This window comes from Nyctibius grandis, chromosome 4, assembly GCF_013368605.1.
Source record: "Nyctibius grandis isolate bNycGra1 chromosome 4, bNycGra1.pri, whole genome shotgun sequence".
Lineage (NCBI taxonomy): Eukaryota > Metazoa > Chordata > Aves > Nyctibiiformes > Nyctibiidae > Nyctibius > Nyctibius grandis.
Genome location: NC_090661.1, coordinates 57,145,200 through 57,289,378, shown reverse-complemented (window position 1 = coordinate 57,289,378; position 144,179 = coordinate 57,145,200). Strand labels below are relative to the sequence as shown.

The 144,179-nt window shown below is 42.6% G+C and overlaps 2 protein-coding genes, 1 long non-coding RNA gene and 1 other non-coding gene across 11 annotated transcripts; 3 read left to right on the top strand and 1 right to left on the bottom strand.

Annotated features, from left to right (window-relative positions):
• Positions 1-47,045: 47,045 nt before the first annotated feature.
• GLRX5 (glutaredoxin 5) lies at positions 47,046-54,366 on the bottom strand. Its single transcript, XM_068399116.1, has 2 exons — positions 54,046-54,366; positions 47,046-48,473 (listed from the first exon to the last, which is right to left on the bottom strand). The coding sequence occupies exons 1-2, from the start codon at positions 54,341-54,343 to the stop codon at positions 48,295-48,297; spliced, it is 477 nt and encodes a 158-aa protein (XP_068255217.1). The 5' UTR covers positions 54,344-54,366; the 3' UTR covers positions 47,046-48,294.
• A 382-nt stretch (positions 54,367-54,748) lies between these two features.
• Positions 54,749-64,255, top strand: LOC137662777 (uncharacterized). Of its 3 annotated transcripts, none has more exons than XR_011048050.1 (3): positions 54,749-55,803; positions 57,511-60,760; positions 61,600-64,255. It is a non-coding gene; the product is annotated as an uncharacterized lncRNA (long non-coding RNA). The 3 variants fall into 3 exon arrangements; XR_011048051.1 differs by lacking the exon at positions 61,600-64,255 and having other exon boundaries at positions 57,511-59,846; positions 60,587-60,818; XR_011048049.1 differs by lacking the exon at positions 61,600-64,255 and having other exon boundaries at positions 57,511-60,818.
• On the top strand, positions 56,925-57,197 carry LOC137663257 (small Cajal body-specific RNA 13). Its single transcript, XR_011048157.1, has one exon. It is a non-coding gene; the product is annotated as a small Cajal body-specific RNA 13 (non-coding RNA).
• Positions 64,256-71,197: 6,942 nt separating the features above from the next.
• SYNE3 (spectrin repeat containing nuclear envelope family member 3) lies at positions 71,198-140,919 on the top strand. 6 transcript variants are annotated; one of them, XR_011047940.1, is made up of 19 exons: positions 71,198-71,317; positions 94,895-95,052; positions 97,964-98,136; positions 98,576-98,885; positions 104,044-104,205; positions 105,194-105,538; positions 106,726-106,862; positions 108,839-108,986; positions 109,761-109,943; positions 110,213-110,356; positions 111,345-111,479; positions 112,446-112,607; positions 113,349-113,512; positions 114,446-114,572; positions 114,748-114,903; positions 115,589-115,738; positions 117,082-117,120; positions 129,633-137,743; positions 140,727-140,919. XR_011047940.1 is itself a non-coding variant. In XM_068397984.1 (19 exons), exons 2-18 carry the CDS (start codon positions 94,909-94,911, stop codon positions 129,828-129,830), a joined length of 2,877 nt encoding a protein of 958 aa, XP_068254085.1. In that variant the 5' UTR covers positions 71,198-71,317; positions 94,895-94,908; the 3' UTR covers positions 129,831-129,849; positions 140,727-140,919. The 6 variants fall into 6 exon arrangements, 5 of the variants coding, with proteins under 5 accessions (XP_068254085.1, XP_068254084.1, XP_068254083.1 ...); XM_068397984.1 differs by having other exon boundaries at positions 129,633-129,849; XM_068397983.1 differs by lacking the exon at positions 140,727-140,919 and having other exon boundaries at positions 129,633-129,849; positions 137,684-140,661.
• The last annotated feature ends 3,260 nt before the right edge of the window (positions 140,920-144,179 follow it).

Below are 144,179 nucleotides of genomic sequence, written 5' to 3'. Positions count from 1 at the left end.
TTTTTCATCCCAATACTGGCCACTGCGGCTGTACGTTAAAACAACAACCTACCTCATGCTCATGTGAGGCTCAGTTAGTCTGGACTTCACATATTCACAACTCCTCACTCTATATCTTGCTCCTTTTAGCCAGGCAGAACTGCTTCTCAAGCGCAGTAAAACAACATACCTAAAACACACGTTTCTAGCTTGCCAGACCCTCCCTGTCTCTTCCCTTGCCCCCTTCTCCATCACATCCCTTGGGCCCCCTCCCACACAGGCTTCCCTCCCCTGGGGGGACCTGACAATGGGAATTTGGCATTTGCTTTTAGCCTGAATCATCAGGTTTGAACACGGCTCTGAGACCTTGTACTGGTTGCTTTCATACCCTTCCTCCACATACGCAGACTGCAAAGTAAGACAGCGTACACAGCGTCTTTCCCAATGGAGGAAAGAGGTAACAAACCCAGCCTTTGCAGTGAAGCTCAATTCACACATCAGAGCAAGGAGCTGAAAGCTGCCTTGTGTATGGGCTCTTGAAAAGCATCCTCCTACTAGGCAAGCCTAGAGCAACCTCCTACATCACTCTTGTGTCCAGATATGACAAGAGACTAAAAAACTGTTGTTGCTGAGGTCAACAGTTTTGCCTGAGCTCTGTCCCCCCAGAGGAGGGACAACATTAAAGTCTGCCAACCTGAAGCAGAACAAAAGTTCACAGGATGCTTGAACAACTGGTGGAAGCTTTCTTACCATTGCCATGTCTGTCTTGGCAGAAGTTATCAGCAGAAATCAATGAATTATTATTTATTTTTACAGAAGTCTGGTTTACTACTGCTTATGCTTAACAGGGGCCAAGATTTGCATTTCTGTCAGACAGCTTTAAGTGACAATGAGTCGGGAGTACACAAAAAAGTGAAAGGATCAACACAGCCTTAACCTACATCCACAGGGTCCTAAAACGGAGGTTAAAAACTTGCTTTTGTCCACACAAACACATTAGCTGCTTGTCATTGACCACAAATTAAATTATAAAATATATAAGTGAACTCCTGTGGTATTTTTAGTTATTATAGTTGCCATGGAAATTTTAATGGCAATAACTGTTTGGGGAAAATGTTGAGGCAAATAGGACTTTAAATTTTTCTAGCTATCATCCACAGCTGGAGAAATAATACACTAAATTATTAAATACATCTTTGCCAGTCAGTGACTAAGCCATGACAAGGTAAGGGAACAGGTTATTTGAGTTGTTGGAAGGTCTTTCCTCTGATCAAACCCATCTACATCTCTGTCAGAGGCAGTATTTTTTCCCAGCATCTCCTGCACCCACGCACATAATTTAATCCCAAGTCTCCCTTTCAAGGCAGTTCCTCTCCAATAACCTCCTGACAACTGTGACTTTGTCCCACGTGTGATATGACCAGCAGAGAGCAAGCACTGGACGTTCAGTGGGAACACCACCCCTGCAAAGACACGAGCTGATGGGGAGCTTCCCCAGCCACCACAGTGGCGTGTTTTGCCTCCAGCCAGGGAGATGTGGCCACAGGCATAAAGCCAGTGAACTGCACAGGGCGGTGACTAATAGCAAGCTGAACTCAAGCTAGAAAATATTTCGCATGACTAAGTACTACTTCAATAGGAAAATAAACCTTTATCCAGAACCACCCAAAACCATTTGTCTCTGGTATAATATGGCTCCCATCGCAGAACATGAGAGCTCTGCAGAACAAAGAGGGAAAAGAATATTGTCCCCGTTTGGGGACCCAATTGAGCTACCATTATTTCACAAGGTCCCATTTGCCAGTGAAGCTGCATGCACTGTGTTCACCTGTCACACATGAAAAATAAAAAATACACAAAGCCTGATCTTTTTAATTGAAGCTCATACTTTTAACCTCTTGCAAGTGTGAAGTAAAAAGTATGCATACGCTTGGTTGACAGATGGTAACCTCAGGAAGCAGCAGTTCAGCTGGACATCTAAGCCAGCAGTCAGGGAGTCGAGCTACACAGAGGTCATGTAGAAAATCCACAGGCAAGCACAGAACTCAGTATAAATTTCTCACATCTTCAGTCATTATTCTAACTACGTGGTCTCAGCATCAAGTTTGAGGGCACCTTTTAAACAATTACGATACCGACGGTTTTCATTATGTTGTTTATTACTCTGAGGGGTTTATGTTGCACATTTTTCTCAATCAGTATTTCCAATATTGTTCTTCTGGACAGCAACTGATGTTTTCATAGCCAATAATAGCTCTCAAGGTCTCTTAAAAGCCTAAGTATTTATTGATACATAAAGTTATAGTTGCCCAGTACTTTTTAAGTAGTCTTTCATGATCCAAATATTCCATAATCTTTTTCTTATTTGTCATAATACAGCATCACAATATAAACATCAGATATATTTGAAGAATTTTGGGAACTAACACCATTTCATTACTTTTATGTTATTTAATTTCAGTGCATTTGTTTTAGACTTAATCCTACTGTAAGCATAAGTGGTATGTGTTCGTTCCCTGCTATAGATTATGCTTAGGACTTGGAACAGTCTAGCCCTGCAACTTCTGACAAAACATTTGCCACTTTATCACAAGTTCCACTCAAACCTCCTTTTTAAATTATCCACACTTTGAGGCAAAGAAGTTAACAGACAAGGAAAAAAGTATCCTGGATGTTTTCCTGCCCTGAAACATCGAAGTGAACGTAGATAGCACAGAAAGTATTCAATGTTGCACAATAAACCACACAGAGTAGGGTCAGGAACCCAGATCCCACATACTAAAGCCATAGGCACTTATGTACATGGACAGAAAGGACATATTGATAAGCAATTTGAGGTGGACCATCTATTACTAGCCATGAAAAACCTTACAACCCATATATGTGTGGTTGTAACAACTTTCCACACAGCAAACCTACTTGAGCATTTTCACTGTTCCACCTCTTTCCCCTTTAAGCTTTAACCCAGGCCCCTGGATATTCAGCCCAATGATCTACCATAAGAGAAATCCCAACTTGCACAAAGGTTAAACAGGCATTTAAGACGGTACACGTCAGGCGTCTTCAGAAATGCTCACAACCATCCTGGCTATATTTTTATTACTAAAGTCACTATGTAACCCTATACTGACAGTCTCCTCTCTGCTATTTTTAGACCTGGCACTCCTCAGGTAGGAACAGATATTACATAAGAGCCAGCAAAAGGGAATTCGTGGCTCAATTTAAATTGCAATGTAGATTTCTTTGTAAATGCCAAGATTACACCTGACTTGTCACACTCTGCAGTTTCCCTGCTGTCACAATCCAGGCTGCAATTTCTGCAGGTGACATCAGAGGAACAGTCAAAAGCCATATGCTGCCCTGTTCCAGATTTACACATCGTCCCAAGTCTTTGGATCATTGCACCAAACAGCACAAGTTAGGCAAAAAGATGGTTAAAGGCAAGAAAGGGAGGTTTATGAATATTGCAGCCCTCTTAAATACCTTTGAAGCATGTAACTTTCAGAATTAGGCACTGGTGCAATCCAAATACCAATGCATCTTCACACTCTATTCTAACAAATGACATTAAGCACACAGAGAAAACACATGATTGGACTTAAGCCATAGCTTCAGCATGAGACGGGTTTATCCTACTGGCCTGGTCTCCAAGTGCTGCCTTTGCCAGATCCTACCCATAAGTCAGGAGGAGAGATGGTGTGATCACCTCTTCTTGTGATCACTGCAGTTCCTTCCAAGAGGAGACTCAAGTACGTGAGGAGGGAAGGAGCTCTCTCATGGTCCAGGCTGGCCCTGGGCTCAGGGAGAAGAGCAGTCCCACCCACATACCAACCCATCATGACTGCAAACCCCATGTTGTCTTTATGTGGACTGATCAAACACAGGACAGCTTGATCCACTGTGGCACTGAAACAAGTCCTGTTCAGAGTGACACTCCAGTCACTCATTAATGAAGCAGTTGTTTTGCTGTGAGATTACACAGGGGTGTCCAATCCAAGCAGGCTCCAGTTAGGGCTTGCTTTTAAGTAGGCTACAAAGACTTTAGTAGCACAGTGGTTATGACTGCTAATGTTTTGTTCCACAAACAGATCTTAACAAATTTGTGAAACAAAGTTCCCTGATAAAGAAAGAAAAAAAAGATTAGAAAAAAGCTTTGAAGAATTCCATAAGAAAGACTCAAAAAAATTCACACCCTGAAAAAAAACCCCCTGCATCAGAGAATTAACTGCAAAGTGAATAATAACTATGCTCTGTTCAGAAATTAAAGGTTGAATATGACTTTAGGGCTGTATTTAAGAAGCTCAGACAGAAAGCAAGTGCTGACAGTAAGTAGGTATAACTCAGATGAGATGGTTTCAAATGGGCCGTCTGGCCAGCGGAGGAACAGAAGTAGCAATTGGAAAACCTGAAGACACCTCGTTATAGCACATCACAACTGAGACTATGACTTTGTTTCCAGCTCTCCTTGAGCCAACCTGCCCATACACACAGAGCCCAGGCAACAGCTGCTCTGATTCAGTGCCAACCCAAGAAGGCTCAGGTTTTGGCTGCCTGCACCATCTCTCAGCAGTGTGGAAATTTGCAAAATAAAGGCAGCAGCTGTCTTTGTGGGGAAGACCTATCAGGGGCTCTGCATGCTGCCACCACAGTGTCCCCATGCAGATTTGAGCTGAAGCAGGGCTCCCGGCAACAGAACTGCACTGCTGGAGAAAGCACCTGCCACAGCTGCTAGGAGGACAACAGGCATTTCTATGGGCAGAGGCTGTTTGATTCTTCTTAGCTCAACTCAGTGCTTACAGATAGATATTAATGCTTTGATTCATAGCTAACGTTATACTCTTTCATTCATTTCCTCCATTATTTACACTGGGAAGACATTAAAACATAGTTACCTAAAGTCTTACAGCACACATTCTCTGCTACACTGAAAGATTCCTTAACATCAGACACTTTCATGGTCTTCAATAATATAATATGGGTACTTTTCCCCACCCCCCCATTTCTTTCCAGCTCTGATGCCTGGCAATCAAACTTAAACCTCTTTGTAAACATGGCAAATAGATTAAAGTTAACAAATTTTTGCAAGGCAAATGTGTCTTCTAAAATCGATGAAACACTATGTATAGCATATACTTATGTTTTATCTCTTTGTTGGGGATGCCGATTTTTTTAGCTGGAAGATAAATATTGTGTCATTCCTTTTCTTGGGGGGGAGTGGTGGGGAATGAGGAGAAGGGATAGAAGAGGGGAAGGAATGAAGAAATTAGAGCCCAAGGTTCTCTGCTTTGGAGTCACACAATAAACCATAAAGCATTACGCACACTCATACAACATCTAAAGGAGCTAGAGAAGTGAAATCATACCGCTCCCTGATACTAAATCTTAAAGAAGATGGAGACAAACTCTTTTTTGTTCAGCAGTAAGAACCAGATTGCACCAACAGCAAGAGGTTGTTTCTAACACCATTTGTTTCCCATGTTTAATGAATACATCAGATCTCTGCTCCCGCTCTCATTGTAGTATAAATAAGCTTTTTAAGAAGACAGGTCAGCACGCATTTCAACAGCTGCCCCTCCTATGTCCTCTCACATCAGAAACAGGGAAGATGGGAAACCTGTTTCTGCTGGGATGTGGGGTAGACCGTAGCTGACACTTCCAGAAGACCATTCTCTTCCACAGTAGGCAATCCTGTGCTGAGGATATTAGCATATTCATGCTCTACTTCAGGAGCCACAATGTACACCTCCCTGTTTATGGATAACAACATGGACTGGAATTACCAAGCTACTGACTCTGTTTCTGGCTTCCTGCAAGTCGATGATTTAACTTTCACCTTCCAGATTAACTTTAACCAGTGGGAAAAGTGCATCCTAAATATCCTCGAGTAATCTTGTGATGAAGTTCCCAGATGTTCTTGTTTGTAAAGTTTCCTTTGTCTTCACTGTTCTTTCTTTACACAGTTCTATCTATCATCTCCTCAGAGGCTCTTCATATTTTATTTTCAAACTCCAAGCGTTTTTACTCCTCCATCAATTTTTATTATATGTAGGATTTACACTTTTTTCTGTCCAGTTCAGATGCATAATACATTAGCTTGGTTGAAAACTTCTGCAAGTTCTCCAAGACTGCATAATGTTTAAAATAAGCTGATTTCCCACACTAGTCAGTCCAGCAAATTTAATGCCTCAAGCATTGTAATAACATGGTTTTAAATAGAGTGCTGAAATATTAATCTTAGCGTTCATTATTCTTTCAGTCTGCCTCTATTGTTTGACATTTCTTCTCATGCCATGTGATGTCCTCTCTGTCTATGTTTCAATATCCTCTGGACAGCATCGCATTCATAGGATGACTCACGTGTTGGGAGAGCTGTGTGTTTTAATCCTTGCTGTGTTCCAAAGGAACACATTCCTTATTCTTCACATGGAGCCAGTTTTCTTTGAAACATCTGACCTGTCTTTCAAAAATCTCTTCTTCAGGTTGTCCTAGTTTCAGCTGGGAGAGAGCTAATTTTCTTCTTAGTAGCTAGAATAGCTGTGTTTTGGATTTAGTATGGGATTCGGTATAAGAAGAACATTGATAATATACTGATGTTTTCAGTTGTTGCTAAGAAATCAAGGACTTTTCAACCTTCCTTGCTTAGCTAGTGTGCAGGTGCACCAGAAGCTGGAAGGGAGCATAGACAGAGCAGTAGATCCAAATTGGTCAATGGAATATTCCATATCATGCAACATTGTGCTCAGTATATAGATGAGGGTTGGCCAGGAAGTGCTCTGTCTCTTCTGGGACCGCAGTTTTAGGAATTTCTCTCCTCCAGGATCACTAGCCAGGGATGTGCTGGGCATTGTTCAGCGGGTGGTGAGCAGTTGCTCTGTGCATCACTTGTTTGTATATTCTATTGTTATTAGTTTATTTTATTTCAATTATTAAATTGTTTTTATCTCAACCTATGAGTCTCTACCTTTATCTTCCCGATTCTCTCCTCCATCCCCCAAGGGGGCAGGGGAGAGTGAGCGAGGAGTTGCATGGTATTTAGTTGCCTGCCGGGTTGAAACCACGACACAGATTTAAAGATCTATTTATATTAAAGTCTGTAATAGTGTGAACGTGGGTGATCAGACTGTAGCATTATCTTTTCTCTTTATCTTTTCTCTTTGGGCTTATTATTCCTCTAGTTGTTCTGACAAGTCACAAAAAAGTAAATGAGCCCCTCAGCAATTCACTTGCTGCTTGCAAGGCAACAAACTGAAGGACACTGTGAAATGGGATAGCAAGCATAAGCAGTAATACTGGACAATGGTTTTAGAAATTGAGAAACATATTTTTTAAAGAGGGACTGTGTTTAGGCATTCTTTTACAAAAGTTTTACATTCTATCCCAAGAACAGATTGGCATTCACACTCAGCTTTAATTTGGTTATTTATTTATGATATGCAATTATTCAAGGCATAGAATTTTGTTACATATGTAGCATAAAAGCATTTTTCTAAATATGATTTTATGTCATCTACGTGATTTAGCAAAGGGTTATAAACTGCCCATTACTATAAGGCTAGAAATAAGAAGTCTTCAAAACATGCAAGGAGACAGGTTCTGGAATAAATTCACAATCAGGGAAATGCGAGGAAAAATTTTCAGTAGCCAATTTTAAGGCAAAGACATTTTTGCAAGAGAAATGGCAGTTGCCTCCAGCAACAGGACCCCAGCTTTGGTGATCAGAAAAGCCCTCCTGCTCCTGGAAGCCCAGTTCCTACCTTCAGCAAGAATGTACTTAGTGCATCAGAGCCAGCCAGATGCAATGCTGTGTCCCTTTGGATGCACTACATACCTATCACCCTACTGTACCTATTATAGATTTAAGGAGTTTCATTCCTCAAGAAGAATGTTCCACAGCTTAGCAATTCTTTCAGGAAACTCACCTTTTGCTCCTTAAATCTTCAACTAGACCACACACACACAAAAAACCCACACCAACCACAAACAACCCAAACTGTGCTTTGGAGAAAGCAGCTTGTAGGCCTAGGGGAGTTTCAGACTTCACATTCCTATTAACAAAGATCGAGATTTAACTCCTGTGTGCTGCTGGCAAGCGCCCTTTGGCTCCCACAATTCATCTAGCACAAGCTCTATGCCTTGCTGCAGGCATTGTTTCCTGAGTAAAAGCACACAGTGGTCATCCTGGTCTTCTCTGAAAGACTGTATTTCATCCAAGCTTAGTGTTCAAGACCTGACCTTGACCTGCAAATTTGATCCCCAAAACAAGTAAAAGATTCAGTGCTCACTGCTTGGCCAGATGTTTCTTCCTTGAAAGAACAGGCTGTTTGATGATTGCCCGTAGAAAAAACTCTATTTTTAGCTACTAAAAGTGATCCTTAAGATTCCACCATGCCTTGGTGAGATGCATGAAAATATTTCCTCCTTTCCTTGGGGTTTTATGCCCTACAGAGGAGGGACAAGATAAACACAAAGATTAATGGAGTAGAATATCACTTTTTCCTCAATTACTTACACTCCACACCACAGTCAGATGCCTGGGAACAGTAAATAAAGAAACCACCCAGAGCAAAAATATCTTCTGAATTCAACCACCCACCTTCTGGCATGGCCAGACAATGAAGGAATCAGCCAAATATATTATCTTTGAATTTTTCTAAAGAAAATGGAATAAAGTGACTGCACTGGATTATTTTGGTCGATGGGATTGACATTCCTATTTTCCTCAAAGCAATTTTATTACCTCTGTATACAGGTTTCATAATAACCAGCAGAAGAGAAGGAAAAGGCACCAGCAAAGTTCCAGCTCTAAATAAATCAATTCACAATTGGTAGCCTGATGGAAAACATAAGGGCTCTTTATATCATTTATAGAGTAGGCTAATGAGTGGAAGGAAAAAAGTATACAGACCTCAAAAAAAACAAGTTAAAGATAGAAAGGTGCACTTAAAATTTCCAGCCACAAGCAGTCCAGTTCAGTTTTACTTTCAGTCTGCAATTATCTAAGACCTTATATCATTTATAGGGTAATAACTTGTCTCATGTCAACTCAACAAGCAGAGATAGCAGCTATACAGCGCCGGCTCCTTGAACGCTCTGGCCAGCTGAAGCCTCCCAGTGTGGGCGGATGGACCTCGCTGGGCTCAGAGCACCAATTAGACTTGTCAATAAGCCAGGCCTAGCAATGCTGTGAGGAGCATAAAAAAAGCAGGGAATATCTTGTCGTTATGAATTTAACTTAACTCTTTGTAGTTTTGCACACGCTCGGCATGAAAACATTTTGAGAGATATGTATTTGGCCAGGGAAGAAGAGACTGACTACAACAGTTTGGAAAGAACTGTTCCTCAATAAGGAGCAACAATATTTCATGGCAAGGTTCAGAAATTATTCTAGGATGATTACTATATCTGCAAAGCTGTATTTTCTCTAAAATTCTAATTAAATATGGATAAAGTGAGAAAAGAGGCCAAAACAGGTCTGGACATTAATAACAGGTAAAGGCTGTGGTCTTTTGCAATTTCAGAGGTAATTACTAAGGGATATCTTATCCTCTCACTGAAGCAGAAGAGGTGCACAGAGACCTCTGGGTTCCAATCAACCTTATGGCTCTCAGATGTATAAAAATAAAAATAAAATATTCAAAGTTAGCCAGGTAGCAAACATCAAGACAGAACAAGGATCTGGAATGCAAGTACCCCATACAGATAACAAACTTCACATCTCCTTATTGAAAGGAGCATCTGGATAAACTCAGGCACAAGAAGGAAGCCTACAGAGGGTGGAAGCAAGGGCAGGTAGCCTGGGAGGAATACAGGGAAATTGTCCGAGAAGCCAGGGACCAGGTTAGGAAAGCTAAAGCCCTGATAGAATTAAATCTGGCCAGGGCTGTCAAGGACAACAAGAAATGCTTCTATAGGTATGTCAGTGATAAAAGGAAGACTAGGGAAAATGTGGGCCCTCTCCAGAAGCAAACGGGAGACCTGGTTACCCAAGATATGGAGAAAGCTGAGGTACTCAACGACTTTTTTGCCTCAGTCTTCACCAGCAAGAGCTCTAGCCTCACCACCCAAGTCGCAGAAGGCAGAGGCAGGGACTGGAAGGATGAAGAACCACCCACTGTAGGAGAAGATCAGGTTTGAGACCATCTAAAGAAGCTGAAGGTGCAAAAGTCCATGGGACCTGATGAGGTGCATCCACGGGTCCCGAGGGAACTGGCAGATGAAGTTGCTAAGCCGCTATCCATCATTTTTGAGAAGTCGTGGCAGTCTGGGGAAGTTCCCATTGGCTGGAAAAGGGGAAACATAACCCCCATCTTCAAGAAGGGGAAAAAGGAAGACCTGGGGAATTACAGGCCAGTCAGTCTCACCTCTGTGCCTGGCAAGGTCATGGAGCAGATCCTCTTGGAAACTATACTGAGTCACACGGAAATCACGGAGGTGATTGGTGAGAGCCAACATGGCTTCACCAAGAGCAAATCATGCCTGACAAATTTGGTGGCCTTCTACGACGGGGTTACGGCACTGGTGGATAGGGGAAGAGCAACTGATGTCACTTACCTGGAGTTGTGCAAAGCATTTGACACTGTCCCTCATGACATCCTTGTCTCTAAATTGGAGAGACGTGGACTTGACGGATGGACCATTCGGTGGATGAAGAACTGTCTGGATGGTCGCACTCAAAGAGTTACGGTCAACGGCTCAATATCCAAGTGGAGACCAGTGACGAGTGGCGTTCCTTAGGGGTCGGTATTGGGACCGGTCTTGTTTAACATCTTTGTCAGCAACATGGACAGTGGGACTGAGTGTGCCCTCAGCAAGTTTGCCGATGACACCAAGCTGTGCGGTGTGGTCGACATGCTGGAGGGAAGGGATGTCATCCAGAGGGACCTTGACAGGCTTGAGAGCCGGGCCTGTGCAAACCGCATGAAGTTCAACAAGGCCAAGTGCAAAGTCCTGCATGTGGGTTGGGGAAATCCCAAGCACAAATACAGGCTGGGTGGAGAATGGATTGAGAGCAGCCCTGAGGAGAAGGACTTGGGGGTGATGGTTGACGAGAAGCTCAACATGAGCCGGCAGTGTGTGCTTGCAGCCCAGAAGGCCAACTGCATCCTGGGCTGCATCAAAAGCAGTGTGGTCAGCAGGTCGAGGGAGGTGATTCTGCCCCTTTACTCCGCTCTCATGAGACCCCACCTGGAGTACTGCGTTCCACTCTGAGGCCCCCAACATAAGAAGGACATGGAGCTGTTGGAGCAAGTCCAGAGGAGGGCCAAGAAGATGATCAGAGGGCTGGAGCACCTCTCTTAAGAAGACAGGCTGAGAGAATTGGGGCTCTTCAGCCTGGAGAAGAGAAGGCTCCGGGGAGACCTCATAGCAGCCTTCCAGTATCTGAAGGGGGCCTACAGGAAAGCAGGAGAGGGGCTTTTTACAAGGACAAGTAGTGACAGGACGAGGGGGAATGGTTTTAAACTGAAAGAGGGTAGATTTAGATTAGATATTAAGAAGAAATTCTTTACTGTGGGGGTGGTGAGACACTGGAACAGGTTCCTAGGAGAAGTTGTGGCCGCCCCCTCCCTGGCAGTGTTTAAGGCCAGGCTGGATGAGGCTTTGAGCAACCTGGTCTAAAGGTGACCTTGCCTGTGGCAGGGGAGTTGGAACTAGATGATCTTTAAGGTCCCTTCCAACCCAAACCATTCTATGATTCTATGATTCTAAGTTCAGCTATTCTAACGATCTCTTTCTCAAAGAATTTATCTGTGGTTTTGCCCATAACCCATCATCCATTTTGGGGCATAAGAGAATATTTCTTTTCAACAAGTAATTTCCTACCACAAGCTAGATGATGAGGAGTCGTGATTGTATGTACCAGAACTGCGATCACTGCACAGTGGGGTGGGTTTTAACGACTGTAGTCACCAAGTACATACTTCCAGCCCACCCAGAACAGAAAAGGTTCAGTTTAAGGTGGTGGTAGTGGGGGTTCATCAAAGTGTATCTTTAATGAAAACCAAGCAGGATATTGTTTGCAGTCAATGCTTTCTAAAGGGGTTCTGTGCCTCCCGCTAGAGGGAAGTGTGTTTTGTAGGTAATTGAGGAACAATAAGACAATTGATGTTATTTGTGGGGAAAAAAAAAAGCAGAAGAGAAGAGCAGGGTTTGGCTTATGCCTCTGTAATACTAGTACAAACTGTGATACTTTTTTCGCTTCCAGAAGAGACAGGCAGATTTCAGAAGGATCAGGTCTGTGCTCACCCCCTCGCCCCTTTGCAGGGTATAAGAAGGGGCAGCCTGCTCAGATCATGCTGCTGATGGAGCACTGGGAGTCAGGTGCTTTAGGAATGCTGATTTCATATGTTTTGAATTCAGAACGTTGAGGTTTCTATAGTATTTACCTATTGTATTTAAATACAGTACAGCAATTTGTATTGAAATATTATCATGTACATAGGATAGCTGATATTAAATCCTTTATTTTACCATCAATATGTTTGAGGACTGCATTCTTCTTTGACATAAGGGATGTTACATGCGAATGCCTTAATCCCTACCACATCACAGTAAGCCCTCAGCCACACAGTCCAGAGAAAGCATCTTTAAGATGCCACGTAGAGTTTCTATCAGCAAGGGTTGGGCTTGCATCACTTCATCTCCAAAACCACCCCTTTAGCCACACGTTTCAGATGCATCTTAAGAAGGTGAAATTAAGGTTAGCCGTTCAGAAGAGCTCTGAAAGGGATCTAAAGTTTTCCTGTCAGTGCAGCTCTGCCCACCACCCCAGCAATAACAAAAACAAACTAATTCCACCCCAGCATAATCATAATATTCCCAATCTCAGTCATATCACGGACTCATGGAAGTGCTGGATCATGGACTGCTGTACTGGGACAGAGGAAAGTCAATGTCAGGGCAGAAGGGATGGAAATACTTTTGTGAATCATTGGTACCAAGATGTTAGCCATCAAAAGATAAGTCAGTTTTGGACAATCTGAAGTAGCCTTGGGAGAAATGTGCAAAGAACAGGCAACATAAACAAGAAATTGTTTTGCCTTAGTTGATACAAGGAGAACCAAGTTTATGGGTACAGGTCAGGAGGTTCACCTTTAAGCCTGAACACAAAGGATTCAGTCTCCTGACAGTTCAGGAGCCAGGGAAGGATTTCTGATAGTGAGCAGCTGTAAACTATGCCATCTTGAAAAAAAGTAAGAAACAAAATATAAGCAGGCATAAAACTGCTTATCAGTTGAGAACAACAGCATCAATAATGAATTTTCACTATTAATAAATCCTGCCTCCAGAGTTTTCCCAGAAAGCTTAATAAATATTTCATTGTCTTTCATTCTGAGATGTAATCCAAAAGAAGACTCTGAAAATCTTGAGGAAAGGCAAAGGAACTATTTAAAGCATAAGTTTTTGAAATGCTAATAGCTATGAGGAAGCATTAGTGCAGTTTAGCTTTGATTGCATCAGGAGCAGAATAGCTACGAGCAAGATTTAATGAGCAAGACGCCCAGCATAGTGCTATTAAATGCTTCTCAAGCATAATACGGTAACGTTCCAAAAACACTGCAGCCACTGCACTGTTGTCTTCAGTGGAAAGAGCATTGCCTCAGTGGGATTTTTTGCCCGTGCTCTAACATGGATAAATTAGAAGTGTAAAATATCACACACGCATCATGTTCACATAAGGGAACCCTGTAGCATGGAAAATGTCTTGCTTCTGATTCCTCAAGCGCAAAACAAAAGGCCACACACTCAGGGAAGAACGAAAAGCTGAGAAAAGCATCTTACAGTCTTAAAAAACAGTGAGGGTAAACCTCATTTGAAGTTGTAATGAAAAGCTCAGTCTCTAAAGATTTTAAATGAATACACTCACACACAGTAGTAAACCATTTAAATATGTATTCAAAGTCCTGTTGGATTCTAATGGTCCTCTGATGATTAAAGCCGATTCTCCTCCTCAGTAAATAATTCAGTAGCAAAAAATTGTTTGGCCTGGAAAAGAGCTGAACAATGGGACAAGACTTCAGACAGTTGCTCTGAGAGATTTTGGCCTCAATTTTGACTTTACGAGGAGTGGTTTCTACAAAAGAGGAAGTCATACAAAGAAGTTGAAGTGTTTGTATTCACAACTACAATTCAGAATCAGCATTTTCTGACTTTTATTCTGTTAGTGGAAGAAGAAACAACTGGCATGAAAAGAGAACCCAGCAACGTAATTTATATAAGTTACTGCAACGGGAGAGTGATTTTCTTATTCAAGGGTGAAGTACTGTTTTGTTCTAGCTGTGGTCAGAGAGGTTCATCCTGTGATACGGTATGCTGTTACTGGATGCTTGGGAGTGCAGATATCCAGGAACCTCATCTAGAGTAGACTCCAGAAAGCAAAATACTATCCTGTGTTTGGGGGTAGTTTTTGTTTATTTAATGTTAGCACAAAGATGTATCTAAGTACTGAAGAGCAATCTGATTAGGAGTGAGACTAACAGTAATAAAGTACTCCTAAAAAAACAGGCAACTCAAATTTCCTCCCCCTTAAAAACAAACATTTTTAAACCAGAGACTTTAAAGCTGCATAAAACCTTTCCCAAGTTAATTCCATTAATTCTGATGCGTGAGAACATGGTTTGTCGTAACACACCACTAGGCCTGATCCAAATCCCATGGGAACCTTTTGAAACAGACCCTAATAAGGAACATACTGGAGAAACACACATACAAGCAAAAGATACTGGTTCTTTATACTTAAAAAATGCAGGAACTTGAGCCACGCATGTTTTAATATTGCTTTTGTCAGGTGATTATACAGATCAAGGAAAGACACCACTGAGTCTGTAGTCACAAAGCAGAAACCTCTTTGAATGCACCTGAGCCTTCCTTTCCATGCAGCATCACCCCAACCCAACAAGGTTCTATGAAAAATGGAGTTATTCACAGGCATTTGCAAGCTATTAGCACAAGATACTGCAAAATACTCAAGCCAGTCTGAGAAACATATACACACAGACCAAAAGAGAATTACTCTAACAGAAATAAGATGCACAGAAGCACTTTGAAAGAGAGAGAACCATGAGCAGCCAGTTTGGAACTACACTCTAAACCTTCCCCAAAAAGAAAGCTTTGAGTACCTCTAAAGTTAAGAGGAAACCAGAGACAAGATATCCCAGAGCCTCACCTCATTCATATTATATTTTTTCAAGCTTAAGTGTGTTTGGATCCAGCTTGTTCCTAGCCAGCTTTAGGAAAAATCTTATTTCTAGACAGCATTTTCCACAAATAATTCTTAAAAAAAAAGCAAAAAAAATAACTTTGTAGTATTTCACAAAGAAGTTGCCTCCTAAGTCAGGAGAACAAAACTACACATATATAAGCAACCTGATTCATTTAGAGCTTTCTCCACAATCGGTTTGCTTAGCTGCACAAACAAATATTCATTCGTGACCCCCTTTTGGCTGTGATGTTGGCACTAGAAACAATGAGCAACACAAAAAAGTGCTTCAATCTGGAGGCATAATACTTGAGACAAAGTCTAAAACAGACCAGTTCAAGAGCTATAAGTGCAAAAACAACTTTAAAAAAGAGTAAATAAAAAGCAGTGGTCGCTACAGAGTATCTTCTAATGAAACAATTTTGCAGAAGGGAAGACCGCACGCAGTTATTCAGAGCTGTTGCGTTTTGGAAATAGAAACCATCATCAGCTGAATCACACAAATAACAGCTATATCTAAAGCCCCATTTGACAACTTTTATCCCTAACATTTTCCCTTTATCCCAGCTCCGCATCACATCAAGAGCGAGTTGGGCCATATGTGTCTCCCAAGAACTAGAGAAAATCTTGTTTGCTCTAGACCAGAACTACTACAGGCTGCCCCATTAGTTGCATTTAAGTGCATCACCTGTGGTTTCCCCTGATGACACAGCACCATCACTCAGCTGAAGTAACTCGGTACAGCTGCCTTGAGCCCTGCAGAAGTGCAGCACTTTACACCAGCTGAACCTCCATCCTGGCTCCCGTTTGGCAGCAGCAACCTCCTTTCGTGTTCTTGCCCTTGTGACTGCCAGGGATGCCATGAAGGGGTGCTCCTACCAGCCGCAGAGCCCCAGATTGGGCTAGCTTTGCCTCTACCAAGTTCTCTTCTTGCAGACAGCAGCTGCGAGAGGGCAGAGCATGCACAGGTGAACAGGGGCAGAGGGGCTAGAGATCCAGGGGAGAGTAACGCAGTCAGGGTGCCCCGTTCCCAACCCACAAGGTGGTCTCAAGCATTTTCCTGCATAACATTCATATTAAAAAATAGAATCATAGAATGGTTTGGGTTTGGGACCTTAAAGATCATCTAGTTCCAACTCCCCTGCCACAGACAGGGACACCTTTGCACTAGACCAGGTGGCTCAAAGCCTCATCCAACCTGGCCTTAAACACTGCCAGGGAGGGGGCAGCCACAACTTCTCCTAGCAACCTGTTCCAGTGTCTCACCACCCTCACAGTAAAGAATTTCTTCCTAATATCTAATCTAAATCTACCCTCTTTCAGTTTAAAACCGTCCCCCTCGTCCTGTCACTACTTGCCCTTGTAAAAAGCCCCTCTCCCGCTTTCCTGTAGGCAAATAGCTATATAGCTACTATATAGCAACTCCCCCTTTTTTTTTTTTAAAACTTGCCAATTCTTTGATTTTGTATTTTACTCAGACAGGCTTTCCTCACAGAAATGCTGAATTTTCAGCTGGACCTTCCTTGTGTGTTGGGAGGTGGAGGACAGAGTGACAAGACATGGTCTTGGGCTATCACAAGTACATGTCTCTTTGCCCATTGTATTTTTATGAATGAACAGGTTCAGAAAGATTCCTTTATTTTTGAGGGGACAAGAATTTCTGCAAAATTTCTTGCTGGAACTTCATATACAAAACAGTAGAGAAATCCCATCTGGATACTGCACGCAAGAACCCACATCAAACCAGAGGCATGGAGCGGCTTATGGAGGTGATCAGAGCAGCATTTTTTCATAACAGAAGGCTAGAAAATTTGTCTTGCACAGTAAAACACACACTGAAAGAGGAGAGAATTGTAGTCTATAAGGTGTCCAAGAACTAAGTATCAGGAGAGGAAAAAAACTATTTAATTTAATAGACATATTGACATAAGGTACTTCATGCAAGCTTACCACAAACACATCCATCCGGGAAACTAGAAGAAGGACTCCAGTTATTAGGAGGATGAAGTTTGGGAACTCTCTTCCCAAAACTAATCTTTTACAAAGAGGCAAATGAGGCACAAAAAATTAAGCCCTGTATTCAATATCATATATAAAGTTTGTGTCAGAGATGGGAATCGGACACTGGAGATTTAAATGCCAGGCCAGGTCCTTTAAAATCAATATTCTTATCAGTGAGGGTCAAATGTGTTGAAAAGATGGTTTACTGAGCCAAAATTTGCAACCCAATATAGAAGTGAGAAAAGGAAACTAATATGAGAAAACAGATTATAATATTAGTAAACTGTTAATAAATAATAAATAAATTGCTAGTGGTAAATCAGTACCACTAATCTTTGGAGTGATTAAAAAAAGATTTTCATTGAAAGACAGGTTTGCCATTTGGGGATTCCCCAGAGTGTCTCCCTAATTATCAAATTCATTGTCATGCCTATTTTATCTCAAGCCCTATACACTACTTGCTTCATCAGATTTCTCTAAATCCTAATTCCAGTACCAAAATCCCATGTTTGTTATTTCTTAGTTAATCCTAAAATGCTCACTTTATGAAAAGAGAGAGATGTATTTGCTGTTCAGGAATGAAGGTTTATAAAAGTGGCATTTGTCTGGTTCCTCAGGACCCTGTTGCCTCTCCCTGCCCTGGGAACAGGGACCATGTTGTTGCTATAAACATGTTGTCACCATCTCCAGGAGGGAGACAGTGACACAGGGTCACACACTCTCCCCAGTGCTCCCTGGTGCTCACAGGGATGTACATCGCCTGTCTTGGGGACCTGGATTCCCAAACTGTATAAAAAATGCAGCTCGAACCTTCTTTTCCCCTTGGCCTTATATGAGGCAGAATCTTCTACATTTTCAGGTAGCCCTGACTTTGTAAAATGTCACCGTTCTTCTTAGCTTCTGATTCACACTAGAGTTAGAAATTTACCTTCAGTAAGAGCAAGCGAATCTGCTCTCGTCTTGACCTCCCAAAACTGGGACTGGAGGGTGCTTCACTGGTGGGACTTGATTTATCCAGTCATCAACGTGCTGGATAATATTTAAAAGAGAAGCAGGAGGACATGCAGGCAGCTTTTACATGAAAGGTTTGTCCTTGATGGCCACAACCACACTATTTACATTCCTAGCTTCCTTGCAGCCAGTTCTGTCCTCTGGCAGCTCCTGCCAGAAACATTTCCAGCCTCCCACAGGAGTTTGGTCTGAATTATGCCATCTTAGTGCTTTTTCTTTGTTTTTTTCACACAACACCAAGACCCTTTATTTTCCCCTTTTCCAGCAAAATTGAAAGACCAACTTCTCACATTCAGTCAGTGGGACTGGAATGGCAATTCTTCAACATAATGCAGTCTTAAGGCAAGTTGTGCAAAGATGCAGAGGTGAGGGTTATTCCTTTCTTCAGACAGTTGCAGAGTTGCTGAGTTCCCCTGTCTCCCTGGAAATATGTCTACAACCTCTCTCTCTCCCTGCTTGTCTATCAAAGTGCTGCCGTTGACACCCAAATGCCCTGCTTCAGCACCTCATGAACGCCAATGAATTAATAACCATGGCAGCTTTGCAGAGAGAAACACTTGAGAAGAAATACATCAGTAAAACTTAAAGGCTCAGACTTTCAAGAGTTATTTAAATGGTGTGAGCTATGGCAAAATTCCAGTGTGACTTTCACAGCACCCACCTGCATCACTATAAACCTACATAGCTTGCATACGTTTCTGCCTAAATATCTTTAGAAATATGGAGCAGAAAGGATTTAAGTATGTCTTGCATTAAGTTCATAGGTGATTTGGGGCATTTCTCCAACATAGCAATGCTGAACTTGGACTTTTCAAGTCGGCACATGGAACTGTCAGAGCATCCTTGCGTGGTGCACAGCTTTGTCCCAGCACAGTGCAGAAGCTACCAGGAACTGCTTAGGACCTTCTGTGCAGGAGCTGGAGCATCTTTCGGAGAGACAAACTGCACTGGGTGGTACAGAACTCATGTGTGTGCATGATGACAGGAGGGACAACAGAAGCAGCTTGCCCGAGGCACCGAGGCGAGGGGAGTCCCACATCCTCTGCTGGTCCCGGGGCCCTGCAAGCTGTGAAGGCACCAGTGTGTCACAAGTACATTGTGCAAGTGTGGAGGCAAATTTTGCATCGCTGCCTGCAAAACCTGGTGTCATGTTGGTGCAGTAACACAGAGGTAAAGCTCTGCTGCTCAGCTTGAACTGAGTATTAAACGCCGTGCTGGGAGCTGCCACTGGGCACATTGAGCTGTCACTCTTCAAAGGGCTTGGGTTGTGTAAGCAGACCAAGGGAATCGCTAAACAACAGACAGTGGAAACAACTTTAAATGAGAGACTAAATGAAAGGAAAAAAGTTGTCAAAATGTCAAGGTTAATGTTTTCATAAAACTAACCAGGGAATGGCTAGATGGTATGAGTGTACACTTTAAACCTAATTAAAAATCTTAAAGTGTGAATACAAAACTAACTTCAGTCTAGACAGTCAACAAATCTATCCTCCTTAATGAAATACTGGTCTTTTTGGTATTTCTCATCAATGTTTTCTCCTCATCCCTGCAGCTATGTGCAACTTCGAAACTTGGATTCCTGACTGTCAAAACCAGAGGAGCCATGCGGAGCAGGACCACAGCCTCCCACAGCTCCTGCTCCGTGTGTTCCTGTGCCTCTGGCTGGGCCAGCGGCTCTGCCCCCAGCCCAGCTACAGCTCCTGCTCCGTGTGTTCCCGTGCCTCTGGCTGGGCCAGTGGCTCTGCCCCCAGCCCAGCTACAGCTCTGGGATGGGCAGCAGCCTCCGAACACATACGCTGAGCCAGGAAGTGATGAATCTCTTCCCCCACCCTATAGCTGGATCATGATGGTTTCTGCAGAGGATCTCAGAGGTGGTTTCCTCCATCTGCAAAGTGCCACAGCTCTGCCTGGGCTCTAGAGGCAGCTTGGAGTAAAGGGACCTCCTTGTCTTACAGCCTGGCAGTGGCTCTGCTATTTGGGCAGCCAGAGACAGCAGAAAAGGAGTCTGCAGTCCTCTGAAAGCCTGGCTGCAGGAGGTCTCTGGCAGATTTTAAGAGATCAGTTTAAAGAGCTCTGGGATTTTGTTTTCTTGCATTTTATTGTTAGTGGGTGTCCTGGTTTTGCAGGGATACAATTTATAGAATCAATTTTCTGTTACATTTTGTTTCAGTTTGTGGCCAGCTGTGGGATGGTGATCAAGGCCATTAACAGTGAAAGCCAGGGCAGCTGACCCAGGCTGGCCTGCAGGTGTATTCTATAGCATTAACATCGTGTTCACTAAAAATGGGAAAGCTTTGGAGGGTAGGGGGGCTTTTTGCTCTGCTATCTTCTCCAGCTTTCTCCTCTCTTCTCAATAGTTATGATCCCTGGAGAAACTTGCCACCACTCTATGGGCTGAGTATAACTTTGTGTCTTTTGTATTAGTATTGATATTGGTTCTCTTGTTTTATTAAGTCTGTTTAAATTTCAACCCGTGAGTCTCCCTCCTTTTCCCAGTTCCCTTTCTCAGCTGGGGAGGGGTCTTGGGTGGTAGAACAACTGGTTATTGTTTAGCCCTGGGTGTGGGCTAAACGGACACAGTGGGCATCATCATCAAGAGTTAGAGTTATCTATAAATTATCTACTTAGCCATTTTCCTGACCTGTCAGACAGTTTTTTCTTGAAATAAAATTGCTTTTAAATTGATTTTAGGAAAGGAAAATAGTAAGAACTCACTATGATCTCAAATTGTTTGGTTATTACTGGCTCAGTGCATACTGTACATTTACATACTATCCCTCCTGGTGAATGCTAGAAGGAGTAAATGTGTGCTCTGAAAACACACAGGGCAGTTGTTCTTTTGTCCTTCTTTCATTCCAAATGTCGCTCATACTTACTTGCATACACAAGCAGGGTTTGGTTAAATTGTCAAGAATTTAGTGGAATCACAACACTTTTTGCTTAGACGTTCAAACCTCCCTAGACAACCCCTTTTTCTTCACCTTTCTAACCTTCAGCATATCAGTCATTGTTTTCCTTAAACAAAAATTCCAATTTTGTGACCAACGGGTATGGGGGTTTTTCCTTTTTTTTTTTTTTAAATCTGCCTTGTTCAGACACACAGTTTGCAGCCTGGGCTGCCAGCGCACTGCAGCCTTCCCCAGCACAGGATCTGGTCTTGCACAGTGCTAAAAAACAACGGAGTTGGGAAAAAGGTGAAGGGACAAAAATTGAAAGCCAAGATTGAAATCACTGGCTCTGCCATCTTCTCTACCTTAGAGTCTTAAACTTGGCTTGAAATTTGCCTTCATCTGTCTGACTCTACCTCAGGATGAACTCCACAGCTGTACTCCTAATAAGCCCATCAGTATCAGCTCAGAGCTGTGAATAACAGAACACTAAACTAGTATTATGGCTCTGTAACGAAATGAAGATATTGGCCATTTTGTTAAGGAGCCATAATACTAATTTAGCGTTCTGTTATTCACGGTGCTGAAACAATGCTGTTTCACGTGGTTTGATCCACAGAGAGCAAACAGACACAACCAACAATTCAGCTGCACATGAGCAAACGTGATTCTGGATATTCAGTGAGAATAATTATAACCAGGAAGAGTACAGCACTGAAAGTTTTCTTCAGGAAGGTCACTAGCTAAACAGAATAGATTGAAAGCTCGTGTTTTTTCTATACAGAAGAGATGATCTGAAGTTTAATTTCATTTTCATTAAACAAAAAAGTTAACACAGCATACAAAGCCAAGAGCATATTGCAAATATTCCAACTGAAGAAAAGCATAAGCTAAGAGCCAGGATGCTTCAGATGAATGTCAAGATGTTTTGATTCATATATAGATTTTAAGTTACCAAAGCTGCCCCCATTAAAACAATGTAAAGGTCTTGCTTTCTTCCCAAAGAGACTTCAATACAAGCCACTAATTTTTTTCCTCTGGTACATAATGGACTTAATGTGAGTAAATCCTCTCCACTTTTTCTCAGTTACTGGTGAGGAATCTCAGACATGCAACAATGTGTGACAGAGCAGCAAAGAAAAAAAAATAATCTAACTCCACAGGAGATATGTCCTGGTATAATAAATCAGCACTGGATGTTCCCAGGGCTGCCACCTGCATTCATGGCTTTCTTTTATTTTACAGTGTTTTGTTAAATTGAATACTGATGATGTTTTTTAATGAAGACCTTTGATCAAAAAGATCTTTTTTTTCCTTCTTTTTTTAAAGATAAAGGTACGCTTTTCCCAGCTCTGATGGCAATTGTGTATCACAGAATCTGCCTGGAACTGTAGAGTTGAAAATCCATCCCAAGCCTCCACACCGCAGGAGATCCCCAGTGCCTGACAGTGCTATTGGAGTGGATGCTCTGTCACCGCGTGCAGCAGGACAGGTTTTAGAGCCCTGCCCTCCAACCCCAGTGTCTCCATCCCCTGAGACGCTGACTGCCAGTTTATCAACAGGGATCTACCATTATAAGAAACTGCAGCTTCCTCATCAACAGCTGACGCAGTAAGAAAATATCAGAAAGCAGCACTTTGGACCCAACTTAGCGCAAGCGCAAGCTTGGCTTCTTCACCAGAAAAGGGAGCAGCAGAGCAGTAGAAGACATGTGCATTTGAGAGACTGGAAGCTCTTGACTCCCCATTGTTGACCTGGCCACAGAGGTGGCTGTCAGCTCGGCTTCCGAGGCTTACACATATGCAAAGCCATCTCTGGACCAGCCTGGGCTGCAGGAAAGACTCACTGTTACCATCCCGATGGAGAAGGACCGGGCAGAGAAAGGGAGGTGCTGGCAAGCCACCAAGTGAAGGAGAGCCCTGGAGAGCTGCCACCGGTGCAGCCCAAGGTAGGTGAGAAAACACCTGCAAGAGATGCCCCAGCCCATCTCTGCCTCCTGACAGAGGTAAGGCAATCAGGGCTGTTTCACCACTTTCAACATCCTGCCATCCAAAAACTGCCTATGCCGAGAGCTGGTCTGGGATACGTGATCACTTCTTCGACTGAGTTTTGCATTTTGTTTCACTAAGAATTGCTCAGCTTGGGAGAATTTATACTTAGATATTAGAGAGACATAAACAGCCATAAAAATTCAGCTCTGCTTGTACGAATGATCCACTGATGTGTGTTAAATGCACTCTATTGCTGCACTAAAGTCAATTTGCAATTGATCATATTGCATTTCTAGTGTCAGCAGATATGAAAACATGTCATTTACCAATGCTTAATGAACCTCTATGCTGACAAGACATAAATATCAATAAGCAGCTCTCCAGTTAAGGAGGTTAACCAGCAAAGTACTCAGTGCGAAGATTAAAGAGGTAATCATCTGGCAATTGCTGTATAGATGGAGCAGCTGCCCTCAAGGATGACTAAACCTATGCAAAGGACCATTACAGAAAAAAAGGAGGAAAAAAAAAAAGAGGCAATTAACTCCATGTTATAACCTGAAAAATTCTATCTGAATGAAAAAAGTAATTGCCTTTCAGGATTGTACTTGTACTCTTTTCCACAAGTACTTGAGGTAATCTGCTTAGTAGGGCTCTTTGAGCATGCTGGATATTTAGAAAGGAAAAGGCAAAGCAGCAAGTTGCTTCAGCGTTGCTCCAATGCTGCTCCTCTTAATTCTTCCTGGTAAAGCTGATCCCTGCTCTTTTTTTTTGAATCTTTGCATTGCTTTCATGGGTATTTTAACCCTAAGATCTTCCTTTCTTTTTTTAGGACAAACCTTTCAATTTCCTGTAAAGTTAAAGGAACACAATAAAGGGAAAATTACCAGTGCTTAGAAGCACTTCATGAAAGTAAAACACAGCAGATTAAACTTTGCTTTATAGTTAATGGAGCAATTTAACAGGAGTTACATTCACCACTGGACTGAACATAAGTTTAAAGTTCCATTCAGATCTTAAGCAGATGTAAATGTGTTTATATTTAATCTATGAAGCCCAAGGCAGCAAGAGTTTTCTGAGCAACCACCGAAGTCCAATAGAGTTTAACCCCTCATGGCTCAGATATACCTGCTACTCGCGGGACAGCACACACATGACACTCCTTTTGCAGCCAGCTCTGACCGTGAGATGGGCCCATTTTGCACAGTCAAGGAAAAGGATGGTACAATTGAGGGTGATGCTACAGGGTGCTGTCGGCAGAAATCACATTTCCTGTGTGAGATCCCTGACCAGGGCATCCTTTCCCCATTTTATAACCATTTCCCATCCCAGACAGAAAACAAGTATCCTCTGCCTGCAGCAGCCACTGACCCGTACCCCAGCTGCTCCAGGGGAACGGGTCGCCTTCCTTGCAAGTCGCTTTCTCTGGCCTGGATGACCCTGGCAGCAGCAGCCGCCTCTCCGCACTCCTGCTTGCCCTGCCCCCCTCTCCACTATGCCCAAGCAACATCTCACTGCTCCGATCAGGCTCTGACCTGATATTCCAGCCATGAAGCCTCTTTCTGTAAAAGTCAGAGAACAAGATCCAGCCCATGGATGGCCAGACTGACCCTGCTTATGCAGAGAGGAAAGACTGACGCCTCTCAGAGGCTAAAAGCTTCTGGTTTTGCCAGTGCCCAATGCTTGAAGTATGTGAATTAAGCATCTTAAAAAAAAGAAAAGAAAAAACAAACACACAAACAAAAGCAGTTATATATTGCCATTAAACAGCAGCAGGCCAGCAGGTTTCAGCAGTGCGTCATTCTGAACCAGCACCTCACAACTTGCAGCTGCTTTGGAAAACCACTGAGTGGTCACGTTATAAACAGTTACCTGAGGCAAAAGGAAAACTGTAGTAAAGCTGGAGGAAGAAAAAGAATCTTCCCTTTCTGCAGAAGAAACATAGATGTTCAGACATAGCAGGCATTTAAGAAAGTTGCTGCCTTTCATATATTCAGTAACAAATGACTATTATAGTGACAAAAACTCCCTGATATTTTAAAGTATTTTAATGACAGCTGTGCAAAATCACCACATGTATGAGACAGGAAAAGGGGTTTGTACATCAGAAGAAATGCAATTAGCGGGAAATTGTCTATGCTGTGGTGTAGCCTTTGCCATACACACTGACAGGGTACCACATAAATCCTTCTCATTTCAGGCATGCTCTCCAGCAAAAAACTCATCAGGAAGACCCAATCCTCCTCTCTCCTGTATGCATCCTATCCTATTTCAATGCAAATATGTTACCCCTTGATAATAACAATTACCCACAGTTCTCATATCACATTTTTCATCAGTAGATGTAAAAGCAAACATTAAACCCACAGAGGTCAGTTGATTGATGAACTCCATTCTGCAGCTTCAAAAATTGGGTAATGGGAGATGTCCCTTCTGGCAGGCTGAAACAGAAGCAGGGCTTCGGTGCCCAGGGATGCTTCCCTGGGATCCTTAACCTCTGTGATTGCAGCCCGGACTGGACACAAGGTCAAATTCAAATGGTACAGTTGTATTGGGCATGTTCTGGAGGATGCATCTCAGCATGGCTTTCCCCGATCAGGCACCAGTATTCCTAAGTGCGCTTGGAGGAGCTTGTCTGGTCTTCCCTCTGGTTACTGCCAGCGCTCACACAAAGTTGCACTGATTTTCCTCTACTTGCACTTCTCAACAAATGCCAGTTTTCCATACACAATTAAAGTGAAAATCTTTAAAAATGGAGTAAAAATGAAAATAAATTGCATGGATACTTTTAAACTATGATTTTTTTTAAGCATTCTGATAACTTCATGATGGCCAAGCTCCAAACCTCAAGTACCAAACATAAGATATAAGGAAGATGCGACAGAGGTTTCCGACATCCCTATTACTGTCCTCATTAACTGTTGGTGATGAAATTCAGTAGGTGAAATTGTAGAAACGCTTCTCAAAGGCTTTAAAAATGTTCAGCCAGGTTGGATGGGGCTTTGAACAACCTGGTCTAGTGGAAGGTGTCCCTGCCGATGACAGGGGGATTGGAACTAGATGATCTTTAGGGTCCCTTCCAACCCAAACCGTTCTAGGATTCTATGATGCCATCTGAAGAATGCAGTATACAGTAAAACAAGATCACGCAGAAGCCTTCATTTCCATTGCTGACAGTTAATTGGATCTCAGCTACTGCTTGGCCAACTACAATTTGAACCAAACATGAAGAATGACAGTATTGCAATCATTAGCACAATACTAACATTGAATTAAATATATCCTCCACATCAACTGCAGTTATGCACAAATAACTCAGGAGCATTCCACGTTGCATAGCAGTACTCTAAAAATACATTTGCTTTCAGATAGGATTATGGATGGCCGGGCACTTTCTTCTTAACTCACACCTGAACTTCAGAGTCTTTGCTCACTGCAGTAAGCTTTAATCAAATTAAAAATATGCTCCCAGGTATGATTATATTTCAGACTTATAGAGATATCTTATTATTATTGCTGCTTTGTGTAGAGGGAAAAAAAAAGGCTTTATGTAACTCCATGCTTGATTTTTCAGAAATGAAATAAAAGAGGAGGTTTCATTTGCACTGAAGGATGAGATTTCCCTCTGGGTTTGCTGCCCTCTAGATATCTTTCAGTATAAAACTGCTGTGCTTTTTAAATTGATTTTGCAATAATCTGCTTTAGCTGAAGATGCAAAGGGGAGGGGATAAGTGAATACAAAGGCAGGGAAGAGGCAGTGTTTGAATAGTTTGTCAAGATGCTTTTTACAGAGATAAGGTGTCTTTAGACAATGCCAGTTGTCCAGAGGAAGGGGGGCGGTTATATGTGTCTATGGGGGAGACAAATCAGTGCTAAAGAAGTGCTGGGCGGTTGCTGTTATGAGACAACATGCTCCATTTGCTCTGCAGAAGGAGCACTGAGATTATCAGCGCATCATTCCCACATACTGCTCCACCAATGGGCATTAGTCCTGATGTGAGAAAACTGATGTGAAGAGGCGTACTTCCTCCCCAAAGCTCCTGCACTATGTGTCTCTTGGACAATAAAGCTCTGCAAAGATTTTCTCAGTGATGCCAAGCTCTGGGTTAGTAGTGTCACTCCAGACATTTCAGATTTGTTTGGTTTTCTCTGCAGCAGAGAATAAAAATGTTTCAGAGACTTTGACAGACCCCTATTTGCTAAATTCTCCATTTCCAGCCCTGCAGGTAGTTCTGATCTTTCTGGTAGAGATGTCAACATAAAATTTTTAGTAGATGGATGTGAATAGGTGTAAAGGCACACAGTGCAATAGGATTTTGAGAGAAAAATGTCATACAAAACAAGAGCAGTACTGGTGATTCGTTATAAGATAATACTAATAAGATGAGGATTAGGTAAGCAGGGCAGACTATAAATAAAAGGTAACCATAACTGAATTCTTCAGTTTGCTCAAGGCCAATTGGGAAAAAGATGTTATTCAGACTACCTAGGGCAAAAAAAAACCTCTAAAGGTCCCTCCAAATGAGATGAGACAAATAAATTGTTTCAATTAACTCTCTATTTTGTGTCTTAACCAGAGTGTTTACTTCAGGAAAGACTCTGGGAAAAAAAAAAACCCAACACTTTATTATTGGATGGAGAAAATAAGGCCCAGGTTTTGGAGCCTCAAATCTTTACACATGTATCCTACCCAGCTTTCAAGTAATTTGACTCATACACAAACATTTGTGTAGACTTCCCCCTAAGCCAAATCCTGTAAAAAAAGTACTTTTGCTCTTAGCATAGATGTAAATAGTCCTATTGATCCCAAAGAAACAGCCACTGCAGCAAGCACTGCTTGCATTTCCGTGTCTGCAGGATCAGACCCTGTGATGTGACAGCTTGACAAAATTATAAGTTGGCATGTAGAAAGCACCATTCATCAAGGGAAACTAAGGGAAAAACCAGTTATAAACTCTCAAGGTCAATGTAGGGTGATCAATATTATTAATTGCATGTGGATAAGTTGAAACAGCAGTTCAGCACTTTAACAATTATCTGAGATTCAATACAAGTATTAAATGCTAGCAGTATTCAATCATAGATGGTTAAGAAAAGAAGCTCCTAATTCTTCTCACCTTTTGCAGGTGAAAGAAGAGTTCCTTCAGACTAAAGTATTGCTGGATACCCTCAACCCTGTGCTCAGCCCAAGTGTGTACAGGAGTCAGAAAGGTAACATTTCATCTGTCTTGTCTTCCTTGACACTGGAAACAGAAATCTCCAACTAGCACAAAATGCCCTGCCTTGGTGACATTTCCAGCCTTACCATAAGCTGAAAATTCCCAAATCCAGCTGGACAGCCTGTTGCCAAGAGATTCGGCAGGACTTCGTCTGTGTTGGAACAGGAATTGGCAAATACACATGAAAAGATGCATGCAGACAACAGCAGACTGAAAGGATGTACTCGCTTACACAGCACACAGCACCACAGACACTTCTACCTAGGGTCCTACCAATTAGTCAGAAAAAAACTCCTCTGAGTTTCCTAACTTTATCGCATATCCAATCCCAAATCCAGCGTTTCACTTATCTGTTCAATGTCAGTTCTAAATCCTATGATTTTATTCTACTCAGATGGCAAGAAAACATAAATTCCTAACTTTTAAATGCATGAGCCCTTTCCCACAGTTTTATCATAACTAAAGTGTTATTCCTGTCCCATTGTCATGCCTTCAGCTGGTTTCAGACTCTAATTTATCTGATTTGATCACTCCATTCCTGGGCACCAGCTTCTTTGGCTAAACACTTTATTACAGACTCTTGCGCAGTCCGTGGCTTTGGGGAATGGAAAGGATGCTGAACCCACTCCCCGTACTTGATTAACCTGGGCCAGCCAAGCGCGGGCAAATTCCCAAACAAAGATGATTTGTATTAAATTTTCCACGTGTCCTCAAAAATATCAAATGCCTTTTTAAGACCTTGGCCTGAATGGCCAGACCTTGGCTGTTCTCACCAAAACTTCTGGGAAGAAAGAATAAGCGCTACATGGTTGTTAGTCATGCCACTTGTTGCTTGCCTGAAAAGTGCTCATTTGCTATGGTGATAAGCAGAGATGAGGAACCTGAACAGAATAAAAGTCTTGCTCTTGCTTTGGACCAGAATCTCAGGTGGATATTAGTATTTATAAATTCAAAGACTGCCACTGGTTCAGAGCTAAATTTCAGGCACTCATCCAAATTGAACCCAAAGCTTAAACCTTTTGACATAAGCCTTCCTCTCCACCAAGCATTTGTGTAATTAATACAACTATTTTTTTTTAAACCCTTAAAAAAAAAAACCACAAAACTGTATCAAATGAGATGGAAAAGTACAGAGAAAAGAAGACGTTCAGTGATAGAGAGAAGCCACAGCTCTGACTTACATAAGTGAAGAACAAGCAGTGCCTTCTATATAGGAGAGTTTGTTTTCCTGTCATGGTCCAAACTAATAGTGAAGGTGGGTTCACTTGTCCGATGTATTATTCCAAAAGAGGGATGATGTTTTCCAGTGACAGAGTTAGCCACCCCCAATATGCACGGGGCCATGATTTTCTTCCAGTTCCTCTGCCAACATCAACTGTTCTTCCCACCAGCCTAACCTGAGTGAAATCTCTCCTTCCAACAAATAATGCCTGCTAAGGCACCTGCTGCCCTGAGGCAGGATGACTGATTGACAAGGTTGCCTAAGCTTTGTGCTGACGTATGAAGCTGTGACAGCATCTGGAGGAGTGAAGCGTTGGTAAAATCAACTCAAAGAATTACAAGAAGTGGTAAAAGTGGATGTGAAGGCAGAGGCGCTTTATTTCTGGTCAATTATAATCCAATTCTGCCTATGGAAATTTGCAAGTAAGAGATTTTAGTGCCAGTTTAAAAAAAGAAATGTGTACAGAGGGCTGAGCTAAGGGAGGCACAGACGTGGAGGGGGAGAAGGGGAACGACTGGTATGGATTCATTAGAAATATCACATTTTCAGCTACGCTCCACAACCCGGTTATGTTATCTCCCACTTCAGGATGCCAAAAGTATCCCTGTTGCCTTCTCTCTGCGTGCTTACCTTCAGCAGCTTCTCTAGGATGGGACATCCTCCCAAGTGTTCCCTCAGGGGACACTGAGAGCTATTCAGCCAGCACAACGTCCTCTGCTCTATTCCAACCTCCAGACCATGACAGTAAGTCATAGGAACACAGCAGGGCCCATCACCAGGTGTGGCTGATCACTGGGTGCCAGGGTATCTCCCAACAGCACATGGCGTCAGACAGGAGAGTGTTCTTCAACTGGACACGAGCTCAGTAGCTTGGTGGCCCCAGAGGAGAGCTCAGTTATGGGCTCATGATGCAATTGTACCCTACTGACCTAGCAGATCTCCAGACCATCAAGTAGGGATGGCATCACAGTTTATTTGCACAGAGCAAACCTTGAATAACTTTAGTAGACAGCACTCTTGACTACAATGACCAGCACATGCAGAGGGAAACCTGGACTGCCTAGATGACTCTCCTACAGAGAACCTTGTCTTTGTGGTGTAGAGCTGAGACCCAGGAATCTCTACTCTGTTCTGGCTTTTGCCAGAGAGCTCTTGTGCAATTCTCCCGCCAGCACTGTACTTCAGCAGCCTGGCACTGTTCCTGGCATTGTATTTGTTGTGACCTTCTTTTCATTAGACCTTGTAAGATCATCCAGGATCTTTATAAACTAGGCACCACAGGAATACAGACTGCAAATTGTCAGTGTCATGTTGTTGCTTGGTTTCTTTAGAAGCCCATACAAATACATATGCCCCTCTGCATGGAAGGAAGCAGAATAGTGACCATGAGGAAACTGCTAGCTGCCAGGATCTGCTTGGCTCTTTCATCCCAATAGCTCTATGCACTATAGTTGATAAATAAATGTGCATTTACCTATTACTTTGCTGCAATGACTTCCACTTCCCCTTGTCCCCAGGGTGATCAGTGAACTGTGGTTTTATACAGTCCCTATGGCACTTTTCAGACATTCATTGTTGCTTCACTTTTTCAGTTGTCCCAGTTTTTCCCCTCCCACCTCCTTTTAAAACTTTGAGCATATAATTCACTTAAGCTTCTAAATGAGATATGTCTATAAAGAGCATCTGGGTCAGCCAGCCTTAATTTGAAAATGTCATTACTCCCGCACTAAAATTCCCCCTTCAATCCCACAGCAGCCGTCACAATTTGTATGTCTCCCAGACCAAACTTAGTGAAGTTGTGGTCTTTTCATCTTTCAAAAAGGAGGAAAATAGGGGGAGGAGATAAGAAAGCACCACCTGGAGCAGTGAAAGCTGGAATTGTCCAGGGAAATAGAGCAAGGAAGTATTCTCAGTTCCACAGATTTTTGGAGCTGCAAAGGTGTAAATTTTCTTCTGGAGAAGGGAAAAAAATAAGCTTTTAGCTTATGCTTAGCTCAGTTCCGACTATCTTTAAGTCAATTTCATTTTGCAAAGTTCAGAAATATTCAAGATGCTCCTGAGGTTCAGAATATTATTACCAGGTCTCCCGCATGGCCTTTCCTGCAGGTAACTGAAGACAGCTGTTTCTGGGTCAGTGGAGTTAAAAGGAATACATCTGAACTAAAGGTGGGATGCTTTTCACTTTCTTAACCCGAAAGTTAAACAGCTAATATGCCTAGTCTCTCTCTCTAGTCAGGCACTTTCAGAGGGCAATTCATTTCATCCTATAGCAGGTATTAAAAATAGGCTGAATATATTGCCCTCTGGAGCTGCTTACTAGGTATTTAAATGTCTCCAGAAGCTGGATCTGTATCTTTAGCCATAAGGGACTGGATTCAGTTGGATGTGAAGATGCCTCCATCCAGGTGTCCACTCACAAGTGATGTGTCCAGGTTGCCATCGCTGGGAGATTTTGCCAATACAGTAAGCAGACCCTTGAGACCAATTCAGTTCACCCTCAAGGAGACAGCCAGGTTTGATTGTGTAAATTGACAGCTGGAAGTGTCCAGTGTGGCCTGCAGCTGCCACTCCATAACAGCAAAAGTCCTGTGCCAAATCTTCAGCTCTCTATGGATGTCCCACTTAGTCCAGGCCATCTCAAATCACAACAGACACCTAAGTTTAAGCAATTGAATGGATTCCCTGGTGCTTGTACACCTCTTTGGACCCCTCTGGCAGTACTGACTGACCACCATTGACTATGATCAGAGCACAGGCAGCTGTTTCACATGTAGATACCTCCATGCAGATATTTGCCTAACTCTCTTGTTAGAATCTACCCAGGTTTTACACACCAGCTGTGACACAGCAGCACCACATCAAAGTGCTTTTTAGCCTGTGTATCCCACCACATACATCCCATTTTCCCAAGGAGGACACAGAGACAGCACAAAGAAACCTAGCATCATGGGACACTTGTCACTGGCACTGCAGAAACAGGGTTAAAGACAAACCCTACTCAGTGGGTTAATCAGTGTTAGTTCATTGATTAAAAAAATTAGGTTAAGTCATTGATGTAACAGGAAACAGAACCTGAGCCCAGGAGGAAGTATCTCCAGCAGAGTCAGTAAAAAAAGCCTAAAGAGTCTCACAATTCCTGCTATGGTGTCATGACCACGGCCCCTGTACAAACTGCTATAAGAGATCAGGGTCCCTCCTGAACTGTTTGCTCTGCCTTATAAATAAGCAGAAGAGAATGCAAGTGCCTCTTTTAATTTCTCCAGAAAGTGTACAGGCTTCTATTATCATGGTAATAAAAGTAGTACATATTTGTTGAGCTCCAGGGGGGCACATCAACAAAAGCAGCAGTATGTTTTGAAAAACAGTAGATCACTTTCTTAACAGCTACATCAACCTTTGGATGCTTTCAGCTACACTTCAATGTGGCAAAGAAAATAGGTACTTTGGGTTCAAACTTATTATTATTCAACTGCCTGTTTATAAAGGAATGGTAGGAGAAGTTTAAAATTTGAGTGCAAGTAAGGGCTCTTCAATCTCATGAGCCAATCTAAAGTTAAGTGAATAAATCACTCATCTGCAGTCAACTAATAGGAGGAGAAAATAAACTCTGAGAAACCAATTATAGTTCTATACCTGTGTCCTCCAGGATGTGATCTCAAAGTCAAGTAAGTCCTCAGAAACCAGTCTCCAGGACTTGCTGGGAATGTTCTGCATGCCAGAATAGGGTAAACTTGTTTTCAGAAGAACTAAATGGCGACATCCAGATGGAAAAAGCAAGATGGCAACATAGTATGGTCAACTGGAAGCAGAAGTATAAAAACCAGAAGGTAAAGTTACAGTGATCAGATTGCCTTCAGCATTTGAAATTCCAATCAAAGCAGGACAGTGAACAGAATGAACTATTAACTCAACTACTGATACAGTGAAACAAGGATTTGCCTACCTAATGAAATTAAAACTGGTAGGTTCCTGCCATCCTCTCAGGATACCGGCTCCGAATACTCTTTAGAGGAGATGTTGTAGAGCTCCGTTACGCACTCTTTATGATCTCCGCAAGAAAAATGAAGTGTCAGATAATAATCTAGAGTGGGCTCAGCTGCAGTGTCATATTTGGGTCTGCATCATTTTGTGCTGAACTTGGGGACTGCACTTCCTGGTGAAATTTAGCTTACCTCAAAGCAGAAAGGACTTTAAACAGCAAGGTTTCAGTACCTGTAATCCCTGAAGTCCTTCAAGTAAGAGGGTCCCTCTGAAAGGGGGAGCCTCTATTTCATCCTCAGTGCCAGAATTACTACACAAACCATCATGGCCCTTTGCCCAGATCTGGAAACTCTGGGCATGATATTCAAAGCGACCAAGCACCTCAAGTTCCAGCTGAACTCAGCAGTTCTGGAAAACAAACTCACAATAACTGACCAGAGAAAATAATACATCTCTTCTGAGAAAAATTTGCTTTAATTTTCTTTTAACTTTGGCTTCTCCAAGTAGAAAACTATACAGTAATTTCTCCTAGACATAAGATCTGAAGTTCCACTCTCTCACTCCAGTTTTTTGAGAGGTAAAAAATGAAAAACAACTTGTCCACTGATGCAAAGACCCTACCTTAAGCCGTGAAGGGGCAGGGTGGGGAGAAAAAAAAAGAAAAAAAATACACCAAAATGCATAGTTACAATTTGCCTTATTCTGGCAGGATGATCAGAAAATTTATCTGTATTTTTCTGCTAGCCCAGTCAAAGATTCACAACTTGGACATCTTAGAAGAGTTCACAAGATGTTATTGATAATTAACACAAAGCTTTTCCCCAAGACTGTGCCTATAATCTCTATTTCCTGCTCCATAGTCCTGCTACTAAGGAGGAAAATTTTCTTTGTCTTAATGACGAATAAAGTGGTTTTGAGAGCTGCTCTAGGTAACCAACCAACACCGACACCAATATCCAGCCCAAAGTAGTTTTGGGTGTAGGAAGAGATGTCAGAGCTGTCTGCTATTCTGCTGGTGTGGAAGTAACAAGATCACTGCATGTTGGTCTGAGACTCAGGCACAGAAAACAGTTCTAAAGAAACATTTGATGATGGCATTGATGTACAAGGGGTTCAAGTTTTTTGTAGGGTCTTAGTTCTCTTAAGCTTATGGGTGTTTTCATAAATGGAAGAGAAAGACCCAAACCTACTGACCCTAAGTGTTAGGGATTCAACTCTACTGTGGATCTCGCATTTGGAAAAGTCCACAAGCCTGCATATCATCAAACTGTCCCATCAAGCAGCTGAATTACTGGGTGATGACATGAGTCACAGTGTCCCATGGCATTAGAGAGGGGAGACTTTTCCTGTAGAAAAGAGCACTGAAAAAGCTGAGCAGTGGGACCCTCGGGACTGTTGGGGAGCTGACTGAATCAGCCATGCTGCTCTGCTCCATACTGCCATGGCTAAACTGATTTCACATCCAAATTAGCTAATTTAAAAGTGTCTTGGGCACCTCTGCACCATCCTTTCCTCTCTTCTGTGACTGCACAGAAAATTTAAAGGAAAAGGTGAAACACAGTCTTTCTAAAATCTACAGTCTAGTTTATCACCCATAAATATAGCGCTTCTCCAGGGATCTTGTGGCTGATGCTGTTCCCTACCAAATACCCAGTGAAACACTAGGAGTGCTGTATACTGGAGCTTACTGATATGAAAATAATTGCACAGAACAGAGCAGAGAGAAAACCAGCAGGGTTATTCCAGAAGCCTTTAATTTTTTTTTTTTAATTGTATCATTTAATGTTACTATAAATCAGTATTTCCTAAACAGCAGAGCACACTGCGATGTTGAGATGTACAGATCTCAAGAGTGAGGCATAGCATTCTATGCCTTCTAATTAGCTTTGCTGGCATAATTGACTCTGGCTGGACACCAGAGTCAGTACAGCTGGGAGCTGACAATGAGGAGGCAGGAGCAGGTATAGAGGAAGATGAGCAACAGCAGCATCACACACCTAGAAGAGGGAGGTGAGGAAGGGGAGATACTAGGAATGAGGGAAGAATACATGGAAGCAGAGATCAGAAGAAATGGAGGAGGAGAACTGACAGGCAAAAAAAGGATAGAGAAGTGGAAACAAGGAGGTAGTAGTTCTGTTTTCTGTCTAAAAGAGCGAAGAACCACTGATTGAAGTTGATGAAAACTGCTAATTTCTACTAACAAAGGGTCTGGGCATGAAGTATTTGTTAAAGTTTTTTAGTTGTTTTTTTTTTTTTTTTAATATGTTCCACAGAATCCTACTGAGATTTTTTTTTCCAGGTAACATGGGCAGTTTGTCAACCTTTGCTGGCAGCATGGAAGCAGGTGCGTACCTTTGAAACTGTATGTGGGAAGAAAGAACATGATGAGGAGGCCACAAATAATCCCAATTTGTATGAAATTAAGATAGAAAAAAACACATTGTGAAGGGTAAAGGTATGGATTCTGATGACACTTTCCTCTCAGCTTATCCAGAGTATTCACTATAAACATACAGGGATGTTGTTAAACATTGTTGACATTGAAGCTGTATCTAATTAATTCATGTATGGCATTAGCTGGGGGGAATTAATTCCCTCTTCTTTCTTCTTCTGAAGTTAGATTCTTTGCCATGTTCATTTTATATTTCCCTAGTACCAAATTCCTCCCATTACATAGCTAATTCAAGATATCTTTTTTTAAAAAAATAGTACTATATTTACCTCTAGTGACTGACACTGACAGTGGTAAAGAGGATCCAGCCAGCCAGCCCCTGGCTTTACCTAACAACTTGGAGGGTCTTAATTTTTTTGTCAATATTTTTCTTTCCCCATGTATGCATCCACCACAAAGCTGCTATCTTGGTGCTAACTGCAGGAAGGGCTCCCCACCACAGCTGCCACTGATGCTCCTCAACTCCTAGTTTCTGCCCTCCTGCAGTTCTCCAGAGTGGCCTTTACATCCTCTCTAGTACTTAAAATTTAAAAGCAGCGTGTCAGCTTTCTCAACAATATTCACCTTTTCAGACTCGTGAACCTATCAGACACACAGAAACAACCTGTGGCTAACCTCTCTCAGAGGCTAGAAACTGATCACTCATCCCCTTCTTGGTTTCTCACCTCCCAGGACAGCTGAAAGCAGGGCTTGGTGTCACATAGGTGGGATAACACCAGCACAGAGCAAAAACAAATCATGGGACTGATGCAGCATGGAGCTGCCAAGGATGGTCAGGGCTTTTTGGATATGCAGCCTGGCACAGTCACATCAGCCAAGAGATACGCAGCAAGCTCCCCTCTTTTTGAGTCACTGTATCCCACACAGACTAAAGGTCCTTTGAAGTTTATCTAAATTACAGTGCTTGCTTCTTCTTTGTCCATGACAAGACTGGTCCAGTTGGAGTTACAATAGATTAATTATGAGGCATGCTTTTTCTTTGCAGAAACCTTGCTCTTTAGATCCTATCACGACACCATCTTCCCTTTTTTTGTTTTTTTTTTTTTTTCCTACTTTACTTTCTGTTTTCAACCAGTTTATAAAACAGAAATGTATGTCTGGGTAAAGAGAGTGTGTGCTTCCTCAAATTATCACAATCCCATTTTTAACTTCGGGCATAGTTGTTACCGTCCACTTCTCCAATGAAATAGCTGTTTTTAATTAGGGAAGGCATATTGTTGCTGCAGATCAGCTATTTCGTACTAAGCTCCTTCAGAACTTTTCAATGTACCATCTGGAGCTGATGATTTGCTGCTTTTTAAATTATCGATTTGTTCCAGCTCTTCTTCTGACACATCTTGATTACCAGAAAAGAGCAAGTCCCAGTAGGTATCGCTCTGATATTCTCTGTGCTGAAGAGTGACGCAAAGAAATAATTTAGATTCTCACAATGCCTTTGTCTTCTTTAATTTCTGCCTTTAATCTTCAGTGATACAGTTTCTGAACTACTAATTAATTATTCTTACCCTTCTGACTGGCACACCTGAAGCATTCTTATTTTATACCTTTAGCTGTTTGCAGTCAACCATATTTCCTTTTAATTTCCCTTTCATCTAGTCTTTATGCTAATTAATAAACCAATGTATTGGAAAGCTAAGGTTAGATTTTCAAATTTGGAAGGATTCCCATTTGGCTCAAAAAAGCTCTCCAGCCCTGCCATTCAGTTGTACTGTTTTCCTCTTTGCTTGCCTAGTATTATTTTTGCTAGCAACATACATGCCCTCCAGACACTATTATTGTTCTTAAGTGGAATTCATGGTATCTTCAAGGATTTTTCTTCCTGCACTCTTCCCTCAGGAGGTTTCTTGACTAACCCTCTCAATGTGACCAAAACCCAGATGTCCTGAAGTTCAAATTTCAGTTACTTTTCTGTACTTCATTTCCTGCTAAGCTACTGGACCATATTACATTAATATGTTAGCAGCTTCAGATGCAATCTTGTCTTGAATACCTTCCTGCATATTGCTTAAGATTAAGAACCAAAAATCAGAATATCAGGATTTAGGCACCTAAAAAAGGGGGAATTTTGATCTGAAATTCCATACCTACTTATGGCTCTGGCCCAGGCTGAAAAAAAAAAAAGGCACCTACCCCTTGTTTTAGACCTGCCAAAGGCAGAAACTAGGCAGTAACTGGCAAACCCGGAGCATGTAATCCATACCAGTAACAACCTGGTGGTGGAAGCTGCTTTTCTGCAACACCATAGTGATTATAGTACTTGCTTCTGGACATGGAAAGGCTGCACGTGAGGGAGGCCAAGCCAGCATTGCCCATCTCTGATGAAGCACCCAGCCACCAGGCAGGGCACCAGGCACCAGGAGAGAAGAGAGCACACAGTTTCCCAATTCTTGGGGCAGGGCTCCTGGCTCAGAAAGGACTGAAAAGCTTCTGGGGTGAAAGGAAGCCTGATGCTGAGCTTGGTGGTTTGGGGTCTCATAGGAGAGAGGTCTCCTAGGTTTGAGTCACTGTGCTGATCCTTAGCACTTTACTTTATCCAAGAGTTCAGTGCAAAATGGTCCCTAAAACAAAATACGCAACGTACATGTCTGGTGCCTGCTGAGACGCCCCTTTACTACATAGGAAGAACTTATCTTTCTGAGACAGACATGTGCAGGACCACGTTGATCGAGTTAAAGTCGTGGCCTAAGCCCTAAACCATCTCCTGTTCACAGCACTCACTCCTGAGGCCTGGCTTGAGCAACACCTAGCCCCAGCCCTAAAACTTGACAGTTCTTCAGCAGAGCGAGCTGAACTGTACCTCAAGTTCACATGAAAAGAGAAGGTATTTGAACAGGCTTGCTTTGGGCTACTTTATTTCTGTTATGCTCCTTCCAAAACTGTTAGAAGTTTCTTCAGTATTTTCTTCCGTTTTCCTGCTGCTGACACGCCTAATTACTGCTGGACAACAGTTCCTCAACCCCTTCCCTACCCAGCTCCTTTCTCATGCACTGCGAAATCACAGAATCACAGAATCAATCAGGTTGGAAGAGACCTCTGGCATCATCGAGTCCAACCGTTGCCCTGACACCACCATATCAACTAGACCATTGCACTAAGTGCCATGTCCAGTCTTTTCTCAAACACATCCAGAGATGGTGACTCCACCACCTCCCTGGGCAGCCCGTTCCAATGTCTAATGACCCTTTCTGAAAAGAAATTCTTCCTAATGTCCAACCTGAACCTCCCCTGGCGAAGCTTGAGGCTATGTCCTCTTGTACTATCGCTAGTTGCCCGGGAGAAGAGGCTGACTCCCACTTCACTACAACCTCCCTTCAGGTAGTTGTAGACTGCAATAAGGTCACCTCTGAGCCTCCTCTTCTCCAGGCAAACAACCTCAGCTCCCTCAGCCGTTCCTCATAGGTCAGACCCTCCAGACCCTTCCCCAGCTTAGTCGCCCTCCTCTGGACTCGCTCCAACACCTCAACATCTTTCTTGAAGTGCGGGGCCCAGAACTGGACACAGTATTCAAGGTGTGGCCTTATGCAGTAAAAAGCCCCCACAAAGTGTCAGCTGAGCTTTAAATAATTTATTGTTTGCAAGTAGTTGAAAAATAAAATTAAAAAATCAGCCTACCTCTGGCCATTGAACTGCTGTTAATGATTTAGGAAGAGAGGAGATGAAATGCAGCGCAACAGACATAATCCTCAAATCTTTATACCACTGGCCTCCCTGGTGGGTCCACTCCACGCATGGTTGGCCATCCTCCCCACAGACGGCTCTCCCCTCACTGATCACTCTGCTGCTGGCAGCCACGCTCACCTCAGCCACAGAGAGGTGGGTACAAAAAACTCAAAATGGCTTCGTAGCAGAATGGTGGCTGCATAGCGAGGCCTTGTAAACAATCCAACTACCTGCAGCAGTCTTGCTTTCTGCTTCTGTATCTGCATGCAGAAAGGCCTAATTTTGGTAATGCCCATTCAGGTAGAAAACAGCTCAGGCAGAAGACTTGGGGAATTTGATCTACTGATTTATATCACATATAAAACCCCAGTCACTGTCTGGTTATGCTTGCAGAAACACCCAGAGACTCAGAGAGAGAAGCCCTCCTGCAACTGGGGAAAAGGCCTTTACTGAAGTCTTCCATTAAACATTGTGTGATTACCCAGTCTGGTGATTTCATGCTGTTACAGCCACTGCCAGGGCATCCGCTGGCCTGTTCCAGCTCCTGCTGTTCTTTTCTGGCCAGATTTGAAGCCTCTGAGCCCAACCAGAGGATGCTAATAAAATAGCAAATCAACAGAAAACGTCACCATGACCACCTAACCTCTTGCTCTGCTGAGACACCCCAGACTGAAAGAAACCCAAATTCACCTTTGGCACCTCAAATTTTCCCATCCTGAACCATCTGCAGACCCACGTGCTCACCGCGGCCCACCAGACGCCACCAAGACATGGGGTGAGGGTGCCCCGGAGCTGTGCAACCCATCGGGTGCTTGTGGCACCTCTGCTCTGTGCATCCCGCACCCGCTGCGCACCAGGGGCAAAAAGGCGGTGCACCCCACGCTCGAGTCCTTGCCGTGGAGCAGCAGGGCTGCCCTCGCGCTTACCTTGCCCAGACACGTGTACGTGGGGACAGGCCGCCTCAGAGGGTGGCGGAGGGAAGCTGGCAGGTGGTGGGTCCTCGAGGAGCCCCCACGAGCCGGCGCACTGCTCCCCACCCCTCGCAGTGATGCGGCGGGCACCCAGCGAACGCTTGGCTTTGGCACGGCGCTTCTCAGGTGGTTGCTGCGATGAGGGCAATGAGCTCTGAAGCTGCTCCCCGCCTCGGCATTACCATCTCGCCAGCCACGCAGTCCGAGGGAAAAACATCTCCTTCAGGCACTAGCATCATCTCCATCGAGGGCGTAGGGCTGTCTGTCTGGGAACGGCATTGCTTACCGGACAGCGATATGCTCCGGCTTCAACACTGACACCTTCTTCTCCCAAAAGAAAACGAGGACCCCACAGAATAACATGCAACACAGATGGCAAACAGGGAGGGCCGCAGTGAAGCTGCTGCTGGGTAGGGGCTGCGCCGCTTCCCCGATCCAACAGCACCATCTCCTGGGGGGCCGCGGCCGCTCGTCCGCCGCCAGCCCTCGCCCCCGCCGGCATCTCCCCGCCTCACCCTCCGCAGCCCATCAGCTTCACTTCAGCTTTGCTGCTTTGGTCCTTGCAGGCAGCATCAGTCGTCTCGAACCTGTTCCCTTTCACATACTGTTACTGGCCTCTCACAGAGCATCACAGGCAGATGGGTAAATACATGAAACACTGAAAAATCCTAGATTCTGTGTAAAATCAGCAGTACAAGGCATTCTTGAATACCAGCCCTAAAACTGATCTCTTCCAAGCTGTGAAGGTTTGAGTATATACCCAGTCTTCTTGGAGCACATCCTCTTGGAAGTAATCAAAAAGCACTGCTGCTCAGAGAATACCTAAAATGTCTTTAAGCAAAAAGAAAAAAAAAACAAACCAACCAAAACCCCAAACCAAAACTAAAGAAAAACCCCTAAATCTAATTGAAGAGCTGTTTAGATTTTAGACAAGTGAGATGGTGGAAAAGAACAGAAACATTAGGTTTCATAGTATTACCAGTCAATGGGGAAATCTTTTCTGACAAGTAGTATTTCAAAGATACTCATTGTAGTGTGTATTTGAAAGCTCTAAAATGGTTGTTGAGACACCCCTGTAAAAGCATGTGTTTTGCACTCACTAAATCATAGGTTTAAGACTAAGGGCTCCAAAACTTTATTCTGCTATAGTACAAGTAGCAAAACAGTTTATATTAGTCTGTAAAAGGAAGATTCGAGTGCCCTACTTCACTGTTTTGAGGCTAAATTGTACACTCTTTGAAAGGTTTTCTTTCTTCTTGAGAGGGGAGCACAAGCCAGCAGCCTGCTGTCCTGCAAGCATTTCTGGTGTCTGATTAATACGAAGTGACCTTTAAAACTATGAAGGTATCAATGCTTGTTCATTATTATTCAGCATTGCACGTTCCTCTCAGCTGCACCCTACAGCTACCACAAATTTTATACAGTACAATGGTCTTTCTGGCTAAAAATGCCTTTGCTCCTGGCCTACTCCCTTACTTCCAGGGAAAGAAGGCATGTGTGAGAAACTGAATGATAGGGCAAGTATATAAATCAGAATCTTAGCTACTTCAGTCCTATTTTCTGTGTAGCTAAAACCTGTTTTTCCTAAAAGCTATATCAGGCTAGGCCTCAAGTAGTTAAATAATTATCAGGAGTTTCTATAGCCATGACCAGGCCACATAAGAGGCAGCAGTACTGTAAGACAGACCTATTCAGTGGAACAAGGAGCACCCCAATGAAAAATTCAAAACCAAATAGTGAACAACAGCTTCTTCCAGAGCAGTGTTTTCATCTCAACCCTTTCAGTCAAAAAGCAAGCTCAACCCACCATCCAGCATAATAAACAATCCAAAACCTTCCAACTCTCTTTAACCTTCCTTATTGGCTATCCACCTTTGCTCAGAGAGGCTCTTTAAAAGGTAACGCGTATCTTGCAACTAATGAGCGTTTTTTTTCTTACACAATCCTGTAATACAGATGTTGAAAAACCCTGTGTAAGAAGATCTGGTTTCTGCAGAAGGGACGTGCAAACCGGATTAGACAGGGATTTATTGCTAAGGCTGCCAGCTCTGCTTTCTAATATTGCCCTTCTTAGATGCAGGCACTGACACGGCCTTGATGTGATTCTTGGTGCCAGCTCGGGAGAGATTTTCCTTGGTACAATTCTTTGATTTCACATTCCCACACTTGTTTTCTATGCACTGTGTTAGCATTGACAGACTCCTGGAAAAATCCTGCCAAGGATTTCTAGACAAGCAATGGAGAATATTGACCACAGCCAAACATTTGCCAGCAAAATTAAGGTGAGGAAAAGGTTATTGCTCTGTAAACCATCGAGATGTCATGAGCTGTTAACAGCTTGTTTCTCAGGGAATCAACTTTTCGTTTAACTGATTTGAATTCTCCCAAACCAAAACTCGCAGCACAATAACAAGTGTTTGTAACCTGCTTCCTTCTGCTCCCCCTTAGGACCAGTTCAAGAAGAGCAAAGAAACCCTACCTCCTCTTTGGTGAAGGTTTAGGACACCAGATCGGTTTTGGAATACAAACAATCTCATTTGCTTAAATCAAATGACCTTGCTTTATATGTAAGAGGCGAGAAGTGTTAGAAGATGCAGAGGATTATCTTTATTTATGGTCTGGTGAATAAGCTGGTCCACTCAGCTCAGCCTTTTACCACAGCAGAAGCACCAAGGGCATCCTCAGAATAAAATATAAGTAATTATGATAATGGTTTCCAGTTTGGCAAGCATTCATACTACAATCCTGTAATAATAGTATAACAATCATAGACAATAGTTTACATGCATTCATCTCATTGTAAGCCCCCAGCAGTGCAATACAGCCAAAATGAGTCCAGAAGCATCTCATCAGAGGAGCAGACAGCCAGAACGCCTGCCCGGTACAACACACTAAAATCACAACGAGTGGGAATGGGACTATGTGGTATTTTGGAGCTGGCAGCTCCATACAACCAACCCTGATCTGTAGAAGCCCAGCAGGCAGCAATGTTCATGCACAGCCCTGACGCCTGCCTTACTCTCACCCCAGCAGACCAAACTCAAGATGAGGGAGCTTTGCTTCTTTCTTCCCCAAAGATGGCAAGTGCAGCTCCCCGTCTTTGCTCTTGGCTGCCCTTCTCCGCAACTTCAGACAGCCTTCCCAGTCTGTATTCCTGAGCACTATTACCTCTTCAGTCTCCATTTTATTGCAGAGCAATTGGGGAAGAACAAGCAGCAGTGCCCAGTGTTTTTTCCCCATTGTTTCCCTCACAAGGAAGGCTTTTCCTTTCCTGTGACAAGCCGCTCCTCCTGGGGGGGGGGGAAAATCACCCTTCCCTCTCAGAACCCTTTGCATCCTCCTGACCATGAACCCCACATGGATCCTTCCAACTAGCACCAGCTCCCCAGTATTAGCTCAGCACATCCACTGATGGTCACCTCAGTCTCCAACGTTATCAGTTGCCTTCTCTCATTGCCAAAGATCATGATAAAAGCAGGTGCAAATTTCTCATCAATGAGAGGCATATTTTTTTTAATGTCAGAAAAAAAGCAGCTAATTTGCAGCAACATCCCTTTTGGATTGGAGGCATATGCTCCGTTTTGCCTCTGGTTTGAGAGACAGCACGAGCTGATGAGCAGAGTGGAGAATATGGCCCATTCTCTTAAAACCATCAACCTAACTGAGAACTAGTTTCTCGGGAAAATACAGTCAACTCCCAAAATAAGCTTCTTTGTGAGCATCTGAAGTTTTACAGTTTAAGTAGATGCTGATTTTTTTATTGCAACTGGATTAGCATGAGCATTTATATAGATGCAATATGTAAAACAACTGCTCATGCACACAGAGCCTGGAAAGACATGGTCTGTACAGGAACACAGGAAGAAGTCACATTGTCACGGTTTAAAGCTGGGCCGGCTATTAAAACCTGCGGCAGATGCTCTCTGTTATCCCCCCCCCCTCCCCCCAGAGAGAAAGGGAAAGGGAAAAGGGAGAGAGAGACTTCCGGGTTAGAAAGTTAAAACAGTTTTAATAAACTATAATAATGAAAAAGAGTATAATAACAATAATAGAAATAATAAAATATATACAAATATATATACAAAACCAAGATTGAGCTCCCCTGAAGTCAGCCACGTCACCACCGGCACTGCAGGGCAGGCTCCGGGAAGGCCCACGCTGGGCCTAGCGATGGTCGAGAGCTGGATTCAGGAATGCACGGATCGGGATCGGGGGCAGCAGGAAAACAGTCGGAGTCCTCCTTGGACACCGGCCATAGCAGAAAAGAGAGCGAGACCCTCGTGATCCCCCCGCTTCATACCGAGAATGATGTGTATGGGATGGAATACCCTCGTCGGTCAATTTTTGGTCACCTGCCCTGTCTGCTCCCCCCTGCAGCTGCGACCCCCCTTCGGCTCTTCACTCATAAGCAGTGAGGAATTCAGCAGTGACCTTGGTTTCTCTAAGACTAAGTACAGCAAGAGCCTTTCTGCACAACATCCCTACCAGTGCTTCACTGATAACTACAAACTTCGAGCGTTATCAGTCCTGGAAACGGACACTGTCTGCAAAACATGTAGTTAGTTTCAGAAAGTGCAGTTATTTAGAGGAGACTTAGCTGAAAGTAAAAATCACTGAAAGGAAAATCAGCCTGGTTTAGGCCAAACCAGGACACACATTTTATGTTCTCACTCCTGTGGCTTTGTCACATGACAAGACATTTCCATCAGGCAAAGGATTGATATAAACACTACTATACATGTTACACAATATTTTAACCAAATAATTAAAAACTAAAAAGTCTAAGGGGAAGCAAAGAAAGCAGAAAAACTTTTCATAGTTTTGGTAAAAGCAGGAACTTGTGCTGGGAGAAAAATTTCGCTGTTTAGAGAAGAAAGAAGACCTGACAATGCTAAAGTTACCTTTATGGTAAACTACTAGCAGATAGTACTGAAAATATTTAACTTCTACAGAATAAAAGATAGAGGTCAATGAAACAGTAGATTTAGTTGGGGGGGGGGGGGGTATTAATAGATTTATTTAGTAGCCAGACTCACAGTTAACCATTGAAGCAGAAAATAATTTAATTTTCTTCCAGTTACCTTATTCTTTACTGTGTACATCCATTTCAATAGGTTTTTTGAAACGAATGACCAAAGACTTTTGAAATTCACTTTTCTAAACATTGTTTTACATTCAGAATGGCAAAAACTACTCATGAAAGATTAGCCATAAGAAAGCTTATATTTAATTTGAATTCAAAGAGAGGCAACACTGAAATGGTCAGAACTAACCATCTAGTTAGTTGCATTTCATGAACGTGACATGGTGTATGAACAAAAAATGTCTTGCATTCATATCTCTATGCCCAACAGCCACCAGTGACTGCCTCTGAGTGTAATTTATTTATACTCAGTGGTCATTGAGTCACTTCTACTGGTACTGGGCAGCTGTTATGAGCACATGAATACATAGAATCATGGAATTGTTTTGACTGGAAAAGACCTTAAAAATCACCAAGCACTCGATCCCCTCATCCAGATCGTTGATAAAATGTTGAACAGAGCTGGCCCCAGTACTGAGCCCTGGAGAATCCCACTTGTGACCGGCCGCCAACTGGATTTAACTTCGTTCACCACCACTCTTTGGGCCCGGCCATCCAGCCAGTTTTTTACCCAGTGAAGCATACACCCATCCAAGCCATGAGCAGCCAGTTTCACCATGGAATGCTGTGGGAAATGGTGTCAAAGGCTTTACTAAAGTCTAGGTAGACAACATCCACAGCCTTTCCCTCATACACTAAGTGGGTCACCTTGTCGTAGAAGGAGATCAGGTTAGTCAAGCAGGACCTGCCTTTCATAAACCCATGCTCACTGTGCCTGATCGCCTGGTTCTCCTGTATGTGCCATGTGATGGCACTCAAGATGATCTGCTCCATAACCTTCCCTGGCACTGAAGTCAGACTGACAGACCTGTAGTTCCCCAGATCCTCCTTCTGCCCTTCTTGTAGATGGGCATCACATTTGCTAACCACCAGTCACCTGGAACCTCCATGGTTAGCCAGGACTGATGATAAATGATGAAAAGTGGCTTGGTGAGCACTTCCCCCAGCTCCCTCAGTACCCTTGGGTGGATCCCATCTGGCCCCATAGAGTATGTACACATTGTATTTACTCCTGGTGATACTGATTGTATTAAAACTATACAGTAACCTTACTGTAACCAGTCTGGCAAATTCTGTGAAGAATGTACCAGTATAGTTCCTCCACTGGATGGCTTGCTCAAGTGGACAGGGGAGATTTAGAACTCGAACCTGCATCAAATCTTTCTTGTCTACAAGTTCCAGTCCTGACTTCCTCTTCCACTGACCATTCATAATTTTTCCTTTCTCTAAAACATGTTTTCTGTCCTGTGCAGTGGAAACCACTTTAGGTTTCAAATCAAAAGTAGTATCAGTTTCATTAGAGTAGTCATTTAAAATAAAGAGGAACTATCGTAGACAATCAGCATAAAATACAGTTTATTTCCAATCATTTGCCTAATTCACACACAAAATGGTTTATATTAATAAAAGTAAACTGCATTTAGAAATAGCTTGGTTAGCTTTTAACCTTAGCAGTATTGCTGTACAGCTGAAGCTACACTGGTTAATATGATTTGTTTTAACTTGGGGAAATGTGGTTAGATAAGTATTGAAGACTTCAGAGACTTTCCACAAAGAAATATTTATCTATTCAGTAGCCTCTCTGCTGCGCTCATTACCTTATCTACATGAAACATTTCATCTGTTAATCCCATGTTTGAAGACCATATTTGTCGAAGCACAGCAGTCTGGAGAAAATACTTGGAAACACAACAAACATAAAACGATAACTTAGTAACTAGCAAATAATACAAGATTACAGTAGTAACTGAAGTATTTCTCCCGTACTATTTCAAGCTAGAATAATGAAGCCTTAAAGAATTCCCACATTTTAGCACTGACACAGAACTGCAATACACAGAGGATATAAGCAGGGGGAAAAGCTGCTTTGCAAGAGGTAGAAAAGGTTTTATAAAATCTTTAGGCACAATTCTTAGCAATCTTTTAAAAGCCATCAGAATGTGACAAAGTAATAATGACCATTATACATGTATTTATACAAGTCTGTTTATTTTTGCCCTTTGGAATAAAAGTATATTTTCATGCACTCTCATATAATCTTTTTGCTTCTATATAGTTTGAAGACTATTTTTCTTCTATATCATATGTGATTACAGAAGTTTTACAAGGCTCTCAGGAAGTCTTATCAGCAGGAGTTATGCAGCAAAACTGATGCACTATTACTTAACACTTTTTCAAGAGGAGCAAGGGAATGCAAACACTGTTTGCGCAGGTTCATGTATCAAAGAACAGAGAAACACACACTTAAAATCCATAAAAATATTATTAGTTCTTTTGGTTTACTCCTGCCTCAGTCAAGAAGTGAATGCTTTTAGAAGTGAATTTTTTCTTTTTTTTTTTTTAACACAATTTCCACAAATGTATGCTTTACAGTACAGTGGTTATACTCAATTTTTCACAATATCCATAAATCAAAATATCAAGATCACTACATTTACCATGAGCTAACAGACATTCACAGATAAATCTTAGTGTCAGTTCAAACATATGCCTTCTTTGAGCTAAAGTACATAAGGCTTTACTGGTAACAAGTTCTTCCCGAAGATTTGCTTTATTCCTGTCACAGCTTCTTTTTCGCTCACTTTACTTTTTGTCTTGGTCTTTTTCTGCATCCAGAAGTGCTGAACGGATTCCTAACTTCTTCAGCTCTTCTACAAGATCTCCATTCTGATGCATCTGGAGGAGTATATCACAGCCACCGACGAATTCACCATTGAGGTACACTTGTGGGATGGTAGGCCAGTTAGAGTAGTTTTTTATTCCTGCATAAGAAAAAAATAAAAGTATTAAAAGTTTTCCCCCTTCTCTAAATAGAATGGGTTTTTAAACAGAATACATCGCTTCAGCCTGACAGAACTACTGATATTTTCATTTCTTTCCCATTGAGGCAAAAATATATCTATATAACAGCAGCACCATTAGAAAAACTGTTAAAAGTTAGGTTGGGTTCTCATTCCAACTCAAAGATGTGGGTTGAAAGATACAGAGTCAGCTCCTATACTGACTTCAAACAGGAGCTGGAAAAATTTAATGTCTCTTTTCCCTCCCAGGAAACAAGCAAATATGATTTTTCAATCAATTAAAGAAATGAGAAGTCTTGAAAAACATTGAGAACTGTTTACATTCAGTTATCCTTTATATTTCTCAAAGGGACTTTAACATATTTTATGTTCTTACTAAATTCATACAGTTATACTTACTACTGCAATTTCAACTTCAAGATACATTCGCCCCTCTAGAAGCCTTATGAATTCCAAATTGCTTTATCTTTCATTGCCAGACCTTACAGCTCTCGGGAGGGGCACAGAGGCTGAAGTCTCTTAAAAGTACTCACTAAACAAAACAGAGCTCGAGTCACAATTATGAAGTACAGAACTAGAGTTTAAAACTACACTTCATAGAAGGCAAATGTAGGACCATCCAAAAATATTAACTGATCAGCTGGTATAAATTGAATCCCAACTTGCACTTAAAGACATCACAAAAAAAATTATAAAGAATCATTATGACTAATCTGGCACTTTTTAAATGACGCTTCAAACAAAGTCATTATATCTGTAGCAGAGGAAATAGTAAAATTCTACATCTGCATGCTCTTATACCAAGTCCACCAGTCCTTGCTTAGATACCAAGTTTTGAATTGAACATTTTTAAAATTTTTCAGTGTGCAGTGCCTGTTGTTTTTCTCCCAAAGCCACAAAAACCCATATAGTAAATATAAGCCTACAGACAACAGAGGTGCTTTTTCAGATCATCAGAGCCCATTCACCTTGGAAGTCAACCCTTTAAACAAGCAGGCGCAAGCTTTAGCATAGGCTGTCAAGGTATTAACAGCAAGTACTAGGACTGTATAGCAGAAAACACAGGGGAATTTGCTTTCCCCTTAGAAAACATTTTAACCTCTAAAGACTGTAGAGGTAAAACCTAAAATATTTGAGAGAAAAAAATACCATATTAGCAAATTATGCTTACTTTATTGGAGCTTAAAACACTTTCTTTTTAATAAATATGCAATGGAATTATAATTTTAATGCATAAAAGATGAAAAAGAGCTAACAATTCCCCTTAGTCAAACACCAGCGTGTTTAAAAAAATCCACTAAAATAAAAGTAATCTAGCAAAAAATTTGTTGTGACAAAGTGTTCCTAGCTATGAAGTACAACATCAGGTAGGAGATTTTGTTTTGACTTAAGATTTTGTGCACAGACAACAAATGCTTCAAAAGTCCAAAATAGCAAGTTCAGGCATATAAATCAAGGCTAAAAGGAACCCATAATGATCTAACCTAATCTCCAGCATCACCACCTGTAACTTCTTCCTTACTGTTTCATTAAAACATCAGTTGTTTAGATATAGTTCGCAGAAATTATAAGCTTTGATGTCAACTTATGTTTAACAGTACTTTTCTTAAACACTGCTTGGCCTCTGAGCACCCAGAAGTGTTCAAACTGTCCTAAAAACCTTTTAGCCCATAATAGTCGCAATGAAAAACTGAGTCCCAATATTAAGGCATGCTAAGGATAACCCCACTCAAAGGAGCCACTGCAGATAGGAAATAGGGTTTGTTTTTGTCAAGATGCTGTAATGCTAACATGAACTGAGAACCAAAGTCTCTGCATAACGAACCTACTGCTAATAAGCGTTCCAGGGTAATATTTACACCAACTATTCTTTCACAGAAATATTTTCTTCAAGGACTCAATTGCACATACATACAAGCACTGATATTACTTTCAAGGATCTACCCAACTTGAAATAAAAATATGAATATAATAAAGCCTAGTTGCTCTGTATGCTGCATTTCATGTAGTGGTCAAGCTGCTTTAAATGCCTTCGTGACAGAGCTCAACCAGATTACAAAGAGAACACCTCCTGAATCGGCTAACCAACTCCTGGCTTAGTAGAGCAGTTACTGATACTATTTCAGTAGTGTTAAAACAAGTTTCCTGGTCTACACTTGCTGCACGCCGGACACGCTTTTGTGATAAATCCTTCAGCAGTACAGACACCCCAAGGGATCTCCTTCCCACTGCCTGCAGGTTAACACTTCCCACTGCGCTCCGGAAGCTGCAGCTTCGGCTTTGAACCACTCTTTGCTTTGTAAAACCACGCTCTGCAGATCAGGTTTAAAGTCTGACAGCTGAGCTAGCACACTGTAAGTTGACTGTCAAACCAGAACTGGTGCAAACTGCTACTGAAAGGGGTATCTAGAGCACTCCCACCCCATCTCCGCAACTCCAGTTACCAATTCTCAGCCTCTTTCTTGCCACCATTAGCGCTAACGAATGATGGGCCACATCAACAAACTGACTCAAGCAACCACTCTTATTCCTACAACACTTTCTCCAGAAAAGCAACATGTTTTCATGAAGATCATTAGTATCGGTGCAAGTATGATTGAGGGAAAGCTAGCCCAAAGGCAGGAGGAAGGATCAAGACCATCCTCTTGGCAGCATCCCATACTTAGGTAATGTAAGGCAACAATGAGAATAATCTGAGGGTGAACTACCACAACAGTTCAAATCAGTTTAAACCATCACTTTCCCAGTACGTAATAACAAGCTTCTCTGCCACCTTTGTGATCAGAACCAGCTTAATGCTGTGAAACAGCTGAGAGCGGGATCGCTTCTCGCAGAGTCAACTTAGAGAAACTTGAATTGCCATGGAACCACTGCCCAAAAGAGAGTGCCGAGATCTCTTAAACTAGCTTTCATAAGGAAGGGTTTGTATCAGAGAAGCATATCCTCAGCTCAAGTTCAGAAAAATCACATGAAGTGCCAATAACTTCAGTTTCACAAATCTGAGTGCTTTGGGGTGAAGAGGCAAGCAGGGGAGTTGTTTTGGTTTTTTAACTTGCCATATTTTAGCGCAGGGCAAGTTTCAGCAATCGAGCAGTAACAACCTGAAAACAAGGTGTTTCAATAGATACAGGAAAGAAACCAGCCAGCACTTCAAACACATCTGAGCCACCACCTCTGCAAACAGCCAGCTCTTACTACAAATGGTATAAGCGTACATCTAAATTATCTTCAGCTGAATACAAAGCTGGTGACCAGCTCACATACAGTAATCTCCTCGCAGATCACACTCGAGAAGAACAGCTTTATTAGGTAATTTTCACAGCTAAAGGTTCAGCATTCCCTCACTAACTCCACATGCACGCAGTACAGATTATGTTCACAGAGGGGGCTTAGGAAAGCATCATATGCTGCATATCTAACTTTTCAGCACCTGAGGCCAGCTCCAGGAGGGGACTAAGAGGGCCTTCAGGCAGCCACTGCCGAATCATACTTGGCACCTTACAGAGCTACAGCTTCCAGCAGCCCTGCCCTCTCCTCTCTCAGACTGCTATCCACAGAAGCAGGCACATACTGGCTTTTTAGGGTGCAGCAGGTATACAGTTGAAGCAATATGACAGCCCGCTGGCCTTGAAAGCAGCAGTGGTGTTCCCCAACTCTTCACTTCAAGGCTCCATCCCTGCTGCTGGCTCTGGCGCTCACCTCACAGTACACAAGCTAGTTCAACTCATGCACCCAACTATACAGTTAATAAATTGAGCTGGCTCTCCGTGCAGTCGGACAAGTGCCAAAGCTGGTGCATGAAAGGGAACAGAACAACTTCTTTAAGCACCTGAGAACCATCAGGATATTGTGCAAGTGTACGCTCTGTTACTGCATTCAACGCGGCTTAGCCAAACAGTCCGGATCAAACCACTAATTTCAATTTAAAGCTCAGATAGCCAGGAGGGCAATAACCTCTCAGATCCCCTAGCACAAGCCAGAATTCACATGGAGGAAACATTTCCTGTGCTCAGAAGGGAGATGTTCCTGTAACATCGGAAGAAAACACTATATATTCCCATGGCCAAGTCCCCAGAGATTACAACTAACAAACGCACTGCCTCTTCAAGGGCTCACAAAAGCCCTCTCAACCCAAAGTGAAATGCTGGTGGTTTGATTTCAAGGTTGTGTTTCCTCCTTTTAAGTTTATGAGTTTGTTCTAGTAAAACAAAAGTTTAATAAATTTAGATATGTAAATAAGTTTAGAAAACTACCATGATTTGCTCACCTGCCAAAGGCCGTAGATTTACTTGAACAAAACCAATATTCATTAACAAAAAGTATCATCACACCCAAATTCCAGTACTTAAGTTTTATACCACACCAACTATTATACCTGTGAACTGAAAAGCAAGCAAGGATTGGAAAAAAATCAGCCTTTAGGCTAAAACCTGATGAAAAACTCAATTAGCCAGATGATACCAAAAACACAGGAGAAAGAAGTCACCTGGTACACACCAGCTTATGGATCTAAGAACTGTTAATGCCATGCACCTGGCAAGACTAAATACTACATACTTTTATCTTTTTTGTTTTAAAACTTTCTCAACCACACAAAACCTTAACAGTCAGCTATGCACACTGAAGAGGGAAAGAAGACAAGCATTATGAGAACAGAGTACTAGCCTTCTACAATTAGCAAAAAACCTCACATAGAATAGCTCCTACCACCTGAGCAGTAATGGTGAAACTATTACTAAATATTTCTTGTGCAAATGATTAGCATAATTTAGTACTTTCTCACAAGAACACCAGCAGGCAGTGCCATCAGCGAATACAGTGGCGTAAGCCCAAGCCATTCACGAAGTTTCACCACACTGTTCACAGGGAACAAGAAAATCTGACTAGATAATGAAGTAATTTAGGGGTCTTTTAATGGAGCTTTGTATCTACTGACTAGGCAGGACAGCGTGGCATGAGAAGCCCGATCTCCAAGAATCACCCTACAAGCGTAACTGCATTCTGCAGATAACTAAGACGCTCCTGGACACAGCGGGGGGTTACAGGAACCGAACGGGGACGTCCAGGCAAAGCCACCTCCATAGCGCATCTCTGCGATACGCTTCCAATCCCGCAAGCCCCGGGATGCGGGTCTGCCTGTAAAACCAAACCAAACCAAAACCAACCAACTAAACAAAAAGCCCATGAAAGCGAGCAAAAGCACGTTCCATCTGTGACAAGCGAGCGGGGGCTGCCCCGCGGCGCTCGGGGGGTCGCTCCGGCAAAGCCCCGCGGAGCTCACAGGCCTTACAGCAGCCCCGACCCCCCGCGGGATTACACACGCCGGAGCCTCCGGAGAGCCTTACCCCTCGGGAAACCGGTACTTCGGGCTTCTGGCTCTGCCCCGTAACGCCGTTGTTTCCCAACGGGAACCCGGAGAGGGGCTCAGGCTGTGCGCAAGCCCCGGCAGCGGGGGAGGCGGCGCCCAAAGGTGACCGCCGGCAGCCGCCGCGCCCAGCCCCAGCCCTAGCCCCGGCCCTAGCCCGCCGCTGACCTTGGCGGAGGTCGGGGTCCTGCAGGACGTCGTGGGCGCGGTAGTCCTCCACGCCGTGCAGGCGCAGGATCTGCACGACGGCGTTGCTGAAGCCGCAGAGGGGCTGCTCCGGGCTACCCTTCATGAACACCACCACCGGGTGCTCCCGCACCAGCCGCTCCACCGCCTCCCGCGACCCCGAGCCGCCGCCTCCCTCGGCCTCGCCGCCGCTGGTGGCCGCCTGGCTCAGCGGCCGCCCGGCCCGGCCCCGCACGGCGGCGGCGCCCAACCGCCAGGCCGCGCGCACGACCACGCTCATGCTGCCCCGACCACCCACCCACACGCACTGCTGGCCCCCACCGCGCGCCGCCGGCCCCGAGCCAGAGCCCACCGCCTATTGGCGGAGAGCAGGAAAGGTCGCGGGGGAGCGTCTCCTCCACATAGGCGTAGTCACCCGCCAATCAGACCGACAGCCAGTAGCGTGAAGATACAGGGAGCCTCGTCCCACCCAGCAACCCTGAGGGTAGTTTGCTTTCCTATTTGTGGAGGGAACGGCGCCGCTGCAGTTGCATTGGGAAGGGCACCTGTCAGTCTAATGTGATTTGGTTAATCCCCGCCCACTACGCGAACGCGATTGGCCAGGCTTCCCCGGTGCGGTGTTTTGCTCGGGAAGCCCCGGGGGCGCGTGATTAGCGTGTAGCTCCTTCCGCTTCCGGGTAGCGGCTGCGCTCGTGGCGGTGGGGCCCAGCGCGCCTCGGCTGCATTTGCCTGACCGGCGGCGGCGATGGACGTGCCTGACCGGCGCGGAGCCGGCGGGGAAGGGAGGGCAGCACTGCGGGGAGGCCCATCGGGCGGCTGCCGCCATGCTTAGCCGCTCCTTTCAGGCCTGGCCTGCGGGCAGGGCCCGGGAGCTTCGCGGGCTGAGCGGAGCCGTGAGGGTGGTGCGCTGGGTTCTGTGGTAGAGCCGGGGATGTGTCGACGCCGCCTGCCCCCGGGGTGGGGTTTGGGTTTTCTCCCGCCGGCCCTTCGGTGGTGCCGGCTGTAGCAGAGCTCCCTGGGCTGGGGGGCAAGCCGTGAGTCAGAACAGTGTGAACGGCTTAATGAAGTCTGGGGAGAACGGGGCCGTGGAGGGGCAGGCTGCCCTGGTGTGTCGGCTGCCTGTGCTGAGTGAAACTCTTCGGTGGTGGAGCCTGTGCGAACGTGTGTGACTGCAGCGGTGGAAGTGTGTCCTCAAAAGTGCAGCGGTGCTGAGTCGACACCTTTTGTCACCGCAGGCGGGCGGAGGAGGCAGCGGGGGCGTTATGTGGGCAGCTGCCAAAGTGCTGGACGGGTCTGTCTCCGTGGTAGCTTTGGCTGTGTCTAGTGGCCTGTTTGACCGCATTCACTTGTTCGGTCTTAGTTGATTTTTAATGGGAAGAAGCTGGTGGTTTATATCACTGAGAAACTAGCAGTTCTTTGCATGCTTTGTTTTAGTACTAGGAGAGGAGACCTGAGTAACCGCTAGCTTTGCGCAGCTTGGTCTGTCACTGGAACATCTGGTGGGGTGGCAGTAAGATGGAGAGCTGGGAGCAAGATTGGGCTGGCTGGCTGCGTGTGCAAAAGGGTTGGTTCAGTTGGTGCTGGAAGACACAGCATCCAGAGAAGCGCTGAATTTGGAACATGTCCTGGAAACGGCTGTGTGTGCAGCCAGCTTCGTTTGAGCTCCTGGGCGGACTCCAGATTCTTTCCAAGAACTTGGAGAAGAGCATGGAGGTCTCCTACAGCAGCCAGGTCCATCCTGTAAGTAGAAGAAAACATTGAAAAGCTTTCCTATCTACTAAACCACAATCTATCACAAATAACAAATCAAAGTGCATTTCCGAGTATTAATTTAGCTTGCAGCTCTGGCATCTGGACTTTCGGTATATTAATGGCCGTTTGTATTACTTGCATTTGTAAGGAAAATAATTTTTTTCACCCCAGTTCCGCTCATGTGAGAGCTTTACAAACAAGACCAGATTGTCTTCAGCATTCAGAAGACTTAATTCTTGATTTTTGTGGAATCCAGTTGATGCTTGAGTGACAACTTGTTCTTCACTTTCTGTGAAACCACCTTCAGGCATCACTTCTGTTGTGTTTTATTTAAATTTAATTAGAACACATTCTAAAGGGAATTGTGGCAAACTTGCAGTTTGTCATCCCATGTGAATAGTTTATGAGTAATAGAAGTGTTGCTGCAGTATTTGAAGGTATATGTATTTATGAAGCAATACTTTCTATTATGAATCTAAAGGCAAAGTTCACGTATTGTTGATGAACATTGTGCATTCTGTGTGTCAGTATGTTTTGTTTTCAGCAAAACATCAGAAGCCAGACACAGTCATGCTGATCAAGACACAGAAAAGTTATTGCTTTCTGTGGTTTATATGTTGTGATTAACGTGGTGCAAGGTTGTGCAATATGAAAAAAAATAGTATCCAGTTCATGCTAGATAAAATTTCAGTAAATTCTGCAAAGCAAAAATATGTTTTTCTGTTGAATTGATATGATATACAGAGACAGAGGCTTAACAAGTGTTAAGTGTAATAGCCCAAGTGGTCTAGTTTGTCGTTTTAATCTAGTAGAAAGACTCCTGCAGCTTTAAGATCTTGGGTAGTCAGAGGGGAATTAAATGAAAATTGAATAAAAAGAAAGAGAACTTTCTATTCTTAAAGGCAACTAAATGTCTTTTTTCAAAAAAAATGTTGGGCTATGAATGGAACTTCGTAGTATTTGCCTTCTTGAATTTCATTCTAGCTATTTCTACAAGGATGTGGTTCGTTAGAAATTGTAAGTGACATAAGGACATCAAACTGAAGTGTAATAAACACTTGTGAGGATACGCTCCTTCCGGAATAACATAACCACAGTTGTAGCTTAATCCTCTGTAGTCCAAGAGATGCCCTTGGTTGTTAGTACTCTGGGCATACCAGGCTTGCAGAGAGAGCAGCTGTGTGAGGAAGCCGAGGCATGCCTGTAAGAGTCGCAGCAGCAACATGCGCAATATTCCTCTAACAGTTACAATTCTGTTGCCACGGAGATAATGACTTAGCCCATGTCATTATTGATCTATCAACAGTAAGAGCAATTTTGCAGTCTGATGTTGTTTAGCAAATAGAGTGACGTCTGCTGAACACTGAAAAGCTGCTATAAATGTTAGAAAGCTTCTCTGAAGTCTGTGTACTGGGTTAAATAAAAGTACCTGAATTTATAGTTACTCACTATAGTTTTGCGAGATTGGCCTGTGAGTTTAATATTAAAGTTTAACAGAATGCCTTTTAATAAAGTACTTAGTATGGTCAAATGCTATTGGATTATGCAATATGCAGCACTCTATTAGCTGATAAACATTTCTCCCTACTGATAAGACTTGGAACAATTAGCTCATGTACGCTGTAGAAACAAAGAGATAATTATTTGTTGGTCCAGTCTTCTATCAGTCTAAGTGAAACTTCTTGTATTTTCCAGATAATGATTTAAAACATCTGTTCAGAAGAAATTTTAATGGGACTCCCATGAGACTCCTGACATTTTGCTGATGTTCCTGTTAGAAGACCTATCACCTCATTTTGAAAACAGTCATAAAAGCACCAGTATTCAAACTGCAGGGCTTAAATGCTCAGTCACAAGTTAGGTTACTTCCAGGCATTCTGCTGCTGAACAGAATTACTAGTTATGAATTGGTGGTTTGAGGTTCTTATACAGTGCACAAGAACGCAGACATCTAAGAACAGTACTGTCGGCAGAAAGTTTTTTGTTTTTAAAAAGGCGAGGCATAAATTAGCTGGTGAGAAAGATCAGAAGAAAAGTCTCATTTCGGCTTATCAGAACAGGACACCCCTTCGTGTCCAAGTCAGATACGTGTGTCTTTCTGACTTGTGATAGTGCCTGGAAATGAAGTCCCTTATTGTGCCTTAACAATTGAGCTCTGCTTAGGCAGTTGTATTGTCTCTTGAAGCTTTTTAGTGGGATGGCTTGAGCTCCAGCTGTTCTGCTTGCCAGGTACATAATTTCAGCATACCATCAAGGCAACATCTGGCAGCACCAACATATCCTCAGTTGTGAGAGCATTACAGGTGCTTAAAATGTACCTACAGTTCTGGACTGCGCAGTTAGAATTTTTGTGGGATGCCTAAATTGTGAATGCTGAAGAAACATCTGTGAAAAGTTCCTGGTTGTTTTGAAGACTTGCTAATTTGAAGAAGTTGTGCAACAAGCAGCAGAAATGTAGAAGTGCTGTGGGGGTTTTACTGACATAGAAACTCAGGTCCCATGGGAAATTGCCATTTTGGAATCTGAACTGTGTCTAAGTTCCTGTTTTGGATCTAACCTGGAGACCTATAGGCAAGTTTGTTTCTGAACTAGATGGGTAATTAAATAATATTTATGGATTTATAGCATTTTCTCAAGAGGGTGTTTTTGTTAGCTTTAAAATACAACAGTCCGTTTCATAAATGACAGAGGCGAAGAATATGTGCGAAATGACCTAAGTCAGTTTAACTGAGGGGTCAACTGCATGTTCTAAGGCAGTTTTTTGGCTTAGTTCATGTAAGAATGCCTTTGGCAGAGAGAGGTCATGCTAATAATCAAAGGAAAAATGTCTGAGCCCTACATTTAACAAATAGAATGGAAGATCATGTTCAAGCTTGACCGTGGACCTTTAAACAAGACACTCTTTAGACTTCAAGCTTGCTTCTTAATGCCACTGATCTCAGTATATGCCTCTTTGTAGTAACACTCTGCTTTGTGAATTGTGACGCTGTCCTGGAGGAAGAACATGTAGTATGACCTTTGTAATAGAGGAGTAGAAGTATTCTTTGGGATAAGCAAGCTTCTTGCAACTATTCTGCCTGACCAGAGTCTGTTAGACCCTTGTTCCTTATTTGCACATGGTAGTGGTGCTCGAGTCTTTCAGTATTACAGAGGAAGCATAATTTTATATACATCTAACTTACATGCAAAGCTGAGAAATGTTGCTTCTAATGAGAACACCTCTTGCCTTTTTTCACTCAGGAGTTATGAATACCAAAATCTTTCATGGGCCTGAAAAAAAGACTGGGCAAAGTCAATAAAGTAAAATTGATCAGCTAAATAAAAAGATACTGTTACTGGATCAAATCTTGAGCCATAGGAAGCTAGGAGCTGGGATTATAACTATACGCGTGCCCTGTTCTTTGCTTCCTGTGTATTCACCTTTGACCAGTGTTGCAGAGACAGAGTCCTGGGGTCTGCGTTTCTGATTTAACTTGGTATGGTAATTCATACAAATTGTAACTTCCTTAAAATGCTGGAAATGTCTTCTGTAACGGTGGGAAAACCCCAGGACACTCTCTGCCTGTAAGAAAGAGTCTTGTGCCCCAGTTAAGTTCTACCAGCATACTCTGGGTATAGCTACGATGACAGGAGTGCTTTTGTTGGCTTAGCTCATTTTAAGAACGTGCATTTGCAGCCAGGCAAGAAAAGCTCTGATTAGCGCGTATTTCGTGTCTGAGAGGGGACTCTGACAGCTCCAGTCTGCTGGCTGGTGATCCCGGAGTTACACACTTTGCTAAAATTGCAGGCTGTAGTAACTGAGTGCTTGTTGTCTCTGAGAGCGATTACATCTGTTCTTGTTCTGCACTTTTGAATTCCCTTATCTCTTCTGTATCAACTTTAAAAAAAAATACAGTAAGGTTTTTTTTCTGTCTCATTTTGAGAAATGCATCTCTTGTTACAAAAACTTGCCTCAACTTTTATCAACAGCACTGGCCATTTGATCTCCTCTGTGGCAGAAGATAGATAGTGCCAAGCATGTGTTATCACGCGTGAGTTTCAACTGTATGAGATATTTCTCCAAGTAAAAATTCAAGAGTTTTACACCCATCAATGTATTTGTAAAGTAGATGAAATTGTTATGGAGAATCTTAATTATAAGGGTTTTTTTAAATCTAGTATTTTTAAAATTGGTACTACAGTATTTCAATATTTTCTTTTTTTTTTCATCACGCACCTTTGGTCTTTCATTTTTTTCTAGGAATGTGTGTACACATATTAACATGTTGTTAAGCTCTCATAACATTTGTTTGAAAAGGAGCTATAGTCTAGCCAATGCTGTGACCCTAAATCACATGAATTGCTGTTGCTTAATCTTTGCTTGACAAATCTGTATTAAAGTAATTCTGGGGAGTATGTAAGCTTTTTGTTAAAACATTAGTCTTAAGTTGCTAGTGTTAGCAAAGTAATTTTACATTTGACGTAATATAAATAAGCTCTCATTGCTATAGAAATGTTGAGGGTAATTCTCAGCTATATACCACATGCCTGTAGAACGGTAAAAGTGATATTTTAAAGCAGGGATGAAGAAAAGCTTAAGCGAGTAGCTAAACTGAAATTAGTCATTGCAGTCAATGGTATTTATTGTAAAAAGATATTCCCAGTCCCACTATTTAATATAAAGTGTTGTGCAGAATAAAATGACCCTCATCTCGCTTGCATCTTTTTGTATGGATTGAAGCTTTCAAGTTTTTATGCCAATTGGAGATATTTTGACTAAAATTTCCCACAGGAGTTGCACAATGGTTTGTGCTCTGCTAAAGAGAACTCGAATTGGGATGAGGCAGATGTAAAGTGTGATGCCACTCAGAAGACAACTGTGGTGTGGAATTTGACGGCTTGAAACTTTACTGAGAACTGATCTTTGACAGGAAGGTGCATGGAAATCTGCCCGTGTTTGGCTCTGGTATGAGATGCTGCAAACTCTTATTTGTATATGTACAAATTAAATTGAGCTAAAAATATGTTGGGTTTTTTCCCCCCACTGTGTGTGATACTGTCCCTGGATTTCTGAATTTTTGTGGGCTGGGCTAGAGTCTGAAAGGAGAGGGTGTACAAAGGTGTGGGAAGCTGAAACTCAGGGAGATTCTCAGACCAGTTGCGCAACCTAATGAGGGACGCTGAGACAGGGAGTACGGAGGGGAGAGGGAAACAGACTGACTAGGAACGTCGGTAAGGCTGTAGCGACTAGGTCTGATGGCTCAGACAGCAGAAACTGCTAGAGCACTGCTGGATAAAATTAGGAATAAAAGTGTTTTGGGTTAAAAAAAAAAAGTGTCTGCCACAAAAAAAAAGATGGAGGGGATAGGACTGAAAGGGCTAAAGTTGAGAGGCAAATGCAAAACAGGCTTTCCCAAGAGCATGGAAATGAAACCTCAAAGCTTTTAGGTGAGAATCTAGTGGCAGCATGTCTCAGCCTTCTGTGCCGCTGGTCACCTTAGTGACCACCCTATGGTGATGAGCAACCAGCTTGTAATCTGTCAGTCACTCCCTGCACAAGTTACCAGAGTCACATTCTGATGCACAGTGGTTCGTGCAAGGATCAGTGTGAATTTGCATTGTGAAGTTTTTTGTTGATTGACTTCTAAGGAAACAAGCATGGATGCAGGTTGTTAAAGGAACGCTCTTACAGTTGCAAAGTAGGACAGTCAAGAAATGTTAGATTTAGGCTGAGCAACTTTCAAAATCATGTGCATAGGAGGTCAAACCAAAGCTTTCATTATGACATGACATCTTTTTCCCCAGAAACCCTACACGTTCAATGCATAGGCATTGATTTTCTTGGCGTGCCCTGAGGTTCAACCAAAGGAAGGCAGCTTGCAGAAGGACAGTATCAAAGCCTTTAGTAGGCCATCCTTAGATGGACGTTATTTCAATCTCTACTATGGAAGGAAACCTGGAAAATTGTTTAAAGTACGGTCCTCAACAGTGCTCACTGCTGGTGTTTCTATTTGAGTGTTCATGGTAATGTAGTTTAAAGGCTGACTTGGAAAATTGCTCAGCCCTTGCAATTGTAATTGGAATCAATTAAGCAAAGAATATGTGAAGCTGGAAAATACGAAGTACTGCAAAAACTATTGTGAAAAGTTAGATGTCTTAAACTGGGTTTCTGAGATCAATGGGTGCTTTGAACTTGCTGTGTTTTAAATCCCTGCCTGGTAACCACAGATACTGATGTTGCAGGTAAATTGTGAGCTCCTGTATGTTAAGCTCTCTGAGAAAGTATCCATGAGTATGGTAGGAATATTTTGGATCACTTTGTTTTCAGGGGAGTTATTATCTGATGTGAAGAAAATTAGACCCAAAGACCTAACAAAAATGTAAAATGGGAGAGGAGTGGGTGTGGTGGCATACTTGCATTTGTAATGTATGGACTAAAAGATTGAGAACAGAGTCAAAGTATCTCTTGTGGAGGTAAAAATACAAATTCTTAAAGGGGAGGCCAGAAACTTGAATTTTTAAATCGCTACAATTACTTAAAAACAAAAACTTGTAAAACCAGAAATATCAATATAAAGGTGAGGGAAGTTTGTGGGTTTTTGGTATTCTAAAGTGGTGGTTTTCTCCTTTTTTTGAAGTATGAAAAACTGTATCTCTTGAAAATCTGACTGTCCTAAGAACAGGCGAGCTAATTGAGAGAGCACTGCCAAATGCCCCGTATAGATACTGTGATTTTCTTGATTCTGGCTGTGCACACACAGTGTTTTTAATGCTCGTAACCACATGACACAAACATACAGGTTTGTTTTTGGTGATGGTTACTAATGATGCACTTTCAGAGGGCAAGCAGTTCTTTCACAGAATAGGCAGCTTCTCCACAAATACAAGCATATGCACTTTTCCTAAATTTGCATTAAAATAATTGCATGGAAGCTCTCTAATTTTAATGCTTACCTTTAAGTTAATTTCTTGCAATTGACTGACTGAGGTTTCAAAGCTGCAGTGCTCTAAGCTCTTCCTCTGAAGTTCATAGGAGCCTTCCTCCCTTGCTGATGTCCATGGCAACCGAGAATGCTCAGCAGCCTCCTTGGACATAGCTAGCAACTCTCAAGATAAAGAACTTGTACTGGAAAGTTCTGTGCCATTTAATTGTAGCAGTTGTTGAGCTTGTACAAAGGCCTGTTTTATAATCAGCTTGACTTCATTTAGAAAAAAAAAAGAAAAAAGAATTTGCATCCTGTGAACAAAAGCCTGGGAAAAAGCCCTGAGTTTTAGAAATAACACTTTTCTTGTGACAGTGGGGCACAGATCACTCTGAATCATCCTTGGACTCGCTTCCCCATCACTAGCACTTTTGCTCTTTGTCCAGAGATTTGTTTGGATATTAGTTTTCAATCGTGGCTAGCCCTGGGAGGTGTGAGGAGACAGGTATATCCTAGCAGCTGCTTTCTATCACTGTACTTTAGTTTGAGACACTCGATTGGAGGAAGTTGACCTGCACTCTGTTGTAGTTTCGTGCTAGACTGCTGTGGTGAATGATTTAAGGTCCATGTGCCATGGAAGGAGGAAAGTAAAACTAAAGACTTCTAGAACACTGACATACAAGAGTTGTTTTGTGTAGCATGTTTCCCATCCCTTAAAAGACTAGATGCAAACAAATAAATTGTTTCACAAGGCTGGCGTATCTAGAAGCAGAGAGACTAGTATAGATGGAAGTGCAGCTCCAGACTACTGAGGGAAATCAGAATAGCAAACCTGCATTTGTAGTGTGAAGGGAAGCAAGGAGAGCCACATGTAGTCATGTGTGTTTAATAGCAAAAAGTTTATGGAATGTTATATTTCAGCAGTTGTCTTTGCTATTTATCCAGAGGACTCCAGAGAATATTTCTTAAACCAGCTTCTGGCATTTCCTTCTGTAACTTAAAAAAAAAAAATATGTGGAGAGGAGTGAGGGGAAAAAACCCAATCCACTGGAGTTGGACACAGGTGATTTGGCTTCAAATCCTGATTTTCACTGGGCCTTGGCTTCCCCTGGCTTGTCTTCTGCTGAGTGTCAATGGGGGCATTGCTGTTAGTTACAAAAGTTAGCACTGCCTACTCCTAAACATTAACCTTCCATTTTATTGCTGCTTCCTTCACACTTTCAAAGCAGAAGTCAACATAACCCTTCCCTCATCTGCTTTCTGGTACGGCTAGACTGTTGCTGCCCCAGAACATCCAGTCTTTATTTCTAGGCACATTCAGACTCCCTAGCAAACTGTGTGTCTGCCTGCAGTTGGAGGTCTCTGGGTGCTACTGTAATACAGTCCATAAACCTTTTTTGGGCCATAGAGAGTTCACAGCATAAATCAGTAACTGCATAAAATCTGAGTCTTCTTCAGCTGCTGTCTTAAAAAAAGATTAAAACTGCTGCTTATATGTAGGATTATTCATAAACTAATTTTCATACATTTATTAAAAAAGTGGATGAATATTGATTTTTTTTTGTTTGTTTGTTTGTTTAAATAAAGTTTAAAACACACGCAAAACAGAATATCTTTCATTTCATGATGTGGGGAGACATTTGGATTTGTCTTTATTCCTATACCAGTTTACCATGGATGTCAAATCTTTGTTCTTTAATTCACTTTAGTGTTTAATTCTCGTAGATGAATAACATGAAGATTTACAGGTAAGAAATGGTTTCTGGTTTTAACGTACCAGCTATAATTAATTTGATTTTCAGACTGTCTTTCTCGTCATTTGTAGGCTTGCACAGGATTCACGAGTGGTGTGTGCTCCGTAAGTTCAGTGCTCCAAACTGCACAAGCTGCAGCAATACCACTGTCTTATCTGGAGGGAGACATGTTGTATCAGTAAGGTTCTCTTATTTCTATTTACAAGTGTAGAAACAATTATCTTCTTCCCTCCCCTTCCCTTTTCTCAAAGATACTTTTACACTCTCCTCCAGTTTGCAGCCTCCTTCTATTTCCATGTCAAATTATCTTCCTGACTTAAATAGGTCACTGAGGACTGTGAAGAGACTTGGGAAAAGAGAATTATGCAGAATAGTGCACTTTAAAATACATTCTGAAGAAGGTAGCTGAAAGCAGGGGAGATTTCTCAAAGAAACAAAGTAAATTCGTATTTTGTTCTAGTTACAAAACATAGATGAGTTAGAAACTCTGTTTCCTGCATAGCTGCTAACCGTGCTGATGCCTAAATGTTAGGGACCACTTGCAGAAAATAAACTCAAGTCACCCCAGGGAATGAGGAGCACAGAGAGCAAACAGTGTGGGACTTCATAGCTCGCTAGTCAAGATGCTCCTTGGGGCAAGGAGAGTTGTGTCTTGGGGTTCTGCTCCTACCCCATCTGTGCCTTTGGCTTAGTCTATGTTCAGTTGTTCTCTGGTTGACACTTTTGCTTGAAGAATATTTTTTTAAAAACAAAATAATTATATTGGTATTCAGATCACAGAATCACACAGAATCAACCAGGTTGGAAGAGACCTCTGGCATCATCGAGTCCAACCGTTGCCCTGACACCACCCTGTCAACTAGACCATGGCACTAAGTGCCATGTCCAGTCTTTTCTTAAACACATCCAGAGATGGTGACTCCACCACCTCCCTGAGCAGCCTATTCCAATGTCTAATAACCCTTTCTGAAAAGAAATTCTTCCTAATGTCCAACCTGAACTTCCCCTAGTGAAGCTTGAGGCTGTGTCCTCTTGTCCTATCGCTAGTTGCCTGGGAGAAGAGGCCGACTCCCACTTCACTACAACCTCCCTTCAGGTAGTTGTAGACTGCAATAAGGTCACCTCTGAGCCTCCTCTTCTCCAGGCTAAACAACCCCAGCTCTCTCAGCCGTTCCTCATAGGTCAGACCCTCCAGAGCCTTCACCAGCTTAGTCGCCCTCCTCTGAACTCGCTCCAACACCTCAACATCTTTCTTGAAGTGCGGGGCCCAGAACTGGACACAGTACTCAAGGTGCGGCCTCACCAGTGCCGAGCAGAGAGGGACGATCACTTCCCTAGACCGGCTGGCTACACTATTCCTAATAGTGGCCAGGATGCCATTGGCCTTCTTGGCCACTTGGGCACACTGCTGGCTCATGTTTAGCCATCTGTCGATCAGCACCCCCAGGTCTCTTTCCACTGGGCCGCTTTCTAACCACTCTTCCCCCAGCCTGTAGCGCTGCATGGGGTTGTTGTGGCCGAAGTGTAAGACCCGGCACTTGTTCTTGTTGAACCTCATGCCGTTGGTCTCGGCCCATCTATCTAACCTGTCCAGATCCTTCTGTAGGGCCTTCCTACCCTCCAGCAGATCAACACTCCCACCCAACTTGATGTCATCTGCAAATTTGCTGAGGGTGCACTCAATCCCTATGTCTAGATCATCTATAAAGATATTGAACAGCACCGGCCCCAGAACTGAGCCCTGGGGAACACTGCTAGTGACCGGCCGCCAGTTGGACTTTGCCCCATTCACCACCACTCTCTGGGCTCAGCCATCCAGCCAGTTTTTAACCCATTTAAGAGTCCACCCATCCAAGCCCTGGGCAGCCAGTTTGTCTAGGAGGATGCTGTGGGAGACAGTGTCGAATGCCTTACTGAAGTCTAGATAGAAAACATCCACAGCCCTGCCCTCATCTACTAAGCGGGTCACTTTGTCATAGAAGGAGACCAGGTTGGTCAAGCAGGACCTGCCTTTCATGAATCCATGTTGGCTGGCCCCGATGCCCCGATTGTCCTGCATGTGCCGTGTAATGGCACTCAGGATGATCTGATACATAGTCTTAATTTTTTTCCATATAGAAGCGGTATAAAAGAAGCTTCCTTTTAATAAAGTAAATATAAAGACTTTACTGCAGATGCATCAGGAGAACTGCACCAGTGTTGCTGAGTGTACAACAACCTTTTTCTGTTCTTTTTCTGTTCACTCAGAACAGAAGTGGAGAAGTGATACTGTCTCCAAAGTTTTAGTCTGCTCCTGTTATCAGCCTTTAGCACCCCTAGTGTATTCTTTTGGGCATTGAGTGTTTCTTCTTATATTTAGGGAGAAAAGAAAAGCTTTCTGAGTGCTTTCAGACTGTTAAAGATGTGTAGGCACCAGAGCAAGGACAAACAAGAGCAGAGCTCATGAGAACCTGCAAAGAAAAGAGGTAGAAGAAATAATGATACTCAGGAAAGGGAGAGTTGCTGCTTTGCTCTTGAGACAAAAATTGTTCAATATCAACATGGAGGGTAGATGTTATTTATGAATGTTTTGGTAGTGCTGGGGGACTCCAATATCATCAGTGACAACTGTTCCTTTACAGCATATGTTCGAAATAATATGATGTGATTCAAGCAAGTGTTGTTCATGTGAAGAATCCTGATGTCTAGTGTATGTGATGCAGTCTGTTTTGCTCATAAATAAATAGAGCAGTGCCTCAGCTGGTTTATACTGGGTTAACTCTCTGAATTCAGTGGACTTATGTCAGTTTTTGTCTGCTGACCTTGCTCCCACATTCTTTTCTCTGTGAGGCTCGCTTCTGTCAATTGCAGAAGCTGCAGAGATCTGAGGCTTCTTTGGCAGTATCTTGCACCTAATGGAAAACTTGAAACAAATTTCCTCTGTTCCTAATTGCATATGCTTACTGCAGTTCTGGGAGTGATATTGGGAGTAGTAAGTTCAGATTTAAATATCCTACATGCTGAAGGCTCCTATTCTCAGAAGGGTATATGGGTATAAAGGGCTTGGTTTACAACAGTTGATTTAATGGATGTTGTTAACACTTTGTGTATTTAACATTGTGAAAACTCCATTTGACTGCAATCTTCTGTGATATTTGCTAACTTCCAGTTTGAGACAAAATTCTACATTTAAAAGCTAGTGAATAAGGGGCACCAACTATCACTTTTCTTCTGTTTATATGGAAGCATACTGGCACAAAAAATCCAAAAATCAATTCATTCAGAATCTGTCTTGTAGAATCTGTACTTGAATTTCAAGTGTCCTTGGAGTATTAAAATACCCAAGTCTGCCCATGAGTTGGAACTCAGGTGAATGGCAGTGTTTAAGGCCAGGTTGGATGGGGCTTTGAGCAACCTGGTCTAGTGGAAGTTGTCCCTGCGCATGGCAGGAGGGTTGGAACTAGATGATCTTTAAGGTCCCTTCCAACCCAAACCATTCTATGATTCTGTGAATAGTAAATGCTTAACTATGGGAGAGTATTTGGGCCAGGGGTGTCAGAACTGATACTGTAGCACAGAGTCCCACTTCCCTGCAGAGGCGGTCAGTCTATGCCCAGGATGCAGAGCTGAATTAGACAAAGGTAAATTCCAAAATATGCAGCAGGGCGAATGTGACATGCCAGGTTAAGTCCGGATGATCTCCGCATGAATACAGGGCAGGAGGTTAGCTTGGCTTACTGGTGTGATCCTTGCCCTAGTGCTCCTGAAGATACGCTGTTTCGACATTAGTGTTTAGAGTTTATGGCTCTTCATTCCTCACTGACTGAGGAGAGAGTTCTTCTGTAGCAACTCCTACCACCACCCACAGAAGCTTTCTGTCAAGCAGTGTGCAACTTCTAGTAGCAAAAAAAACCCCAACGCTGAGAAGCCACAATGTTGAAACCTGTCATGCCAAAAACATATGTCACTGGTATGCTGCACGCAAATGTTACTCCGCCAACAACTGCTGTTCCTCCCACCCCAAGGCTGCCATGTGACTCATTATTTGAATAACAATTTTAAATTGCTGTACCCAAGCAAACATAAAGGGAAACATCTTAATATCTTGTAATACTTGTTTGTCATCGGTTATGAGCATGAATAAATGGGTGTGTTACACTAATAAGAGAGAGCAGCTACCCTGCGGCGTTGTAAGTGCTTCTCTGTTGCCCTAAAGATGTCATGCAGGTCCTCCTGTGGAGTAAACCCTGCCAACACCATTGTTACTTTTGCAGTATTTGGTGCTTTCCACCCAGGCTCTTGGGTATTCTACTCATCACAGGAAATGTCTGAAAATGCTGTATATTCACTGACAAGTATTCGTGGGTTGGTGTAGAGGCTGAGCCAACTGCTTCTAAAAATACATTTCTCTCTTCCAAGGAAAGAGAGCTAGAGCTGCTGCTCTTTCCTTTTCAGAAGCTCCTCCACCCTTCCACACTGCTTGCAGCCATTCTAGCCTCTCCTTTGTTGTTTAGGTGTGGTGTGTGGGCAGCTTTATATTGTTTGGGTGATGCACTGAATGCTGATTTACTTAATGCCTGCTGTTTGCCTGTGTATGTTGGTTTTTCTAACTCGGCATGTACAAAGCTGTTTGAGGTAGTAAAATCAGAGCCGTGAAAGCCTGCACATGGGGAAATGAAAAGAGGAACTTAATGCAAGCAATTTTTAGATACAGCAATGCATTGTCCAACACCTGCAAGCTTTCTGAATACAAGGGGCTGTTTTTATTTTGGATTTAAAAGGTCTAGGTATACAAAGTAGTTTACTTGGGGGTGGTTTAATAAGGAATTAATCACTGCCAGTGAGGGTTGCTTATATACTCATTGTGATGCCTGAGCCAGTTTTCCCAATGCAAATTCACAGATAAGATTTTCTGTTCTCTGTCATCTACTTATTCTAGACACATTCCTCTGGAGTCCAGCCCTTTTGGGTTGTATCCAGTTCCTCACACTATTCCAAAGGTCATTAAGAGATAACCAGCTCTGAATTACTGTGGGGCAAGAGCAGTTGCACAGCCATAGTTTCAGTTTTACACACATAAATTTTACTCTAAGTAAATAGTCTGTCAAAACCATGCTAATGAATAAATTTGGTTTTCCAAGTTAGATGATAGGCTTGTCGACAACCAGAGGGAGATTACAGCATTCAGTTTCCCTCTCAGTCACAGCTTAAAAGGTCATAGTCATCCCAAATTGTGCTGCTACAGGATCCACGATGGGCATTTGGAGCTTCAAGGTCAGAACTGGATATAAAAGTACACACCTCACCATAAAGTTCTGGCAAAATTTCCATTTACCTTTTCCATTGCTGGTGAGGGATGGTGAGTCCTGATGGTTTGGGAGCAATTTAAATACAGAGCTATTCTGATTAAGGCTGTGTTGGCACATGGATGGCAGATCACCTTGAATACTTGGCTGTGGGTAGAAGAGAGCCCATGAAGGCTCCCCTGGCTGATGCAGCGAGAGAACAGTGTTGATGTGGGCCAGCCCCTCCACCTGGCATTAGAGGGTGGAGAGCTGTCATCCCCTGCCTCTCACAGACTCAGGGAGCTCACCCTCTCTTCACTTCTGAACAGCGTATCTCGAGGCTCAGCACTTGGGTGCAGTACTGTCGTGTGTGGTCAGAGACTTTTATCACAAACAGCCCGTTTTTCTGCTCGTTAGGCAGATGAACCCCACAAGTTCCTAGCAGCAGAGGGCAGCAATATAACCTCTGCCAAACTGTGGGTTTGTGTGTGCCATATGAAATGCAAACTTCTTCACATGCTCATTCAGTTTGTTTACATTATATTATTGTTCAAATATGAAGAAGCTGTTCATTATTTCCTCCTTCCCTCCCTGTGGCTCAACGCACTGGCTTTCACGTGGCTATAACTTCGTGATGCCGCAGATGGAGCGCAAGATGGTGACGACTCTCAGGCTTCTCTTGCTGGGCTACAGAACTGACACTGTGGCTGGCAACACACCACTGCTGCTGCTCCTTTTGTTTCTAACTGATTTTTCCATAACCTGAGCATATGCTGTAGATTTTTTGCTGGGACAGGTTACAGAGGAAAGAATCACCTGAATTGGACTACAGTGGAAACAAGTCTTGTTTCCGAACTTCTTGGTGTTGGGTTTTTTTTTTTCCAAAATGTCAGTTACAGCAGTGCATGCATCCAAATGAGTTCCTGTTCATACTAACTGCGACGAGCTGGGGTTGGTTCATGTACATGTAACTGCTGAAATGCAGGCTGCCTTCTTGCTTTCTGGGCGTTCAAAAGAAACATTGAGACACTTGCCCATGTGTTGGCATGGATCGCTGGGGCTACCGGCACGTGTAAAGATCGTCTGGGGTTTGTCACCCATCTCCTGGTGTTTGGTGACTCCCACAGCTCCAAGTCCCCCAGAACATGATATGGTGAGAAACGCAGCTTTTTCGCTTCTAGCAGCAGAGTGCCGCTGCTCACCTGGTGCCTGTGGCCACGGCAACCGCCACCCGCCTGCCGCCGCGCAACGAGAGCCTGAAGCTGGCCGGGCCAGCCTGTCCCCGGTCCGGGAGGGGGCCCGCCGGGACGCCCGCGCGCTCCCCTCACGGCGGTTCCTCGCAGGGCGGGACGGCGGCGCCGGCCGCGGCCCGGGTTACATAACGCCACCCGCCGGGCCGGGCCGCGGCGGCGAGGGCGGGCCCTGCGCGCAGCCCCCCCAGCGCCGGGGCCGGGGCCGGGCGGCCCCGCCGAGGGTGGGTGAGCGCCCGAGTGAGTGAGCGGCGGCAGCGCGGGGCGGGGAAGAGGCACCGCGGCCCCTTGGGCTGCCCGCGGGGGAAACAGCAGCGGCGGGTGCCGCAGCGGTGAGTGGGTCGCCGGCCCGCGGGAAGGGGCCTGCGGCGCTGCTCGGGGCCTGTGGCCGGTGCTCGGGGAGCTGGGGCGGGGGGGGGGGCGGAAATAACGGTGAGGTGGCAGCGGCGTCCTGGGACTGCGGCGTCCCGTCCCGTCCCGTCCCGCCGCGGAGGGAGGGCAGCGCAGCGCAGCGCAGGGGAGGCTCGGCTGGGCTCCGCTCGCCTCACTGACAGCCCGCCCGGCGCCCAGACCCGCCTCCTGTTGCTTGGCGCTGCCCCCCCCCGTCCGCGGCCCGCGTCCCTCCGCCTCCGGGATCCGCGAGGCGGGGTGAAACGCCGCCAAGGCAGCGGGCGCCCGGCCCCCGCTCGGCCCCGCCGCCGCCCGCCTGGAGCCGCCGCGCCTTGGCTTGTCCCCCGAGCCGGCCGCCGCCGTCCCCCGCCGCGCAGGTTGGTGGTGCCTCCACGCGGTGTAACGGTTGCGAGGGGTACAGCGGGAGGCAGGGCTTACCCTGGCCGAGGTAGCTCCCTGGGCAGTGTGACAGCTCCCTACGCGCTACTGATAGATATAATGAAGTAGCTGCGGTAATTGCAGCTTGCCTCCCTAAATAGTATAAGCTAAACGGGTAAAACCTTTTCTTTAACTTCTTTTTTAAAATCGCATCTGTGAAGGAGTAGCAGCCTGGTGGAAGCGTTCATCTGCATTCTGCAACTTTTCCTTCCCAGATGTCAGGCTCTTGCCAAAGCCGGTTGCTCAGCATTACTGCCAAATTTCTTCATCTCTAGGTCCCCACTGCCAGGACTCTACTGCAGTTTGCAAGCTCCTTGTTTCTCTTCTTCTTCCCCACCTCTCTCTCCTTCAAGTCTATTAAATATATCCTAGTTTGACTCTGATTCCCTTTAAGTAGATCTGACCTTGTCTCCCTTTTTCTTCCTAAACAGTTAGACAGTTTCCCAGTTTTTCGATAAGAGCCTCTACCCTCGTTTTTAGATTGTGTGTGACTTCTGTATGTAAACACTCCCCACCTCAATGTGTAGTAAGGCTTTGGTTTTTCATATGCTTGTGTCTGACATCTCTTTTATTCCCAAATCCTTATTGGTTTGACCTGTGTGAATTTAGATCTTTGTCCAGGAAAATTTTATTCCTAGAAACAGGTCTACTCAAATAGGTTAACAGACTGAAATCTGCAGGAATTATGGATGTATATGATGATTAATTGTGAAAATGATGGTTGCAAGACACTGCTTTCTTCTGCAAGTTCATCAGAGCAGGATGCCTGCCTTCTCCTTTGCCTCAAATCTAAACCTGGCTTTCTTAAATCATTAATGAAAAATAATATTACTATGTTGCTCTTACCAGCTCCTTACTGCTACTTTTGCATGTTACTTTTAAGCCCTTGGCATGCTGCATGCCATTTGAAAATCTTTGTATGCAGTGGTTGTTTTCTGTGGAAAGAATTTAAAAAATGCAACAAAACTTTAAAAACTGATTCGTTGCCTTCAACTGTTTTCCTTCTTTTTCTAAAACTGCCTCAAATCTGTGGGTTGTTGAAATGCACATCAGCTTGGCACAGTCTCCGTGGTTGCCAAGTGTGTGAGCCAGTTGGATCTCAAGGAAATGTAACTTGCTGCAGTCAGTCCCCTGGCGACTTTTATTTCAACGAGAAGCAAGCATCTTTTGGTGAGTCATGGCAACATTGTTCCCTACAAACTAGCTGTCAGGAAGTGGAGTCTGACAAAGCTGATGGTCTCTCTATAAAAACAGCTTTCCCCTACACCCAGTGCTGTGATCATGTTCTTCTTGATTCATCAGATCCGGAGTCCTCTTGAATTCCCAAGGAAGGCAGAATTAGCTGCCATTCAGGGTGCGGTGCTGTGGTGCTTGCCTCACTTGTATTCCTGCTTCTGATAGTTCCAGTTCTTTCCTTCAGCCATGTATTTCACTGCTCCTCCTTTCCCTCCCATCCTGGTCAAGACTTTTACCATGCTTCCAAGTCTGTTTCTGGTGCCTGTGTTCTCTGTGTGTTCTTCGTGCACTCATTGAAAAGAGTGTCTAGCTTTTCCTCTTATGTAAGCCACTTTTCTGTGCCCCTGTAGTTATCTGTGGCTCCCAAATCACCATGAAAAACTCGTTTTTTCACATCCACACTTGTGGATGGTCAGCCTCAGGATGTGGCTGTGCCTGCATGCACATGACTTTGAAGAGCAATGCCGCTGCCTGGGGGGACACTCCAAACCTAGCATCTGCATCGCAGCTTCAAAAAGATAACTAGCCTTCATCCTTTAGCATAGCTTCTGTTGGAAACAAGGTTTATGCCATCCCTCAATATGTGTACACACATGCATCTTGGTATTTGTCCCTTAAATAATATTTTATTGCCATTTCCCACTTTCAACCAAGTGTGATGTGAGGAGAACAGCTCCAGGGTAATTGAGTTCTTGCAAATTTCATAGAAACAGACCAATAGGGAAAAGCAAGTCTAGAGTCAGACGCTTGCCAGTTTTCTCTAGTTTTTAGCTTAGTGACTAAGTGATACATTCATATGTGACTGCCTCCATTTGGCAATAAGATATTTGGTGTAAATGAAGTTGTAAAGAGAAAAGGAGAAGGATTTTCTGGGTGAATGCCCCTGAACTGTGCAGGTAACACTCTGATTTGATACACCGCATTTTGAACATGGAAACAGAAAACCTTAGTACAGTTCAGTGTAAACATTTAATCAACCAAGGGACACAGTTCTGTGGGAGAACTGATTTCCTGAGTTGTGCTGGTCACAAAGCGCTTTGTTTTTACGTCTCTGCATCTCCAGGGCACAGCTCCTGTCTTTGTTCTGCCAGGCACACATTTGCGCAAGTACATCAAGTACAGCAGGGCTGTGATCTCAGCTAGTGTCTTTAGATCTTTTTTATTTTGACAAAATTGGCCACCAGTTTCAAGACTTATTGAATGTCATCATATAAGCATAATTCCGTTGAAACCAAGCAAAAGTGATGATCACTCATCCTGATTCAGAATAACGTATTCCTTGATGCGGCTGGTAGGGCAAATCCCAGATCATTTGTAGCAATGACAAGATACTGGATTTTTCTTTTGAATTGTTTTTTTTTTAACTGTTAGTCCTTGTCAACTGTAGATGGGTTTTCGTGACACAGCTATGACCTGTCCTGGCAAACTTGTTCTACCATGTGTATAGGTGCAATGATGTCCTTAGAAAGGGTCCCTTTACAGCTGCATTGTACTTGTCCACTTAAGGATTGTGAGCTAAATGTGAATCCTGGCAATTCAGGCACGTGAAAGGAAAAAGCCACACTGTAACAGGGAAAATTCTTGAGCTCCAGGGATGTTAACAGAAGGTATAGCTGGCAAGGGAGTTTTTTACTTGGCACGGTAATATGAAGACAAACAGGAATAAATATCAGGTTCCTAAATACCTCTTTGAGTCTGGCTAAAAACCTCCCTGCTCTCTTTGGAGTGTAGGCAGTGGAATGCTTTTATTCCTCAAGGGAGATATCTCTTAAGGTAGTGCTTACTGATGGTGGGTAATATCTCAGCTTTTTCAGGCTTCATTTGACTGCAATTCTGTGAAATTAAAAAATGCAAAGCAGGTGTTCAGGGTCTTTTTAGATCATGCGGGTCTGCTCTGCAAACAACTGAATGACAAGATTTGTGCCGTTAGTTAATATTGATTAAATAAAAGTACTCTGAAATAACACGAGAAAAACTGAGAAGTGTTTAAAACTCGGTGTTTAAACTTCAAAACTCAGCCTGATATTAATTAATGATAGGCCCCAAACTTCACGTCCTTGAATTTTGCTAAAGTTTTGGTCTGAAATGTAATCCCATCACCTGTAGCTGATACTGGCATACGCATTTAGGAAGGTAGAATTTTCTTATAACAACTCTTCCCTGACTAGCTGCAGTATGTCAGCATCAACTTAAATACAATTTTGTTCTTTTGTTTGAAAATTTACTTTTCTTGTTTTTTCCCTAGTGTTTCACTGTTTAGGGCATAACAGTCAGAGTTTTAAAGAGATAAGAGTCTTTTTAAATGAAAGTGGAGATCCTTACACACTCTTCTATAGAGCTGGAGCTTCAAGTCAGTCCTTGCCTTCCACAAGAATCGATGACTCTGCATCGTGACTTGTGACTGGATGAGGGCAGGGCAAGCAGTAAACATGCTGTCTGTTAGATATTGTTGTTGGATTCACTGCTTCATAGACTCAAAGTAGCATGAAGTGTTGCTTATCATAAGTCCCTGTATTGCTAATAAATTGAATCACAGGATGGTACTGCCTCTATTACAAAAAAATGACTCATGGGGTTGTGAGCCCTGGGATATTGAACTTCAGCTATCTGAAGTGTCCCCACTTCAATGTTGAGATAGAGAGTAGATCTGACAGGGAAGGGCGTTCTCGTTGACACCACATGTCAGGTTAATAAGCAATCTTTGATGTCTATGTTTATCTGTGCACACAGCTTAATTATATTCCAAGGAAAAATGCATTAACTTTAAAGATGGTGTGGACTAATTTGTTTCCCTTTGACTGAACTGACTTTTCATGTCTCTTGGTACAAGCATCTTTTCTATGTGACACTTCAACAGAAGACATGGGCTTGATATGAAGTCCTGCATATCAAGGGGTTTCAAGGGAATTTCTGCTTTGACTGTAATAAGCTGAGGATTAAGTGGCAATCTCAGCCTTGGGATCTCTCTGAACAGATGCATGAAATAAAGTACTGGAAGAAATTGAAGGAGATAGATAGCAACTTGGAACTCAGATATCAAGCTATAGCTTGCTTGTTTTGTTCTTGATTAGTGTTTGTTTAGTGATATTAAAAGGTGAAATAACTGTTGTTACAGTTGTGTTATGCAGAAAGCTGTTTCAGAAATGTGACCGTAATACCTGGGAGCACAAGATAAATGAGGCCTGTGTGGGATAGCTTGTGCTCGGGGACTTACTATTATGCTTAGTAGATATAGTGCCTGTCGCCAGGGAATCCTAGAAACACTTTACATAAGGCTATATGCTGCTCCCCTTGCAGTTGATGATGATAATGATAATAATAATACTAGAATAGACTATTTCAGTTGGAAGGGACCTACAACAATCATCTAGTCCAACTGCCTGACCACTTCAGGGCTGACCAAAAGTTAAAGCATTGTTAAGGGCATTGTCCAAATGCCTCTTAAACACTGACAGGCTTGGGGCATCGACCGCCTCTCTAGGAAGCCTGTCCCAGTGTTTGACCACCCTCTTGGTAAAGAAATGCTTCCCAATGTCCAATCTAAACCTCCTCTGATGCAGCTTTGAACCATTCCTGCGCATCCTATCACTGGATCCCAGGGAGATCAGCACCTCCCTCTCCGCTTCCCCTCCTCAGGAAGCTGTAGAGAGCAATGAGGTCACCCCTCAGCCTCCTCTTCTCCAAACTAGACAAACCCAGAGCCCTCAGTCACTCCTCACAGGACATGCCTTCCAGCCCTTCCACCAGCTTTGTTGCCCTCCGCTGGATGCATTTGAGTACCTTATCATCCTTCTTAAATTGTGGGGCCCAGAACTGCACACAGTACTCAGGGTGAAACTGCACAATGCTAAATACAGTGGGATAATTAAAAAAAAAAACACTAGGTACAGCGGGATAATAAAAAAACGCTATTGGCTTTAGTAGAAGAGCAGTTGGACCCACAAAAACCTTTGGGTTCCTTTGAGGCGGGTGGATATTACTGTATCTGTGGGATAGCTGAGCAAAGTGAGGCACGTGATACTGTGGTGTTTGCCTAGGTGATGCAGGAATTCATTGGCAGAGTCACGAACAGTGACAGAAGTCTGACTGGTAGCCCAGTTTGCAGGCTTCCTCTCCCAGGCACGTTCCTCCCACTGTTGGAGAGTAACAGCACTTTGTAACCTCTTTCAGTGTCATGCTTTGTAGGACTAAATAACAGAATATTCAGGAAGTTGTTATCTTTGATGGAGTGAGAGATGTTCTTCAAGGCTCCTTGAAAATACTTTATTTTCAAGAATGAGTGTACCCATAAGTATTGTTTTGATCAGGCTGGCGTATACAACCAGAGTTCTTATGAATTCTCCTGAAACTGTTTGCATAGTTCTGCTGAGTAAACAGCATCGTCGTCAAGGCCTTAATCCATGACCGCCAAACGACATACAAGTTGAGCATATATTGTTGAGCACATGGTCATCCTTCTCTTCATACGCTGGACTGATTCAGAAGAGCTGTGTTCTCTGCCACAGGTTTGCTCTATGATATTGAAGGAGCATGTGCAATCAGAGGTTTAAAATGGGACCAGTGATGTCGGGTGCTTCATGTGTTGTTGAGTCTGGCACCGTCTGTCAGAGGCTATGTTTGAAAGATAGATGCTGCTGAGAGCATCAGTGTCTCCATCTGTGAAACGGGGACACTAACATCTCATCTCCTAGGGTACATTCGATGTGTGTGGCAACTGTGTTGTAGGTACTAGGTTGGAGAGTGTCACGGGTGAGACAGAGTAAACCACCCACAGTGGATCTGGATACTTGGGTTTATTTAAAAACCAACAAGACTGGAGCTTTTACCCTACAAGATTATCTCACACACTGACTCACCTACTCACACAGCTGGACTGACACAACAGCAATAAAAAAAAATTAAGCTGTGAAAAAAGTGTAGGGGTTGCTTTTGGCTGTGTTTTCTCTCCAACTTACGTAGAAGCAATATGTGATTTAAAACATTGCGTGCTTGTCTTTTGTTTTCCTGCCATTATAGTGAGGCAACCCTAGAAGAAAAACATGTGTTGCCTCTGACTGAGGAGTAATTTAAGAGATGTAACAGCTGGTCTTTATCCAGGCTTTGTACCTGTTGTCGGTACAGCCTGAGGTAGTTCTGGGAAGCTGAAGGTGGAAAGCGTACAGGCACTGACGTACCCGCTGTGTTTTCAAGTCAGTTAGATGGAAAGGCAGGGTTGTGTGAGGAAATATGCCCCTGCATTAAAGGTTCTTTGAGTAAATAAAAGAAACCAATCTTTGGAGCTGTTGGTTCTTCCCCAGGCTGTGCATTTCCCTTAACTTAGATGACTGATTTTTCGTAATGCAAAAGTCTCTTTGCATGAGTGCTCTTGAGTCTCCGTGGGAACGTGGTAGTGGTTACATGAATGGCAGATGACAGCAGCTGACAAATGTAGGTGATGTTTCTTATGTAAGTCAGCAGAAATGGTTTATAGCTGCAGCGGGTTAAGCACAGGCTTTGTGTGAAGTACACAGGTAATAACTAGCTCAGTAAACACCAGAGAAGTGCTTGGGTTAATTTAGATCTCCAGATAAAGAGAGCACCCAATGAAAAAATTTCTTGTTACCTTGTCTTTTAAGTCCACAGGCGTAGGAATCTTGGCTCTGTGACAATATTGCCTGTGGCTTCACCAGAGCCTGGGATTTTCCCTTATATTCTCAGATTATAGACCTGCCAACTCCATTAGTTGTTCTGTCAGTGGGGGCATGCTGCTGGTGTGAGATACCAATCTAGAGAAAATGTTTTCAATCTAAAAAAAAGGACAAAATTTCAGGCTTCTCTGTTTTGTTTTTTTTTTTTTTTAAATATACAGGCTTCAAATTTCTGTCTTGTAGAACTTTTCTTCATGTCCTTGTTCCCTAGTTACTACTTAATTTTTTAAAGACGCTTTCAGTGTAGAATTAATTTCTTTACCCACATTTTCTGAAATCCACCCCCAGGTATGACTGCTTCTCCTCTGAACCTCTTCAGTTGAAAGGCAATGCCATCAGCACTGAGCTCTTGGTCCAGAACTAAAGGTCCTTGTCAGAAAAATGGCCCCATTATGGAGATCTCCAAAATGGTTGTTCACTGCCCTGAGGGAAGCTCATTGATAAGTGTAGAATCCATAAATTAATACTTAGGGGGACAAAGAAGAAGGAAGAAAGAGAATGATGGTAAAGTAGTGAGAGGAAGTTACTACAAGGAGGTGAGGGAGCAGGAGCGTGTCCCTGGCATTGCCGGGCAGCTGCCTGCACCCTAGGTTGTATCAGGCAGTCATGGCTGTGCCACCTCCAGCTGTCCACAGTAAGGCTAGCTTTCATCACTGCCTGTCAGCCTAGATCTCACTGCTCACATCCCTGTTTTACCTGCAACACCACGTACCTTCTCCAGTGCTGTAGAAGATGAGTAGGAACATCTGTCCATTTGCAAAATACTCCTTTGTCAGACACTCCCTTAGAGGCATCCCTTGTCATGGTGCTTGTACTCCATAACCACCTGATGGCAGTTACCTAGGGGGTGCTTGGGATAGGGCTACCAGCAACTCTAAAGATATTCTTGCCTTCAGCATTACTTTATTTCTCCCCTCAGCTGTTTGCTTGTCCAGCTATTGTGTATTGTGAGAATACGTAACGATGGAGGAGGACTGGTACTGTCACTCTGGCCTGCAGAGCGAAGTAGCGTTTGCTGTCTGATGAAAGAGATGCAGGTGTTTATAAAAAACAATTTTGTAAGTAATTACATGAACACATTTAATCCCAAGACTTTAAATGTCACAGCCTTTTTTTTATTAAAAGCTCTGCTAGTGCTGAATAATTGTAGTTAGTCAGTGCTGAGGAATTTACCTGTATGTTAACAGGCTGCTTCAGTGCTCCACGTGTAATTGTTTTCTATAGTGCGCCCTTCCCGTGTCATCTATCACGCTGGTATTTGTGAAACACTTTTAGGTTATAGCTACTAGCAGGTTACACCTTAGTTTGGGAATTTGCAAATAGGTGTTTTTTTCAGTTAAGCAGCTATGCCAGCAGCTAACCCACATCACGGTTCTTTAGTCTTGCTCAGATCAGATCTGACATTTTTCAGGGTTTGGTTTTGTGTGTGGGTTGGTTTTTTTTGTTTGTTTTTTTAATGTTAACTGGTAAAGTCAAAATACTTTTTTTCTTGTTGAATGGGACAGAGCATAATGACTGCCTCAGCCTGATCTTTCAGATGCTCAGCTTCCAGCTGGGACACCTGAATCATTAAGCTGTGCCTAATGATTAGGTTCTGCATAATGATTCATTATTTACACAGAGTGAAATTGTAGCAGAGACACCAAGAACTTGACGCGAGTCTGTGCCACCCCCACCAGTACCTCCAAGCCCAGCGCTTAGGACAGTCTGAATACCTGGTGTGGGTGTTCCTTTTCTGAAAAGTCCTATCACAGCAATTCCAAACCAGATTCTTTGGGGAGTAGCAATTGCATGGACAGTCCCTTTATACCAGCGTTATTCTAATTAAGTATTAAAATATAGTTAGAAATACGATCTTTCCCAGAAGATGGAAGTTTTGATTCCCATACATCACAAAGCTGCATTTCATTTGTTACTGAGAGAGCAGCTTCCACCTCTGGCCAGCCCATGATACCAACCTCTGCTAACATTTGGTACACTTTCACCTGAGCACTTTCATGCTTTTTCTCCCAGTCTTGTCCTCACATGTAATCCTTCCCAAATCCATGTCATGACCATCTCTCAGATTTCTCCTTAAAACTCTTTTGCTGCAATGTCTGTGGAAATTTGACTGTGGTTAGGCAGCTGCTGCTCTGCCTGCGGCTTTTCATGCTAATATTGCCTCGTTGCTCCTGTGCATTCACCCTCTGTCTGTATCCATATTCTGTCTTTTCTGCCTCAGCAGTAGCCTCAGCACATTGAGGATGTCACTGCTGCTCTACACGGGCTACCTGCAGCATGGTGGAGTGGTGGTTCACAGGGAGGACCTGAGCCTCTGCAGAGTACTAAGAATATATAACACAGTCATAATGGTGGTCTTGGAAGAAATTTTTTTATACTGCTGCGCTGTTTCCTACCTGAGGGGTTTCATAGCTTTTTGTCACAGCTCAGACAACTCTTTATAATTTGTAACCCTTGTAACCCTACTGGGGTGACAACTTCCATCTCCTAAACAGTTAGTGGTCTGGTACATCACTGGCTGTTCAAAGATGCAGATGATTAGTGTGCAATGAGGCCAGTCTCTCCAGATTATCACTTAAGTACAGTAGGTTAATCGGTGGGGCAATGTAGTCATTTCACTCCATGGGCTGCACTGAGTTTGCAGAAAAATGTTTTCTTTGCAGTGCCTGCAGACTGTCAGGTAATCTAAGATCATCCAATCGGTTTTGTTACAGATGTAATTGAATCCATATTTGAACACAGAGATGTCAGGCTAAAGAAGGGGCCATTCAAATACTTTCCACTACCACAGCAGAAAAGATAATTGGTCTGAAGAGTGGGAAAACCACTGCTCCATTCCTCGCTGAAACTGAAAATAGTTTTCTTTGTATGGGAAAAAAGGGAATGGCAGGTCAGATGTTGTGGGAACATTTGTATTACTTTGCTGAAACTACAGTTTCCTTTTAAAATATGGAAAAATGTAAAATCAAATTTGGTCTAAAGGGAATTATGCTCAAGTGGTAATCTAGGATTTATATATTTAAAATATGCTGTGATACTAACTTACTGGAAGTTTTATGGGGAATGCTGCATTTCTGACTGTTAGTTTGATCCTTTCATTGCTGCCTCCATGTTGTGGCTGTCTGTACTCACTAGGGTAGCTGCTGGGCTCCTTTGCTTTTCAGGTTAGTCATCCAAAGAGACCACTTCTCACTGTGTTTTAGAAGCTGCTGTGTATAGCTGATGTTAGCAATATATGCTTTGCTTCCTCACTACTAGTAGTTTCAGTCTGTTGGTTTTTTTTTAACAGGACTATGGCAAATTTACAGTAACTATGTGATTTACCATAAACTCCACCGTTCAAACAGCAACACAATCCTAAAAGAACTCTGACTTTCAGATGAATGGACTGCTCTTCAGTTTGCATTCCCCCAGGCATCGTACATTTTAGTCTGCAGGCTGATGCGTTTTGAGATGTTCTTATCGTTTCTAAGGATTATTCATGTTAGCAAAAGGCTAACAACACAGCTGGTAAATAGCTGGTATATCAGTTCCCTCTCTAGAGGTACTGACAGCATTGCTAGCTCCTAAGATGTTCCTCCTCTTCTGTCCCTTGTTTTTTTTAACCATTGGTGAGAAAATTCTGTGTTCGGTTGGCTGCATTGGGGTCACCATTGCACATGGGGGTCACAGCCTAGCTAAGGCTACTGGTCTTCAGGTAATCCTCTGTATTAGCAACTTCACAGGGTTATCTTGATTGACAGTTTCTATTCCATTCCTGTTCTTCCACCTAGATTTTCATCTCGTCTTTGTTCCTCTCTTCAGTTTTTCCCCATGCTGTTCACTTGTGCTGCCTGATTCTAAAATGGGTGGAGAGGTTCATAGTTTTATCCCTGTTTGTATACGTAACTTCTAATTTGGAAGTAGAATTTGAACGAACTTTTTCCCCCACGTTTTGTTTTCACAGATTTCTCCACCTTTCCTCCTTACTTTTATTGTAATCCTAGAAATGCTGCTCAGTGTAGTACAAACTATGATACACAGCAACTGTAAAACTAGAGAGATTGTTGGCCATATGGACTTGCTTTGAATTTACACTAGCTTGAGTGTAAGTGGGATCTGGTTTGATCCTGGAGTATATTAAATACATTTACACCATTAGGATGATGCAAATGGCAGTGGGTGGGTAGACCAAATCAGTGGGTTTCATTGAATGTCTAACAGCAGACGTACCCAGCAAGATCATAATTAATTGAGCAAGATTGCTGCTTTCTATTTTCCAATAGTTTGGGGGAATCAGGAATGGAGGATTCATCATGTGCTCCATCGCGAGAGACAACTAATGCCTACAACATGTATTGTATTCATCCAAATTGTGCAGCAGTGGTATTGCCCGAAAATATCAGCTAACCTCTTTTGTGCATTGCGTGGTTGTAACTGAGAGCAGAATCTAGATTAGTGTGTCAGTCTGTGAAGGGAACGTCCTGCTAGAGAGCTGAGAGTAAAAAAGAAGCGGAGGATAAAGTGAGTAGAAAGGAAAATTATAATTACATTAGAGGTTGAGCTAACGGTTTCTAAAAATCTCAGCTCTGACATGTACCTGTCTGCACTTTTACTTCTTGCTGGTTTTCATGCTGCGTATTCTGGACTAATTCCTGTTCGGCAAACATCTGTCAGGCATAATAATTTCAAGCATTAATCCTTACAGGAATTAACCAGCTTGTTAGTTGATGACCTGAACTAGATAGTTTCTGGGGATTATTGCTATTTAAATCTTACCTACCTTTCAAACAGTTGCAGCACACAGTGCTTGGTTTTCTTTTCTTTATTTATTTTCTTTTTTCTGGGCTGATAGTCTTTAGATTGTCATCCCCTCTTTCACTCCTACCATGCGGTAGGAGGCAGAGAGGAAATCCTGTGCTGCCTCCGACGTGAGTAAGGAGGAAGCCGCCGGTTTCTCTTCGCGCCAGACTTGCTCGTGCTGCCAGCCGTGCCGAACCTCTGCCGTAACGCCCGGCGCAGGGCAGGCTGGATTGCGCTTGTCATGCTGAAAACCCATCGGGGAACTTTGATTAAACCGCCACAGACTTTCACCTGCTCTTTTATTCAGAATTCCCAGGATTTTGGTAAGGTTTTTGCAAGGTTTGTTACTTTTATTTCATAATGAAGTGAGATGGTGGTGACCATGCAGCGTGTCTGTATCTTTTGGCTCCTAATAACTTTTGAACTCATTTTCCGCTTTCCGTTAAATTTGCCTGAGATAGAAGCATCAAAGATATTAAGTTCCTTGAAAATTTGAGGATTTGAATTATAATGAGAAGGAGATAGAAATTAGTGGCCTGCTGGGGGAGGGCAATGACCGAGGGCTCCAGCAGCACCCGGCCGGGGACACACACAAAGACCAGCCCATTCGCCTGCTTGTCTCCAGAGAAAGCCCCTGCCTCGCCTCCTACTTGGTGCCAGTGCCACAGGGTGCTGGCGGGGCGGGTGGGAGGATCCCAGGGCAAGGGCCTTGTGTGACGAAATAAGGCCTGACAAACTGTTTTGTGAGCAGCTGGCCAGGATGGGGAACTCCTTCATGTAAGGCAGGAAAAAAGAAGTGAAAATATCCCTGCTGTGGTGCTCACCACAAGGGTTGGAGATAAGGGGCAGCCAGTGAAGTTAATAGAGTGTCTGTTGGGAGCTGGGACTGTTGCTGTCACTCAAGACACGGTATCAGCTTTTACAGCCCCAAAATGTTCACCAAATTGGGACTGCTGAGATCCCTTCCCTGAAGTCTGTTAAAGAGTGTGGGTTTAAGGTCCCATATACAACTGTTGAAACATGACCTGCGTGTACACAATAAGTTAAAAAGAGATTAAAGAAATTCAGTATTATTTTTTTAAGTAAGGAGTATAGTTTGCACAAGCCTTGTCCCTTGTGTTGTGCTCATTAAGCCCAAAAGTGGTCATTGGAGGCTCTGTTGTGCTGCGGTTTAGCAGTGGTCCCCTATCACTTCACAGAGCGGGATGCATTTTCCTCCATCAAGGTGGTAACCTGCTTCTCCTGTTTTCTGAATGAACCTTTAGCCAGGAACCTGCTAGGCCCTGATCTATGAATTCAAAGGGGAAATAGCGGGGGAAAATTCCAGTGATATGAAATGCCTTTAAAGTATAACAGTGTTTGTGGTATCTTTGAAAGATGACTTTGGAGGCTACTGAGGAAAGATTATTATTTCTTTTAGATCAAAGTTAAGTTTGTGCCATGATGTATATTACTCCTTGTAGAAGAAGTATGTATTACTTGGGTTATAAGAATCTATATCTTTACACCTTTTCCTTCTTTCAAGTATTTGAGAATCCTTAGTGCTGTGACACATCTGTTAGGAGATGTTTGTCAAATATGCCAGCGTGTGTGTGCAAATCCTCAGCTGACACAAACCCCTGTTGCTCTAAATGTATCTCTGTGTTAGCTTTCTGGCAGCTGGCAGCCCCAGAGATATGTCCCAGAATATTTAGGATGGGATTTTCAAAGTTGCTGAGAAGAAGTAGGCCCAGAGGTCCTATTGGGGTCTAAATAGAGCTGAGCTGCCTGATCTTTTCAAATGTTTGCAGGAAAAAAAGAACTTTGGTTTCTTTTAGTATTCCGTTTCTAAAAGGTAATTAAAAGTGGATGATGTAAGAGTGAGAAGAATAACTATCGGCTTTACTCCCGCTGCTCAGCACGGTAATTATCTGTGATCACAGCTTTAAATAGCTCTCTGGTCCTCCTCAGGAGATGGACTGCTGACAATCACGGCTTACCGCTGGGTCCTGCTGCCACTTTACTTTTCATTTTAGTTTTGATTGATCTCAGTAGGAGGAGGTTCAAATCTCCTTTAGGTTTACAAACTATAGGACTTCAGTCCTCAGTCAGGCTAAAAAGACTACTAAAAAGGCAGTGCTCTTCATCTCGGAGGCGTTCTTCATCCTTGTTGTGAAATCCTGGGCTATCAGAGAGCTGGAGTTGTGGTGAAGCTAGTCTCTTTACAGAACCGAAAGCACGCTGGCTCCAGCGGCTACTAGGAGGGGTCTTTGCAGCTGAAAGCAGAGATGTGATCTTGCTCTTCAACCCACAGTGCCTGGCGAGCACGCACAGTGGGAGGGTGACGAAGACATGGAAACTGCAATAGTTCAGGCAAAAATGAGTCACGAGAAAGCAGCCTGTTTTATTCAATTCCAAAAATGTTCTCAGCCACTCAAAGTTAATTTATATCCACCACTTTGCAGTGGTCTACTTTATTTCCGAGCTTCGGGATGAGGTTGCTGGCAGTTCCAATAGTGTATTTTATTTAGGACACAGGCAGGCCTTGTTCTCCCATGGGTTTGAACACAAACCAGTGCTGTTTTGCAATATAAAACCTGGCATTATCAGCTTAATGCAAGTATTACTTTAAATTATGTCCAGAGTGCTGGCTGTTTAGGTCTGGCTTTACTTACCCTGTTGTATGTTTTTGACACAATTTCAATTGTTTAGCTCTTGCAGTGGTCATTTTTCTCTTTCTTTATATAAACAGATCTTCCTGTTCCATACAAATTAAAATCTGCGATTTTTTCCATAATCATGTACTTTGATCCCATGAAAATAACTCTTCTTTTAATCAACAACTTAATTGTCCTAATTGCTAACTACTTTTTAAAATTCCCAATAAGTCTCACTTTCACCATATAAATACCTCATTAGCATCATCCTAGTGATAATGTTTTGAAAGCTATATCTGAGAAATCTTATGTTTCGGGGAGTTAGTCCTTCAGCTGTTCTTCTAAAGGCGACAAAAGATACTGTGGCCTTAGAGTATACTTGTTAAGTATTTGCAGGTGACTTTATTTCTAATGAATATTTCTAGAAAATACTTGACCTAAAAAGTTTATTCGTTTAAAAGCTGTGAGCTTAATGCTCCCAGGTTGCACACAATTGCTCATTCACAGGCAGAGGCATTTGACTGATGGTCAAATAAGATTTTAACACTGGTTTTGTAAGGGGGAAAAAAATTGTATGTACAAAAACCCCCTAGATCCAAATGTGGAAACAGTGATGTGGAAGAGGAAAGGATGCAGACTTGGGGACAGATTGACATCCCATAGCCCTAAGCACCCACGTTATTGTAGGCCTCATCAGGACACGGGATTCCTGCAGAAGGCACGTTGTCCCACCTCTGGCATGGATCCTTGCTTGGAAGTGCCCATCTCTCGCACTGACTCCCCAGGGAATTGCAGGGCTCCTAGCTCAAGGTGTCCCACCAGTAGCCTGAGGTTCAGTGCGATGTATCCTCTTTCCTGGTGTGACACACACTTCTGAGTCCCAACATTTTTGCAGACCCCATGCTGAGACCATGTGTTCTAGCAGGGCTTGAGGATCTCTTTCTGAGTATCTCTGGCTTCACGGGGTGGGCGGAGGACATGGGTGGTGGAACCACGACAGCTTGCACAGAGCACTGGAAATGCAGCTGCAGGCTCTAACAGCCCTTAGTCCCGTCCACCACTCCGTGTCCCTAAGTACACACTGACGCCTTGCTTTCATTGCTGAACCCCTTCTGCCATGTCATCTATAATCTCTTTGGGACAGAGGTATTACCCGTTTAACTGTAGGGCACTTCTGCTCACCACAGGGTGCTGTGAAAGCACGCTCTTTGTACATGGCTTAACACATTGGGGTCCTGATTATGAAAATGGCCCTCGGGAGTTACCATGTGACAAACTGCACACAAGCAAGAAGAGCCGCTGCCAGCCAGCTGTGGAAGATGGACAGTTTCTTACTAGAGTTGTGATGCCAAACCAAAATTAAGAAGCACAGCTGGGGTATTAAGAATCGCAAGGAAGAATTACCTGGGAATAGTCTACAGAGCAAAACTAATTTACAGAATATATTTGGCAAATAGTTAGGAATAACCACACCTTTGAGAAAATGAGATTGTCCGTACATGATATATGACCAGCAAAAGAGGAACGATTTATCGGATACATTATTCACTCTGAATTGTTCACTGATCTCTAGCCAAGAGGCAGATACCGCAGAGGTTTGTGAGTAAGTACATCAGTGCTGCGACTGGCACCCAGTACTGAGGGATCATACAGTCTGTGGAGAACAAGTGGGAGATAATTAAATACATAAATTCTGGCCTCCAGAGACCGTGAGACTAATGCTGTTGGCTTGCAGTGCTTTTTCGTTGGCTGACTGATAGTAAAACTCTTAGGGAGCTGAGCAAAGCTGAAACCTAGCCTGCTTCAGCAGCTGGGGACAAGTTCATAAGATGTAGATTGCTGGTAAGCCTGCAGGTATCTTCCAGGGGCAATTTCAAAGCGGATTCCCTGGATCTGAAGAATCTCTGCTGAAGTTGTAGAGCAGAGGTGTTTAACCTGTGATTTCCCAGACTAAGGAGTCTGTGAATAGTAACTAGGAAAAGGAAGCCTCTTGGCATTAAGTTTAAAGTCACTAAACAGAGATCTGCATCTCTGTAGAGACGCTTGAAGGGGCACATAATAGAAAAGGCTGAAAATCGCTCTCTGCAGTGTTTATTAACTGAATTATCAATTTTGTTCTTGTTCTTTCAAGTATTTACTTATTGCCTAGAGGCAAGAAACAAAGTACCTTTGAACCTGAGGTGTTATCTGTAAAGGGGATAGAAATAGCCTTACTCCCCAGGGGGGCTGAGTGAATAAATGCTCTAAAGATTGTTTAATACCTCAATAATGTGGGGATAGAAGATCAAAATCTAAACCAGACAGATATCGAATACAGATACTCTGATTCCTTGGTGGTAAAAAAGAATTCTAGAGCAGTACTGAAACCTGCATTTTACTTATCTAATTGAATCATGGTAGACCAGCCTATCTCCTAGAGTGACCTGGAAATGCAGAAGTGTGTGTGTGGAGTGTATGGAGTGGGGAGAGATTTGTAATTAGGAGTCCTCACCTATACTTTTTACTTTCAAATGACTTGAAGATTGAAATGACTTGAAGATTGAAATACAAAAAATAAAAATGCTGTGGTCAGATCTACTGGTTGTCATTCCTAATACTAAAAGGGAAGATAGCCCCAGGACCCAGCTCTGCCTTACTTGCACGTGATGATTCCAGTCAGATATAGAACTATTTTAAAAATTCAATCCTTTTTTAGGAAATAGCTTTTTAGACCTGGGAATTACATATTTTCCACAGCAGTCTTAGAAAGCAAAAATATATCCCATTTGCACTGGCTCTCACTAAAGTCTGAAATTAATCTTTAGAAAATGGTTGAAAAAAAATCAGGCTTTTTTGAGAGTTAGCCTGTGCAGAACATGTCTCTGCTTTTCAGTTGTCTTGTATGAAATAGATTAGGTGATAGAAAATTGTCAGGTGTGATCATGTTGTGGCAGAATGTCTTGCCTTAGCCATAGGCTTCCTATGGATTGTTTCGTAAGGGAAGGGAAGCGGTTATGATATGCATCATGAGTGCTGTATGTATTCGTGATGTTTGCATTCCTTGGCTGAAGGGGATGCTTGTAACTAGGATATGGATGTGTTTATTCTAAAAAACTATTTATTCTCTAGCTCATTAATTAGGGCAAACAATCGCTGACTGTCATAAACATTTACTGCAAATAACACAGGAAAAGGCTGTGTTGGAAGATGGCCAAGGTGATAGGATTAATGTTTTGAGCCTCTAAAAGATTATGCTGGAAATAACTACACTTTTTATTTGAAACCTTGAGGGCTTCTGCACCTACTCAGGCAGTTTAACTCATCTCTACGTGGGTGCTGCTCAGCTGGAGGCTTTCAGTCCCTCGATTGGTAAAGCATCAGCTACTAATAACATGATTCAAAATAGCTCCTCCTGGAGCAGACCAGCTCCTCTCCAGCTCCTCCTGGAGAGGCAGTGCTTCGCCTCTCTGTGATCTGTGCCAGCGACTGACCCTCTGCCTCAGCCTGAAGTGGACGGGTCAGAGCTCCCACCTCTGCTTGTTCTCAGAGCTCTCTTCACAGGACCCAGGGAAGCTGAAAAGTTACTAAATTATCCCAGATACAATTCCCAGAACCAAAATTGCTTCCACACTCATGCATTTGTATAAAATTTGACACAGTCCAGTGGGGTTTTTTTAGAATCTTTTTTTTTTTCACATTCAATCCCAGAACCAAATGGAAAGGGTTATGAAAAGTTTGAAATATTTCAATAATTGGAAAACAGTCTCCCTAATGGTGAGTGATTTGAATTTCCTGGATCATTTTTGTACTTTTATTTTTGTAAGAACTGGGTTCTGGAAACTAGTCTAGTAGTACATGAATATAGGAATCCAAGACATATTGAAACCATTTAAAAGCCTGTGTTCTATAAATGTAGGGTTTAAAAGAATGTGTAAAATAGGAGTGGTAGTGAGAAACATTTTAAGAAGTTTTTCTTTTTTAAAAAAAACCAGCATGACTTGGCAGAGGGAAAATAGTACATTAGGAAACTGCAAAATAATAGGATAATCCTAACAAAAAGACACTGCACTTGCAAAATAACTTTAAAAGCTCTCAGTAGTGCATTACAAATATTAAATAAGTAAATCTCGCAATACCCTGGTGAGAGTTATTAGATGCACTAGAAAGATTGCTGAAGTAGCTGTATGTAAGGAAGAAGTGCTCAGAGAAATCTGCCCCTAAGAGTGCTGGGTGGGTCACGTGGAGGATGACCTGTCCCCTTCCCTGTGTCAGGGTCTGCTGTGGAGACCTGGGCTTCTCCACATCCCTCAATGATGCTGCTACCATGTAGTGGCTCCAAGAGCTATAATGCAGAGTAGTCAGCTAATTAATTTATCTGCTCTTTCAGTGAGACAGCTCCAAGACCACAGTTGATACAAGGCTGCCTCTGTATCTCTTCTCTTCAGCCCAGCCCAACACAAACGGGGCACAGCTCAGGAGCTGAGCAGGTTTTATAAGCAAAACCCAGCTTGCTGTTGCTTTGAATATCATGAATTCATGTTGAGGTATTCAGCCTGTGGCCCGTGGGCAAGCTGGGGGGACAGTGCGTGTGCCCCCAGCACCCTGCCAGCTGCCCCTTCTCCTCAGGGAGGCTGGGAACAGGCAGTGGGATACAGTCCTCTGACTTCCCTCCTTCCTAAATGGTTTTGTGCCTGGATGAGAGAAGGGGAGAGGAGTGATGCTGACTCGAGACAGGTGTGTGTTGGCACAGGAGTTCATCTTTCCTTCTTCCAAAGGTATGTGGTAACTGAGCCGCAGGCGGCCCTGTACAAGCCCTGCCCGTGCTGTGGGTGTGCAGTGGGTCTGGCAGAGCCCCTGGGCGAGGGCTGAGGCATCATGCCCTCTGTGGCACTGAAACACATGTGCCTACCCAGGCACTGCCAGACAGTGTTTTGAGGGCCATGGAGGGTGATTCAGAGAAGGTAGGAAGACTGATGTTGTGGGAGAGGTTCAGCTAAAGGATTCTGCAGCTAATCTGTGTCTTGCATTTTTCTGTTCCTGAAACGTGCTTTTTATAACCTCTGGACATGCTGCAGGAGCTGTCCTGTGCCAGTTATGCTCAGCACCCTGAGATACGCATCTTCCTTACCTCTACTAAGTAACTGTGTTATTGCATTTGGACAAATAAAACTTGGTTGTCCTCAGCATCTCATTATCTATGCCAGAATTTCTTATGCATAGTTATTACCCTCATTTAGTAACATATGTATAGAGATGCTAAACGCTTTCTGCAGTGTAAATACGGTATGAATTAATACACTGTTTCAAGTGACATTAAAATTAAAAGCTTTTTTGAACATCTACATGCGTTTGAAAATGACTATAATAAAAGTAATTTTGTACAAATTGCTCAGAGGGTCGCACCTGTGATTAGGGGGAGGCTTTCCCTGGCACAGCGGGTCCTAGCGACTGAGCCTGCAGCCTGGGGCAGGGGCTGTCGCACCTCGGTACAGGTGGCCCTAATGGTCTGCTGCTGTTGGAGGTTGGTCTGCGAATGCTGGCTTTGCACAGCTGAACAGCTCAGGTCTGTGCCAGGAGCTGCTGTGTCTCCTTTGTATTTCTTGTACTGATCAGAGCTCTGTATTTCATGTCCAGAAGTATTGCTCAATCATTTAGTCCCAATGATGCAGCAGAAAATGGGTAAATACTGTTGATTCATTAACACTTATCCAGTAATCATTTATCCCAGCTTTAAGAGCGTTTGCAAAGAAACTACAGATATTGCCAAATTTCAGATAATCAACAGCTGTTCTTTCTCCTGAGCAGACAGTAAGTCAGAAAACATACTTTTTCCTTGCAAATATCAACCTGTGCCTTTAATGCCTGGGAAGGGTGAGCAGGTTCCAGAACAAAAGACTCTGGGACACTGTAGCTGATTGCTTCAGCCAGGGTCTGGCTGCCCGTCATGGAGAAAAGAGGGAGGACAGGACACAGTCGGTCTCAAGAGGCAGCTCAAATCCATGTCAGGTATTGCAGGTCATAACTACCATGAAATCTGCCTGGGCATTGAGTCAGAGTCCGTGCTGAACTTAATCATCCTTATGGTGCTAGTAGTAGGAATTACTTGGTCAAAATCAGTCAACGATGTTATGCAGGCAGTTGGAGCAGCCAAGTGTTTCTCTTCCTTTGCAAACTGGTGATCTTAATACTCAAATAACATTTTTCACGGCTTCCTGCGTTGGCTGCTTACATGGAACACCTGTGTGTGCGATGGGGGTCTGTGTATCTGTGGTTTTTGGACAGAAAATCCGTGTGCTCAGAGAAGAGCAGCATGAGGGCAGAGTGTGATGGGGGTTTTCTTCATGTTAGATGACAGTAGATTTTCCACTCTTCCTTAACCATGTTTGATTGCCCTCTACTTATCCTAAGAAATAGGACTAGGATAGCATAATGTTCTGTATTGGCTACTCCAAGACTGGAGTCTTGAGGCCGATTTTAAATACGATATGGATATTGCTAGGACTAGAAACCCCTCCTAGGAAATGAATGCCACTCCTCATCAGAGGCCATCTAGCAAATGTACCGCCAGTTTTTGTTTCACAATAGCATAACTGGAATCACCACAGCTTATACTCGCACATTCAGAAACTATTTGCCTACAAATGTATGTATGTAAAAAGGAAAGTTTTAGGGGACAGTCCATCTACAGCTGCCAGATGTAATGAGAAATGTTAATGTGAAAATGAGTTGATCAGACAGCTATGAAGAGATGTGTGCTCTTTTCTGGGGGTTGGATTATTACAGTTCAGAAACACCGGTTCTGGACCTGTCATAGTTGGAGAAGGACACAGCTATCTAGGAATCCACTGGGAATAAAATTACTCCTTTAGCTGACTTCATCCTTAGGACTCTTGTGGTGTAAGCCAATGATTTTAGCTTTAATTATATATCCTGTTATATTTCTTATATTTGAGAGAGGGAGTAGCTGCCTGATGCCACACCACCCTCACTAAATCCAGTACATCCTGTTCCATTCTTTAATCTTTTCAAGGTGAGGTTGCACTTTTAAAAACTGCCCTCTAGCTCTGAGAGTTACAGCTTTGGATTCTGCCCTGTCTGACATCTATCACTTAGGAAGAAATTCCCTCTTCCATGCAAATGCAGCTCCGCTTGTCTGTGCCTGGAGGTCTGACCCATCCTCTGCTCCAGTAACACCGGTGGGTAGTGCAGTAGCTGCTCTGTAGGTGCAGTTCTCTCACTCTATTTTGGGACCTGTTGAGCGTAAAGCCTGCTGAAGGCTGGGAAGCAACATTTTAGACTGTTTCTGTTGCCAGACATCAGTGTTGTGAACACTAACATCTTGTTTCCTCTGGTCTAATGTGGAAGAAAATGCACTGGGAGGGAGGGACATCTAATATTGCATGAATCCTTTTACTTCATGAACAGGAACATTGGCAGGATGGTGGGAAGCTTTCTGGCAGTGGGCAGAAGAAGGATGGCTCTCCCTTGTAAAGACTAAGCTGCTGAGAGTTAAAGTGGTTACAAAACACCACTGGCCCAGCTTCACCAAGAGCCATGCTGTGCCTCTCGTACCGAGCACTTTCTTCCACATGAATTGTCTCATGGAAACTGAGAGGGCTGCTGTGGAACTGAATTCTACACAACAAACTTGGGTTCAGTAATTAAGCCTCAAACTTTGTGCTGCAAAAATATTTCAGTGATGAATAACAAAGAGGAAAAATATTTTAATTTACAAGAGACGCTGACTGCTTGGCTGGCAGTAGTTGTAGGATGTGATCCAAAACCATTTGATGTCAATGGCTATCTCTCTGTTCACTTCAGCGGAGTTGACCTACAGGGGCTTTGTTATGATTCATCCTTATTAGTCAGGTTTAGTATGTCAGTGCCTAAGGGCGAGTGTAGGATGGCTCTCCTCTACTGTACAGGCACAAAGGAGGCCATCTGGGCAGCAGAAGGCTTACACTCTAAACAGGGAAGACACAAGAGCACACCAACAGAGCAACCAAACATCATACCCACCCGCTGATTGGGAAGGGCCAACAAGAGAGAGGGAGGGAAAATTAAAAGCTTGGAGCCTGGTATGGAATAAAAGAGGTGGCAGAAGAAGAAACTCATCAGTGTTGCTGCTCCCATGTGATGGCTTGTGAGTGGTTTGTCTTGGAAGTTGCTGGCCAATTCCCATTGTCTGTGTATCCCAGACTCACTGCACATGTGTTCAGATAACCTCTCCATGGTCTCAGCAGAGCACGTTAACTGAGGGCCTAAGTATCTGATCCTGATCTCACCAGCTTTAAAGGGTTTATATACCTCTAAGTTAAGCATGTGCTGAAGTGCTCTGCTAGTCTCACACTAGATGCTCGGTACATGAGCCTGGAAGGGCATAGGGAGAGTTTTGTACTGACTAGGCTCTGGGAAGAGACAGAAAGTCTTTGTGATTGGTGCAGCCAATTTGGAATGCACCACAAGCACCAGATTAATCTCATTTGAAAGCTTTGAATTAAATCTGTTTACTGTAATGGAGCCTCCCACAGTTCCCCACCTTCTTTCTGTTTCCTGGTATATTTTCATTTGGGAAAGCTGCAGTGTGAATGTGTTCTCTGTGCTCGACTGAATCGTGATACTGCTATGTTTTTTGGTATTATCATTAAAAAAGAAAGCTGCAACATCATTAGCTTTTCTCCCTTGTTCCTTTAGATTGCCTTGAATTCCTGTTTAGGTCTGAACCAAAATCTACTTACTTCCCTGTTTCTTATCCTTTCAGCTTCTTCAAATGCAATGACTCAACAGCTACAGGATGAATTTGACAGTAGCGTGGAGAATGCAGAAGCATGGATGAAGGCCATCCAAGAGAGACTGAGGATCAATGACAACACCAAGGGGCCTCGATCTGCCCTAGAAGCCAGGCTGAGAGAAACTGAGGTAAGAGAAGAGTGATGTATCAGTTCAGAGGTGACTGTCACTGCTGCCGTTGTTACAGCAGTTATTGCTGTGAGCTCTGGAGTTTTCCATTAGGAAACCATCAGCTGCCCCTGCTTGCTGGAATATTGGTCCTCTGTGGATGGGTTTACATCAGTATTCTTTCCAATTTTTCCATCTGCAAAACGTTTAGAGACGTCCTAGAAAAAGAGGATGGCAATTTGATATCACAGGCTTCCAAGCTTTTCAGATTGATTTGGAAGACTAGCAGCAGGTTTGGCAGGTTAAAATGTTTACACTCTCCTATGAGCATGCTCAAACCTGAAACAATTGAGTCGCTGCTTGCAATTGCCAGATAGTGATTTGCAGAAGTCCAGCATGTAGTATGAGAGAATGAGATCACATTAGTGTTCCGTCTCCTCCAGGACTCTGGCACCGATAGAGAAAGATTGCAGTGTCCTAGTAGTGGGCTCTTCTAGAGTAATCCCCTTGCCCTTTTCCATAAACCCTGATGACAAGAGGGTTTACAGCTACCCTTTATAATCTGTCTAATGAAAAGATAAATGTTTTCATTTTTTTCTGGTCTTACTTAATCTCTTGCATAACTCTTCTCACAGAGATCCCATTGCAGATTGTGCCTGCTTTCTTACTGTGATTTCTCATTCATTAACTTCAGTTTCATTAAATATTATCTTGTTCTTGTAATCTCAGGGAATGAAACACTGCTATTTGTCCCATCTCTACCATTCAAGATTAGAGGGAGCATGGGTATTTCTATGATTAACATAGAAGCTATTTTTATACTTGTATTACCTTTTAATTTCAATGAGTCTGTTCTTTAAATTAAATGGCCAAATCTTTCCCATCATTATTTACCCAAAAGTCTTTCTTTTTATATGTCTACTCATGTTTGGACTGCCTCTTCTGAAGTTTAACAATTCCAAAAAACCATTGCAGGCTTACATGGAGGACGAGGTAGTTTACATGATGGTACAGCGATGTCTTCAGCTTTTTTCCTTAACTGTGGCTCATTGGAGGCTGGATCATTCATGGAGTGATGGATGATGGCTAGAATTGCATGTCAGTCCTGAAAATCTGAAGTATTTCTTCTTGGTCTGTAGATTTATTTCTGCCCTTATATTATTTTCATCCTTTCCTTTTGTCTGAGAAACTATGATTGTACAGTCTCAAAAAACATGCAAGAAACACAGGAATTTGGGTAGGGAGAGTGGTAGTTTGGCAAAGGGGGTGAATTCATGGCAGAGATAATGAGATGTAAAGTTTAGAGGTTTGTGGTGATATACTATGGCCTGAACTGAAGCCTGTTGATGTCTGTGGGCTTTGGAGGAGGTCTATAAAAGCAAAAAATCATGTTAGAAGACTTTTTCAATTTGGAAATTCATCATTCTAAAGAATAACAAGTGTCTGTTCTCTCTTCCCGTGCGTACCTTATCCACCTCCTGCTCCCTCATCCTGCCTGCTTTCTGGACCTGGCTTCCCTCTCCAGCTCACTTCTTGTCATGATGTGCTTACTGCTTCACCTATTGGCTGTTTTCAAATCCAGTTATCATTTTTCAGTTCCTTTTTTACATCTGGCTTGCCTTTTTTTTCCATCCTTCCTTCCTGTGGTTTATTTTCTGTTAATTTGTTAATGAAAATGCCAGCCAAAGATAGCAATCATTTAAAAAACAGATTTGAAAAAGAAAAATGCCTGTACAGCCACTGCTTTCTCTCCAGCTGTTGTTTGTTTTCATTTGCTGGAAAAATGTCAGGATTAGAATACAGTTTTACTCTTAAATTTTTCCTGTTGGGTGATAGCTGTGGCTTTTATTTTCTTTCTCTGCTCTACCCTTTGCCCTGGTTTCCTGAATTCTTTTAATCACATTTTTCGTAGTAGATAGTTCATCCAAACACCTGTTTGTACGTCACATGCAGATGTGCTGTGTACCTGCCAAAAGAACAGTCTTTTCCCAGAAAGTTAGATGGAAATCCAAAGGCCTGTGATTTGGTCTCGCTTTTGCAATAACTGACTTGATTTTTTTGAACAAATCCCATAGGCCTAATCTTTCTAGAACTAGTTGCTGATTTTGAACCTCAAAGTGTTTTCATTATAGAAGCCTTTTCCTTCAAACTTGAGAGCCTGCAGTTTGCCAGGAATTTGTGGAAGAACAGCAAGAAAAGCTAATCTGATGGTGTCAGAAATTTGGATAAAGGGATGCTGAAAGCTGACATCCAAATCAGGACATAATTAATCATCTGTCACATTTTACAGAAGTTGTGCTGATTTTCCATCTCTGGGTGGAGGAGGAGAATCTACTTAAAATTACATGGCTTAACTTTCAGTCCCTGGCATTCCAATTTGTGTAAGATACACGTTTTCACCAATTCATAGCTTAGCAATTTAGGTTCAAAGCAAAAGTTGGTAGCAGGCAGAAAATTCCACTAGTTAATTTCTCCTGGCTTGTGTTCTGAGCCAGCTTTTATTTGCAATAGGAAGCCTTTTTAATATGTTTCATGAGTTCGTATAGTAGAGCTTAAAATTGAGACGTTGCAGTGTACCCTGTGGAGATTGCCTCTACACTGTTCGGCAGGTGGGGGAGAACAACTGGCATGTGGCAACATAGTGCTTTAACTTTATAAGCGCAATTGAAACACAGCCACAGATATTTGATAGAAGATGATCTGGGTTTTGTAGCTAACTTAAAATGTTTTTCAATTGCTACGTGGTTTTCAATTCAATTCAGTCCTTTAGGATGTTTAAGAATAAACAAATCTGAAGAGAAGTTCACATTTTCTGTTCAGGAGAAGCTCTGCAGCAGGGACTTCATGATTCCTGGGTAAAACCAAAGTTTAAATGGCAACAATTACGCTTGCTTTCTTTTCATGCTTTCAGTCTCATTTGTTTTTCTCATAGAAAATACGTGCGCTGGAACCAGAAGGCAGCTTGAAAATGGACTTGGTTCTTGTGAAGGCAGATGCTGCTCTTCGCAGCATCGGTGAGGATAAGAAACATGAGGTACTATCTAAACTGAAAGACATTAAAGCCTTATGGGAAGAGACAGCAATATACATTACTCACTGTCACAGGTAAGACAAACATACTCTGCACAAGGCTGCTGTTTGGTGTGTTGAGGCAGTTGTCTCATCCAGTGCTTTCATAAAGTGCTTCTTGCCTTTCTCTGCTGCGTGGATTGTAGATGGCAATCACTGCTAATCCCAGTCCCATGAGCATGTGAAGGACTGTGTGAGGAGAGAGGGTCCGTGGGACCTCAGTGCTCTCTGCCTTCACAGCCAGCCCACCTCATAGTCTTGAATGATGAGTTTGACCAGGCACAGGGACCTGGAACAGGGTATTTCCTCCCCAGAGCAGGGAGGACCTGGGAAGTGAATCTGGATCCTCTGAAGACAGAGCAGCTTAAAATTGCTGAGAACCTTGTCCTGTGCTTTGAAGGCCTTTTGAGCTTGCCAGTCTCAACTGCTCCCATTGTAATTTCATCTAACTCATCTCTCTTGCTCTCCCCAACAGCCGTATTGAGTGGGTCTGGCTGCACTGGAGTGAGTACCTGAAAGCCCAAGATGAGTTTTACACATGGATTCACAACATGAAGGTGACCTTGGAGCCTGACATTGAGTTGCAGCTTGGCTTAAAGGAGAAGCAGTGGCAGCTGAGCCATGCTCAGGTTCTGCTGGATGATGTCTTAAATCAGTCAGTCCTGCTGGAAAGGCTGCTAGAGGAAGCTGCTTCCTTGTTCAGCAGGATAGGTGACCCCAGTGTTGATGAGGATGTTCAGAAGAAAATGAGGGTGGAGTATGAAGGCATCAGGGAAGAAGCTCAGGTACACCTATAAAGAGTGGGAAGTGTTCAGATTTCACCAACATACAGTATTGTTTGCTATCTGCTTCTTGAGTGATGGGGCTTACCTGGTAGGAGTGCAAAAAGAAACAAAGCTGAGGACCCCTGTTCTTTCAGTCAGTGGACTGTTTGCAGCAGTTGTCATATCCCAAGATAAGCTGTTAATTGGGATGCTCTTACACTGCGCTTTATAGTATGTTGTTGTAACTGCAAGCTGCTTGCTGTGACTTAGTGATTATTGGTTTAGATCGTCTCTGTATGAAGTTTGAATTGTTCCTTATCTTTCAGCACATAAGTGATCCTGGTATAACCAGATGCAAAGCACCCGTTCCAGGAGCCAGGGAATATTACATGCACGCACCCTTGTTGGAGGAAGTAGCATTAATCCAGATCCAGAGCTGCACGCCCTGCCTGCAGAACTGGGAAACACGGAGGTGGGACTCAGCTGTGGCTCAACATTGAGCTCAACTAGCCAGTCTCAGTATCTGAAAGATTTTCACTGCACACAGATACTAATTCTTGCCTGATGCTAATCTTCCAGCTTGAACAATTGTTAGATAGGCTGGTGTAAGACATCCTAGTTCATCTTTCAGTGCCGGTGATTTCCTTTACCCTATTCCTGGGTAAGGAATTCAGATAAGGCTCATACTTTTCACTTCTAAAACTCAGGTAAAGACAGGATTGGACCATGGGGCATGGCTGAGGGGCAGACATCTGCAGGTGGGCAGAAGAATTCAGTATTTTACTAGCCTGTATCAACAGAAATACTCAAAGGGATATTTAAAATATATATAGACACATCTATCCTAAGCATATAGAAATTAAAATCTAGTCTTTGTCTCACAGTGGCTTCCAGGAATTCCATAGGCTGGAATTACCTGGTGCAAATACAAATCATTTTCATTACATGGGCATTTCTATCTGCCTCTGTCATAATGTTGCCTTCCATTTGTTCCCACACCTACACCCCAGCCCAGAACTGGAGCCTGACAGCGATATATGCTCTCCCTCCCTGGGTGCTGTTGTACAAAGTTAACTTCAGATCACACTGGAAGAACAACAACATTGGGATGCTCATGCCATTGCTCTGCTTGCTCTACAGATACTTTTTCTGTTTAAAAAAAAAACAAAACACAACACCCCCCAAACACCAAAACAACCAAAAAACTCCCAAGCTGGCACCTTTTGTGAGAATGAAATTCAGTTATTTTTTAGCCATAAAGATAAAACTGCTGCTAGTAAGTCTCTCGAAAAACCAAAGCATATTTGGAAATTCTGTAACTCCAGCTGCTGCAGAGAGGCTGTAAAGCCACCAAGAGATTTGTGCCTCAATGTTGATTATTTAGTTTTAAAGGTAGATCTCTTCATTACAGGGCAACTACATTTACGAATAAAAAGGTTGCTGGGAATTCAGGTGTTGTCTATGTAGATTGCCATTTAAAATTCTCAGTCACTCCCTTCTAACCAAGATTTGTCTTTGGTTTTGAAGCAGGAGACAGTCATTAGCTATTTTAATAAGGCAGTTCTTTCAAACAAGTTATTTGAATACTCAAAGCCAGAATGTGACCTCTCTGAGACTCGTTTTACATAGTGTAATTTCTCTAACTGACTTGGATACATGCTGGTGTAAATGAGATCAGGAAGTGGCTCATAGTACTTAGATAAAATACGTCTTTATGTCTCCAGCCAACTGAGAAGCTAGAAAAAGCTTTTCTTTGGCATTGGTTATAAACACCACATTTCATAGAAGGATGGAGTGAGAGAATTCAGCTAAGAAATCCCTCTTTCAGGAGGTATGGAACAAAGAAGGGAGTTGGGAAGCCTTGGATTTTACAGCTGAAGTAAATGCAGAGTTCATTAGCTAATGCCAAGGTTACAGGCACCTTGGGAATCATGTTGGAAAGTATAACACTAGTTAGAGAAACCCTGCCACCTCTTCCAATGGGAGGGAGGAATGAACGGAAGACACGCAGGAGTTGTAAGGGGATTGCTCCGGCCCCTCGTGTGATGAGAGGCCAGGCTAAATGTGACTTGCGGATGCCAGCTGAATGCCTGAGCTGCCTGCCAGAGGAGGCTCACTGGTGTTTGTAGATTACACTTGTGTTTGAAGAGCATTTTTAGATCCTGTGCAGTTGTCCAGCTCTATCACAAGGCAAGCTCTTGGACAGTGTTTCTTAAATGGTTTGCCTGTAACATTGCTTCTCTGGTATGAGCAAATGGTGTTTTTTTTTCTTTCTTAGTGCTAACGTGTCCTTATCATTCCCAAATTTTAAAAGCACATAGTTTTCTTTTAATTACATTGACAGGGATATTTTTAGATGTGGCAGCCATTTCCTACTTGCTTTCCCTTGCCTAGTAAAATAACAATATGCAAAGGTAGATTGTTGTGGGTTTTAGAATAAGTGATGACTGAAGATGGTAAGAAAAGTTATGAAATACAGTATGTTGGTATTTAGTCAAATATATCAAATATGTCTGAGCACATCAAATGAATTTCAGTCCATGTTGTCTCTGTTTACTGAAACCTAGATATTTATAATGCCAACCCTCACGTACCCTAGAGCTAAGACTAAAAGCACCAGGAAGGGCTACAGGAGCTTTCTGGACTCTACTTGAGGTGCTACAGAGGGATTTAAAGCAGGAACTTCCTTTACGTGCTCTAGATTGCCTTCCAGAGGAGGCTCGTTTGCCTTTGATGACTGTAAGGGGAGCTCAGGGGAGAGGATTTCCTATGCCTCTGTCCAGCCTCCTTGAGTACCCAGGGCTGGGCATATCCTGCTCAGACACATCTCTTCCTCTGCAGCCAATAGCAAACCCATTGTTTTCCTGTCGGTGCTCTCACTCTTTCCAGGGCCACATCCTTGCTTAATGTCTCCTCACATTGGCCAAGTGCATGTGGAGATGGAGTTTAACACTGTCCTGCTCCCTGAACAGCTGACCTAACAGAAGCAAGTGATACCATATTTTCCATCGTTAGAAAGTTTCCCTGCCTAACCGCGGAGTGTGGGGGGAGGCTTAGCCAGCTCTTTGTAAGCCTTTTCTTTGACAACCAGCGCAGTCTGTCCAGATCCATGGCATCCCTTCCTTGACCTCACAGGCCAGCAGGAGTACCCAAACTGTGTGCTCCTTTGTCTTGGCTGAATAGCCTGGCCAGGGGTGGGTCATTTCAACTTCCTTTTTACCTCTCTATATATTAGTATAAGACTTTTGAGTTTAATAATAGGTCCACTTTGTTATTCTAACTTGCTCCCTTTGGAGCTTTTGTCAGTGCAACAAATTACCCTGATTCCTTGGAATCAGTAAGCTTGTGCTGACTTGTTTCGCTTCAATGTTTGGCCCATTTATGCTGCCATAAGATTGCATTCTTCAAGTCCCTAACTTGAGGTCAAGGTGAGAATCATTTCACCTGTATGCATCTCTGCAGATTCTATGATTTGAGAATCAAGGCAAGGGGATTTAGCAAACAAGTGAGATGTTCTGCTGGACACATCTTGGCCATAGAAGTCTGCAGTCATAATTCTGCTTTTTGCTCTCATCCAAACCCATGTTTGCATGGATGGTGCTATTAAAGGTCCTGCCCTCATAAGTGGGTAGCATTTCATCTTCCATGGCAGGCAGTTGTCCCTTAGGTGTCTCTCTTTTGTCCCAAAGCAAGTCAACTAACTTCAGGGGAGTCACTCTTGATTTGCACAAGTTAGCAGAGTTTGCGGTGGTAGTGTGGAAAACACAAACTGGTGTGGTGCCACCTGGAGAGCGGTGGCTTTGTACTGCACCATGGGCATAACCTGTCCCAAAGATGAAGGGCAAAGTCCCAGAGTGACTACCACCACACATCACATGTGAGATCCCATGGTGACTGATGGCTCATGCCACCCTTCTGCTGGCCCAGCTGGAGAAAGGCTGACAGGACGGCAATGGCCTACTGCCACCTCAGGTGGCTTCATAAGTGTGGGGACATACCCAGGACCTCACAGAGACAAGGGAGGGGACTTTGAAACTCTGCCCACCATTGCAGCTATCACCCTGCTCTCTGTGGAGGGCAGCTGGGATCGAGCTCTGCTCAGAGGCATGGGATGTGTCCCATATTATGCAAAATGAAACTCAGCCTGTCGTCTGTGACAGTGAAGCCTTTCAAGGGTGCTGCAAGCACTAAATGGATTGCACAAAGAGCAATTTTTTTTTCTAATGTAACTATAGTGTACCTCAATTGCTCTCCATGCCAGCTGGTGAAAAGCGAGAAAAAATCAGTCTGATTTTGTAGGAAATAATACTTAGGTTGGATATTATATTAGCGAAGCAACAAAAACAGGATTCCTCGTGATTTGTGTAAAATTTCCCTCAGCAAGGTCTAAACTTAAGCTGACAAACAAGGATAGTCGGAGCAAATGTGACTCCACCTTGCTGTGAGGGGGGCCAGGCTGGATCAGTGGGGAGCACTTCATGATGTGCAGGCCCTTCTAGGATCAGGGATTGTTGGTTATAGGGTACACACACAGTAACTCGGAAAATGAAGCCTGCTTCACACAGGCTTAAATTTACTTCCAGGGTCTGCAGTACCACCACGGGATAGTTTGTGATCTGCTAATTGAATAAGTATGAATGTTCCTGGGCTATATGATTTCTAGGGATACCTTGAAGTTGACGGTCACTTTCTGTACAGCCTGTTGAAGTAATGAACACTTTGAAACAATTTGCATGCCCTGGCACAGTCTCTCTTACTCTCATTTTGACAGATAGGCAAATTCAATCTGTTGTGTGCTCATCTTTATTTTTAACCAGCATAAGGAACATAACTGCTTGTCTCCCAAAGTCAAAACCAGAAACACTCTTCTGTCTCTTTTCTTTTTCTAATGAGAGAATAGGAAGTTTTGGAAAGGGGAGGCTAGAAATTCACCTGAGAGGAGCTTGCAGTTTGTCTCCTCAGAGACTAGCCATTGAGAGCCTGCAGCACAACCTGGATGGGGACAAGCCTTTGTGCCCTTTTGTGTCCTGTTTCTTGAGGTGAACTGTGAATTCCTGTGGAGGCCAACTGCTATCAGGGCTTGCGAAAAGGGACTCTTGTTTATAAATTCTGGGTTAGTGTAAAGGAAAAAGAGCCAGATAAGCACTGTCCTCACAGCTTCTGATGTTTCTTGTTACAGAGCAGAGTGAAACTGCTTGAAAAGATAACCAAGGAACATGAGCAGTACAGCGCTAACGTCAACCATTTTCAATCGTGGCTGAATGGTGTGACAGAAAGATTAAACTGCTGCATTGGAGAAGCAACCAAGTCTTCAGCAGAGGACAAGTTAAAGGCACTGAAGGTCCTTAAACAATAATTCTAACAAGGAGCTGGGATTGTGTGTTCTTTGTGCCTGTATATGTTTCTCAAACCACACAAGGGTGTACTTGAGAAAAGAATTACACAAACAAAATAAGGTGGTGATTGTAACATGGGCTAGAGGAGAAGAGTTGTATCGTGTCCTAAAACTGTTACTTTTAGTTGGTTCTCCCAACTGTAGCTTGAGTCACAGGCTGGTCTGTTTTATAGAATCATAGAACCGTTTTGGTTGGAAAGGACCTTTAAGATCATCAAGTCCAACCGTTAACCTAGCACTGCCAAGTCCACTACTAAACCATATCCCTAAGCACCACATCTACTTGTCTTTTAAATACCTCTGGAGATGGTGACTCAACCACTTCCCTGGGCAGCCTGTTCCAATGCTTGACAACCCTTCCAGTGAAGAAGTTTTTCGTGATATCCAGTCTAAACCTCCACTGGTGCAACTTGAGGTTTTCTTAAAGCCTGATCTACCATTATGTGAATCTTTGAGAATCTTGCCCTTTAAACTTGTTTAAATGAATGATATTTGGTAAACATGATCCAAATAGAGCCTGAAGGCTCACAGATTTTGAGAGTTTAGAGCTGGCGATAAAAATACCAGTTTTGAGAACAGTATCCAATATTTTAGTGCCACTGCTTAAACTGTTTAGCTTTAGATCTCTCAGAGATCTGACTGTTAGTGTTTCCTAATGCTTGCAGCTCCAGTTTTCTTTGTTGGGGACCTCAGGTGACAAGCATTTATGAAAATCAAGCCAATATTTTCAGAATCATGGCAGTAAGTATTACTCAGAAGGCAGTCAAATGACCAGCCTTGTCTTCTGGTCACTTGAAAAAAGACATATTTTGAAATAGGAAGTGAAGAACAAAATATTTACAATGAGGAGAGGTGGTCTTTTTTTCCTACTGCTTTCAGCTTTTTCCCAAACTTCCCATTCCTGCAGCTAATCATTTTTAACTTCTCTCTGAAGGAAATTGCCAAAAACATTAGGAGCGGTGGAAAGAAATGGAAGCACCTTGAAAATCAGTGTGCAGAGGTGATTCACAATACCTCCCCCCTTGGAGCCGAGAGAATGAAGGATGAACTCGAAGAGCTAAGAAAAGCCTTGGAGAAGTTGAAACTGCTGAGTAGTGAGGAGGAGGAGAGATTGCTCAAGATCCAACAGTCAGAAAGTGCCTATGAGTCCCAAGCCAGACAATTAGAAGCAGATGTCCAGGAGTTGAGAAAAGATCTACGGAGACTAGAAAATGACCTGGACCCTGGGGAAGGAGAAAAGACTGAAGATGAGTTCGTAACTCTGTGGAGAAAATGCAATGTAAGTTGTTACCCTTTGTATGCCTAAAACCAGCAGGATCAAGTGCGGTCATAGATTGAACATGCGTCGTCACATCCAACAGGTGCCTGTCCCATTGGTTAAAGGTGATAATGAAAGAGTATGAGTGTGTATGAAATAGACTGAGGAAAATCTGAATAGCAACAATGGAATCAACTATTCTAACCTGTATCTCACTCTGCACAGAGGAAGCGAGATTGGAGGATGTGTTGGAGTTTGTGTCTTGAGTTCAAAGGGACCATATGCAAAAAGAGCACAATACAGAGCAAACAATACAATTTGCTCTACTTAAAAAGAAGCAGAAAAAATAATGCTCCACTGTATATACAAAAACATATACACACATATACATACAAATACACATTTCCGGGTTATTTGGTTCTTTCTGGTTATTTGGTCATTTCTATATTATATCCTTAATCCATGTAAGGTGGGTACCTGTCGTCCTCTACCATCAAACACATCTTCATTCCTAAGAAGTAGTCCCAAGTTTGTAGCAATTCAGTATTTAGACTAAAATCAATCTATTGCAAAAAAGAGTGGAAAAAGTTTGTCACACATATAGTGGATAAGAATTTTTACTGCTCATTTCCTCTTGAGGGTTGGTTTTGCATTTATTATCTCTTCTCAAAATGCCTTTCATTGCTATTTGTGTGTCTAGAACTCAGCAGGACTAGCTGGGAAAAGTATATGCAAAAAGAATCCACAAAATACAGACTGGTTCAATCCAGCGACATTTGCATGGTTTTTTGTTGGTTTTGTTTCCCTGTGTCACCCTAGAATTAACATTCTGTATATGTGAGTCTTTGAGAAAGATCTGTTAATGCAAACAGATGCAGTTAAGACTGCTCCAAAAATGCATTTCATGTTATACACTGCAATCAGTGAACTGAAACTGGGCCTGTTTGTGATTCACACTGTTCAAGCTGAACCCTGCAGATCAGATACAGAGGCTAGGCAGTGTGAGGAGAGGAAAGGAGAGAGAGCCTGCAGGAACAAAACTGTTCCTGAGAATGTTTTCTGCCATAGGAAAGTCCATATTCCTTACAACCAGGAAAAAGGGCAGCAGAAAGGGGACTTGTGAATACCCTGAGAGACAGCCTTATCTCTTCATTTCATGTGCCAGACACTACATAAGGTGTGATCTGTTCATTATTTTTATGATTAAGGCAACAAGAGCAGCTCTGGCTGCAGAAGAGTCCAAGGTTGAGAGGCTGAAGGCTCAGCTTAAGGAACTGCTACGGTTTTCCCAAGATGTACAGCCACACGCTGAGAGTGTTGTCTCTGCAATACAGCAGTATCAAAGGTAGTGGGAAGTCTGATTATGTTGGGGGAAGGTGGGGCAGGGGGAGGGGAAATCTTCTCTCAGACATTGAAGGGATTGACAAGAGCCTAAGAAAAAAATGATATGCCATCCAATTTAGGTGATGGGTAGAAAAGAGAGGCTTTGCTATTTATATCTGCCTCCACATTTCAGTAAACCTGTAATTTTAGCCATTTGCTAGGAGCTGTAGGCTGCTGACCATTTTCAAGCAGTGATCTTGCATCATTAATGATGTGTATGGTTTGAAGAAAATTAGATTGCTGGCAGCTAATTTAATCTTCTTAGCATTTTATAATAATCATTTATTTATTTTGCTTGCCTTTCATGACAGCAACTAGAAAATCAGGACAGGAGCTGTAGTAGTAAACGGTTCAGAATTATGGCCCTCCCTTATTGAGTTTGTTGTGGTGACTCACCAGCCTTAGCAATTATTTGGCAGAGTTTATTCCCCTTCGCCTGGCGGCATATATGCATGATTCCTGTTTTCAACTTGCCTTGGGTTGGAAACTCTGGAAGTTTAGCCTCTCCCCAGACTTCAGTGTTTCCGTTTCCAGGCTGCCTGGAATCAGGAAGTAAAGAAGCTGCAGCAAATTTTGCAAACTAGAAGAAAGGATCTTTTTTTTAAGGAAAAATAAAGGTCAGTTTTTTTACTGTATCCAAGCTTATTTTCCTCGGTCCAGTGCACAGTATGCTGTCCTGCTGGAAGGGTTATAGGTCATTATAGGAAAGGATTTCAGTTTAAAAACTAACAAGTAAATGATGGCGAAAGAGAGGCAGAGAAGGCAGGGGACTTGCCTCTGAGTAGAAAATGGTAGCTGCTCTTTTGCCAGCTTCTCTCCAAAGCTTCTTTGCAAAGTCTGGCAGCTTCACGCTGAGCCTGGCAGGGGCAGCAGAGCAAATGGCAAAGGACATGTAATGTCAGAACTTTCTATTTGCGGAGCTTTTGGCCTCTGAAAGATTGCCTTTCTTTAGCTCCGTAACGTCCCAGTGACAGAGGTAAGATTATTGTTTCTGTTGTTATAGAAAGGCAGTATTATTTTTCGTTGGCATTGCTCTTGCCTGCCTGTCTTGTGAATTTGCCGGATACTGTTCCCATATGAACATACGTTTTGGGCTGCATTCTGCCATATCAAATAGGATTCTGCAAACTGGGAGGTCAGGAAAGCTGAGAAAAACAGGAGGCAGCTGCATGGGGTGTGTCACTGCTAGGCCTTGTTACTCAGCTGTATTTTGGATAAGCCTTTGTAAAGAGAAGCCTGGATATTTAATGAATGTGTGCTGATTTTTTTTTTTTCAAGATAGATATATATACACACACACACACACACATATATAGCTTTGCATGTATGTGTATACATATATAAAAAAATACAAAGCTTTTATCAGAATTGCCTATATATAAAAATATAAATACAAGTGGTTCTGCAAAATTTTAAAAATTTTTATCTGAAAAAAGTATGTATTTTCCTCTTTTTATAGATAACATACGGTGATCAACGATTTCTTAACATAATTTTTTAAAGAAACAAAGACTCGGTAATATGTAAAACAATACAAGCAACTGCAGTTAAATTCTATACACTCTTGGCTTGTTCTTCCCATCAGTCAGACTCCTCTGATAATATGATTTGGTAAATCTTGCTGGTGATAGTAGCCAAGAGAGATCACGTACAAGAGGAGACTGCTGACTGCTAGAAAGGCAAAGTAATTCCTGATACACAGTTGCACAAGAGACAAATGTGTCTTATGGGGTCTAAATAAAGTTTTATCGGATGTCTCTGACTGACAGAGCAGCTGTCAGTGCGCAGCACCGGGCTCAGAGAGTAAAAAAGACTGAGGCTTTTGTGTTGGATACAGTTTACACACGAGTATTGTGTTAATTCATGCTTTGATGAATAGGATGTTTGGACTTGGACTTCTTTGTAATCCTTCTCTCAGCTGTCACTTTATCCTTGCAGTGTTAGAGGCAAGACATCTAAAATGAGCTCTGATACAGAAACCCAACTGAGAAGACTCTTCCAAAATCCCCTGCGAGATTTTGAACAGTGGAAGCCGTCGGTCCAGATGCTCCTGGAGACTCCAGAGCCAGCGCTGGCTCACATTGAGGTAGCAAACCTGTTACTAAGTTCAGAAACTGATACCTGGTTTGTGTTTGCCCAAGCTATGTCAGCAGCTGCCTGCATGCAGCTGCCAGACAGCGGCAGCTGGAAGGGCCCTTCCAGTACGGCAGGAAACCCCACAGTACGGAGGTCAATACTTAGCTCTAGCTGTAGCAGAATGTCTTATTTTCTGCCCTTTGTTTGGTTAACTGGAGTTGTCAACTGAACAGGCTGAATTAAAGTGCTGGATGTCTTTAACAATGACAATAATGTTGTTTAGCATTAGCCCAATGCTCCCTGGACGAGAAGTCTGTGGACTGTTAAGAAATGTGTAGTAATATAGTTGTGGGATTAAAATGCATGATTTCTGCATGTGCCCAGGAATACATTTGTTACTTTGTCATCCCTGTGATCTCCAGAATAAATGTGCCTGTGAACAAGGATGGAGTTTATCCTTGGGATGAGCATTCAAGCTGTCCTTTCTGTTGGTTGTTTAGGCCTCTCCTCAGCACAGACAACTCTTTCCATAGTACAGCTTTCCTCTATTTCTGTTCACAAAATGGATGCAGCCCTGGTGCTTCTAACATTATCAGGAAGACTTTTCCTTTAACTGGGCACTGTCCAGGTACCTTCTGTTACCCCTTGTCGGCCCAGCATGCTGTTTTTACCTGATTTTGTCATACTGCTTTGGTTGTGTGACTTGTGTGAGAATAATATGGTTATATGATTTTTATTTTAATTTTTTTTGTATGATTTCACTGGAAGAATTTTTCTCCTTTAGGCTGCTCTAGCTGAAAGCTCCCAGTTCAGAGAGAAGTTGATGACATTACAGCTGAAGAAAGATTTGCTGAACGATATCCTTGGTGAGGAAGAAGCAAAGTCTTTCCTGCAAGAAGTAGCTGAAGCTTCAAAGGACAGAGAAATTCTACACAAAAGTCTGCTGCAAAGCAAGAGCAAACTCCAGGTGAGCTTCAAAGTCCATACACAGTCTTTGCCTGTGACAAAGCCAATGATTGATCTTTTGCTAAGCCAGTTTTATAGATATAAATTTAGTCTTAACCAGCTGTGCCAAATCCCTTTTTCAAGGTTGATCAAATATTCAAATAAATTTGTGGTCTGTTGCATAGTGCAGCTTGGTGTTTCTTCTGAGTATGAAATGGACATTGACAAAAGATAATGCCAAGGGATATACGGTGAATGCTGGATTTTTTTTCTTCTTCTTTCTCCATCTAGAATTTGATATCGCAACATAAGGACTTTGATGCTGGTTTCGCATCTTTGCAGAAGAAATTATCTGCCATCAAAGCCAAATTAGATCTAGAGAATGAACCACGGCCTGACCTCTTGGGTAAAAAGACACAGCTCCAGAGACTCCAGGTACATTACAGTAATGTTTGACCGTGATATCCTTAGTTAATTGTGGTCCTGTTTGTTCATATTTTATTAGCACTAGGAATTCAGTACCTTGTCCCCTCAATTGATTGTGTTAGACAATTTCATTTGGTCTAGTTTATAGCATGGAGTAAATGAAGTTGAAGCAATGCAGCTGAAGAACTGGCAAACTGGGCTTGAGGGAAGGAACAAGCAGCTGGAAGCTGTTGGTGCCACAGCTTCTTGGGCTAGTTTCATTGCTAAAGAAAATGTATCCTAATACTTCCTGCTGGAGCGAAACTGCACAAGATAACCTGAACCAATCTAACTCCCTCCAAAAACAGGGAGTTCCCATTGTCCCACCTCCTTCTGCATCCCCCACTTCCTGCTCTTTACCTTGTTACAGCTTTGACACGTGCTGGATTTACTCCATGGGCTGATTCAGCTGGCCAAGATAGGAAAAAAATAACCAACAGAAAAAGATGATCTTTTCCCACTTCATTAGTGTTTTGAACTGGTTTAGCAAAGGGTCCAACCTGTAGTGGAGCCTGCTCAAGGCATGCAGTGAGACAACATAGCTTGGAGAGGGGAGAGAAGAGCAGGAGGGGAAGAAAGAGGGGATGTGACTCTTCCTTTTCGACATGGTGAACTACGGTGATTCAGCTATACGGTGCCACTTCACCCTTGGTGACCGCAGGGGTGTTATCACCATAGTTCTTTGTAGTAAGGAGCTGATTATACTATGTCTCCTCTGGCGGCTTCTCAGCAACTTACCTTCTTCGTTACCAACTGGTAACATTTAAGGACATCCAACCATTTCTTCCAGAAACATTTACGTCTAGACATCAAAACAATTGATTTTCTTAATGACAGTGATTGTTCCTGGTTTTTCGTCCTCACACTGTCAAATGAAGCTACCTTTAATGTATGTTTTATGGAGGTCTATGCCACATCTGGCACATTACCCATATGGAATCTGTCTTTTCCTCTGCAGATGATCCAAGATGACTTGGCAGAGCTTGCGATTCAAATGGAAGAGGTAGAGAAGCTCGTTCAGTCAAACACCACACACAGGCATGAAATGAACCAACTTTTATCTGACTCTCATGCCCTGAAGAGATCATTGGAGGTAACATAAGGCAAAGTTTTTAGTTGCCTGAGGAGTTGTCAGTCGCCACTATTTAAAAATATTTAAAAAAATTTTTTGAGCATATGAGATTATATGCTTTGAGTGACAGATATTTTCATTTCAGGGGAAGAAGGCACTCAATTCTTCTGACTTTGATAACTCTTCCAGGATTCTCTGATTATCTGTAATGTGATTTCCCTTTGGGATAGGATACCATCCACACAGATTTTATATCTATATAAATTATTTCTGGAGTGGGCCCTGAGATTTCTGACCAAAAGACCTCATAGTTATATTATCATGGAGGTGCTTGGACCTCTTCACAGATTCCTGTGTAGTGTTTTTGTACCAAACTCTTTGATTTTTTAGAGCTGTGTGACCTAAAATTCAACGAGAGAAGTGTTGCAATTGCATAAGTACTTGTTTTGACCTGAAGCATTTTGTAGAGTGTAAACATAGCTATAAAGGACCTTCCAAAACAGACTCAGAAGAAGAGCTTATAAAAGTACCTTAGTTATGCAGGTCACCATAAAAATACATGTGATAAAGTGTTAAGCATCATGTGCACTGTGGAATTCTAGTTTCAATCTCAATAATCCCATTTATCGCTGAACTGGACTTTTGCCAAAAAAGTCTGTACAGTCATTTCAGATTCAGGGAGTATAAGATATATTTAATATTGACAGGAGCATAAAAACCCCAAACATACTCTTATTCTGTTTCAGCTGAAAAGGGAGCTATTTTGGTGCTTAATGCCCCCCCACGCGGCTGAATTCAGGCCTGCAGGAGCTTGCAGGTGTTTTCTATGCCACTGATGCTAAAGGACAAAGTTTTTTGTGTGTCATTAACAGCTGCTTTTTTCCTTTTTGCCCGTGAGATTCTGTGCCAGTAGTCACAGTGTTAGATCCAGTAATGAAACTGCTTTTTGTCTGTGCTTAGTTGCTGACATATTTTTATCATTTATAGATGATGATACAGCAGAGTGAAGAGCACGTTCAGAAGCATTGGGCATATAATGACAAACTCTCTGACCTCCAGCGGTGGATCACAGTAACCACAGAGAAGATTGACTCCTACCGGGGTGCTGATGGAGAGCAGAACACCGAGGGCAGGGTGGCAGACCTTGAGGTGAGAAAAGCATCTTAGTGTAAGATGTTAATTATTCACTTCACATCATTCAGACATTAAGGGTGGGGGTTTTCTAGCGAGGGTTTCCTGGGTGAGGAGAGTAATGATGCTTTGTTCCTCCTGTGATAACTGTTGGTTGCTGCTGCCTCCCTGCTTTGCCCTGTGCAGTGGGATGTGGAGCTAGTTAAAAGACAAGAACAGTGAGAAATGGCTAAGAACTGTTGAGAAGAATAAATTATTATCAAATGATAGGTGGTTTTAAAAAGAGCTCTTCCTGCCAGGGTGATCTCTCTGACCAATACCTACCTTTGCCTGTATGTACTCATCGATACATTGAGCATTATTACCCTGTTAGCTAACCTTATACTGTGTTGAACTGAGCTGTTCCACAGCTGCTAGCTTTTCCCTGTGTAGCAGTATTTTGCATGCTAGATTCACTCTGGCAGGTTACTTCAGCTGGCACCTTTTTTTTTGCCTTCATATGGGAAACCAAGATATCTCATGGGAAGGCTACAGAAAAGGTGCATTGACAGCTCGTGGCCTTTAAGTTTTGCCATCAGCTCTTTGACCTATGTTGGCTCTTTGCAAGAATCCACAGCATATTTTTTTTCCCTGCTAGGTATGTTCTAGCTAGTGCCAACAGAACCAGCATAGTCCTGGACTGAACATGGCCTTCAGTCTGACATAGCCTCTGCTTTACCCAGGATACCTAGAAGTAACTGTAAGGGCTGTACGTTTCAGAGATGGCTAGCTGAGTTTCCAGATAAGGAGATCCAGCTGCACCTTGTGGAAGCTCATGGCCAGCTGGTCATGGAGAATTCCTCCCCAGAGGAGACTGCCCATGTCCAGGCAGAGCTGGATGAGCTGAAGGAGTCGTGGAGATCACTGAAGGAGATGGCAACCGGGTAAGTGTTCATGTATTCTTCCTCATGTCACTTCAAGGGAATGCTCTTTACTGCTATTTGACCAGACACACTTCATGCTTTATGCTCTGTGCTGTGAAAGTGAACAGCTATGTTATAATGCTAGGAGCAAGACGAGATTTTATTTAATCGTTTGTGAACTGGAAATCATTACTTTCAAGAAAACCATTTTAGAGAATCTGGGGACCAGAGCAGTCTATGAAGCTGCCTTTACCTCACGCTTGGAGTAGGCAGTGTCTGCTTAGGACCTGGCTCACCCTTGTACTGCCAGTCCATGTCAGAGGCAATCGGACACAGTCTGGGTGATTTCTGCTGTTCTGCCTCACCTTCCTGTTCTCCTCGCTGTCTGATCTGGAGATGTCTCCAAGGAGGCTATATCTGCACTGGGATTTGTGCCTTTTGCAAACCTGCAAGAGTATAAACAACTAAAATCCTCTCTTAGCTGGCAAATGTGGACTTAATTTATTTTTCCCTCACTGTGCAGTGTCAAACTGCTGCTCATACTTGCTAGCCTGTATTAAAATTTAACACTGTGCTACATGTGTGAGTATATTCATACATAGCATCAGAATAGGCATAAAAATTGAATGACTAAACTGAGGAAGATGTGATTGTACTGCCTGCTGTTACCAGATGGGAACAAGGTAGTATTTTTTTTTGGTCCCTCACTCCCCTGAATAAAAGAAAACAAAACACTTGGAAATGTTAGAACTAGAGGACTGGTGCTGCTTTGAGACACTCCTGTCTTGATCTTATTTTGTGAAAAAGATGTTGGAAATTACTTTAATAGTAATAATAGTGTAACAATAATAGTGATGTTTCACCAGAGGTGTCCCCCATAGTCCCAGTCAAAACGTGGATGTCTCATCATTAGATGTTTCATTGCACTGATGTGTCTGGTTTTGTGTTTTCAAGTCTTCTCAAAAAGTGGCAGTTAAATAGACCAGTGGCTGATAAGAAGAAGAAAATAGCATTTGTGGACAGCAGATGGATGTCTGGACCTGCCTTCCATCTTTTAAGTGTTGATCCTAGCCATAAGCAGGTGAGAGGGGAACTCTGTGTCTGCCTTCGTATCAGCTTCACAAGAACAGTTTTATTGGCTTCATCTGATACTATGGGTTACAAAGTTGGAGGTTAAGATCTTGCAATCAGGCTTTCAGAGGAAACTTCTGACACAAAAGTAAGGGCATTTTTGTTCCTTTTGTTTTGTAACCTAGGAGAGGATAAGAGAAGGGCAAAATACAAGCAGCCACTTGAAGCTCCTATGCAACTTTGAAGAGTGGTTACAAGGAGAAAACACCAAACTGACCAAAATTCTTGCTGTGACTTCATCTTCCACAGAGGAAATTAAGGCACGCCAGGGCAAACTGGAGGTTAGTTTTCAGGGGATGAAGATGGAAACAAAGATTTCAATAAGTGCAAATTCTTTCAGAATTAAAAAAAAAACAAACCAACAAACCAAACACAACCACACACACCCCCAACCAACCAACAACAACAACAACAACAAAAAAACAACAACAACCCCCCCCCACACAAAACAAACCAAAAAAAAACCCTTCAAAACTACGCTCTCTGCTTCAGGATACTCTAGAGTAGATGAAGCTCAGGAATTTAGGACAAGTGTTTCACTCCTTCTACTAAGAAAGGTCTGCCAGAGCCAGAGTGGTGGAAGGGAAGGGAGCAGGCTTGCATCTAGCTGTTGGACTGGACATTTCTAGTGTGGTATGGCAAAGGTGTTCATTGAAAGAAGCTGATTAAAATCAGTATCTGGTATTTGGCGTCACTCTTTCTCTTTCTGTTAAATGTAGCCAGAAGCAATGACACTGGATGCAGTAAGAAGTTAAACAAACAGAAATATCAAAGGCTACAGGAGTCCTGCAGATGAGTGGACCCTTTTATATCATTTCAGGCAAAAAAAAAGCAATAAAAAAATAAATGTGCTGTTCCAGAGTACCCAGTAGTTTGATTTAGTACCACTGTTCTTTCGAATGCTAGATTTAAAAACTGGAGCCAACTTGAATTCTGAGTTGCTGCTGACCTTGTCTTTGCCTGCAGGAGCTGCAGTCTCGTGTGCCTGATGGTCAGCGTCTCTTTGAGGACCTTCTTCATCTTCATCCTGTCATTAGAGACTCTGAAGATCTGGAGGACCTGCGTTACCGATGGATGCTCTACAAATCTAAATTGAAAGAGTCCATGAGTTCACCGGTACGTAACAACACTCAATTCACAGTTGCTGATTTTTGCCATTGCTTTTTTAGGCTGCTTCACATTGCTAGTCATAATTCAACAGTACATGTGTGTATCTATCATCTGCTTAATTAAAACCTCCCTTCGTAAATGCCATCAAAGACAGAACAAACATAGCCATATATTTATAAATATAAGCATAAATATTCTTGTATTAAAATAAGAGTTGTGCACTATCTTTTTCCCTTTGTAAGCAATGCTCAGAGTATTTCTCAAAATGGAAGGTTCAAAACAGAACGACAATTGGCTGTTGTCAAAGATGCACGCAGTTGGGGACTGTGAGATGTTTTGTGTGTGTGAATATTTTGGATATACACCTAGTTCTATTTTTTTTCCTTTTTTCCACACAACATTCTCCATCGAATTATTTTTTTAACAGTTCCTGCAGTAAGAATATATTTACTGTTCATTATTTGTGAGACAGAGTGATCAGAATAGCCACTGACTGAACTGACTCAGAAAGTAACTGTGCACAGAAGGACCTAGTCCTTTTTGAAACTGTCTTTACAGGCTAAGGATTTGGAATGAAATAAAGAGGAGGTATTTTAATGCAATAACCAAATGATTAAATTTACCGAATTGTTATATATAAGACATGTTAAGGCTGGCAGAATTAATCCCCATATATATAAGATATTCCAGGGTATGCTAAAGGTATTCCCATGTTCTTAGTGCAAACATACATAATTAACATTTTTCTAGGTTAACTACTTACATTATGTGTTCAACTTCAAGATACCTTAATCGGAGGATTAGACTTTACAGGTGTGCATTTGTTACTTTCTGTATGCACGTGCTTTGGAAGGTATCTGAACTCGAACACCTAAAATGTGAGGCACCTGAAAATTTTCTGCTTTGGGAAACCTTGTCTTCAAATCCAAAGCTTACTTAGAATACAAATCCTTTAAAATGCATGGAAGGTAAGCATGGCCTCTATTAATAAAGAGCATATTTCTAAGATTTTTTTGCCATTGATTGTAATGAGTTATGCTTTGTTGACCAAAACCTTGTGTAAGCATAAATATAGTCAATAGGTGTCAGTAAAGTCAAAGCTATTGCTGGGAGAGCTGCTCATCTGATTCCAATAGTCAAGAACCGGAAAACATTTCAGCTTTCTGCCTAATGTGTGTTAAAAAGCTCATTAAAAAAAAATCTCCTGCTGGTTCACTCTATCCAGATGATCATGAATTTGAAAGAAACATCCCCTATCAGGTGAATACTCATTTATAGGCTCCACTGGGATCTTAAGTTCATGCTTCTTTTTTCTTTTCTTTTTTTTTTTTTTTTCCTCTTTTAAACAGAGTCCTGGATCTTTGGAAGAACCAGACAGATTCAGAAAGGTATGAGATTTCCTGTCATTAAGCTAAAAAATGTTTGATCACATATTTTGCAGATAATTGTTTTAAACTTTTATAAATATTCTTGAGATTAATTTGATTATTAAGAGCCTCTCTTAAAAAATAAGTTTATTTTCTCCAGATCTCAAAAGGAAAAATATTACAGTTTTTACTCTTGAGCTATGCTTATTGTATCTCTAGAAGCTAAATATCCGTCTCCTGGGAGAGCAGGGGAACTCAGTTTTTACATATCTACATGCTATAAGAACTTAACTAATTTTTCAAAAGAGACTAAGGAAGAACCCAAATCTCTCTCTGAAGGTTTTAGGGGCCAAATGCCTAAAATAATTTTGAAAATGAGACTTCTAATTCTTTAGACACTTCTGAAAAAATTGCTTTGGATCATTCAGCCCACCTTTTTCTAATGCAGAAAAACAGAGAAAGTCAAGAGATTTGTCTAATGTTATTAGACTAAATCCTTATTCTAAGCAGCAGAATTCCTCCTGTGAAGGATTTTCTTTTGGAAGTGATGACATAACAAACAGGAGCAGTACAGGAGACGATAAGGAGAAGCTTAAAGAAAACAAAATGCTGCCAGTTTCTTATTAAACCCAAGCAGCATTTCTGATCCCATTTTCATAAAGTCAGCGAGTTTTTCTGTTGACCTGAGCAGTGTTGAACTGAGTCTTTCCTCTCTGTCACAGTTTACTTTGTTAAAAGACACTGTTAGCTTCTACTTTGTGCTGTCATCACAGTTTCCCTTTGTTTTCAGAAGGAATAGAATAACGCTTTATTTGCCCAATACAAAGTAGATTGGATGAATAACATGCTGCAGGAACATAATCACATAATCATCTTAAGCTAAACCAAACCCTTGATTTCTCCTGTTGGAACGTCTCTTTAGAAGAGACCGATATTTAAAGGGAGCAGTATAGTGCACTTCTAGTATGGCCAGAAATCAAGATATCCTCATTCAGATAAGATATTCCTCTGGTACTCAAATATGGAGTAGCATCTCCAATATTTTTCCCCAGTGAAATACTGACCCATTTAAGGTAGTTTTCACACATCCACTGAAGAGTTTTGGCTGCAGTTCAGCATTCCTGAAAACGCCCAAAGAGTTTCTGTTCTTGCCTGTCTGGCTCAGCATTAATTGTTCGGTACTGTTGGTCATCTAGTAAGGTCACCAGAATTTTCAGGCTGGAAGACCGATATGACATTTTAATACTTGGTGTAGAGGCAGACAAACATTTAGTAGTGTTGCTTTTCCCTAAAAGAATCATAAAGGGATATTCCAGAAGACTGACCAAGGAATTCTCTGCTTTTGGGTCAAGTTGTTTGTAGGGAAAAACAGAACCAAAAAAAAAAAAAAAAGCTTTAGGCATAAGCACATCTCCACTGCACAATTAGATACCATTTTTTGATTCATCTGTCCCACCTGCCTCGGGATAGGTGGTATTTATTCCTCCTTAACTTCTCCGAAGGAGACTGAAGTCTTCAGTTAATTTTCAAGGCTACTGGAATAACATGACGGCAGGCAGCAAACGTTTGTCAATTAGGCCTACAGCAAGAGCACAAAAAAAGCATTCTATGAGTTTTTCATAGCTACTGAACACAAACAAAGAGAAACAGCTCGGGGTGGGAAGGAAAGAAGAACTGAAATACCTCATAAGCATGAAGGAAATGGCTCCCATTGCACCAACAAGTGATTTGCAGTTTCCCTTCAGCCAGTGCAAATGTTGCAGTAACTTACACCTTGCTCACTTCAGTGTGATTTTGCGGACTCAAGCATTCATTCTGTATTTAAACAGTGTCGCTACAGTGAGAATCCAAGTGCTGTAAGCAGAGGTGTCTTTTTTTCATTCAGGCTAAGGCTTTTATCACAATGCGAGCCTATGTTACCATAAGATTGTTGAGCACCACTTAAGAGCACCAGAACATTGGGTGCATCGCTGTTCAGGCTGAGAGAAGAGGAAAAGCAAACCAACTGCAGAATGCCGTGGCTTTGCAGTTTATTTTAAATTCAGATTTAACACCTAAAGTGTGGCTAGAAATGAAAGAAAGATAAGGCAAAATATTTTTGTATGTTTTGAATATCCTTTCAAAACTCTGGTGAAGGAAACCAACTACCCTGAGAGTATGGCTGATCTCAGGAGTTAATATCTGCAGAAAGTACATGTGGTTGGGGTCTGCATCACTGTAGTTGCAACATCCAGTGAGTCTGCACGCAATGGGATCAGGTTATCCCTAGTTTGTCAGCTCCATCATGCTTTTTGGTCACACAAAATCAGCAGAGGTGGCAGAATTTCAGCTATTTTTGGACTGATCTCTGCTTTCCGCAACACAAGGGCCCCAGTGACTCTGCTTGCCTGTCCTGTTCGAGCTGTGAATATTTTGCAGAAGCAGCAGATCAACCTGGAGAAGGAGAAGACCCAGCTGCAGCCAGCCTCATTCCATCACCTTCTGTTTTCATTCCATTTCTAGCCTGCATGGCCAAACGTTGGGCAGAACAGAGCCTGCTCCTTGTATATTAATATGCTTTTTTTCTGACCATTCGTCCTTTGCTGAGGACATGGCCCTAGCCACTGGTGCCCTTAGGAACAGTAAGGGCTAATGATTGCGATGTGAGCGACTTCTTGTTGATTAACAAAAAAACAGTTGCAGGAAATTGCACTGGCTGCAGTGAATTTTTAGCAGGTGCCAGTGACAGGGCAATGTAGATGGATATTTCTGCAGGGCACCTAGCACACCCAAGGACATAATCAAGCAAATGCTCAATAATAACTATGATAAATGTTACTTTCAAAGGTTGGCTCCCAGCTACCTGAAAATATTCCATGAGCATTCTTAGCATAAATAGGAAGTCAAAGGCTCATTATTTACAGTTCCAGGTAGCACTGTTAGATTTATTTTCTCGAGTGCTCGGAGTAATTACACTTCCTTGCTAAACAAATGATTCTGGCTTTATTGTTTGTACAAACAAAATGATTAGGATTCATTACATCAGTGGTCAGCTAATTGCTTCCTTTGAGATTCTGCTAAGAGTAATCTCATATAACACACAGACAGAAGGAACATGTAATTTAATCTTATTTAGAGACACTATTGATCTGGAGTCAATCAAATTAAGGCAGTCATTCAGGAAACTGTACAAAGCAAGAGCTGCCACAGCTTGCCAGGAAGAAAACAGTAATGTTCTCTGCTCTGCCCAAGTGCAGATAGGACAGGAATTCTCCATGGCAGAAAGTCACATCACAGAAATGCACAGCATCGCGTGTACATGCCTGCGTTAGTGGTGCCTCTCTATTGAAAGTACGTGGCCCGTTTGTTTTCCTGAAGTCCTGCTGTGTGTTAGCGACTTGAACGCTTTTGTACAATTACATTCTTAGTAAAATGGAAAAGACTCATTAAAAGGTATCTTCCCCTCAGTTTTCAATATCTCTTTTATAGATACAGATAGATTTTTTTTCTTTTATAGATATACTGTGCCTATAACCCTGTGCCTACCTGCTTTAGGAATTACACCATGGCCCAAACACGGGAAGAAGGACATCTTACCATTCAAAATTAGCGGATAGACTTATTTTCCCTCAGCAGTGATGTTTGCTCAGAAAGGAAACTCAGACAAAAAATAAAAAGCTGAAAAATCCTGCCTGCTTCTTCCTAACTCTGACCCACTGTTAAGTGTGCTGTGCCAGACAGCATCATCCCCTTCCTTCTCCAGCAGGCCCACAAGCTTCCCTTCATGTTACTGCACCTGTGAGACTGCCTGCCTGTCTGCTCCTACTGCTGTAGGTTTCGTGTTGTTTACCAATCTACATTACAGCTTTCCCAAATGCTAGAAAACAGAGACTCTTTGTCTTTTATCTGGTTCTGCCATTTCTGTGCCTTGCTGATGCTCTCCCTCTACAGTGCTGGTGCAAGATGGAGAAGACATCTTGCTTCCCAGGACACCTGGTTCTTACTTTCTGTTAATGTTAACATGGTATTAGCTAGGTGTGTGGTTGGTGGTCCCTGCTTGCTTTGTTGAAAAGGCACATCATTTAGTAGCCTACCCTGTTGTGAAGTATTTGCAGATTTTCACCAAGGAGATACCTTAGAATGATTTTCTCAGCAGATACAATTTTACCTCCTAACTGAAATGTAACGAGAGAGACATTTGTTGACCAATCGCAGAATGAATCCAATTTCCAGAATATACTTGAAAAATGTTTTTAACACTACTGTAAAAAGCATGGTACAAAAAATTCTTGTAATCAATACCTGAAATTGTATACATAATAGTTTTTTAAAAGTAAGCCATCACGTTTTAAAATTATTTATAAAATGCAAATAATATTCCAATTATGTATGGTGACTGCTGAAGTTTAAGAAAAGTTTAGAGAAGTCACTAGTAAAGCAGCTGGAAACATACATTGTTGACATGACAAACCAGCTTTTGATGTCAGTAGCTTCTTCTACAGGTTCCAGAACATGATGTCTTTATTTCAGTTTTTATACTTTCTGTGCCCAATTAGTTTATTTCAAATTGCAAAGCTGAGTGGAAGTTGGAAAGTGGGAGAAGTTGTTTTACTTCTCTGCCTTTCTGAATAAATGTAGAATACTGATGGCTCCTACTGAATTTCAGATACACTGACTGAGAAGTCATCCAGCTACCAGCTGGATAACTCTTCTCCTGAAAGCAGTACAAGCATTGCTCTTAAGTACAAGATACATTTATTGGGATAAATTGTATTGCCTATGAGTGTAGTTAAAACTGGTGGAGTATTCCTGTAGTTTTAATTGAATTCAATTAAATAGAATGAGCAGCTCAACCCCTCACAGCTGCTCACTCGCTCCCCACACAGTGGGATGTGGGGGAGAACTGGAAGGGTAAAAGTGAGAAAACTTGTGGGTTGAGATAAAGGCAGTTTAATAAGTAAAAGAATGAAACAAATTAAAACAAAACCAAGGAAAGCAAATGATACGAAAAACCCCAGTGGCTCACCACCAGCAAACTGATGCCCAACCAGCTCCCAAGCAACGGCAGCCCTTGTTTTTATTGCTGAGCACGTCACAATATCCCTTTGGTCAGTTGGGGTCAGCTGTCCTGGCTGTGTCCCCTCACAACTTCTTCTGTAGCCCCAGTGGCCTTGACACTATGTAAGCACTGCTCATCAAGAAGTAAAACATGGGTGTGTTATCAACACTGTTTTCATCACAAATTCGAAACATAGCCCCATACAAGCTACTCTTAAGAAAATTAACTCTACCCCAGCCAAAACTAGTACAACTGGTTTAAAAACCTTTTACCCTGTTCTGAACCTTTTGCAAATACTTCACTTGTGATACTTAAGAAACTAAGTGTAACTCACTGCCCGCTGTTGGATATGAAAATGTGCTTCACAATTACCTCACTGACAGTTTGACCTTCCATATTCATATAACATGGAACCAAGATATTTTTAGTGACCCATCCTACCTACCAATTTACTAATTTTCCACAGTGTTTCCTGACTTCTATCACATGTCAAACACTTTGCATATAAAAAGAAAGTAGTTTCCACTGCTTATATGCTGAAGATGGGACCAAACCAGGGACTTTTTGTGCTTGCTTAGGCCTGGAGAATTATAGAAATCAGTGCTACTTTAACAGATCAGGCTGTAGCCCTTGTCCTGTGGCATGCTTCTCCTAAAAGCATGTCATGTTGTATACGCACGCAGAAGCTAACCTTTATAAATCCGTTTGTGTCACAGTAGCATATGGCACAGTACTTAATTGTAAGCGACTTTGCAGCAGAAATTCTGAAATATCTGCCATATGTGACTGCTGAAACCTCAGATACAAATTGGTGGCTTTTCCTTGTTTTCCGTTTCTTTTAAATGAAGCCTTCATCAAAGATTCTAGCTTATCATTCAGCCATATTGAGGTATTCCAGAATCTCCCCTAAGGGAGAAAACAAAGCCTGTAATTTGCCTGTATACTTATTTACATACATATGCTTTTCAGAATTGAAAAGAACGTTAAGGTTGCAAAGTCAAGCAATCTGAAGATAGAAAATGTCAGAGCTAAAATTGCTTGTGTAACCTCAGTTAACCTCGCTTCAGCACATTCATTCTGGTAGCTCTTTATGAGATGAAGAATGATAAGCACAGGACTCAAAGGGGTCTCAGACATCCTTACTCATTCCTCGCTGCCAGTTTTCTAACCTGGTCAATGTTTGCATTTAGGGAAGTACAGTTCTGAACCCAGTGGCTCACTGTCCTTTTGCAGAGGCCACATAACTTCTGATCGACAGTACCGACCTCTTAGTTCCTGCTGTGGTGCATGGGAGTGAGCCACAGCTTGGCCCAAGAGCATGTTGGATGCTCATTTCTATGGCGACAGTAGTATCCAACTCCCCCAATTTATTTCCCTCTTGAGAAGACCAGCTGTGATTTGCAATATGTTGCTTATTTTAGAGAGGGATACTCATGGCTCTGAGTTGAGAACCGATGAGGAGCCCAGCTCCAAACTTTCTCACACTGAGGTAAAAGTCCAATTTTCTTTGATTTGAGAGAGCAGCTTGTGCTCCCCCTGGAACTGATCTCTTCTTGTGGGCAATAACCTGCCTCTAGGAGCACCAGCTGAATTAGTACCTGGGGGGATCTCAAGTGGCAGAAACCCAGGGCCTCTCAGAGGCAAAATGTCACTGATAAGGCAACTGCTTTACCAAAAAACGTGATGGTGCACAATGATAGCTTGCTTCTATTCAGAATGAAAGGGACATATGGTAAGCTGCTGTTAGGGCCTTCCTGGCAGCTCTGCTTATTCTCAGAGGAATAATGAAGTGTTAGAATTCATACCCATGTAGGCGAACCTTTCCAAGGCCTCTCCTTCCTATTAAGGTGTACTTCCTCTGTACAATTGCTATAGTTTAAGCCCATTATGTTGTGATGTGCCCACTGTGGAGGCAGGCCTGGATGCATCCTGTCTAAGCATTTAACTTAGGGGTTTACAAAATCGTGCATGGTGCAGAGAGTGTAGGTGGGGGTTGACTCTCCATCTCTTCCACAAGAAAGAACTAGGAGCCAGGTTCAAAGCTAACACAAGGGATTTGTTCTTCATGCCAGTTGGTTGACCTGTGGAACTTCTTGCTAAAGGATACTGAGGACTTTTAAAGTTTGTATAGGTTCAAGGGGAAACTGGAAGTGTTTGGAAGAAGGATTCACTGAGTGTTAACTAGATGGACAAGCATGCGGAAACTGCCTGAGCTGAAAGCAGTTGGAGGCTGAGAATATTAAGGATAAATTATTTACACTTGCCTTGGTATCTACACATCTGTGTCAACTGCTATAGAATATAGGATACTTGAGCTGGGTACAGCACTGGCATGAAGCAGGATGGCTGTTGGTGTCTTTGTATAGTGTCTGTAGGACACTAGGGCATCGGTGCCTTTATCCATGGGGAGAGCAGGAGTTTTCAGACAGCAGTGCATTTCCCAGGATAGTCTCTCAGTGAAATGCTCTAAGGTAAGAGGAATGAATCCAGACTAAATCTTTTTTCTCTGCTGGATCACTGATTCAGCAGTGCAGGTATGATTTTTGTCAGGCATGCTGGTGACATACAAGCAGCAGTAAAAACCCACTAATGAGCATGGTATAAGATGCTATATTCCTTTGCTCCCTCAAATAGCTAGATTAACTGTGTGTTTTTATATATCCTGGAATGTGGTCAATAGCAAACCAAGGAGTGCACTGATTTTTAGTAAAACACTTCAGCAACTTACACAGGAATATTATGTAGCAAGTTCTAAAGTGCTTTTCTGCTGTTTCCCATCCAAGTGATTTTTCACGGTGCATTTGGTAAGGAGTTATTAACTGCAAACAGATTTAAGTGCTGAGGACTCCCTAGATCTAAACCAATGCTTGTCATTCAAATGCCCCAACATGAATCAAGTACAAATGTGAATGTTCACAGCCAGTGTAGTTCATTTGGTAACAAGCATGCATTTAGCATTACACAAAACACAGCCGTCTACCCCTTGACAGTCCTCGCTTGTCCTGGTATTTTGAGGGAGAAGGGGGAGGACATTTATCCTCAATGGTGAACTTTAGAAGCATATTTTCTTTTTAAATGTCAACCTATTCCTTTTCCATGTGTGTTTCAAAAATGTCTCTGACACTTTGGCTCGATACCCAGGTATTCCAGCTGTTATTCTAAGATGGTGGAAATTAAAGCTCTGTTGACTTCACTGGAGCTTTGCCAGTTTTCCTCAGAGGAAGATTTGATTTCAGAATATTTTGTGGAGCCTAGATCTGACACACGCACTGCAGGCACTGTGGGTGCTGGGTAGTAGCTGTACTGATGCCAGTAGCTGGAGTGATTGGGGAGGGGGAATTCCACTGCATAGCAAGGGTTGTGGTTCCCACCTTTGATCTCACATGGAAATGAAATGTTCAAACTGTCTTTTGCAAAGGCGGAACTATGTCAGACTGTCCTTTTCTAACCCAGAATGATGTGCTAAAGGGTTGGGAGGGTGGTCCTGACTCCAAGTAAACTCATACAGCCTTGATCACTCTGAGCCCAGCAGAGCAAAGGTTTGAACCTTGGCCTCCTGAATTCCCTGTTGGTGCCATAGTTTCAGGTCACCACAGCCTGAAAGCATCTCTCTGTCTCAGCACAGACCTAGAAAAATACCTTGACTTAGTAAAATTGAAATGCTGCTTTTTTCACACTCAGGAAAGGGAGTCAGTGCCCAAAATCTTCTTGGCTTTTTCCAACTGTATCATCTCTCCTATTAAAAATTACTGTGTCTCCTTAAAAATTTTCTATCCCTAAACTATAACACCTCTAGTAGTACTACCACCAAATAAAAAAAAAAAATCATATCACCAATTGTTCCAGCAAGCACAAAGCAACAGGACTAATGTAGGATTCGTGTGTACATTAACACCAGAACTTGGGCATATAAGTAAGGAATCCATTTGTAAGGGTATCTGCTGAACTCAGTGAATAAGTAGTTCCCAATTCTGACTTTATTTAGTTGTCTCAGTGCATAATCCTGCTGCAGACACTGAAGTTAATGGTAAATCTCCCATGGATTTCAGTGTATGCAGGTTGGGGCCCTCATATATTAAGGGCTTATCATTGCAAATTTGCTGAAAGCACCAAACAATCACAGCTCCTGTGTGCCTCATCTGCAGTCCTGCAGAGACATCATAATACCATATTTGTGATAGCAGAGTCATTCCCATGGCAACAAATGGAGTCAGAAATACAAGATTCTGACCTTGCTGTGTGATCAAGCGAAACAGAGAAGCTGGGCGGCAAAGACAAAAGTTCATCAAGCGCAAATGCCCATAAACCCAGCAAGCAGGTGGGAGAGAAGCAGCAGCTAAAGACAAAATATTTCTCCTTCTCTGAAGTTCTACCCCCAGGCAAATGTCCCTCCCCAGATTTTTCTAATTCCAGGATCTGCTATGGTTAGCGTGAGTATCTTACCCTGCAGAAAACTTCAAGGAGAGCAAACAATAGCGTGGTAATAAGGCCATTTCACATTAATTCTTTCTGGAGGATGAGCTTTGAAAAGCAATGCTATTTTACAGCTCCTGGCAGTAGATCTAAAACCAAGGCACTTAACAAATAACATTTCAATCTCATCCCATTTCTTAGAGTTGCATTGATAGTCTTTGCTTTAGGGATCAGGTCAGAGTCAGCGACCTGCTCTGAATCAAATGCTGTATTGGTAAAAGAATTGGGGTAGGAACTACATGAGAAAGAATGGGGTAGGAACAACATGAGTGACTAATTGTGGTCATCATAGGAAGGCAAAGACAAACCTGAGTGACCATAAGGCACCTGCTCCCTGGGCTGTGGCAGGAACAGAGATGAGGAACAACTGGAAAAGCACAGTATTTCCCACCAGTTCATAAGCAGAAGGAGGTAACTGGGAAGACAGGTGTTGCAGCTGGTCAGGCAAGAAAACAATAGTTTCAAAATGAAGTAGATTTCAAAAACAATACTAGAGGACTGACAGCTGTGAAGCATAAGTCTTCCCAGGTGCTGCTGGGAAGACTAGCAGTTCTTCACACAACTGTGTCAGTGAGAGGTGAACTTCTAATTCCCAGTTTGAGTTTGTGAGGGCATTTTTGAGACTTCCAGCCATAATGAACTATTGAACAGATAGTCACAAGATCCTACCCTTTAACAACATCAGCATTAAGTCTTATTACATCTTAGTGGTAGAAGAGCATGGTTCCAATCGTCCCAAGGCAGAGGTAACTCTAACCTGATCTTCCACCAACAGAACTACACCTGTTAATACATACAAACAACTTGTTCATGGCTTCTGGAACCTGGAAAAGGCTTTTTTCCTTGTAGATGGGACACTATAATAAATGCATTTGTCATATTGCTGCATATTATGGATGCAGTGGAGAATTGAGAATGAGAAACGGTTGATGAAAACAGAAGCTGTCAGTGACAGTCGATTGATTTATACTGATTACACCAAGGAGTGGCTGTTTCATGGCATCACAGAGCCAAGCCCAGAAAGCTCCGACCAAGAGCTGTGGCCGCTGCCCTTACGTGTAACGGTTTTAGCATTGACTATAAACACAGAAGCCCTGCAGGTTTTGCTGAGCCTATAGGCTGATGAAATCCAGGGGAGATGAAGGATTTCAGGTCTGGGCTCCAGGACTAGAGAAGGGAAAGTCCTGTTAGTACAGCTGCTTATGCCTGGTACTTTGGCTAGTGTTTGAGAACAGGTCGCAGTAGGAGCAGATGACTACTGTGATGCAGCAAAGCTGATGAAGCTTTGATTTGGAGGGTAAATGCTAGCTGTGACCCAGGGAAGTTGGCTGACGGTGCTTAAAGTGAGAGTCCCACTTACACCCTGGCATTTACTCATTGCTCACTAACTACTGACAGTTCCAGTGTCCAAGGACCGGAGTTTTCATTGGCCTCAGTGAGCAAGTTGCAACTCACATGCTGCGGGCCAGAAATGATAGAGCAATCAGTTGTTGCTCTGCTGCCTCTACGTCTGCCTGACACAATAATTAAATTTTGTCAGCCATTTGATATAATGGAAGCAAACCAACTACAACAGAAGAAGGATTTCACAGCACAACTGTCTCATGACCTGTAACTGCAGCTATATATTTGCCTTCATAATTAATTCTGCAAGCATTTACATAGAGCTGCAAAAGACTGAGAAATTTAGAAAGCAGTGGAAGGGAGAGACCTTTAAAAAATAGAAAAGGGTAATTACTTTCCTCTACCATCATTCTGCTCCTTATCTTCTCTGCTGATGTTTCCCACGGACTATTCGTGGTGGTGCTGTAGTGGGACAAAGGCATTGCCTGTTAACCATCTGGTAGAGGCCAGAAGCCCTAATTTTGCTGCAGCACTGACATTGCCTGTGGCTTGAACACAACAAATTAGCTTCCTCTTGTGGAAAACCTGGGTCCCACTTCAGTGGATGTTCTGCGTTGATGTTTGTGATGTAGGTTGGTACCTAATGCTGTAGAAGCTTTAAGTGTTATTTGTATGTTCTCAGTATAAATCCATGTTTGATGAAATTAATGGATTATTGAGCCCTCTTTTTCAGGACTCTCTTACAGATGGTTGACTTGGCCTTTTTTTTTGTGAAACACACAAAGTTCACCTCATTGGCAGGACATATCCAGGAATCTTGCCAGTGGAAATCTCACTTCTTAATTAATCTTTCCTGAATTCTGTAGCCCCAAATATGTTTTCTCCTGTTTGTGCTAATTCAGATCAAATTTATGAAGTTAACTGAGCTACTCTAGATTTGCACCAGCATAAAGAAAAGTGTAATGGGACTTCTTGATGTGTCCCTCCTGTGACTGCTCAGCAATAAATGTGACTTTAATGTCCTCTTCACTGTCAGTGTTGTGTTTTCTGTCATTCTTTTGCATCACATGTAAGTTTAAGATGGGCCTGGTAAGAGGTATTGAGGCACGCTGCACTGCAGGGCCTTTTTTCTGGCCTGCAGCCTGATATACCCCAAAGACAGGCTCCAAAGAGCACGTTGCAGCTGGAGAGATGACTGCGAGATGGATGAGCTGCAAACGAAGCTCCTTTCTGCTGACGTAGAGCAGAAGGCTGGATCCTCTCTTCCAGGCATCAGCACTCTCATTTTACTGACAGGAGAGTTGCTAACTGAGACCTTCTGTCCCTCATGCTGACTGTGAGGACACCACTTGGCAGCTTTGGCTTGAGCATTTGTAACCACCACGTTGTAACTGGAAAGTGGACTTGGAGGCAGTTGTTTTCTTCTGGTAGAAAGTCAGCAGTGTTTTCCTGCTAGAAGAAAACAGTTTGCAGCAGAGATTCTTTAAGAGATTGAAATATTCTCCTAAAAGAAGTCGTTTAAGCTTCAGTCAGCTGCAGCATACCAAGCACCCAGGCTGGATCCCAGGGCAAGGACAACGTGGGTTGTTCTGCCCCTCTACCTGGCAGTTTGATGTAATTGAAATGCACTCCCCAGGTCTTTATTTTTCTAAGTTGTTCTTTGGTTTGTGCCTTTCAGAAGCGCTCTGGAGGTGTGTGCTCATTCCTGCATCGAGTCTGCTGGGCAGCACTACCATTGCAGCTACTCCTCTTGCTTCTCCTGCTCCTGGCCTTCCTCCTGCCCCTAGCAGAAGAGACCCACAGCTGCACGCTGGCCAACAACTTCGCTCGGTCATTCAAGCTGATGCTGAGATACGAAGGCCCACCTCCAACCTAATTTCTTGGCGTGACACAAGGTGACTCTCAGAAATATAGAGTCTTTGTTTTTAACAATTGCAAGTATTGTAGATTTTAAAGCTTCTTACAAAGCCATCATATCAACTGGATAGGTCACATAAATGCAACACAAGATTAGTCCACTTTAATCATGTATTTGAGGAAAATTAATATTTTTACCATATTTTATTTTATATTTATAATGTGTATATAGCAATTGTGTATGTGTATGTATGTACATATATATATAAAAATGCATATCTGTGGTCAAACTAACATCCGCCATCCCCTCATCCACTGTTTAAGGATAATCCTCCAATGTTTCTGTTTCTACCATCTTTCAGCGAGGAATACTGAATGTTGATTTTGTTGTGGGCTTTTTTGGGGTGATTTTAAAAATCGGATTCTTGGTGTTTACAACCGAAGTCAGAGCAAGTGTGAGAAGATGTGGGCATGCACCAAAGTGCAAACTGGAGAGCAGGTAGAGTAGAATCATGTTTGCCCGCAGTGGCTGCCATTCAGCCCAAAGAAAACTGGGATGATTCTATTTGAAATCTTGAGCTGTTTTTTTCAGTATCTGGATGCAGGGATTGCGGAAGGTAATGGAAAAGTTTCTCCTGACTTCAGTAGGAGTGGGGGTGGGCCCCCGCTTGTTCTCATTTTTTTACCAGATTCCTTTTCCAGTTACTGTGTTCTCCAGCCCACCTGAATCAGGAGAGGTAGAATACAGTAGGAAGAAAGCTGGGAAAAAAAAGAATATATTTTTTTAGCATCTCTATAGCAGGAGAACTTTTAAAATCAGGTCATAATTTTCTGAACAAATTTGTGAGCACTGAACAAAACCTTGTATCAGTGATCTTGTCTGTAAGAAGCAGTGGCTATTTTTTTGTTTGTGGAGTTTTGTGGTTTGGTTTGTTGTTTTTTTTTTTTTTACTTTATAAAGAGGCATTTGGTAATGGATCATAAAGCCTGAACAGTGGGATGCAGCCTGGCTCAGTGTCAGCAAAGCAAAAGTTGGAAGTAATTTAATAATACCACCCTGGAAACAAGATTCCTTCCTAGGATGTTTTTATAATAATGGTTTGTTAAACTGATGTAAGCTGATTGTATCAAAGACAGTCAAGCATAGATTTCTGTATAGTCTAAACTCTAAGGTGATGACAACTTGTCATTTATTTACCTAACTTTATGCCTGATTTATCAAATTTTTGAATGTACATTTTTGCATTGCCTTTTAATGTAAAAGCAATTCTCACTTTACTGTTATGAAACCATTCTTAGTGGTGTTTTACCTAACTGACTCCTGAGAGGAAAGGTAATTTCTAAAATTTTATGCCGTTTCTGAGAGCTATCCCGTATTGTCTCATGTTTTTAGCCCCAGTAGTAATCATGCAAAAAAAAAAAAAAGTAGCAGAAGAAACAGTGACTTTTCCCATCCTGGCTATGATGCAGGAGGAATTTGTCTTCTGGGTATCAGTATGGTGTATTCAGTGTTGTTTTCCAAATAAGTTCCAAAATAATATTAAATCTGCTGTGAAGGTAAATTATTTAGTAGCTGAGAGACTGAAGGAGGAAGTTACACTTCTTTAACAAAACCATGAAAGTTTTCCTAAAGAAGCAAACTTGGGTAGAATAGGGAGGCGTAGCAGCATGGAGCTCATTATAGGCACAGAACGAGGGAGAACAGGCAGGTGTGAAAGAGGACTGGCTAAAGATAGAGGTGTCCAAAAATTTATAAAGCCTAAAAAAAGAAGTCGTGATGAACAGAGAGGACAAGAATACAGGCTCTAAGGAAGAAAAATCTCTGAATCTTTTTCATTCCCTCTCCCTGCTGCAGAATTGGTACTACTGCATATTAAACAGCTTTTCTTCAGTAAGGTTTAAAATGGAGCAAGTAACAGGGACTCTACCAGTGTTCTGAGGAGACTCTTCCACCACCAGGACTCTGTCACTGTGTTCGTAGTAAGTCTTCTGACTACGCTGGGTTTGCTAGAGTTAAATAAAATTGTCAGATTTCTGCTAAAAGTGAAAAGAAGTGTGGAAATTAGAGAAAAGAGAGCAGGGATGGTGAAGGTATTCAGGTAGAGCACAAGGGGAGCGTGAGGAAGAGCTGAACTGACCATTGGGAGGTAGCAGAAGAGCTCTAGAGAGCACGCAGAGGGGGGCTGAAAGCCGAAAGGTGGGGAGAAAGGATGTATGCTGGGCAATAAGACAGACATTCACATCTAAATATGAAGAGAAGGAAGGAAAGGCCTCTGATTTCTTTCGTGAAGGAGCCAGACGGAGAGGAGCTATAATTCATCAGAGAATGGGACAAATGAATTCCTTCTTTGCAACGGTTCTTTCTTCCAGCGGAGGACATACATACCTCCTCCTCCCCTGATTAGCTGTTCAAGAGCCATGCACGTTCCTGCAATGCTCCTCTAAAAATTGCTGCCAGCCCTGAGGGAAGAACCCCATGGCTGCGCAAGGAGCTAATCATCACACACATCTCCATTTCACAGTAAATGCTCCACTAGAAAAGAAGTGTGGGGGAAGAGGGGCAGTAACAAAACCTGCTGTATGCGGTTGTATATATGTGTACTTGTGCGTGCACCTTTCTATGGCGTAGCTACATTGCACTTCTCTGAGTTTTACTGAGCCGTTCCAGGTGACGAAAGTAAAATGCCAGTGAGAAAGTAAAAATAATGAGGAATAATATAGCCGCAAATCAGTAGGGAGATAGACAAGTTTTTTCTATGAAAGCACAAAATCTCACATCAGATTTCTTTCTGCCCAGCCTTTCTGATCTGGATTATTTTTATGGGTTCACAAATGCATTTGACACCACAGGAGTATGCAACCTGGGGAAAAAATTTCTACACAGAGGACCATAACAGAACAACTGCATCGTCACCTTGATTTTTCAGTCTTGTGGCAGGTTGGAAAAACCCACTAAATTAGAAACACACTTTTGCTGCTGGGTTTGCATTCAATTTATTCTATAAGTCCCCTGTCTGTAATCCTGGAATTTTTTGCTTTAAATCTCAGCAAATCCATTCTCATTAACTTAAGTAATCTAAATATCTCACATAAGTGATGAATCTTCCTACTTCTTTGCAATGGAAACTATCCAAAGCACAGGACTTTGATGTTCATCTCACTCAAAGCAATTTCACTCTTCCATAATGTCATTGACCTCACCTGTCCAATGCAGGTGTGAGATTTTTCTAAGAAAGAAAGAATTAAAAAAAATCACAAAAGTAAGCTTGCAATGTAAATCCAAAATTTACTTTCTTTTTTATTCTCTTGTTTTTCTTCAGAAAAGTTTGTGATACTGATCCCTGGAAGTGTGTGTAAATATTAATCAAGTCAGTAGTTGGAGTAATGAAAACAAACTGCACAGTTCAACTTCCAGGAAACTGAACAAAGCTCAGATTCCTCAAAACACAAACTAACTCATACCATTTCCAAATCAATCCTTAAAATCATGAGCACTGTTCTTCATGCCTGAATCTTTGTTCGCACATGATTTGGGGATTAAACCCTCACTTTTGTGCCTATAAAATCTCCAGCTCATACATCTCTGACATCCATATGTAACTGAGATGTCTTTTAGCTCAGCTTTGGATTGGGGCCGCTGCCTTAAGACGTCCCTTGCCAAAAACCTAGGATTTGCGTCCTAGATGAAGCGTCCACAACTGAGGGCTTGCACTACTTTAATCCAGATCCTACCGCTCTCAGAGGGTGCTAAAACCCTATACAATAGATTGAATATGTTTGAGCTTGTAACTTGTGCGTCTGGCTGAGGCCACGTAGCCTATACTGCGTGCGGATACCCAGCCTGTTCACAGAGCAGAGCTCTTGTGCCTCTCTCCAGGTTCTTTTGCCTGCACTATTGGACCCAGTATTTGACTGACCACATTAATGACCCTTCAGTGTTGAAGGCAAAGTGCTGCACTACAGCGTCCATGCATTAAAGTAAGAATTCTGCACATCCCCAAAGGCACACTTCAAACCCAGCCTTTGGAGTGAAAGCAAGCCTAATTTATAAATTGTAATTGATTTTGTAGCCAGATGCTTTCAACAGAATTTTCCATGACTGCAATATAGTGAGGTAGAAAATTGCTGTTGTGCCACGTGTCTATTCATAGCCCTTTCTCTGATTCCAGCTAGCAATTTAGATTGTATTAAATGTTATTTATATATGCCCTCTCCAGAAATCTCTGTATGAAAAACACGTTCAGTTCTAGGCATACACATTAAAAATGTTGTATTCCTCTGTTAGCACAGAATATCCAGAGCAATCATGATTTTTGCCAAGTACTAGCTTATTTGCCCTGACTGAGATATGTACTAAACTCAAACATCTGGGGCCGAAAAGAAAGCTACTAGCCTAACTAATAAAACCACCTAATGATCACTGAATAATTTTGAGAGCTTTTAGAATGGCTTTCCACTTCTTAATCCTTTTCATTGCGGTAGCTGAAGATCTCAGAGAGAACAAATGTCTCAGAAAAATGGCCATCACTAGATAGGCAGATAGTAATCTCTGCACATCAGAAGAAATAGTATGTTCTCTTTAGTTGCTCTAGGACCTCAGGAGTTTGCTCCGTCTGATCTCCTCTTGAGTATTAAATCAGAAATGTTTTAGTTTGATGTGTGTATGTGTGTGCATACACATCTCATTAGTGCTAAAGAGATTTAAAGAGTGAGTTTATATACAGGAATTCTCTTAACTTGTGTCAACAAGAGAGTACATTGTCTTCTTTTCTGCAGAGAAAAAAAAAAACAAACCAAACGCTGCATGGCAGATTCCCAGAGCAAACAAAATCTTTTGGAATAACTGAAGGTTACAGACTGAAACTCAGTTATCCACCCTAGTAAACTGAAGAGATAGTTTTGCCTTTCAAGCAATGCTGGTATCAATACCCCAATAAACATGTCTCTGCCAGGCATCATAGGTGTCTTTCAGGTCATAGGTCATGTACCCAGCTGGCTGTAAGAACTGCTTTTGGAGACTTTATTATCCGTTGGACAGCATCAGTTGTTAGTCTGCAGCTGAAAACAAATGTTTGCCCAATGAACTGTATCAGCTTCTTCCAGAGTCACTGGAGGCTGTCAAGAATATTCTTAGTAGTTCTCAGATCATTGACCTGCTCTGAGCCATTACAAGTTTATTACATTAATCTATCTGTCAGCGGTTGGCGACTCTCAAAAACCGGTTTATTAAAATACTAAGGATAACATTGTTGGTACAGCCATCACGATTCATTCAGAAACCAATCTTATTATTTTTGCCATATTTAAACATAATTATCTGTTGGTTATACTGGGTAATAAACAGATTAGTCGTAGGTGTTGGGTAACAGTGTGGAATGTTTTAGGCACAAGGCTTTTTGACTTGCACACGTGTGTTTAAGAATGTGGGTTCGTTTTGCACTTGCTCTATGGTAAAACAAAATAAAGATTCTTAGATGTAGCATTTTCAAAAAAAACCCATAAAGCAGGATGGAATAATCTGTCATACACTTGATTTTTTTTATTCTCTCTTATTTATCCAATTTAGAATACGAATATGTGTCTACCCAAGAGATATCAGTAGATCTGGAAAGAAAAGGAATATCTATCAGGTGTATACCGATTCAAGCAGTAGCCTAAATGGCACCTCCGTTACCTAACTTACTTCAGCAATTACCACATTTAGCTCATTGTACCTGTGAACTAAACACCCTCCCCTAGCAAACCATGGGTGAGATGAAACTGCACAGGTAGAGGTATAACATCCCAGTGGAAGAAGCAGGAGACATTAGGTCTTCAAAAGGCAACCTGGTGTCTCGATGCAAGAGATAGATAAACATGTAGGTTTGGCATAACAAGAGCAAGCCAGGCCTAATGACACAGGAACAAGGGTTTGCTGTCCTGCTCTGCCAGCAAAATTTTGACAGTGGCCATCAGCACTGTCCAGTTTCACATCCCTGACTGGGGAAGGAGACTCCTCTCAGCGTGATTCACTCTAGCAGAGATTTGAGCCTTGAGAGTGTTTTTTTCTTTTCATTAAATGCAGAAGAAACTGCTAAATCAAACCCCTCAGTGACAGATTAATGGTAGGTGGTAGGGGCTGATGCTCCAGGAAATGACACAGGAAATGCTATTGCAGACAGAAAGATAGTCATGAAGGTCTCTGTTCAGTCCTTAGGAATTAGAGATTCACTATAGAACTGAAGTAGGAGGTTTTCTATTCCTTTGCAAGTTAAGTGCCAGGTGTTGCCTCTAGTCTTCTGGATTTTGGGGGCAAACCTGTTCAGTGCCTTACTGAATGCTGGTGGCTTTCTGGCTTCAGAGCCATTTACGGCAGTGAGTTCCACATCCTTCTTGTGAGTTGTGTGGAAAAGGTGTTCCCCTGAACTGGTTTTGATTCAGAAACCTTTTGTTTGGGGGGTGGGGGTTGTTTGATTTTCCTTCTTTGGCCCCTGTGTGCTGAATCCAAGGAAGCAGAAAGACCAGCACTACCCTCTCCAGATCACACTTTGTCTTTCCTTTTATCACAGCAGAGGAGATTTGGCTTTGTCTCCTTTCTAAAGTAAATGATCCCAGTCTTTTCTGCTTCTTTTCATGTTCCAGTTCTTCCACACCCTTGATCATTCCTGCCACCTTTCTCTTAACTGTTTCCAGTGCCAGTTCTTCCTCCATACATAGAGCAAAAAATCTGGTCCTGTTTCAGTAAAATGAAATTCAATAAATTGTTCCCCCATTGCAGTTCCTCCTGCAGATGCTCTGCCTATTTCTGCTCCCCTCTGTGTCAAAACAGCCTTCATTGCTATCTGAGGGGACTCTGGTCCTTGCCAGCCATCTCTTCCAAGTCTCCTGGCCATGTCCTGCCTTCCATGTTGGCTCAGGGACTGCCCTTAATATTCACATCTGCAGATGGGAGTGCGAGTGTGTCGCTTAACAAACGATTATTCATAATGAAAGCCTTGCCATTAGCATTGTTCATAGCCTGCCCAGACCCTTTTCTCTTCTTCTCTCTAAGCAGGTTTTGATGTGTAATCCAGTTACCGCGTGCAGAAAATTGCCCCTTAATCAGCAAGGAGGGCAGTGTTTCAGTTTCAGCTCTATTATCCTTTCATTGTCACTGCCTGTGTAAGCACTCCCATGTGCTGCTGGGCTGCGTGCTCCAGGGTGTGTGTCCTTGAGCTGCCGGGACTGTTTGAATGTTGGTCTTATACACGCTAATAAGCCAGGACCCCTTTTTTGAGCTGGAAAAAAAAGAAAATGGTCACTTTTAACAAACTGATTTCACAACTCATTTATCAAGCCCTCTAGCAAACCATTTATTTGAGCTCCTTTTTGCTCCATCAAAAGCTGTATGTTAAAAGGCAGAGGTGAATTTGGAGAGGCTGGAAACAAGGCAGGCTGCGGTGCCACCCGCCCTCACCAGCACTTTGCCGGGAGGCCTCCAGCTGGAATTCAGGGGTAGGAGCTGTTATTTTTCCTGAAGTGACTCCTTCCTTCAAAATCAAATTATTTCTTCTGTCAAGTCCAATAAGCATTGAACACCACAGACTTGGTTTCACTACAGATATGAATGAACACCTCTGTACGGTACTTTCCATTGCCATGAAAAATATATATATATATATATGTGTATGTAATGGGGAGTGTAATTATTGTTCTACTTAAAGAAAGGTGACATTCCACTTCAATGTAACTTTCAAGTGCAGCTTTTAAAAGAAATTGTGTCTTAAAAGGAAGCTGTAAGGGTTTAGAGGTATGTGTTTTAATGAGCTTTAATGAGCTTTAATAAGCTTTGAGTTAGGGCTTCAGCCTCTAAGGTGAAAAGCACCCAAGATGATTTTCCTATCACCTTCCCAGATCAGACCCTGTAAGAGTTTAACCTGGGAGTCACAGCTTGAGCACTGGCTATTCCTGAAGGTATTTGGAGATTGCACGTATTAAATGTGTGTCAGTTCTCAAACACCAACCTCCATTTTGTACCTTTGCTTGACTGGAAGGCAAAAGACATACCTTTGTCTTGCTCCGAGACCCTGACTGTTATTTTTGTCTCAGCAGATGTATTCCTTTTGATCAATGTCACTCTTTCCATTTTTTTTCCTTTTAATTTGGGCTAATTGAGTTTATCTGGTGATTACAGGAGGGCAAGCTCCACCTGCCCAGCCTCAGAGCTTCCCTTCCAGCAACATACCTTCTTCTCATTTATTTACTTGGGTGTACTGGACCACTGTGAAGCATTTACACAAGCAATAACGCAGGTGTTGCATTTTCCTGTCATTGCCTTTTGTAAGACGTAACACTCCATTGACACTGAAAAGTGGTAGGAGACCCAGAAGCTGCATTGTTTTTTACTAGCAGTATAACCGATGTACAGTGCTTCTACAGAGGACCTGTCCTCACTTCTCTAAGCAGCTGGCTGTCTCAGGCCCAATTTAATTAACAAGGCTGAATTGTAAACAATCTTGGATCCCTTCACCAACACTCCATCAATCTTACTTCCATAAGTTTTTGTGCTTTTGTTCAGTTTCAAACTAGAACAAAGTTTAGAGAAATGTGCTAAGACATCTGTATAGGGTGTGTAAATATCCCATATATTTCACAAAAAATGCAACAAAATGAAGGGATTTACTCTCACATTGAACAGAACTAATAAGAAGTTCTAACTTATGTATTAAAAAGTTATTAAGAACAGCGTGGAGTGAAGTTTCTGCAATCAAACTGTTCTCTGCTTTTAATTTTAAAATCAGCAAATATTGAGGTACATTTTTCCACCTTCCGTTAGAAGTGACGTGGAAGTAAAATGTGAATCCTCCCGAATGGGAGGTTTATTGTTGTGGATCTAAATTTCACCAGTATGTCCCATGTTCCATCACCCGCCTCTGGGCAAAGAGGAAACCTAAGACTGTTCACAAGAGAAACTCATTGTGAATGGTTTTAAAATTCTTCAGAGCTCCCATCCACTTCCAAATGTTGGTAATGGGGAGGATCAGAAACCTTCCTGTGAACCCTGTGCATTTTGCCTGTTGAAATCCTGGCTTGAATTCAGGTCTCCACCTCAGCTTCTTGAAAATGTTAATATTCCAGTAGAACAAAAACGTTGGAGGCAATTACAGCATGAACATCTCTTCTTGTTTATGTATAGTAGCTGATAGCAGAGTCTGTAATAATAATCTGTGGTTATACATGTGCTGGTCAATGTAACAGTTGGGTACAAAATACCTCTTCACTGTCACAAGAAAATAACTGGATTGATGTCACTTTTTGCTTGTATGAATGTAATTATTTGCCTCGCAGGGACCAGTTCCACTTTTGTCATGTTATTTATGGTTTTTAAATACATTCGTGATAAATTAGGCTTGTTTCTAAGGTAAACAATACTGGAGCCAAGCAGCTGTCTCTGTACATGTGCATGTTATCACAGCTGATATCAAGTCCAAGGCAGACTCCTTGTCTTGCTTGGACCTTTCCTTAACCTTTCTGGCTTATTCAGGGAAATGCGGACCAGTCTATTTTCTTATTAAAAATATGGCTTTTTGAAAAGCTGAATTTATTTTTTAAATCCTTTCTTTTTACAATTATTGATTCAGAAAGACTGTAACAATCATATTTTTCTAAACTGCCAATTTCTTGTGTTGGAAAATGATATATAGATATATTTTTTATTCTACAGATTTCCATGTAGCTTTGAAACTCTTTGTTTTCATGTATATCCTCCTATTTGCTAGAATTATCTCAAAATGCAGTAAGCTTCTGTATACTGACTATGAAATTGTATAAAAATGCAGCTGCATAAAAAGACTGACTTTATTTTTCATTTAAATTGTTAGAGCTAAGTCATCCTTAGTGTTATGCCACGCAAGATGTATGGAAAGAAATCAGGTCATTGTTTCAAAAGGCTGGACAGCAGTAAGTGACACTTCCTAAAAAGTCTCGACTGAAAGTCAGGAGAATTTACCCTAGAAATGGTGCCATTTTGGAGCCTGATTCTATAGTTTATTCACACTGTTTAGGACCTTATTTCACAAGTACTCCCATGAAATTTCCTGGGAAATATTAAAAATAAAAGCCTATGATGTGTGACTAGCAGTGACAGAATGAGGCCCTTTTCTAATGAAAACCACGGCCTTTCAACTAGTTAAGAGGCTATATTTTGAGTATTTCAGGACAACTTTTTGTATTCTTTTCTGCGCTGTGGACTCCTCCTGTGTATTCTAGATTTATTCCATAGCTGAAATGCCAGATTAAATTGATTGAAGCCCTGTGCGCAGATGAACATCATAGAAGGCTGCAGTGAAATATTGCAGAAAATGGCCTGATTTCATTCTTCAGAGCAATAGTTAAAAGTAACTCACAGCCTTGGCTTCTGTGCACCTGTGAAGCTGAGGCCCTTGCTTTGTACCTTGGCTGTGGTGTAACATGGAAGGATTTCTGCTCTCTGCCTGGAAAATACTGTCTATTCCTCAACCTTGTCAGAAGCATAATATTTTCTCAAGTAAAAAAAAAAAAAGTCTGATTCTGCAAGACTCATTGGGCAGTTAAGGGGCAGCTGGGACCTTCTGTGATCAGGCCACATTATTCCAAAAGTTTATCCCTCGACGACAAATAAAGTATGATGTGGCTTTCCTGTTTGCAAATAGGATAAAGAGACTGGAAATTCGTCACCCCAAGCCCTAGCCTTGTGACTGTTCTGTGATGCTCCACTGTTACCAATGAACTGTGTTGAATCAGATTATAAAATCAGAGTATTTTATTGCATGTGTCCTTTTTTGTAATGAAAACATAGTTGTATTTGATGTTGCAGTTATAATGCAGTAAATAAACACATATGTATTTCTTTTTAAGGACATTTAAATATTCTGGGCCATGGTTTCACATTTTTTCTGTGCTTATTTCGTACCATCAGAGTATTTGTGCTGACCTAGAAACACCCAGAACAAGTGAAGCAAGGATAAAATTTGCTGCTGCCTGCCTCTCTGCTCATATACCACTGGAGGAAGGTTGTGCTGAATGTACCTACTTCAGTCTAGCCCTGTAAGTTTTAGTAGAAAATGTCAGCTTTTCTGTAAGACTGTGCAGTTGTTTGAATAGAATTCTACCATACCCAAAGAAAATGTGAATTTGCTAAATCATATTACGATTCAGTATGATTGACCTCTGACACTCTCTGTGGGTTTCCCCTCAATCCCAAACCTGCTAACACAAATGGGATTTTTTTGAGAACCTCAGGTTTGAAGTTAATGCCAATCACATGTAGTGAGTGAGCAGAGTATTAGTTTAACCACCACTGATTTCTCTGAAGAGTAATCACTGCAGCATATATGTGCAGATGCACAGCTCTCATTAGCATGCAAGTAATTGCTGGTTTCTTTCCTGCATCTTTATGAGATAGAGTCTGCCAGGATCTCTGACATCAAAGGGCTCCACAGGCAGTTACTTCTGGAGGAGTGGAAAACCACTACGATTTTTGGTGAACCTGTGAGCTAGGTTCCCTGTTGCTTTTATGAACACACTGAGCTTTATCCAGGTCTTTGACTTCTCTCAGGTATTTGGACCATGTGGTCCTGTGCCTTCCTATGAGCTGTCTCCCGCTGAGCCCCCAAAAGTACAAATGCAAACACTTCAGCTGATCATTGCTGTGTCAAGATCAGAGCAGCAGCTCGAATCCAGAAGAGAACAGGGTAAAACAAGTCCAGGGCTGTAGGAAAAGCAGACTATGATGGTGGGACAGTTACATTCCCATAAAGGCTACAATCAGTGCACAAAAGAAATTTCCGTTCTTACTTTTTTTTCCTTTGCAATGCATTTTTTTCATCTTGCGGTTTATTTTTTTTGTGGATCCAGAAAAAGTAGGCTTTTTTGAGTATATCAGGTCTCTTCTGGAACCAGCAAAGAAACCTGGGACTTGATTTTGTCCCAGACACTGCACATAGACCAGGAAAGATTGTTGTCCAGCAGGGAGGGTAGAAAAGTGCCCAAGGACAGATAAAACAGCTCACGCTTGCATGGTGAATGATTATTTTTTTGACCAGGTTCAGGCTGCAAACAACTCTACAGCGGATCGGTGGAAGTTGAGACAGTCAACAAGAATTATTATAAACACTTTTAGAGGACAATGAAATACTCTGGGCAGTTATAAATCTCTTAAGTCATATATTAGTAGAGAAACACCTGTTTTAGATAGCAAGACTGCTGCTGGAGGATGGAAGTATCTGTTTAGGTTGTAGAAGCAAAAGGTGGCAAGTTCAATAAATAAAAACAATAGGGTAAGACCCTCAAGTGGAGTAAATCAGTGTAGCTTCATTGAAGCTGTTGGAACTAAGTCAACTTACAGCAGTAAGAATCTGGCTTGTAGTCAACTGGGATTTTACAGAATGCTTAAAACCCCTCCATTTAGAGAGTTCTCCTCTGCCTTACGCCTGTGCACTAAATCGTATCCGCACAAAAGTCCTCGCTGGTATAATGAGGTCATTTCGGATGTGATCGTTCGTTACACGCTTAGGTAAATTAAGGGAAAAAAATATGTCATTAGCAAAGTCTTAAATAAAAAAGGATGGAGCAAGGTTAGCGAGTGAGAACTATTTAAATAAAATGAGTCTCAGCCCTGGAGAGTTAATGAGGAGTGGCTTTCGATGGAAAAGGGCTGATGGTGTGTTGATGCTGCACGTAGAAGCTGAGCGCTACGGCCATGAGAGATTAAAAGCAGGGACTGAGGGTTTTTTTCTGGGTTAATATTTCAAGCTTTCTAAATTTCATTCTGTGACATACCATGAATGCAGCCTTGGTCTCCAACTGCAGAAAAATGCTCTGATAAACACATAATGCTGGAGCAAATGAAACTGAAGGCTCATCCGGTTTTACTATAGCACTCGTGGTATTAAGAGAGATTGTAATATAATCCTCTTCAATGAATAACCCTAACAGATGTTATCAGGGTTGCTCTATACGAGCCGTGGACCTCTTGCTAGAACTCCCTCTGTGGAAGTCCAGTTCATAAATTGTCCTAATGGGCTGCCTGCCTCATCCCGCCGCTGCAGCAGCATGAAAGGGAGGTGGTTACCAGCCGCCTTGAAAGCCGGCATTATTCGCATCTGGTTTGCATTACAATGCTGCTAAATATTTCATGCTTTTTGTTTTACAAACAAATAAGAGCAGAACTAATCTTTTTGTTTAATGTTCCTTGATTGACGTTCGAGTGGGGGAAAAAAAAGTTTGGGGTTTTTTTTGATATGTTTTCCTTTACCTCAGATCTTAATGTGGCTCTGCAAAAGCTTTTAATGGAAGATAGAGCAGATCGCAGTCAACTTTTCTGGTGGGCTTTTTATGATACAGGAAAAGATATGGGGGAAATCCAGATGATGAATGAGCTGTTCAGTCAGCTGGGATTTCTTTGCTTGCGAGGAGATAACTCGATGAAGTGCAAACAGAGACAGGGAGCAGACGTTGACTGCTTGTCAGCTATATACAGAACTATCTCTGGCTGGGGCTGCTGGAAAACACAGCAGCTATTAGTACCCCTCTGCCCTTTCACAGCGCCCTGTCAGAGAGTCCCCAAGCGCTGCAGCAAGAGCCATCCATTAAACCGCAGAGCAACGAGTCTGTTTAATCACCCCCGCTTTACAGGGAGGGGAACGGCAGCCCTGGGAGGACTCAGCCGGCATTTTAACCTCCCAGTTCCCTGAACTCCCTCTGAGGTGGACGAGCGAAGGTGTTCCCATGGGCTCTCAGTGACTCCGGCAGCGGGTGCTGCTTCTGCCGCAGTGGGACACAGGCGACCCACCACCATGCAGGGACCTTCATCCAGGTGGGCAGGGGTTGCGGGGGGATCAGGAGCCCCCTGGGATGTGCAGCCTCTCCTTAGCGCCTGCCTGTGGAAATGCCAAAGGTTTTGGGCAATTTCCTTCCAATCTAGAGCAAACCCTGGCACAGAGTGGGGCCTCTCGGCCAATACTTTTCTGCTCGAATGGCCACATCGGCTGGTTTGTCTGGTGTTGGGATAAATATCTTCATTAGGGCACCCATTGAGCTGTGTTAGCTGTGAGGGCTAATGGCAGGGTGGGATGAAAGGTATGAAACCGTAGAATCATAGAATTGTTTCAGTTGGAAAGGACTTTTAAGGTCATCAAGTCCAAGCGTTAATGTCACTCGGAAAGGGCTAAACCTTGAGAAAAGGTAAATATTCACTCACTCAGCCTGTTGCAGCTTGGCCCTGCAACAGGATAACGGTGTGTTGGTGTGGATAGCTAAATCACCATATGATTTTTGACTATGTAATAATATTTTTTATATCATTGCAGAAACAGAAACAAGTTTGTCCAGTTCACTCTTGAGACAAATTCGCTGCAGTTATTGCAGGATT

What these genes read in the sequence shown, in the direction of transcription:
- GLRX5 (XM_068399116.1), bottom strand. Translation starts at nt 54,343, where the DNA reads ATGAGCGTGGTCGTGCGCGCGGCCTGGCGGTTGGGCGCCGCCGCCGTG. An exon ending in GGACCCCGACCTCCGCCAAG is followed by an intron (nt 48,474 to 54,045) that starts GTCAGCGGCGGG and finishes TTTCTTATGCAG; the next exon opens with GAATAAAAAACTACTCTAAC.
- SYNE3 (XM_068397984.1), top strand. Translation starts at nt 94,909, where the DNA reads ATGACTCAACAGCTACAGGATGAATTTGACAGTAGCGTGGAGAATGCA. An exon ending in ACAAGTTAAAGGCACTGAAG is followed by an intron (nt 104,206 to 105,193) that starts GTCCTTAAACAA and finishes TTCTCTCTGAAG; the next exon opens with GAAATTGCCAAAAACATTAG. An exon ending in CACAGCTCCAGAGACTCCAG is followed by an intron (nt 110,357 to 111,344) that starts GTACATTACAGT and finishes TTTCCTCTGCAG; the next exon opens with ATGATCCAAGATGACTTGGC.